The following is a 144,179-nucleotide window of genomic DNA, read 5'->3' as shown; positions in this document are numbered from 1 at the left end:
GACACCTGAGTTTCCAGGAAGGGATAGTGGTCTCTCTGTGACCAAGACCACAGAGAAAGATGTCTAACTGCATGCATGACTTGTGACCAGGCTGTCCACAGAAGGAATTCCCCATGACCAGCAGCTCCAGCCACCTGTCTTCCTCAAATTCCACCAGCCTTCCTTCCAGAAGCTCCTGCACCTGCGTCTCCATGCAGTTGCTGTCCTGCAGTCACAGCCAGCCCCTGAGAAGGGACAGATCACGGACCTGTGCCAGGAGGCTCCATCAGTGGGAGTGCAGACACTACTCATGCTCCTATTCTTGGAGCAGACCTCAACCCTGAATCGGTCCTCACTCCTGAATCGGTCACTCCCCCTCTGCAACACCAGCAGTCCCTGCTCCTGCTCCAGTTCCTGCTCCCAGGGCTGGTCTGCAGATAGGCTTGCCCAGGCATGCACAGCACCCTCCATACTACTGCTTCAGCAGCACCCACTACCCACACGAATGAAGGTTCATGGGAAGGGATCCCACCAGGTCACAGAGCTAAACCCCCTTTCACTGAATCAAAAAACATCGAATGGAGCTGTTAGAAATCGCAAAGGCCAGTGCAGTGAAAGCTTTAGGAATAACTAACCTTGACTTGACAGCTAGTCTCAGAATTCTGCCTGGAGCTAAAGAAACGAACATTGGAACAGCAGTACTGAATAACGACATGGAGTTGGAGCTGTCCGAAAAGTTAACCAAAGATGGAACGAAACGTCCCAGTGAAAATGTTCCTAGCCAAGAATCATAACTTTTAGTGTTAATATAAATTGTAGGGCTAAAGCTCCTGGTAAACAGACTTCTTCAGGATTGCCAAAATTGAATTTTAAAAAAATGCTCTTATGAACTGTAGTTTCCTAAGAGAAGAAAAATAAAGACTGAATTTGTCTGAGACAGCACTTAATTGAAAATTTCTAACATTATCCTATCTCCAAGAGCCATGTACTGGTAACTTGCCAATAAAACCCCCAAACCAAGAAGATTTAAGTACTTAAATATTTAACTATTAACATTTAAATCTGTCTTACAAATTAGGATTAGCTCAGGCTTTTCTACCAAAACCATTCAGGCAAGAAAGTAGTATATTCAAAACTGTGAGAGAGGAAAAAAACTGCCAACCAATAATATCCAGTAAAATTATCCCTCAAAGATGAGGGAGAAATAAAATAATTTACAGATAAACAAAAACTAAAGTAATTTGATAAAAGCAACAACTTTTACAAAATATATTAAAAGAAATTTTATGGACAAAGAATCTATCACAATAGACAGCCACCTAAAATTATCAGAAACAAATTATTATGGAAAAACCATTCTATTCAAGTAATACTCAAAGTCAAGCAGAACTACACAAATAAAAACAAGCAACCACAGATTACATTACACAATGTTTTTTAAAAAAAGGAAAATCAGACGGAAAAGAGTAGACAATAAACAGACAAATACAGAAGATATCAAGCCATTCACAAAATACAACAAACTGTTTTGAAATTGGCAAGAAAACCATAAAAAGAACAACCCTCAAAGAAAAAATTAAAACCTCAACAAAACAAAAAAGATCAAAATCATATGAGAAACAAACAATAAGATAAAAATGAAAAAGCAAGAGTTGTTTATAAGCAACCAACAAGTACAAGAAACAACACAAAAAATAACATGAAAATTGAAACCAGTAACACTACAAAAAAGCATAACAAGATATTGCCAACAAAACCATATTTACCATTAACAACACTGAATGTAAATGGATTGAATTCACCAGTTAAGAAACAAAGACTAACAGAATGGATAAGGAAACATAAACCTGTAACGTGCTGCTTACAGTCAAGTAATGGGAAATATACATATCAAGCTAACAGCAGTCAAAAGAAAGTTGGACTAGCAATGTTAATATCAGAAAAAATAAGCATCAAAGCTAATGACATAATGAAGCTTTAGTTGAACAAGAAACCATAACTAAAATGACCAATTTTGCAGCAAATGCAAGGTTATCAAAATAAATTAGCCAAACTCTTAGAGAAATGAAGAGACAAATAGAACATAATACAATAATACTAAGAGAATTCAGTACGCCACTTTCTAGCAAAGACTGCTCAACTAGAAAGAAAATAAACAGATTCAGAAAAATTAAACAACATAAACTTGATCTGTTAGACATATATATAGACACTTCACCCAACAAAAACTCATTTCACTTTTTTTTTTTCTAGAGCTCGTAGCACCTAATACAGGATAGATCATATTTTAGGCTGGCTATAAAGCAAGAATCAATCAATTCAAAAGCATCTAGATCTTACAAACCATCTTTTCAGATCACAATGCTGTAAAATTGGAAATGAACCACAGATTAATCAACTCAAAAAATCAGATACATGAGTGCTGGAACAATACTTGACTTAAAAAACACTGGGTTATTGAAGAAATTTTAAAAAACACCATCAAAACACTCCTTAAAACAAATGAGAACAAAAATATAAAGTATCAAAATCTTTGGGGTACTGTGAAAGTAATTCTCAGAAAACAATTTACATTTATAACTGCACGCATCAAAAATATAGGAAGAATTTTTTAAATACTTTAACATATACACTACAATAATTGGAAAAAGAAAAACTCTCAGATACTAGAAAAAGGAAATAGTAACAATTAGGACAGAAGTAAATGAATTAGAAAATTTTTCAAAACTATAGAAAAAAATCAACAAGATTCTTTGAAAAGATGAACAAATTGATAAACCACTGTCAACCCTAACAAAAGAAAAGAATGAGAAAAAGCAAATTACATGAATAAGAAATTAAATGGGCTACATTACAAAAGAACTAAATAGGAATAAAATAAATAATAAGACAGTATTTTTTAAAATTGTAATCCAACAAATTTGAAAATCTAGAAGAAATGGACTGATTTCTAGAAAGGCATTATTTACCTAAATTACTACAGATTGATGTGGCAAATTTCAACAAGCCTATAACACGAGAAGAAACAAATCTAGTCATAAAAAATTTCCCAACATGAAAAGGTCCAGAATCAAATGGGTTCACTGGGGATTCTGTCAAACATTTAGAGAATACCAATTCTATATAAACTATTTCACAACATACAAATGGACAATGTTCTACCTAACATATTTTACAAAGCAACCAGAACTTTTATATCTAAGCCAGCCAAGTGCATCGCCAGAATTGAAAATTACAGAGCAATAGCTCTAGTAAATATGCTATTTTGTTGTTGTTGTTGTTGTTAGGTGCCATCGAGTCAGTTCCAACCTACACAAGCCTCTGCACAACAGAACAAAACACTGCACGGTCGTGCACCTCTTCACGATGGTCCCTATGCCCGTACTCCTCCCCATCATTGCAGCCACTGTGTCTATCCATCTCGTCAGGGGCCTTCCTCGGTTTCACTGCCTTTCCACTTTGCCACGCATCCTGTCCTTCTCCAGTGACTGGTCTCTTAGGACAGACAATATGTCCAAAGTATATATGATGAAGTCTTGCCATGCTTGCCTCTAAGAAGAACTCTGGCAGTCTTTCTTCAAAGACTAAATGGCTTTGTCCTTTTAGCAGCCCATGGTATTTTCAATATTCTTCTCCAGCACCACAATTCAAATGCACCTAGTCTTCTACAGTCTTCCTTAGTTAATCCAACTTTCAGATGCAAATAAGGTGAGTGAAAATACCTTGAATTGGGTCAAGCACACCTTAGTCCTCAAAATGACATGCTTGCTTTTAAATACCCTACAAAGTTATTGTGCAGCAGATTTACCAAATACAACACAGCTTTTGATCTCTTGGCTGCTGTTTCCATGACCATTGATTGTGAATTCAAGCAAGAAAAAAATTGTTGACAACTCCAACCTTTTCTCCATTTAACATATTCCCTGATGGTCCGATTACGAGGAGTGTGGTCTTCTTAACATTGAGTCTTTGGAATCTATACCGCAGGTGACAATCCTTGCTCTTCATCGGCAAGTGTTTCAAGCACTCCTCCCTTTCAGCAAGTAAGGGTGTGTCATCTGCATAATGAAGGCTGTTAATTAGCCTTCCTCCAAACTTGATGCCACATATATTAGTATAATTCTTCAATTTCTTCATCCTTAGTTTTTGCAGTTGGTACATATATTTGAATAATAGTTGTATTGATTAGATTTCCCTGAAGGATGATAGGTATAATCCTATCACAGACAGCATTGTACTTCATGATGAATTTTGAAATGTCCTTTTGGACAATCAATGCCATGCCAATCCTCTTGATTGTGTTATTCCTGGCATAGTAAATCATATGATTTTCTGATTCAAAGTGGCCAATACGAGTCCATTTTAGTTCAATAATGCTTACAATGTTGATCTTTATGGGTTCCACTTCTCTTTTGTCAACTTCCACGTTTGCTAGCTTCATATTTCACAAATTCCAAGTTCTGCTCATTAGCAGAGTTTTGCAGCTATTTCTTCTTGCCTTGAGTCATGCACCATCAGCAAAGATAGATCCCAAAGTTTTAACTCCTACGGGCTTTCTCTAAGTCACACAGTCACGGTGACTCCACTCCAAGAAATTAGTTCCTCCTCAGTCAAAATTCCCATGCCCTCAGACCTGAGAGTCCCGTCCTCCAGCACCATCTCTCAAACTGATAAGCTTCCACTTTGTGGGTCTTCAGAATATGACAATATTTTTAAGTTTTGCATAAAATTTTCAATAGTTCCTTCCAAGTAGGGAACCAAGTCCTTCTTTGTTTCCTGTTCCTAGCCCGGAGATCCACTTAACACCTGTTTACTTTGGGTGACCCTGCTGGCATTTGAAATACCAGTGACATAACTTCCAGCATCACAGCAATATACAAGCCACCACAGTACAACAATGAATGTAGACACCAGTGTTTTCAATAAAACCCTAGCCAACAGAACCAATAGAGCACACACACACACACACACACAATACATCCTGCTCTAGCGAAATCCATACCAAATATACAAGGATGGTTTAATATTCAAAAACAATCATTGTAATTCACCACATAAATAAACTAAGGAAGACAAAGCACATTACAGTAATACTCCCGCTATTAAACAGCTCCAAGTTAGAACTTTCCATTACTCAAACAGTAAAGTTCAAAAGCATCTGATCAATGTTCATAGCTTTGCTCAATACTGGAACTGAAAATCTGACTTTAAAAACCTGTACTGGTCAAGAGTAAGTCAACCATCTCATCTCTCCTGGGACATAACGGAGCAATACTTCAGGCTGAGTGCTACTATTGATCAGACAACATATATTGCTTGTATTAGTGAATTAAAACATTCATCACTGGACCTTCTTTTTAGCTTTATTTTTGTAAAATATCTTAAGCATGGCTCCAAAGAAAGTGATACCAGCAGTAAAGCTAAGAGGAAGATTGTGAGAACAATACAGTTCAAGGTGATTTCTTAATCATGGCAGAATTTGGATTATATTGCTGCTTTGCTGATTTGGTGGTTGAAGTCAACATTATTGGTTTTTTTTAAAGGTGATTAAAGAAGCTAATGTAGGAAAAGGGGTGAAGTGGTTAACCTTGGGGGGGGGGTATGTGCAGACCATTGAGGAGGGTGAAGTTACTGTTAATAAAGCTAATAAATCGGAAAGTTACTATTAATGAAGGTAATAAATCAGGCACAACTTGATGGTCACAGCATGACCAAGACAGTGATATGAGAGGTTAAAAGTCTCCATAATGATTTGAAGTACTGGAAAAATGAATTTGTAAGTGTAATTTGGGGGTCTCAGAGCCAATTATTTTGTACTCCATTATTTCTGATTGGAAAATATATTCTGTTCTTGAACTTTTTGGTGTTTCAACCAAATGAATATGGGGAAACTTGTGTTTGATTACTGAAGCATCACTATTATATCAATCGATGCAGAAAAGGGCATTTGCTAAAATTCAACACCCATTTCTGATTAAAAAAATAATCAATAAAATACAAATGGAAAGGAAATTCCTCCACATAATAAAGGTTACATGAGACAGGGGAACAACAAGTGATCCAAAATCAGTGTCAAGGAGGCTGTAAGGGGCTTGGTAAGGATTCAGCAAGGGCAATGTAACCGAGAGAAATTACTAAAACCCAAATGAAGGTTGAGCATGATAGTGAGACAAAAGGGAAGTAAAAGGAAATAGAGGAAAGAACTAGGTGGCAAAAGGTATTTATAGAGGTCTAAATACTGGCATGTGCATATGTAAATATATTTATACAGAAGGGTGGGGAGAGACGTTCCAACCGGCTGCCCAGCCAACCCTCCATCAGCACCTCTCAGCCGCACTCTTGAGGCCCCCAGGCCTCCACCGCCGCCATGACTGCATCTCCCTCGCAGGTGCGCCAGGACTCAAGGCCGCCATCAACCGCCAAATCAACCTGGAGCTCTATGCCTCCTACGTCTACCTGTCCATGTCTTACTACTTTGACTGGGATGACGTGGCTCTGAAGAACTTTGCCAAATACTTTGTGCACCAGTCTCACGAGGAGAGAGAGCAAACACGCCAAGAAAAGGATGAAGTTGCAGAATCAACGAGGGAGCCGGTCATTCCTCCAGGATATCAAGAAACCAGACCGTGATGCCTGGGAGAGTGGGCTCAGCGCCATGGATGTGCGCTGCACCTGGAGAAAAGCATCAACCAGTCCTTGCTGGAGCAGCACAAACTGACCACGGACAAGAATGACCCCCATCTCTGTAACTTCATCGAGGCACATTACCTGGATGAGCAGGTGAAATCCATCAAAGTGCTGGGCGACTACGTCACCAACCTGGACAAGATGGGGCCCCAGATTTCTGGCCTGGTCGAGTATCTCTTCGACAAGCATACCCTGGGAGACAGTGATGGGATGGAAAGAGCTAAGCGGCAGCCTGGGCTTCCCCAAGCCACCAAGACAGTGCATGCATGTTGGGTAGACCTGCCCCTTTTTTGAAATTGTACCCAAGCATCCACTTCCGTTCTTCCATTTGTACCTTTCCTTCAGATAAAGTCTAAAGTCATTTAATAACCCCACCCAAAAAAATAACAGTAGGAAAATAGATCTACATGCATATGTTTATAGGTTTAGTATTAAGACAGCAGTTGGACATTGGGCCTCCAGTCAAGCACTTACTCAATGCAAGAACATATTGTTCTATTAAAGTGGCATTCCATGATGCACACCTTCCAGACATGATTGCTGAAGAAAAATATATCCATAAGCAAATGTGGTGACGAAAGCTGATGGTGGCCAGCTATCAAGAGATATAGCATCTGAGGTCTTAAAGACTTGAAGATAAACAAGCGGCCATCTAGCTGAAAAGCATCAAAGCCCACATGGAAGAAGCACACCAGCCTGTCTGACTACGAGGTGTAGAAGAGACCATTTATCAGACATCAAAGAACTGAAAATCCTATCAGTGAGTGCCCACTTTCCCGATATGATCACTGAAGACAAACACGTGCATAAGCAAATGTGGTGAAGAAAACTGATGGTGCCCGGCTATCAAAAGATATAGCATCTGGGGTCTTAAAGGCTTAAAGATAAACAAGCAGACATCTAGCTCAGAAGCAACAAAGCCAACATGGAAGAAGCACACCAGCCTGTGTGACAACAAGCTGTCAAAGGAATCAGGTATCAAGCATCGAAGAATGAAAAAATCATATTGTAAATGTGGATGCGTGCAGAGTGGAGACTCAAAGCCCATTGGTAGGCAACTGGACATCCCCTTACTGAAGGGTTGTGGGGAGGAGATGAGCTAGTCAGGATGCAGGGTAGCAAAGATGAACCATATAACTTTCCTCTCATTCTTAAATGCTTCCTCCCTCCCACCCCACTATCATGATCCCAATTCTACCTTACAAATCTGGCTAGACCAGAAGATGTACATTGGTACAGATAGGAACTGGAAACACAGGGAATCGAGGACAAATGGCCCCTTCAGGACCAGTGGTGAGCGTGGCGATGCCTGGAGGGTGGAGGGAATGTGGGGTGGAAAGGGGGAACCGATTATAAGAATCTGTGTATAGCCTCCTCCCTGGGGGATGGACAGCATAGAAGTGGGTGGGGGGAGACGTCAGACAGTGTAACATACGACTGATAATAATTTATGAATTAAGGAGGGTTCGTGAGGGAGGGGTAGTGGGGAGGGAGGGGAAAATGAGGAGCCTATATTAAGGGCTCAGGTGGAAGGCAAATGTTTGGGGAATAATGAGGGCAACGAATATACAGATGTGCTTGACACAATGGATGGATGAATGCATTGTGATAAGAATTGTATGAGCCCCCAATAAAATGATTTTTTTAAAAGAAACAAAAGTTACACATGCAAAACCAGCAGCCAGGATCTAACTTAGCTGAACGAACTTAGAAACAGAATATTCTCTTCAAATAGGAACTAGACAGGGTTGCTTTTTATCACAACTTTTATTTAATATAGCCCTGGAAGTTTTAGCTAGAACTATATGACAACAAAAATATATTAAACCAATTCATATAGTCATAGAAGAAACAAAATGCTCTTCATTCAGAGATTAGATAATCTTATATATAGGAAACTCAAAGATTCAATTAAAAACTGCTCAAAATAATTGAAAATTTTGGCAATGTAGTAGGCTGTAAAATCAACATACAGAAATCAGTTGAAATTTTGCATATTAAAGATGATGGTACTGTAAAGATATTAAAAGAACAATATCATCTACAATAACTACACAAGAGGTAAAATATTAAGAATAAATCTTACCGGAGAAACAAAAGTCTTATACAAGGCAAACCCTCCTACAAGAAACCAAAGGAAACTTACAAAAATGGATCATGCCATGTTCCAAGATAAAAGGCTAACTCCACAAGCAATAGAAAACTGAAGCATCTTAACAAGAAAAATAAAAATAACACAATCAAAAATGGGCACAAGTCATGAATAGACAGTTTACCAAAGATGACATCGAGAAAGCTAACAACCATATGAAGAAATGTTTGCGCTTGCTAGCAATCAGAGAAACACAAATTAAAACAACAATGAGATGCCACATCACAGAGACATTCGTAGCACAATTTAATTAATCAGAAAATAATAAATGCTAGAGAGGATGAGGAGAGATCAGAATGCTCTGACATTGCTGGGTAAACTGTAGAATTATACAACCATTATGGAAATCAGTATGGAACTTCCTTAAACAAATGCAAATACAAATACCTTATGATCCAGCAATCTCTCTGCTGGATATATACCAAACCAATCTTACTGTCAATGAGTCAGTGTGACTCATAGTGACCCTATATTTCAGGGTAGAATTGCGTCTGTGGGTTTCCAAGACTGTAACTCTTTACAAGAGTAGAAAGCCCTATCTTTCTCCTGTGGATCGGCTGGTGATACTGAGTTGCTGACTTCCCATTTAGGAGCCCAACATGCAACCACTACACCACTTGAACAGACATATGTACACCTGTGTTTATTGCAGCAAGTTCCATAGTAGCAAAAACAGAGAAACAACCAAAACCTCTGATTTTAGAGGAATGGATAAACAAACTCTGGTACATTCATATAAAGGAATATTATGCACCATAAAAAATAATATGACAACTCTCTTAAATACTACAAGGCATGGACAAAACTAGAGATTATGCTTAATCAATCTTATAAATATAATTATTTAATGATGCCATTATTATAAAGAAAAACAAAAAGGAAATGTAATTTTTACACCAAATAAAAAGATATTGAAGGCGACGAAGAGGCCAAGAATGGAGGTGAGAGCAGGAAGAGGAGTTGTCATTGTTGTTATTAGGTCCTATCAAGTTGGCTTCAACACATTGCAACCCTATGCACAACAAGACAAAATCATGCACCATCGTGAACTTCCTCACAATTATTCCTATGCCTGAGTCCATTGATGGCACCACTGTGTCAAGGGCCTTTCTCTTTTTCCCCTCCCTTCCACTTTACCAAACATGCTGTCCTTCTCCAGGGACTGGTCTCTCCTGACAACACATCCAAAGTATGTAGGACAAAGTATTGCCATCCTTGACTCTAAGGATGGCCTTACTTCTTCAAAGACAGAGCATTTTGTCCTTCTAGCAATCCATGGCACTTTCAATATTCTTCTCCACTACCACAATTCAAATGTGTTTACTCTTCTATAGTCTTCCTTATCCAAGGTTCAACTGTCACATGCATACGAGGTCAGTGAAAATACCTTGGCTTAGGTCCAATGCACCTTAGTCCTCAAAGTAATATCTTTGCTCTTAAGTACTCAAAGAAGTTTTGTATAGCAAATTTACCCAATACAATATCTCTTTTGATCTCTTGACTGATGTTTCCATGAACACTGATTGTGGATCCAAGCAAGACACAATCCTTTTCTCCAAATATCATAATATTACCTACCTATTGGTTCAGTTGTGAGGATTTTGGTCTTCCTTACATTGAGTTGTAATCCATTTTGTAGGCTGTGATCCTTGATCTTCATCAGCAAGTGTTTCAATTCCTCCTCACTTTCAGCAAGCAAGATTGTGTTATCTAAATGGGTGCATAAGCAAATGTGGTGAAGAAAGCTGATGGTGCCCAGCTATCAAAAGGTATAGCATCTGGAGTCTTAAAGACTTGAAGGTAAACAAGCAGCCATCTAGCTCAGAAGCAACAAAGCCCACATGGAAGAAGCACACCAGCCTGTGTGATCACGAGGTGTCGAAGGAATCAGGTATAAGGTATCATCAGAACAAAAATATCTTACCATAGTGAATGAAGGGGGGAATGCAGAGTGGAGACCCAAAGCCCATTTGTCAGCCACTGGAGATCCTCTTGCATAGGGGTCTAGGGGAGGAGACGAGCCAGTCAAGATGTGATGTAGCAACGATGAAAAATACAACTTTCCTCTACTTCCTAAATGCTTCTTCCTCCCTACCCCCCCTACCCCCCAACTATCTCATGATAGTTGATCTACATTGCAAGTCTGACTAGACCAGAAGATGTACACTGGTACAGATAGGAACTGGAAACACAGAGAATCCAGGGCGGATGAAATGTTCAGGACCAGGGGTGTGAGTGGCAACACTGGGAGAGTAGAGGGAGAGTGGGTTGGAAAGGGAACCAATTACAAGAATCTACATGTGACCTCCTCCCTGGGGTATGGACAACAGAAAAGCGGGTTAAGGGAGATGTCATACAGGGAAAGATATGATAAAATAATAATTTATAAATTACCAAGGGCTCATGAGGGAAGGGAGTGCGGGGAGGGGCAGAGAATGAGGACCTGATGCCAAGGACTTCAGTGGAGAGCAAATGAGAACGATGAGGGCAATGAATGTACAGATGTGCTTTACACAATTGATGTATGTATGGATTGTGATAAGAGTTGTATGAACCCTTAATAAAACGATTAAAACAGACAAAAAAGGTGTATCATATGCATACCACAGATTGTTAATAAGTCTTCCTCCAATCCTGATGCCCCACTTTTCCTCATATAATCCAGCTACTCTGATGATTTCCTCAGTATATACATTGAGCAAGTATCATGAAAGGATACAACTCTGATGCACACCTTTCCTGGTTTTAAACCATGCAGTATGCCCTTGTTCTATTCTCACAACTGCCTCTTCATCCATAGACAAGTTCTGAATGAGCACAAGGAAGTGTTCCAGAATTCCCACTCTTCTCAAGGTTATCCACACAGTTGAATGCCTTGGCACAGTCAATGAAACACAAGTAAACATCTTTCTGGTATTCTCTGCTTTCAGCCAAGATCCATCTGACATCAGGAATGATATCCCTCGTTCCATGTCCTCTTCTGAATCAGGCCTGAACTTCTGGAAATTCCCTGTCAATATACTGCTGCAACTGTTGTTGGAAAATCTTAAGCAAATTTTGCATATTTGCAGTATCACTGATATCATACTATAGTTTGAGCATTCTGTTAAATCATCTTATTTTGGAATGGGAACAAATATGGATTTCTTCCAGTTAGGTGGTCAAGTAGCTGCTTTCCAAATTTCTGGGCATAGAGTGGTCCCAGGGCACCTTCAGCTTGCTGAAACATTCAAATGAGTATTCATTCACCCATCCATTCCCGAAACCTTGTTTTTGGCTAATGTATTCAGTGCAATTTGAACTTCTTTCTTCAGAACCATTGCTTCTTGCTCATATGCTAAACCCTGAAATAGTGGAATTTCTACTAGTTCTTTTTGGTTCAGTTATTTTGTATTCTTTCCATCTTCCCTTGATACTTCCTGTATTATTCAATATGCTGCCTATAGAATCTTTCAAAATTGTAATTCAAGGCTTGAATTTTTTCTTGAGTTCTTTCCGTTTCAGATACACTGAGCCCATTCTTCTCTTGGTTTTCTAACTAGGTCTTTGCACATGTCGTAATATTAATATTGCTTTTTCTTCTGGAGCTGCCCTTTGTTATTTAGCTCCTTGACTTCATTTGTTCTTCAATTTGCCTTAGCTACTCTATGGTTAGTAGCAAGTTTCAGTGTCTCCTCTGACGTCCATTTGGATCTTCTCTTTCTTTCTTGTCATTTTAATGATTTTTGCTTTCTTCATTAATGTTGATCTTGATGTCCTATCACCATTCACCAGATCATCTGTCATTAGTGTTAGTGTTTAATGCATCAAATATGTTATTGAGATGTTCTATAAATTCAGATAGGATAGACTTATTGGGTAATATTTGGACTCTCATGAATTGTTTTACTTTCTTCAGCTTTATCTTACCTATGAGCAATTGATGGTCTGTTCCATAGTCCCTAGTCTGGTTTCAGCTGCTGATATTGAGCTTCTCCATCGTGTCTTCCCACAAATGTGGTCTATCTGATTTCTGTGTATTCCATCTGGGGAAAACCATGTGTTTTGTGTTGTTGAAAAAAAAGGCATTTTCTATGAATAAATCATTGGTTTTGCCAAATTCTATCATACCATCTCCAGTTTCATTTTTATCACCACGTCCAAATTTTCCAATGATTGTTGCTTCCTCTTTGTTTCCAACTTTTATATTCCAATCTCCAACAATTATTAATGCACTTTGATTGTATTATTTGATCAGTTTCCAACTAAAGTCTTTGGTAAAGTCTTTTGTGGCTGATGTATAAAGTTGAATAACCATTGTACTGATCAGATTTCCTTGAAGTTGGGTAGATATAATCCACTCACAGACAGCATTTTACTTCATGATGAATTTAGCAAGATCTTTTCTAACAACGAATGCCAACTCATTCCTCTTGATTGTGTTATTCCTGGCATAGTAAATCATATGATTTTCTGATTCAAAATGGTCCCTATCAGGCCACTGAAGCTCACTAATGCCCAGGATATCGATCTCCATATGTTCCATTTCATTTTTGACAACTTCCAAATTTTCTATATTCATACTTTGTACATTTGGAGTTCCAATCATTAGAAGATTTTTTCAGCTGTTTCTCTTCACCTTGAGTCATGCTCAGACAACAAATGAAGATCCTGAAGGCTCCACTCCCGCAGGTTTTACATGAAACACATTACCACGGTCGACCCCCACCAAGAAATCATCTCCTCTTCAGTCACATTTTGAGTGCCTTCATACCTGAGGGGCCCATCTGCTGGCAGTATTTCTGACAATGTTCTGCTTCCTTTATTTAGGCTTTCAATATTTGAAAATGCTTGGAAGTTATACATAAGACTCTCAGCGATTTCTTCCTCCAAAGTGAGGACTGAAGTCTTTCTGCCTATTCTTCGTCTGGATGGTCCGCTGAAACCGTTCATGTTGTGTAACCTTGCTGTCTGTCAGTTTGTCACAGTGTGGTGCCTGTGTGTGGCTATGATACTAGATGCTTTGTCACTGGTATTTCAAATGCCAAAAGACTAGGGAGGGATAGGATATTATAGCGGGAGGGAGGGAGGACAGGATGGAAAGAAAAAGAAAGAGAACCACATTTATGTGGATTTAATGGGATATTATTATGGATCTAATTTGTTGAGATGGGCTCTGTAGACTATATAGACTATGCTTCTTTAAATAGCAAAATAAAATTTTAAAAAGCAAAAACAAACATGAGTGAAAACCTCCAGATTACTTATCCTTCTGACCTAACTAGATATCTGAGAGGCTAAAAAGTGAAGAGGGAAAGTAAGACTGAAGTGAGCTCAGAATCTTTAGTGACAGGCTCATTTCAAACATCTAGAGGGGAAAAGAAACAAGACAGCATTTCTCTCTGTTGTACATAGGGTCACTATAAATAGAAAACAACAAGACAATCATTGAAAAAATAAAACAAAGCTATAACGGTAAAAAAACAATAGTAGAGTAAAATAAAATTACAGAAAGTAATTCATCAACAAGGAAGGAATGATCATAACACCCCACTTCAGAGGCAGAGATTCTGTCGCGCTCAGAACCTCCTTGAGTGGGAATGCACTTAACAGCAGCTATGTTACAGATATATAGGCATAGGCATGATATAGACAAATGTGTAAATTATAGCACCTATTTTAGAGGACATGGGCATAACAAATGCATTACATTATGTGTAAAACTACCAAAGATACAAATATTTGGGAAGCAAATGGGTAAATTCTTTTTTAAATTATTATTTAACTTTCATTTTTAATCATTTTATTGGGTCCTCCTACAATTCTTATCACAATCCATACATACATACATACATTGTGTCAAGCACATATGTACATTTGTTGCCATCATCATTCTCAAAACATTTGTCTTCTATTTGAGCCCTTAATATCGGCTGCTCATTTTCCCCTTTCTTCCCCCCTCCCCCTCCCTCATGAACCTTTCATTATTCATAACTTAGTATTTTGTCATATTTTATACCATCCAGCATCTCCCCCAGCCATCTTCTCTGCTGTCCATACCCCAGGGAGGAGGCTACACATAGATTCTTGTAATCAGTTCCCCCTTTCTACCCAACATTCCCTCTACACTCTAGGCATCGCCACTCTCACCACCGGTCCTGAAGGAGTCATCTGTCCTGGATTCCCTGTGTTTCCAGTTTCTATCTGTACCAATGTACATCCTCTGGTCTAGCCAGATTTGTAAGGTAGAATTGGGATCATGGTAGTGGGCGGGGGGGGGGAGCATTTAAGAACTAGAGGAAAATTGTATGCTTCATCGTTGCTTCCCTGCGCCTGGCTCATCTCCTCCCCACAGCCCTTCAGTAAGGGGTGTCCAGTTGCCTACCGATGGACTTTGAATCTCCATTCTGCACTCACCCACATTTACAACTATATGATTTTTTGTTGTTGTTCTTTGATGCTTGATACCTGATTCCTTCGACAGCTTGTGGTCACACAGGCTGGTGTGCTTCTTCCATATTGGCTTTGTTGCTTCTGAGCTAGATGGCCACTTGTTTATCTTCAAGCCTTTAAGACCCCAGATGCTATATCTTTTGATAGCCCGGGCACCATCAGCTTTCTTTACCACATTTGTTTATGCCCACGTTTGTCTTCAACTCTGGTTACAATCCATATATCGCTTGCATCAGGAAAATTTGTACATACGTTGCCTTCATTCTTTTCTAGACAGTTACTTTTTATTGAGCCTTTGGTATCAGCTCCTCTCCCCGCCCCCCACCCCCACCACCATAATCCCTCAATAGATTATACATTGTTATTATTTTAATATCTCACACCAACCACTGTCTCCCTTCCCCTATGTTTTCTGTTGTTCTTCTCCCAGAGAGGGGTGTATGGTTATGTCAATCATTGTCATCAGTTCCTCCTTTCTCCCTCCTCTCCCCCTCTTCCATCTACCCTTCAGATATTAATATACCCACTCCTGTTCCTGGATTCTGTGTGTCATGAGCTCCCATCTCTTATCTATGCATGTGTACATGTTCCGTGTAGTCTGAATTGAGAAGCAGCACTAAGGGCATGGTAGTGGCGGGTGAGGAAACCTCAAAGAACCAGAGGAATATAGTGTGTTTCATTGATGATTTACTATACCCTGTTTGACTCATCCCTTTCCTGTGGCCCCTCTGTGAGGAGAATGTTCCATTGGACTTTGGATCTCTGCTCCAACCCCCCTAGTTCTCAACAATATGCTTTTGTTTGTTTGTTTGTTTGTTTGTTTGTTATATATGTGCTGATGCCTATTACCCAGCCCCTATGACTCCTCATGATAACGCCGGTGGTATGCTTCTTCCAAGTGGACTTGTTGCTTCTCTGCTAAATAGTAGCTGGTGTAATTTCAAGCCTTTAAGGCCCCAGATGCTCTATCTTTTAATAGCTTGGCACCATCCACCTTCTTCACCACATTTGCTTATGAACCCGTTTTGTCTTCAGCGATTGTGTCAGGAAGCTGAGCATCACAGAATGCCAAGTTATTAGAACAAAGTGTTCTTGTATTGAGGGAGGGTATGAGAAGAAGCCTGAAGTCCATCCACTACCTCCATGTATTGCCATATAAATATGTGTACATAGGCCAATACCTCTATTTTTGTGGATTAATGTATTTACATACGTACACAGCTATGTTTATACCTCTATCCATTGCTTTGTTTCCTAGGTCCTTCCTCATTTTCTTTTACCTTCCTCCTGCCCCACCATCACTTTCCCCTTTTTTCCACTTCTTGGTACCTCCTCTTAGCTAACAAAAAATATATATATCGTGAAAATCTCTTACACAATAAACATTCATTGGTTTTAGACACAATACTTTGAGCCATTAAAAATAATCAATGTGCTCCACTCTATGAACTACATAACCTTCTCAGTATCTCTATACTCATTAATATATTCTTTCCTGGTTGGTCTCTCATAGAGAAGTTTTACTAAAAAAACTGTAAAATTAATATTTATCTACAGAGATAATCTCATGTTTAAAGTTGTCATTCTCTCAATATTTCAAAAATGTTTTTGGATGAAACAAAACAAATGAATTGTCAACCACTGGAATAATATAAATATGAAATATGGGATATCCCTTCAATTAAATAGCATACAGCAGGAAGCATAAATTAACAAACTGTACATAAAAACACAGTTGACTCCCATTGCTTTAATGTTCCCAGGAATAAAATCAAATTGCAAATGAAAGCAAGAAAATTAGAAATAAGGAAAGCTAAACATTTACTTGATCTAGTTATATTAATATCAGTCAAAAATAGATTTTAGAACAAAAACTATTACCAGGAATAAAAAAGGAACATTCCATAATGATAGATGAGCCAATTAATCAAGAAGACAATCATTGTAAATGTGCATACACTTCATAATACCTTCAAAGTGCATAAATTAAATTAAATCAAAATGAAATAGCATTAACTATATATCAGATTAGCAAACAAAATTTTCAAATTCTAACCAACCCAATGATTGGCAAAGGTATCAAGCAAAAGGAATTCTCATCTGTTGCTCGTGAGAGCATAAATTGGTACAAACATTGTATTTGTCTATTGCTACAAAACAAAATACCACATTAAAGCTACATTCACTTTCTCACAATTTCCTTGCATTTGGAATGCCGGAATGGCTTTACGGAATGCACTGGTTTGAAGTCTTTCATGGGGTTACAGTCAAGATGTTGACTTGGATGCCACTCTTTTTCTGTCAAGAGTTGTGAAAGAAAGTAGAAGCTCTCCATAGAAGGGGAATCCTGAAGGCTTCTGTGTTAGTCGGGCTACACAAGAGAAACAAATTCATAGACACTCATATGTGTGTAGGTAAGAGTTTTATGTACAAGAGCAATTGAATATTGAGAAAACATCCCAGCCCTGTCCAGATCAAGTCCAAAAGTCTGATATTAGCCTATATGTCTGATACCAATCTATAAAATCCTCTTCAGACTCACAAAACACATGACACTGAATGCAGGAAGATCACAGGCCAGTGGGTGAGAAGTCTTGTGGATCCAGTGGCATTGTAAGCATCTCAGTGCTGGCAGGGGTTTCCACGTGGCTCCCCAAGTTCAGGGAACTAGGGTAGTTCCATGTGTCTTGTCAGCTGCAATGTCTCCCAGGAAGTGAGCATTTGTCTCACCTCCAAGGAGCTATTTATCTCCTTAGTGCCACCAAATGAGGTCATCAAGCTCCGACCCAATTGACAGGCTAAACTCCACCCCTTCACTCTTAATCCTCTCAAATTGACAACAGAGTATGTAACTACCACAGCTTCTGATCAGAAACCATGTCAGGACAGATAAGCTACCTTTTGCCAACCAACAGCGTCACATCGTAAGTATTACGGAGTATCACCCCATCTGTGATTTCACCCCTCTGGACCACTCTAACTCTCAAATCTTCATCTGTAAAATGGAGATTATTTTAATCCCAGCCTCACATCCTGGTAACAAGGATTGGTGAATTGCTATGTGTAAGACACTTAGCCTAGAGTCATCAGCCACTGAGTGCTCAATAGATGCCAGGTAGTTTAGTAGAGGGAGAGAAACAACGAACTCCAGGTGCACTGGACAGTATGGCACCAGGAGAAGCTCTAGATCCCACTGCAGTTACATGTTTAGCCATTGTCCTGGCAGGGGAGACCCTAGTCTAATATCTATCAGCTAAAGCAAGGGACTATATTCCGATGGAAAAGCAAATTCAGGTTAATTGAAAAATAGCTATCCCTTCTTCCATGGACAGAGAACCCAACCAGTGATTTCAGCCTCTGGACTGATTTGAATACAAGAAGAAGCTGCCTATCTAAGCACCATCATGGTATTCTGCTTGGGTGACATTCAAGGGCCATACAGGGGTCTTTTGCCTAGAAAATCCTCATGCTTTCTGTGAGAAATTCTCTGAAGGGTGGTGGCTGACCCTGAACCTCATATATCCTGATGTGAGGAAAGCTGGGTTGTCAGGCTAAAGTCAGTCACAGCATCACAGAAAACAAAGAGCTTGGGCCCCAGCTTCCCTGGAGCAGTCAAGTATCAGACTAAGTTTTACAGTGGTCCCCACATGATCTCTTTCCACCTCCCTGTGTACAGTTTGTCTCCTGCTGCTCTGAGTCCTTGTTCACTTTGTTCTACTTCAGCCACACTGGGCTTCTGCTGGTCCACGGAGGCTCTTAGTGCTGCTTCTTCATCCCTCTCCTTCGGGATTTGGCTTCTATTGTACATTCTCAACCTGCTCTGACCATCTACTTTCTAGCACAGCCTGGCCAACTTCAGAACCCCGCCAATGAAAAGTCCCCTCCCCAACCTATCTCCCTCTTTGTGACTTTTCCCACAACATTTATCATCTTTTAACAAGCCATATTATTGAGAATTAAATCAGATCTATTTCTCTCCCCCACTAAATTAACAAGGGGAAGGATTTCTTTGTGTTTTCTGTTTTCTTCTTTATTGCTTCCAAACTACAGAGAACATAGCATATATTCAACATTAATTCAAAGCAGAAAAGAGAAAGCAATGAAAAGGAGGAGAAAGGAAAATTGGAGAGAAGTGGAAAGGAAAAAGCGAGAGGTGAAGGAGGGAGAGAAAAAAGGAAAGGGAGAAGGAGGAGAATAGGGAGGGAACAGAGGGAAGGCAATAAGAAATAGGGAGAGCAAGAGGAGAGAGAGAAGGAAGCGGGAGGGAAGGGGGAGAAATGGAAGAACAGAAGGCGGAGGCAAGGAGCAGAGAGGAAGGATACGATCGAAGTCCTGACCATGTGCACAGAGTAAGAAGGTTTTCTAGTTGTGAGGAGGTATCTGTCAAGGTCTGCCCCAACTCCTCAAACCGAGAGAGAGAGAGAACTGGGTGACAGAAAGCACTGAACTCCTAACGTGTGCTTAGAGAATGAAGGACCTGAATAAGGTTACCACCCAGTAGTAAAACTCCAGGTAGAAAGAACGATCAGAGAATCGACTAGTAGCAGTTCAGCAACCAGTGGGGCCTCCTACCTATCTGGATTTGGGCAATGTCACATTGAAGGCCTCCATCAGTCGGGGTTACGAATACCGTGGGCCTCACTGAGGGAGCTGTGGGGTAAAATCGCTGCTTATCCACTGGCAATCAGACTAGAAGATAGAGTTTAGGCACTTCAGGATTCTAGCATGAATCCACATCCCCCAAAGAACCAGGACCACTCTGGGTGGGAAATTGGAATCACAAGCATGGCTGGATCAAAGAGACCAAAAGGTCCGACCACACTCCAGTGATTAGTAGCAACACATTCTGACCAGTGAGATCTTCCCTGTTGTCAGAGATGGTGAAAGGCAGTTCTGGATCTTGGAAGGATGCCTTGATGCTCTGCAGGAAATAGACTATCCCTGCCACCAAGTGCCAGGAAAACAAGCTGAGACCAGCGATACATGGTCATGGTGCTTCTGAAGGAGGTACCAAATGCCCCAGGTCACAGGTCCCTTTTCAATGCATTGCCTTGTGTGAATGAATGAGGCAAACTACTTTCAAAAAATGCTGCAAAAACATTTTCCATTTCACATACTCTCCTGGAATCTTCTCATTCCCCCATTAAAAGGTGTAGTATAAGCGGATACCAAGGGTTTAAGTGGAGAGCAAATATTTTGAGAATAATGAGGGCAACATATATACAAATGTGCTTGACACAATGGATGGATGTATGGATTGTGATAAGAGTTGTATGAGGCCCCAATAAAATGATTTAAGAAAGAATAAAAAGAGTGTCGTATATGCTCCTTTCCCTGGACACTGAGCAGGCCTTTCTGATGGCCTCAACTAAGAGCACAGTAGCAGCGATTCTGTGACTTCCAAGCCTGAGCTGCAAAGTCACTGTAGAACTCTCACTCTCACTCTTCCTTTTGGAGCCCAGACCTGCACAATAGGAATTCTGATCCACCATGCAGTGAGGAAGCCAAAGCTATTCCAGATGAACAAACGATCTGAAGTCATTCTTCAGTTACCTCTATCCTCACATATGAATTACCGTTACAAGACAATTCCCAACTGCAAAACCATGATATGTAATAAGCCTTGTGCTAAGCCACAGATTTTGAGGTAGCTTGTCACTCAGCATTAGATTATCAGAATAACGGAAATTGTTCCACATGTTGTTGGAAATGTGAGAAAGATTGTGTATCAGTGCTTGTATTAAATGAAGAAAAGCATCCCATGGGGTCAGTATGGAGGAGGTGACAGTGGTTAGTCAGAGAGCAGCAAGGGAAACCAGGGGCAAGAGTAATGGCTATATAATCGGGCTAACCAACCCTCCCTACCTTAAAATACAGCTCACATTTTAGGGACCTGCTGAGCCCTTTGCCAGGCGAGCTCTGGTAGCCTAGTGGTTATGTGTTGGGCTGCTTACCGCAGGTCCACAATTTGAAAGCACCAGAAACTCTGTGGGAGAAAGACAGTGCTTTCTACTCCCGCAAATAGTTGCATCTCAGAAACTCCCAGGCACAGCTCTACCCTGTTCCATTGGGTCACCGTGAGCTGACTTCAACTCAATGGCAGAGTATTTGGTTTGGATTTGGAGCCCCTTGCCAAAAAATTGTCACCATCTCCATTGTACTAATGAAAATCTGAAGCTCAAACAGTTAAGTACATTTCAAGTGATTGTACTTGTAAGGTGTGCAGAAGTACTCTGGATCCCAAATTAATCCAATGGCAAAAAAAAAAAGTCCGAACTACTTCACCAAACACCGCATTTCCATAAAGAACTTTGTTGAGCTGTGCAGACAACACCAGTGTGAATTGTGGTGGACAGGTGAGGCCAATTCCGCAAGAGTTAGCAACACGAGCAGAGAGCTGGACACTGCTCCCCAGTAGCCTAAAATCACATCCATCTAGGAAGAATATTTACCCCAAGTAACTCCCACTGCCCACTGGCCTCATCCTTAGATCTCTCCTCATAGTCTCCACTAAGAATAGCAGGTGCATCCGGGAAAATGCATCATAGCCTGGGACATAGACCCTCAGACTTGAACTCTGGGCTTGGATCCTGTGGACTTTGGGCAATGCCTAAACACATTGCAGGTTCTAAGGTACAAATGCCAGGTTCATCCAGAACTGGGAAGCTTCTCAACTTCTTGCATCCTGGAACATGGGGTAGACCTGTAGCAGTAATACATTCGCCAATGAGGAATCATAGGTGTGTGATGGTACCAATAAAATGCCCAAAACTCCAGGTCTCTAAAGGGGCATCTTCCCATTTTCAAAAACTCTCCTAGTAATTTATAAGGAGATGCTGCTAGTGGAGGGAGGTGGCTCCAGGCTGTTATGATTCTAAATCTCCCTAAATGAGGAGGAGAGAGAAAAACTATTCACACCCTTCATGACAAAGGCTGCTGATGGCAATGGGGCTTTCAGGAGAGTCTGAAGGGCAAGTCTGAGGCCCAAGTTGAACAACCTCGGGTTTTGTGGGCACTGGTTCCCTCAGGACTTCTGGATGAAGGATGAGTGCCCAGATTCCTGCCCCCACAAATCACCTCACCTCCAAATTTACCCCACCATGTAAACAGAGATGAATCTTCTCCATAAAGGGAGACTCTGACTGATGTCATTACTAATTGCTGGCAATAAAACTGCTAAATAAAGAACCAAAAGTGAATGATAAATCTACAGGAAGGACGTCTGACAGGACTATTAGACTGAGAGATAAGCATTCATTCACAGACATCCCCACCAGACATGTATTATTAATTAAATATGCATAGAGCTCTGTTAATAATAAAGGTAAAGGGGGACCCAGGCCTCCCCCATTCCAAAAAAAAAGGTTCATAATTGGCATTGTGCTCTAAATGATATCAGCTCTGAGACCAAAAGGCTACCAAGGCTCTGCAGGGAGGTCCCTATCTCCTCTCTCTCCTCTATAGGGAGTTACAGGCGGAACTCCAATGACGTCTATTGCCAGTGTACACTCTGGTTCAGCTCCTTATGTCCACGTTTTTGTGGGGTTTTTTAAGTAAATCATTTTATTGGGGCCTATACAACTCTTATCACAATCCATACATACATCAATTGAGTAAAACACCCTTATACATGTGTTGCCCTCATCATTCTCCAAATTCACCTTCCACTTGGGTTCCTGGAATCAGCTCATTTGCCTTTAACCCCTCCCCCTCCCTCCCTGCTCCCCCTTCCCTCATGAATCCTTAATAATTTATAAATTATTATTTTATCTTATCTTACACTGCCTGGCATCTCCCTTCACCCACTTTCCTGTTGCCCATCCCCCAGAGAAGAGGTTATCTGTAGATCCCCGAGATCAGTTCCCCCTTTATACACCCCCTTCCCTCCCAGTATCACCACTCTCACCGCTGGTCCTGAGGGGTTCATCTGTCCTAGAGTCCGTGTTTCCAAATCCCAACTGTACCGCTATGTATCCTCTGGTCTAACCAGGTTTGCAAGGTAGAAGTGGGATCATGATAGTTGGAGGGGAGGAAGCGTTTAAGAACTAGAGGAAAGTTGTGAGTTTCATTATTGCTACACTGAACCCTGGGTGACTCATCTCCTCCCCACTACCCCTCTGCAAGGAATGTCCAGTTGTCTACAGATGGGCATTGGGTCCCCATCATGCCCTCCCCATATTCAAAATTATATGATTTTTCCCCGCCTTTGTTGCTTTAAACCTGGTCCCCTCTGCCCTTCATGATCACACATGTTGGTGTGCTGCTCCCATGTGCGTTTTGTTGCTTTTGGGATAGATGGCCACTTATTTACTTTCAAGCCTTTAAGACCCAAGGTGCTATATCTCTTGATAACCGGGCACCATCAGCCTTCTTCACCACACTTACTTATGCGCACATTCGTCTTCAGCGTTTATGTGGGGAAGGTAACCACACAATGACGGTTTTTGTTCTTTGGTGTCTGCTACCTGATCCCTTCAACACCTCGTGTTCACTTAGGCTTTTGTGCTTCTTCTCTGTGGGCTTTGTTGCTTCTGAGCTAGATGGCCAGTTGTTTGCCTTCAAACCTTTAAGACCTCAGATGCTATATCTTTTTGATAGCCGGGCACCATCAGCTTTCTTCACCACATTTGCTTATGCACATGTCTGTCTTCAGCAATCATGTCGGGAAGGTAGGTGTCATGGAATGACCGTTTAGCTGAGCAAGGTGCTATTGTATTGAGGGAGTGTGCATGAGGAGGCCCAATATCCAATTGCTACCCTACTACTGAACCTATAAATATATGCACCTAGGTCTATTTCCCCCATAATCATAAATATATTTATATATGTACATTTCTGGATTTAGGCTTCTATGTATGCCCTTTGCCTCCTACTCCTTTCCTCTATTTCCTTACGCTTTCCTCCTGTCCACTACCATGTTTGGCCTTCATTCTGGTTTCAATAATTCCTCTCAGTTACCTTGCCCTTGGTCACTCCCTACCAGTCCTCCCACCACTGGTTTTGAACCACTCCCCCTCCCTCCACTGGTTTTAAACCACTAGTTATTCTCTTGCCCCTGGGTTAGCCCATACCTCCGCCCTTCCCCTAACTCCTCTCATGTCCCTCTGGGACCCTTGGTCCTGTTATTTTCTTCTCACATTGTTTGTCCAGCCTATATTATCTAGGTGGACCTGCAGATATAGTAATATGTGCATAAAAATGCAGATGGCTTTGACAGCACCAAAGTGGCACATAAGAACATGGCATCGACAGCAGCAACACTGACACACTAACAAAAAAGCCACTGACATACAAAATTTAAAAGAAGAGATAAAAAAGAAAAAAGCAAACCAAAAAGACAGCAAAAAAAAAAACTGTTAGTAATTTGAGGTCTGTTTGTTTGTTGGCCTTTGGGAGTGTTTTCTGGTATGTCCATGTTTTAATGATAATCTCCCCACTATTGGTGTGTAACAAACTATCCCAGAAATCAGCAGATTGAAAAACAGCAAATATTTATTATCTCATAGTTCCTTGGAGGGCCAGGGCTTGAGTGTGGCTCAGTTGGTATATCTCACACAAGGGACGTCGTGACAATGCAACAAAGCTGCCAATTGAACTGTGGTCTCAAGGAAATCAATGAATATAACTATTATTCAAATTATGCACCAACCACTACAGAGAGTGATTAAGAAACTGAAGAATTCTACCAACTACTTCAGTCAGAAATTGATCAAATATGCAATCAAGATGCACTGATAATTATAGGCAACTGAAATGCAAAAGTTGGAAGAAAAGAAGAAACAGTAGTGGAGATCGCAATAGAATTTTGCAAGACCAGTGACTTGTTCATAGTAAATAGTTTTCTTCAACAGCACAAAAGGCTTTACACATGGACGTCTACAAATGGAAGACACAGAAATTAAATTGACTGCACCTGTGGGAAGACACAATGGAGAAGCTTAATATCAGTGAATAGAATGAAGCCAGGGACTGATTGTGGAACAGACCATCAATTGCTCATGTGCAAGAAAATGAAATTAAGCCCACAAGAGCTAAAATATGGCCTTAAATTTATCCCATCTGAATTCTGAGAACATCTCAAGAACAGATATGACACTAATGACAGAAGACCTGATGAGCTGTGGGAGAACATCAGACACAAAGTAAGCAAAAGGCCATTAAAAAAGAGAGCAACGAAAAGATATAAGTGGATTTCAGCAGACTCTGAAATTTGCTTTTAATCCTAGAGTAGATAAGGCAAATGGAAGAAATGATGAAGTCAAAGAGCTGAACAAAAATCTTCAAAGAGCAGCTCAAGAAGACAAAGTAAAACATTATAATGAAATGTGCAAAGACCTAGAGTTAGAAAACAAAAAAGGAAGATCACACTCAGCATGTCTGAAACGGAAAGAACTCAAGAAAAAATTAAAGTCACAAGTTGCAATATTGAAAGATTCTATGGTCAAAATATTGAATGATGCAGGAAACATCAAAAGAAGATAGAAATAATACAGTCATTGTGCCAAAAAGAACTAGTCCATATTCAACATCAAGAGGTAACATATGAGCAAGAGCCAATGGCATTGACAAAGAGCAGAATGCACTGAAAACACATCCAAAAAAGGACCCAGGAGTTGACAGAATACCAATAGAAACGTTTCAACAAGCTGATGAAGCACTGGAAACACTCATTCACATATGCTAGGAAATTTGTAAAATTACTAATCGGTTAACTGACTGGAAGAGATCCATATTTTTATCCATTCCAAAGAAAGATGACCTAACATCATACTCAAATTATAGAAAAATATCACTGATATCACATGCAAGTAAAATGTTGATTAATATTACCCAACAACAGTTGCAACAATACATTGACAGGGAGCTGCCAGGGGTTCAGGCTAGGTTCAGAATTGTGCTCATGTGGAAATTGTACATAGCTCAAGAGGCAGCTGTGCAAACAGAACAAGGCAATACTAGATGTTTTAAAATTAGAAAAGGTGTGCATTAATCAGGCCTGGATCCTCTCATCATAATTATTCAATCTGTATGCTGAGCAAATAATCAAAAAAGCTGGATTATTGGAGGAAGAATGTGGAATCAAGGAGAGAGAAAAGTTTATTCACAATGTTCTATATGCTGAAAGTTTGGAGGACTTGAAGAAGTACTTTCTGATGAAGATCAAGGATTTCAGCCTTGAGTATGGATAACAACTTAATCTAAAGAAAACAAAACTCCTCACCACTAGACCAATAGGTGACATCATGATAAATAGAGAAAAGACCTAAATTGTCAAAGATTTCTTCTTGCTTGGTTTGGTAGTCACATAATCTCGTGTCAACTTTAGGTTAGTAAGAGTAAAGGGATGGAGTTGAGCCTGTCAATCATGTTAAAGCTTGATATGCCTCCTGGTGGGCACAGCTTTCTAATGAGGATTCTGGGAACTTCCTCTCTCTCAGCCTTTGTCTTCCTGTTGACAAGCCACCAGAGACTTACTGAGACCTGCAATAGTTCTCTCTCTCTCTGCTTCACTTTCCTGTTGTTGAGACACACAGAGAGTTGAAGGAGCTACATGGAGACCCACACCAGCACAGAGACGCTTCCACTGCCATTGAATTCACAAGACTTTTCACCCACTGACCTGCCATCTTTCTCCATTTGACATCATTGCATGTACCTTGTGAGTCTGAAGAGGAATTAATGGTAGTATCAGACTTACGGGCCAATATTGCACTTATGGACTTGATCTGGACTGGGCTGGGCTGGGATGTTTTCTTAATATATAATTACTCTTCCATATAATGCTCTTTCCTATACATATATGAATGTCCCTGAATTTGTTTCTCTAGTCAACCCAGTTCAACAGACTTGGATCCACAATCAATGCTCATGGAGGCATCATTCAAGCAATCAAAAGAAACATTGCATTTGGTAAATCTGCTGCACACGGCCTTTTAATGTGTTGAAAAATAAGAAAATTACTTTGAGGACTAAGCTACACCTTACCTGAGGACTAAGCTGCACCATGATATTTTCATTTGTCACATAAGCATGTGAAAGTTGGGAATTGAATAATGAAGAGTGGAGAAAAATCCGTCCATTTAAACTACAGTCGTGATTATGAATATTGAAGGTAACAGGACTGCCAAAAGAACAAACAGGACTGTCTTAGAAGAACTACAGCCAGTATGATCCTTTAGAGACAAGAATGGTGAGACTCCATCTTAAATACTTCAGACAAGTTATCAGGAGAGACCAGTTCCTAGAGAAGGAAATCATGCTTGGTAAAGTAGAGGAGCAGTGAAAATGAAAAAGGCCCTGGACAGATGGATTGACACAGTGGCTGCATCAGAGACATAAGAACAATTTTAGGAGGCCCTACTTGATGCTTACCCTTGTGACGAGATCCCAGAAGATAGGGTTGCTATAGCAAAGTATGGTGAAGAAACCAAATGGTGTCTGCCTATCAGAAAGAATAGCATCTGGGATCTTTGCCTGCATGAAAGAAGCACACCAGCCTGTGTGATCCAAGAATCGTAAATAATAAAGGCCAAATCTGAAGAAGGGACTGGTATCAGAGTTTAAATTGTGAACATCTGGTTCGCAGAAGACGATGGATGACAGCTCACAATCCATTTGCAGGTCCCCGCATAGATTCAGCCTCCTGTGAATACTCTCTGATCACACAGGAGGGAGGTGACTAGCCTAGCTCTCAGACAGAATTGTAAGTGGCAGATGTAGTTTGATCTCCCCTTTGACACACTTTAAAGTTGATTTTGATGTTTTCTGCTTTCTTTTTGATTGAGAAAATTTCTGTTATGTCTAAACATTGTTATTGGGTTTTATTTGTTTGTTTCCTGTTTCTGTTTTGTATGTTTTTTTCAATCCAAGAAAATTAAACCTATAGAGACAGTAACTGGACTGATACTTGCCTGGGGGCATGGCAGTGGAGCATGGGATACAAGAAGAAAATGTTCTCGAAATTTATTATAGTGATAATTGTATAAAGTTTCTTAGTATGATCAAGCAATTAAGTTGTATGATATGTGCAGTATATGCCAATAAGATATTTTTAAATATATAATAAATAAGAACTATATTAAATACCTGTGAAATGGTGACATCAACAATGATCACATAAATATTCATGAATTTTTCAATATATGTGGCAATATTCCACTCCTATTCATAAGGGTTTCAGTGGTTAATTACTCAGAAGTGAACAGGCTACTTCTTTATATTCTGCTCTAAATCTGGAAGCTCTTCTGAAATCTATTTAGCATCAGTAACCCCACTAATATTTGAAATAACTGTGTGAAGTATTAGTGTCATTGCTTCCAGGATCACGACAACCTGTAAGTCACTACAAGGTGACATACTGACAGACAAGAGGTAGGTAAACTATTAAGTATCAGTGTATTTATAAATCTAATAGTGTTTGTGTTGTATTGAATTATATAAGTACGTAGAGATGATAGATGATAGAGAGATCGATAGATAGATCGATGATAGATGAATAGATAAGAGAGATGTACTGCCAGGCTATCTCCATGTCCTGTGACATCAACAGCATGTTCAAGTCCATCGTTGCAATTATTATGTTGATATATGCCACAAAAGGTCTCCCTCAACCTTGATATCCCTACACTTCACCAAATATGATACCTCCAGAAGTTAGTCCTGATGACATAGTCAAAACAAGTGAGTATTACATAAGAAGGTTTCATTGACTAATTTTTGGAAGTGAGTTGCCAGGCCTTTCTTAGTGTGCCTTAGTCTGCATGCTCAGTGGATATATCCTGCCCACAATAGATGATCATGCTGGTATTTGAAATAATGGCATAGCTTTCAGCATCCCAGCAACACACAAACCATCATAGTACAATAAACTAACCGACAGTTCTTATAATGTGTGGCAGTTACATAATTTCATGTCAACTCGAAGATATACAGAAGTATAGGGATGGTATTCAACCTGCCAATCAGGTCACAGCCTTAACCTCCCCTTCTCTCTCTGCCTTCACTTACTGGCTGGCTGACCCTGGTTGCTGCCAGAGTCCTGAAAACGCATCAACTGCCATTGAATCCCCAAGGCTTTCCACCCACCAGTTTGTGACATTCCTACAATGTGCATCAATGAGTCTTAAGAAGGGTTTATAGACTAATATCAGACTTATGGACTTGAGGTGGACCGGGCTGTGATATTTTCTCAATATATAATTACTTATTGATATAAAGCTCTTTCTTACATATAAGTGTCTCTGGACTTGATATAAAGCTCTTTCTTACATACATATAAGTGTTTTTCTAGTCAATCCAGCCTAACACATTATCTTAAAAAATAAAATATAAGAGGACTTGGGGGAAATGGTGACTAGTTAAGATTCACCTGTCGGGAGCTCCTGTTGCCAGACCAGAAAATTGGGAGGTAAGGTCAAGGAAACTTGTAGAGGGAGTACTAAAATTAGAATTAGGGTATTAGGATCTCTCCTGAAACCCCCTTTTTGTGTGATTTCCACTCACAAAGCAAACCAAGAATGCTCTAAATTGCTGTAGGCTTGGTGAGCTGGGCTCTCAGGGTCCAGCAGAAAAGCTCCTCCCACCCTTTCACCAGATTATCGATTTCTCCAGGCTGAAGCCCTAAAGGGGACATAATCCCAGACATGAGGAAAAACCCATACCAGAGCTCTCCCACTGTTGGCTACCTTGAGGTCATAGCCTGGGGAGCAAGGGTTGTGGGTAGCCATAATTTGGAGTAGAAAGAAAAAGCAGAATTTTACCTGAGGCAGATTGTAGTGTGGGAGAAAAGGGGTGGAGAGTCAGAGTCCAGGGGACAAATTCAGTTCCAATTGGCCAAGAAGGAAACAACCCCCCCTGATAAACTAAATCTTCCCTTCTGGAGGTCAGCATGACAGCCCCCAAATCAGAGCACCTCACAAGCAAAATATTAAAAAGAGTGAAATATATATTATTGGTAAAAACTCAAACCTCAGCCTTGTTGCTTAGCTCCAAGGAGCACATAGAAGGGGTCCCTTAACATAAATCAGCATAAGAAGAAATCCATGCCAAGGAATGCCAGGACTCAGCTACAGGGCCTGGAGGCTTTTTGCATAACAAATACCCACTGAAGCAAGTCTAAACTTCTAAGAGAGCACAGAGCTAGAGCCCAGAGCCACGGAGACAATTTAATTTGATTCTATTCTACCTGTCCAGGGAGCAAATTTTTTTTAAATCCTCTGATCTAGTAGGGCACCAGTGGTCTAGATAGGTCAATAAACCCAGCTTCCCTCTCAGTGAGTCTATGCACAGCTAGGGAGGTCCTGTCTGTCCTGGGGCCCTACACAGGCTGTGGGAACACTCCCCTGCCACTGCCCCCCCCACGCCCCCACCCTCCACAATAATGCTACATAGAGCACAAGGCAGGTATGCCAATGAACTCCAGAACTCAATACTGCAGTGGGAACTGATGCCTGACTGTTGGTGTGATCTTGCCTTGGAGATTAATCCCACCCTGCATCTGTGCACCCCTGCATCAAGCTAGAATTCCTCCAGCCCCACAGACAGGTGATCAAGTCTGTTATCTTCTTACCGACCACTCTATTTCTTCTCATTTTATTCACTCCCCTTCTATCTTGCCCACAAGAGTCGGTCTCAACAGGCTCAGGTTTGTTTTATTTTTTCTCTCTTTCTTTCTCCTTTTTCCCTCTGTTTTTGTTAGGTAGCTTAGCCTAGGGAATTGGGAAGTCCATTTACGCATGCCCAGGAGAGCCAGCAAAGGACAAAAGCTGGATTTTCCCGCCAGTGGGCCCAGATGGGCGTTACACCTGGAGCAGCCCACCTGGGCCAGGTGATTGCAATCCAGCCAATGGGATCGACCTGGGGTCGTTCACTATGCCTTCCCCGGGAACCCTTGAAAAGGCAGGGACCGGAAGGGAGAGGGCCTTGTCTTGGCTTGCTTGTGCGGTCTGGTCATCTTCGTGGGAGGAGAGAGATCCTTGCGTGACCTGGGGCAGTCTCTGCCAGGCCGCATGGTCAAAGGAATCCTAATGGGTGCCGCGTAAAACCTGATGCTTCTTTGAACTTCCATTAAATTCACTTGGATCACGAGCCCGGCTTCAGCGTGAAATCTTTCTTGCACGGAGCCAAGGACTGAGGTTGGAATCTAGTCCCGGAGAGACCTAACATTTTTATTCTTTTTCCCTCTTTTTCCTCTTCTTTCCCTCTCTTTCCTATCATATGCCACAACTAGCCTCCAGGACACTACTCTCCACCTAGGGCAAATCAACCGAAATAGCAGGGGGAACTCTAACCTTCCCTCTGTGGGATGCTGCACACCACACGAGGCAGCTGTGACAGCCATCTACAGTGTGTCGGACTGCTGAGAAAACCTCCACCAGACATCTAAGGTGACCTCATCAACTAGGGGAATTCCACCCAGCACCACTGGGTGCCTGAATTAAAAGAGCACACCAACTTGCCATCGTGGGGCAAGGTTTAAACCCCTCTGGTCCCACATTCAGGCAATCAGGAACCAGCTATCTCTTTATTCTTAATTTCCTCCTTCTCTCTCTCCTCCCTCTTTACCATCACAGCCAATCTCAGTGAGCCCAGTTCAGTTTATTCCCCTTCTTTCTCCTTCTTCTCTCTTTCTTTGTAATCTTCTCTCTCTCTCTCTCTCTCTCTCTCTCTCTCTCTCTCTCTCTCTCTCTCTCTCTCTCTCTCTCTCTCTCTGCTTTTATATTTTCTCCTCTCCCTCTCTATCCTTGCACATGACAATGCTGGTTTCCCTCTGCCTAGAGCAACTCTGCCCACCCAGTGGGGAGAGCTACATCCTGCCCCCTAAGACAGTGCGTCACGCAGCATGAGATAGTGCTACACATGGCACGGGGTTCAACTATCTCTTTATCTATTTTTTTTAATTTTATCTCCATAGTTTTCTTATTTCTTCTTTTTCTTTCTTTCTGTTTGTTCTTTCACTTCTTCTTCTTTTCTACTCTTCCTCTATCTCTTCTCTTTCTTGCCACAGTCTCAGCAGATTCAGTTCTCCTTTTTGTTTTCTATTTTTTACTGTCTTCACTTTTGTTTAGTCTGTGCATTTAATTTTGTGTGTGAGAGTGATTGCTAGCTTGCTTGACATTGTTGCTCCAGTCTTTTCTTATTTCTCTTTTTCTTCTCCTCTCCTTTCCATTCAGAAGCCACTAGCAACCTCCAGGCCACTCCCCTCTGCCTAGGGCAACTCTGAGGGCAAGACTGGGAGAGCTCCTGCCCACATTTATTGAATTTACATGCAGCTGGGAAATCACGTCAGTCCGCTTCCACATGCCAAGCAACATGGGGTTCTCCCATTCAAACAGTGGGTGAACTCCAGCCTAAACCCTGAGGCCCTCCAAGTAACTGGGGGAAACTCCTGACCATCACTGGTGGGGCTTCACATTACTGCAGGAACATCCACCCAACCTCTAAGGCGATATCTCTGACTATGGTAATTCCCCCTGACAGCTACAGTGCTCTGTACCAAGGAGGGTACACCCTCCTCAGAACTCCAGTTTCACGTTATTTCATGGGAAGAGCTGGAAGGAATTATGCTAAGCGAGGTAAGTCAGTCCCAAAGGGACAGGTACAACATGAGTCCTCTGAGGTAAGTACAATCAGCATGACAGAAATGGGGCATTAATCCACCCAAGGGGAGGGTATGGCTTATATCTCCACAGGGAAAGTGGGACCAAACTTCAACCCAGTGTCGCAAGGTGTGAATGCAATATCCCGGCGTGGAGGACGGAACCGGTGGAGAGGTCTGGGAGGCAGGCCCCAGCACCATAAATTAAGTGGATTCCTGCCCCTCCCCCGAAAAGAACTTGTTCCAAAGGACGACATTGACCCTGCAGCTATGGGAGATGGACATATTTGATCAGAGCACACGGGAGCAGATGAAGGGGCAGGAGGAGAGAGTGGAGCACAGCCTGGCCCACCAGGCCGTGATGATGATGTTCCTGAGTAGAGCAGCCAGTCCACAGAGAGAACAACATGGCTGGCCCTACTATGAGACATGATGCCCCTCAGTGACTAAGGGCGATACAGGGGACAGCACCGGAGACACAGTGTGGGAATTGCACCTGACCTGATCCCACCACACCGAGGCAAATCACTGGGGGAGTGCAGCGGAACAGCAAGGGAATGGAGTGGCAAGGTCCCCAGGGAATGCTGAAAGTGGACTTTGGGGCCAGGGCGTGGTGCCCCAACAGACTGGACTGGAAAACGCTCCTAAGGGCCAGCAAAGATCCCTGAACTAACTACAAGCTTTTCTCTTGTGAACTGTTTTGTTCTGTTCTTTTTCAGTGGTTTGTTTTGGTTGTTTTGTTGTCTGGTTGTATACTGTTGCTTTGTGTTCCTCTGTCTAGTTTTCGTGCATGTTAGTGACTCCACAGGTCTGTCTGAATAGGACAGGCTGGATGAACTATCTGGATGAAAAACAACGGGACCGACAGTTCCGGGGGGACTTGGGGTGGGGGGTAGGGGGGGGTAAGGAAGTGGTGTTAACAAACCCAGGGACAAGGGAAAAACATGGGACCCCAAAGGGTAGAGAAGGGGGAGTGGCAGGCCTGGTGGGAAATGATCAAGGGTAAGGTTGCTTAGAGAAGAGGTATACTCTAGCCCAGGTGGCAATGATGCATGGTAGTAGGGCAGGAGGAAGGTCAAGGGAGATGGAGGAAAGAGCTAGGAGTCAAAGGGCATTCATGGAGGTCTAGACAAAGACATGTACATGCAAATATATATAGGAGGTTGGGGAAATAGATCTTTGTGTCTATATTTATAGGTCAAGTATTAAGGTGGCGGAAGGACCTTGGGCCTCTACTCAAACACTCCCTCTATGCATGAATACCTTCTTTTATTAAATTGGAACTCTATGATGCTCACTCTCCCGACACAACAGGTGGAGCCAAAATGGGTGAACAAGTAAATGTGGTGAAGAAAGCTGATGGTGCCCGGCTATCAAAAGAGATAGTGACTGGGGTCTTAAAGGCTTGAAGATAAACAAGCGGCCATCTAGCTCAGAAGCAACAAAGTCCACATGGAAGAACACACCAGCCTGTGTGATCGAGTGGTCCCAAAGGGATCAGTTACCAGGCATCAAAGAACAAAAAATCATATCATTGACTGCACACCTCCATGATAGGATCGCTGAAGACAAATGGGTGCACAAGCAAATGTGGTGAAGAAAGCTGATGGTGCCCGGCCATCAAAAGAGATAGTGTCTGGGGTCTTAAAGGCTTGAAGGTGAACAAGCGGCCATCTCGCTCAGAAACAAATAAGCCCACATGGAAGAAGCACACCGGCCAGTGCGATCACGAGGTGCCCAAGGGACCAGATATAAGGCATCATGCAAAAAAAAAAAAGATATAAGTGTGTGTATGTATGTGTATTTATGTGTATATGTATATATGTATGTGTATATATATATTATATTAAATGAAGGGGGAAGTGCAGAGTGGAGACCCAAGGCCCAAGTGTCGGCCAATGGAGATCCCCTCATAGAGGGGCTTAGGAGAGGAGATGGGTTAATTAGGGTGTGAGGTAGTATCAATGAAGAACACAGCTTTCCCCCAGATCCTGGATGCTTCCTCCCCCCAACTACCATGATCCGAATTCTACCTTGCAGGGCTGGATAGGACAGAGGCTGTGCACTGGTACATATGAGGGTTGGAGATACAGGGAATCCAGGGTGGATGATACCTCCAGGACCAAGGGCGAGAGGGACGATGCTGGGAGAGTGGAGGGTGAGTGGGTTGGAAAGGGGGAACTGATTACAAGGAGCCACATGTGACCTCTTCCCTGGGAGAGGGACAGCAGAGAAGGGGGGAAGGGAGACCCTGAATAGGGCAAGATATGACAAAATAACGAGGTATAAACTACCAAGGGCATATGAGAGGGGGGAAAAGGGAGGGAGGGGGGGGAAAAAAAAAGAGGACCTGATGCAAGGGGCTTAAGTGAAGCGCAAATGCCTTGAGAATGATTGGGACAGGGAATGTATGGGTGTGCTTTATACAATTGATGTACGTATATGTATGGATTGTGGTAAGAGTTGTTGGAGTCCCTAATAAAATGTAAAAGAAGAAAAGAGGAGAAAAAAATGATTAGGGCAAAGACTGTACAGATGTGCTTTATACAATTGATGTATGTATATGTATGAACTGTGAAAAGAATTGTATCAGCCCCAATAAATTGTTAAAAAAAAATATTCAATACAAAAAAAAAAAAAAGAACTCCAGTTTCAGAGGGAAACAACACAGGCCACCCAAGGTGATCCAAGTACCATGAGGCTTACTTAGAGATCAGCCAGCGAAACGACACCCTCATGGACTCACTACAACCCGACCAGCGTCACATGAGAGAACTATCCAACTCATTCCAAATAATAGAATACTGGTTCACTAGGGTAATAGTGAAACCACAGGAAGATATAGCAATAGCCTGACCCATCAGTACAGCTACCAGCAGGTAGTTCGTAGCAGCACTCATATGAGTCCCCAAAGAGAGAGCCCAGTGCTCTTTGAATCTGGCAGATGGCGCCAAGTTCCTCTAAAAAAACACATAACCAGCAACCAGTCCTAACAGCCTCAATTAAAAAGAGGAGAAACAGAAGACAATGCCGGAAAAAGAAGATATTCACCTGCCACAGAAAGAAATTTTCAGAATGCTTCTTCGAGTCATACAGGATATGAGAGAAGCATACAGAAAAAGAAGGAACTGATAGAGGAGGTAAAGGCAATGTATCAAAGAGAAATAAAAGACTTAAGGGATGAAATAACAAAATCCAGTGGCAAATTGACAGACTTTGCTAAAGACTTGAGGAGGCCGAGAATCACACCAGTGACTTCGAGGATAACCAAGCAGACCTCATAAATTGGGAAAAGCAGTCAAATAAGACAATCAGAGAATCGGAAGAACACTTGAGAGCCACGTCTGATGCTATGAAAAGCAACAATATTAGAATAACTGGGCTACCCAAACAAAGCAAAACAAAAAATTCAACAGCAAAAATAGAGGAGGAATTCCTAGAGGAAAAGTTTCTCCGCAGCTTAATAAATGAAAATAAGGCAACCATTCAAGAGGCTGCAATAACACCAGCCAGACTGAATCCGAAGAAGAGGTGACCAAGACACATAATTGAGGAAAGGGAGAAGATCATAAAAGCAGCTAGGGAAAAGCAAACAGTCACGTATAAAGGTACCCCAATAATAGTATGTCCAGAACTATCAACGGAAATGATGAAGAAGAGAAGGGAATGGAGTAACATATTCCAAAAATTGAAGGAAAACAGCTCAAACCCAAGAATATTTTCCCCGGTCAAATTGAAGAAGTAAGCCAAACAAGGACAATCTCAACAAACACACAAAAAGAAACCCAACCCTACAAAAGATCCTTGCCAATCCAGTATGAACAGAAGATCAACACTCTCTGAGGGCAAATAAGAGACTATCACATAGAAGAACTCCATCCATAGGGCAACAAAGAGAAAACAGCCTAGTGGATATAAGGGAAACATAAACCACACACACAACGCAAGCGGATAAGATAGGTAGGTAGGAAAATACCCAACACAAAAGGTACAAGATGACATCACAGAGTCCACAGATGGATGTAATAACACTGAATATCAATAGACTGAACTCTGGCATTAAAAGGCAGAGGCTAAGACTGCCTCAGAAAACAACACATCAATATGCTGCCTACAAAAGACACATCTCAAGCTTGCAGACAAAAATGGGTTGAGAATTAAAGGATGGAGTAAAATATGCCAAGCAAATCACAATGCAAAAAAGCAGGGGTAGTGATCTTAATATCTTACAAAATTGACCTCAAGATACAAGCCACAACAAGAGACAAGAAAGGGCACTATATAATGCTCAAGGGAAGAGTAGACCAAGAACCAGTGAGCATAATAAATATATATGCGCCCAAAGAGAGCCGCAAAATTTGTAAATCAAACACTCCAAAAGATGAAAATAGAAACCACAGGCTCAAAAATTATAATTGGTGACTTTAATACACCACTCTGTGAAAAAGACAGATCACTGGGAGAGAAACTTAACAAGGAAACTACAGATCTAAACAGCACAATTGGACGACATGATTTGACAGATATTTTCAGACCTTTCCACCCACCTGAAAAAAAATTCATATTCTTTTCAATCCCACGTGACACATATTCAAAAATACACCACATGCTGGAACACAAGTCAAACCTGAGTAAATTCAAGCACATAGAGATTATAAAGGCATCTCTCTGGTTACTGTGCCACAAGGCTGGAAATTAACATAAGGACGGTGAATAAAACAAGGGCAAACAATTGGAGGATGAACAATTCTCTATTGGAAAAAGGGTGGTATTGACCCAGATCAGACATGAAACCAATGAGAACCAAAAGACAAAGTACCAAAACCTTTGGGATACAGCAAAGGTGTGATACAGAGGAAGTTTGATAACAATGAATGCACACATGAAAAAAGAAGAGAGACTCATGATATGCTGGCACAAAACGTGCACCAATTAGAGCAGAGTCAACAGAACCACCCTACTAATCGCAAGCGGATAGATATAATAAAAATCAGAGCTGAGATACATGAGAGGGAAAAAAACAAAACTATGGGGAAAATTCATGCAGCTAAAAGTTGGTTCTTTGAAAGAATTAACAGAATTGATAGACCACTGGCAAACCTAACCAAAGGAAGGAAGGAACAAATGACAGTTGCAAGGATGAGGGATGAAGCAGGGAACATTACAATGGACCTTAATGACATCAAAAGAATAATTACACCGTAATATGAAGGCTATACTCTAACGAATTCAACAGCTTGGAAGACATGGACAAATATTTGGAAATACATCCCTCTGTATACTATACCAGATGGATGTCAAGCACCTCAACAGAACCATAGCAATGGAAGAAATAGACAATGTTATTAAGGGATTACCAACAAAAAATCCCCTGGACCATATGGCTTCACAGGAGAATTCTACCAAGCATTCAGGCAAGAACTGAAACCAATCCTACAAAAACTCTTCCAGAACATAGAAAAAGACGGAAAACTCCCAAACTCTTTCAATGAAACTAGTATAACTCTGATACCTAAAGCAGGAAAAGATCCCACAAGAATTGAGAACTACAGACCAATATCCCTAATGAACAGCCATGTAAAAATCCTTAATAAAATACTGGCCAATAAATACAAAAGCAGATTTAAAAAAATTCACCGTGACCAAGTAGGATTCATATCAAGGATGTAGGGATGGTTCAACATAAGAAAGACCAATATTTGCCACATTGGCAGGAAAAAATTATAAGAACCACATGATAATATCGATAGATGCGGGAAAAGCATTCGACAACATGCAACACGCATTCCTGTTTAAGACACTCAAAACGATAGGAATAGAAGGAGAATTCCTCAATATTATACAAGTTATATGTGAAAAACCAACAGCCAACGTGGTAGTCATTGGAGAAAAGATGAAAACAATTCCACTAAAAAAGGGGGACCAGACAAGGATACCCATTGTCCCCCCTCATGTTTAACATCGTACTGGAGGTGCTAGCTAACCACATAAGACAAAGAAAAGATATCAAAGGTATCCATGTGGGAAGGAAGAGGTGAAATGATCATATTCGCAGACGCTATGATTCTATACATCGAAAATCCCCAAACTAGAGGAATATGGCAGAGTGGCAGGATACAAGATCAACAAACAGAAGTCTATCAGACTGCTATACACATCAGACAAGATCACAGAAGAAGCAATTGAAAAGGTAGTACCTTTTTCAATAGCCAAGTACTAAAAAAAAACCCCAAAAGATTTGTACAAGGAAAACTACCAAACACTATTACAAGAAACCAAGAGTGACCTCAACAAATGGATGAATATCCCATGCTCATGGATTGGAAGACTCAATATAGTAAAGTTGTCAGTTCTGTCCAAAGCACTATATAAGTTTAATGTTATCCTGATACGAATACCATCATTCTTCTTCAAAGAATTGGAAAAAATGATTACCATCTTCATATGGAGAGGGAAGAAGCTCAGAATTAGCAGTGAACTCCTCAAGAAGAAGGACAACGTGGGAGGGTTTGCTCTACCTGACTTTAGCACGTATTGTATGACCACAGTAGTCAAAATAGTGTGGTACCGGTATAACAACAGATATTCAGACCAATTGAAAAGAGCTGAAACCCCAGAAATAAAAACATCAGCAAACAGCTAATTGAATTTTTATAAGGGCCAAAAATATATCAAATGGAAAGCGGATGCCCTCTTCAATAAGTGGTGCTGGGGAAAAATGGATATCTACCTGCAGAAAAATGAAGCAAGATCTTTACCTCACTCCATGCACAAGAATAGACTCAAGGTGGATCACAGACCTTAAGGTAAAACCCCAAATGAATAGGAATATCTATGAGGGAATTGGCACAAACCTGAGAACCTTGGCACAGGGAATACATAGGCTATCGAAAACAGGGAAGGATACAAATATATAGGAGTCACAAATTGACAAGTGGGATATACTGAAGATAAATCTCCTGTATACATGGAAAGAATTCACCAAGAGAGTAATAAGAGAGTCCACAGACTTGGAAAACATCTTTAGCAATGACACATCAGACAGGCCTTGTTACTAAAATCTACAATACTGTGCAAGCTTAGAATAAGAGAAAAACTAACTGCTCACTGAAGAGGTGGGCAAAGGACCTCAACAGAAGTTTCACAGGGGCAGAAATCCAAATGGCCAATATACATAGGAGGAAATGTTCCTGATCATCAGCCATAAGAGAAATCAAATTAAAACAACTATGAGATACCACCTAACACCCTCAAAGGTAGCCCAATTTAAAAACTCAGAAAGTAACAAGTGTTGGAGGGGCTGTGAGGAGATAGGAACTCTCATCCACTGCTGGTGGATATGTAGGTATGTACCGCCACTATGGAAATTGATTTGGTGATATCTAAAACAGATGGAGATTGAGCTACCATAGGACCCAGCCTTGCCCTACTGGGAAAATACCCAGGAGAGGCAAGAAACAAACCACGGCCAGACAACTGTGCTCCAATGTTCATCATGGCACAGTTCACAACTGCAAGTAGTTGGAAACAACCCAAATTTTCATCTACAGACGAATGGATCAAAAAACCGTGGTACATACATACAATGAAGTACTACACATCCCTAAAAAGCAGCGATGAACTCACGAAGCACATTGCCGCATTCAGAGAACTGGAGGAAATCATGCTAAGTGGCGTAAGTCAAGCACGAAAGGACAAATACAACATGAGTCCACTGAGGTAAGCTTTTATTTAAAAGGGGGGGGGGGGACATAAGGGAAAAGCCACTATACACATACATCCCTGGGGTGAGGTCCAGCAATTATGACAGGGGCCAAACCAACCCAGGGATACATATGGCAGCCAACTAAGTAAGAGGGGGAAAGAAAGTGAAAAATAAAACAACACGTGCGTAGTGGGGGAGCAGGGCACTAGCCCACCCAAGGAGAGGGTATTGTTTATATCTCCACAGGGGAGGGAGAGGGAGACAAGTTTTCTACCCAATGCTCCAAGACATGAATACATCATACTAGCATGTACCATGGAACCAAGAGAGAGGTCTGCAGGGCCGGCCCCAATCCCAACTATGTGGACAATCTACCCCCCACCCCCTGGCCCAGAAGAATGCACTTCACAGTCCAAGACTAGGGCTACAGCTTAGGGAGAGGGGCAGGTTGGATTCGAGCACATGGGAGAAACGAACAGGATTGGAGAGGGAGAAGAAGACATCCTGGCCCACCAAGCCTCCAGGTCGATGTTCCAGCTGGGAACAGACAACACATGCACCGGTAGGACGGAAGGGCTGGCCTGACCATGGGACCGAGTGTCCCTCACTAAACCATGGTGCTGCAGGAGACAGCTCTGGAGACACAGAGTAGGAATGGTGCACAGTCTGGCCCCATCACACTGGGGCAAGGCACTGAGGGCATGCAGCAGAGTGGCAGTGGGAGCAGAGTAATGAAACCCTCAGGGACTACCAAAAATAGACTTAGGAGACAGAATGTGGCACCCCATTAGACTCGACTGGAAAACTCTTGTAAATACCAACAAACAAATCTTGAACTATTTATAGGTTTTTCCATTTTTGTCAGTGGCTTTCTTTTTGTTATTGTCATTTTGTTTTTTGTTGTTGTTATTGTTTTGTTGGTTTTGACTTCTTTTGTTGTTTTACTTGACTTTGCCTGGTTTTTGCACTGATTAGTGTATTTGTATGTTTGCCTAGATAAGATAGGTGAAAAGAATATGACCAATGGTTCCAGGGAGATATGGGAGAAGGGAGGTGGGAGAAAGGAAGGGGATTGGGGTGGGAACCAATCCAGGTACAAGGGAACAACAAGTGAACTAAAATCAATGGAAGGAAGGTCGTAGGATGCCTCGTGGAGCTTAATCAAGGGCAATGTAGCAGCGAGGAATTACTAAAACCGAATGAAGGCCGAACATGATGATGGGACAAGAGGAAAGTAAAAGAAAATAGAGGAACGAACCAGGAGGCAAAGGACATTTATAGAGGTTTAAATACAGGCAGAGAGAGAGAGAGATATAACTAATGTACTCATATCTGTATGTTAAGAATTAAGGTTGCAGATGGACATTGGGCCTCCACTCAAGTACTCCCTTAACACAAGAACACTTTTTTCTAACAACCCTGCATTCTGTGATGCTCACCTTCCGACACAATCACTGAAGACAAAATGGGTATATAACCAAATGTGGTGAAGAATGTTGATGCTATCAAAAGATATAGCATCTGGGATCTTAAAGGCTTGAAGATAAACAAGTAGCCATCTAGCTCAGAAGCAACAAAGCCCACATGGAAGAAGCACACCAGCCTGTGTGATCATGAGTTGTCAATGGGATCAGGTATCAGACATTCAAGACCCAGAACACAACCATACCCAAAGTCAATGGGGGAGGGGGAGCATGGAGTAGAAACCCAATGCCCACCTGTAGATAATTCAACAGCCCATCACAGAGGGATCAGAGGGAAGAGATGAGCTAGTCGAGGTGCAGTATAGCACCGATGAAACACACAACTTTCCTCTAGCTCTTTGGTATTTCCTTCACTCCACTCTCATGACCGCAATTCTACGTTACAAATCGGATTAGACCAGAGCATGCACACTGCTACAGATAAGAGCCTGCAACACAGGGAATCCAGGATAGATAAACCCCTCAGTGCCAACAAGTAGAGTAGAGATACCAGGAGGATTAGGGGAGGGTGGGGGGATAAAGGGGTAATGGATCACAAGGATCAACCTAGGCCCCCCTCCAAGGGAGATGAATAATGGAAAAATTGGTGAGGGGTGACAGAGGATGATGTAAAATATGGAAATAATAATCTATAAATTATCAAGTGTTCGTGAGGGAGGATGGACTTGGGAGTGAGGGGGAATAAATGGAGAGCTGATATCAGGGGCTCAATTGGGAGGAGAATGCTTAGAAAATTATGATGGCAGCATATGTGCAAATGTGCTTGACACACAGGATGAATGTATGGATTGTGATAAGAGCCCTGAATAAAAATATTTAAAAATAAATAAATACTTTATGCACATGAAAAGACTTCATCAAAAGAGTAAAACGAGAGCCCATGGATTTGGGAATAACTCTAGCAATGACATAATGGACAAAAGACTAATTACTAGAATCTATAGAATTCTGCAACACCTCAATAATGAAAAAAATACTAACAACCCAATTAAAAGGTCATGAATAATAGACCATTAACAAAAGATGGTACTTGAATGGCTAACAAACACATGAATAAATGCTCATGTTCACTAGCCAACAGGGAGATGCAAATCAAAAAAACAACGAAATAGCATCTTACATCCATAGCCCAAATCAAAAAAACAGAACAACAAATGCAGAAGAATGTGTAGAGAGACTGGTACACTGCTGGTGGGCTTTTAAATGTGTACAACCTTTGTGGAAAGCAACATAGCAATGCTTAAAACAACTGGAAATAGAAATATAATAAAATATCATACCTTAGCTGGGCATGTACCCCAAAGAAATAAAAGACAGACATAAACAGACATACACTTTTCTGTCTTCATTGCAGCACAATTTAAAATAGCAGGAAGCTAGAAAAATCCAAATCCCCATATTCAGATTGGTTAAAAAAATTTGTGTATGAATAGTGTCTGAGATCGTAAAGGATTGCCTTAAAACAAGCAACCAAGTGATGTGTCAACTAAGTCCACATGGAAGATGCACACCACCCTGTGTAATCCAACTATTATAAACATTAAAATCCAAATCTGAAATAGAGAATGTTATCAGAGCTTAAATTTGTGACGGTTAAGTTTGCCGACGGTTATGAAAAACAGTGGAAGCCCAAAATCCATTTCTAGGGCCCTTCTCATTCATTTCAAGGCTCACTTTTTTTTTACAGCCCTGGAAATTGAGGCTTAGAGAGGCAAGGGACTTTACTAAAGTGCCATAGCCAGTGAGTGTGGCGGGGCCCCAGATTCAAAGCCAGATCTGGAACACATCAGCAGCCGGTCTCCATCACCTACCAACATTGAAGAGCTGTCATCTGAAGGGCTAACCTCCTACAGCAAGTGTGAGGCAGCCAGTCAAGACCAAAGTCTTGAGTCAAGGCTGCAGACACAGCAGCTGTTCTGAGTCCCTCGTGGCCTTAGCCACGCTGCTCTTACATTCGTGGACAGAGTACTCCACTTAGGACATGCTCGCTCCTGACTCCGGGGCCATTAGCTCCTGGAACAAAACATTTGGCTCTCTCAGACAGATGTGGCTATTATGCAATCACTTAGTCCCTCTCAATACCAGGTCCAGACCTTGATGGGTGGAAGGCTGGGGAGGGGGGCGGGGGTTAAAAAACCTGGAGGAGAAGCCATCCATTTCAGTCCCTGTCATCAGCCTTGTGCTGGTCTTTGTTGATGTAGCAAGAAGTAGTTTTAAACAGGACAGCTCCAACACACTGCCACAAGTCTGATTTTATTTTCTTTTTTCACTTTTAATTGTGAATCATGTGAGACTTACACTTAAGATCATTTCTGTATTCAACAATTTAGTTAATTTATCAAAACTCTTCCCTTTTTATTGTATCTTCTCCTTCTTCTAGAATTTTTCCTCCCTTTCACTCAAGTTATACTCCAGTCTAGTCTCCAGCCTATTGCTTCTCTTTTGCTTTTCATCCCTGGTAACCATCAAATTTTCTGTTTCTTTTGATGTAAAAATTAAATTATATGCCTTTTAAAAACATGCAACAATAGTCCATACAATATTTGCTTGTTTGTGATTGCCTAACTACATTCAACATAGCATCCTCCAAATCCATCCATGTAATGAAGTGTTTCAAAATTTCATCATTACTGATTAGTAATGGGTAGCATTCATTAATAATACACAGTATTCTATTGTGTGTACGTAGTCGACCTTTGTTTAGCCCTTCTTCCACTGAAGGGTTGTTTCCATCTTCTTGCTATTGTGACTATTACTGGGATTAACATGGGTGTGCTATTCATACTACAGCTGTTTTTCTTCAGCATACAAGGGACTGCTGGGTCATATAGCATTTCTGTTTCTAGTTGTGGGAGAAAGCACCATACTGATTGCCACACTGGTTGTACAGTTTTATAGTTCCACTAGCAGTTTATGAGGATTTCAATCTTTACACATTCTCTCCAGCATCTGTTATTTTCTATTTGTTTGTTTGGTTTTTTAACTTTTCTATCAATGCTGGTGTGAGATGGTGTGTTAGTCTGGGTACTTTAAAGAAACAAATCCACAGAAGCTCATGTATAAGAGAGGGTTTTATATAAAGGTTAAGTATGCATCAAGAAAACATCCCAACCCAGTGCTGCCCAAGCTCACAAGTCCAACATTAACCCATTAACCCATATATTCAACACCGATCCACAAAGCCCTCCTCCATCTCACAAAACAGAAGCAATGATGCTGACTGCAGGAGGAAAGCCGAGTCAGTGAATGTATACGAATCTCAGCACTGGCAGGGGTCTCTCCACAGGTGCTCCAGCACCCGGGCTGCATGGGGGTAAATCCATGTGGTTTCTCCTCAGGAATGTCTTGCAGGAAGTGAGCCTTGCCAGCTAAAGCAGGGAACTGGCTAAGGTAGCTGCACCTTGGTCCGACCATCAGAAAGCAAAAGAACCAAGAACTAAAAAGGTGAGGCTAACCGAGGCATTTATCCCTCTGCCCTTCAATTAACCTCATGTGTGTTTATTGGCCAGGTTGCCACAATTAACTAACTCAGATATTATGTCATTTTTTAGTTTATTGGATGCTTAGTGATCACTAGCATTACTTCATGTGCTTGTTGGCTGCCTACTTTGATGCAGTCCATGTTCTCTGCCCGTTTTTTAATTGGATTCTTCATCTTTTTCTTGGTGAAGTGTTGTAGTTTTCCATAGATTTTAGAGATTACTCCTTTGTCCAAAATATTATTGCCAGATATTCCTAATAGATCTTTATGAATTATTTTAATACACATAACTATTACTTTAGGAGGTCTCAGTCATCTATTTTGTCTTCTGCTTTATATGTGTTTTTTCATTATGCTTCAGTGTGTTTATGCCATGTATTAAGGCCCTTCAGTTTGTCCCTATTATTTCATTGATGATCTTTACAGTTTTAAGAATTATATTTAGATCTATTGTCCATCTTGAGTTCATTTTTATATGGGGTGAGATATGGGTTCTGTTTCATTCCTCTGCATATTCAAATCCATTTGTTGAAAAAACTATCACTTCCCCCATTTAATCAACCGTTTTCCAAAAAAATTAGTTGTCTCTAGGTGAATGAATTTATTTCTGGTTTCTTTATTCTTTATTGCCTGTGTATCTCTCATTATACCAATACCTGGCTATTTTGATTACCATGGCTGTGCAGTAGGTTTTGAGGTCTGAGGAGAGTCCTAATCTGTCCTATATGGTCACTATGTGTTGGCATCCACTCAATGAAAATACTTTTGTTTAGCTGGGTTTTGGTGTTGAGTAATATTGACATTTTCATATGTTGAGTCTCCCTATCCATATTCTCCCATTTATGTAGGTTTGTTTTGTTGTTGTTGTTATTTGTAGTAGTGTTTGGTAGTTTACTTTGTAGAAGCATTTCAATATTTTTAGTCATTTTATTGGCATGTAATTCACGTATCACACAATTCAATAGTTCAATCATATTAAAAAGAGTTGTACATCATTACCACAATCAATTTTAGAATGCTTTCTTCTTCTACTCATTATTAGCTCCCCATTTCCCCCCAATCTTCCCTGCCATAGCCACACCCACACCCCAAAAAACAAGTGAATGTTAATGCAGTTGCTTTCTCTATAGATTCATCTACCTTGGATCTCATATACTGAAAAATATTTTAATAACAAAATAAAATAGAAAAAAATCTCAATCAAAAAGAAAGCAGAAAATATTAGAAACTGTAAGTCCAAGTGGAAGAAGCACACCAGCCTGTGCTATCCAATAATTGTAAATAATAATATTCAAAACTGAAGGAGGGAATCATATCAGAGCTTAAATGTGAATACCTGGTTTGCAAAAGGCTTTGGAGGACCGTGGAAGCCCAAAATCCATGTGCAGGGTCCACATTTGGAGCAAGCCTCCAATGAAGTCCCTCAGACCATAAACAAGGGATGTGACTAGCCGTGTAAGCAGACAGAGAACATTGTAAAGTTGTTTGTGGCAGGTGTAGTTAAGTTAAAAATGTAATATCTTATCATTTTATTTCCCTTTTGATCCATTTGTAAGTGTTTCCATTTTTTTTAAGTGGAGGACTAAGTGTGGATAAAGCCTCAGGTGAACCCCTCTTCATTCTACACCAGGAATATGAAGTCTTGCTATCAGGCAGAGACATTAGAAAGTGGATTATTGCAGATGCAGGTAGGTCAAAATTTAACACTTTAAATTTCATCTCCCTTTTAAAATTTGTTGGCTCATTTTAAATTTGTTCTAGCTTTTAATATTTCATTTTTTAGATGGAAATTGTAAATGGTATTGTTTCCTTGATTTCTTTTTGAAAGTTTCCTCATTTGTATACAGATTTTCCATGGGTTTTTGATTCTTGAACTTGTACCTTTCTATGTTGCCAAAGCTTTTGAATTATTTCCCACAATATTCTTACCAAGTTGTTAAGAATTTCTGTGTGTAGAATCATATACTCTAAAAAAAGTTTTACTTCTTTGACATTTTGGATACTTTTAAATTCATTTTCTTGTCTAATAACTCTGACTAAGATTTCCAGCACAACACTGGGTGGTGGTAAAAAGCATTCTTGTCTGGTTCCCGGTTTGGGGTGGGGTGTGCTTTCAGTGTTTCCCTATTAAATGAGATGTTGGCCATTCGTTTTATGTATGTGGTCTTTATTATGTTGAGGAATTTCCCTTCTATTCCTATTCTTCTGAGAGTTTTAAGAGGAATGGTTGTTGAATTTTGTTAAATGCTTTTTCTGCATCATTGATACAATCATATAATTCTTTGCCTTTGTTTTATTTATATAATTAACTACATCAATTATTTTTCTAATAATAAACTGTCCTTGCATACCTAGAATAAACACCACTTGGCCATGGTGATTGTATATGTGTGTGTGTATACATATATATTTATCTATAAATGGATTCTATTTTCTAAGATTTTGTTGAAAATGTTTGCATCTGTGCTCATAAGAGATATTGGTCTATAATTTTCTATTTTGTTCATTCCTTTTCCTGGTTTTGGTATCAGGGTTATGCTCAGTTCATAAAAGGAGTTCAGGAGTTTGCCATCATGTTCTATATTCTGGAATAGTTTGAGCAGAATTGGTGTCATTTCTCTGAATGCCTGGTAGAGTTCCGTGGTGAAGTGGTCTGGTGCAGAACTTTTTGTTGTCATTACTGGGGGTGTTTTGATGACATGATCTACTTCTTTTTTATGGGTGTGTTGAGGTTTTCTACACCAGACTGGTTAAGTTAGGTAGGTAGTGTGTTCTAGAAATTTATCAGTATGTTCTAGGCTTTCAAATTTATTGACATATAGTCCTTCATAGTATGTTTTTTTATTTCAGTAGATTATATTGTGATTTTGTCCTTTTTGTTTCTTCCTGGTGATATTTCTTGCTTCTTCTTTTATAAGTCTGCCAATGGCTTGTAAATTTTTTCATCCCTGTAGAGAAAATTTCTTGTCTTAACTATTTTTTCTATTCCTTTTCTGTTTTTGCTTCATTTATCTCTATTCTAACTCATTATTTTTTCTGGAACTGAAAGTTTATTTTAGTGATATTGTTCTAGTTGTTGAAGATGTTGTTGAAGATGGGGCCTTTCTTGTTTTTTGATGAGTGCATTTATTTCTATTAATTTCCTTCTGAATACTGCTTTTGATGTTCTCAAAGGCTTGCTTTGGAGCCTAATGTATGGTCTATTCTGGAGAATAGTTCATGTGATCTAGAGAAGAATTTCTATTGATCTGTTGTTGGGTCAAGCGTTCTATATATGTCTAAAACAGCAAAATTGAGTGATGGTGTTACTGTTCTTCTGAATCTTTATTGGCTTTCTCTTCAGTTCTTCAGCTCTTCCCTGAGATTGGCGTGCTGAAGTCTCCTCTTATTATAGCCATGTCTATTTCTTTTTCTTTATGTCGATTTCTCTATTCAAATCTATGAGTTGGATTAATATATTTTGAAAGTCTTTCATTGGGTGCATATAGTTTACTATAGTTGTGTCTTATTATTCCTTTAATCATTCTTTGTCTCTCATGATGGAATTTTCCTGGATGTCTATTTTATCTGAGACTAATATTGCCACTCCTGGATTGTCACTAACTTGATACATTTTTTCCAGCCCTTGATATTTATCCTAGCTTTGTCTTTATGTCTAAAGTATGGTTCTTGTAAGCAGTGGATTGATGAATTCTGTTTGCTTATCTATTCTATTACACTCTTCTTCTTGACTGGTGCATTTAATCCAGTGTCAATTTACATACAATGTCATTATTGATAGGAATAAATTTATTGTTTTCCTTTTGATGTTTTGCTTTTGTGGCAGTGTTTGTTTCTCATAAATTTCTGTTCTGAGTTCATTATGTTTGTGGATTTTCTTGTCATTTTTATTTTCTGATACCTTACTAATGACTAGTTTTTTGTACTTTTCTTTTTAATTTATACTTTAATGAGGCTTATCTATTTTCTTTGAGGCTACCTTGTTAATTATTTTCTTTCCAAGTTTAAGATAGTCTGTTCTCTCTTGAAGACTCCTTCACTCTTTGTCCATTACAATGCTTTATTTCTGCAGGATGCCCTCTATTACTTTATAATTGTCTTCATGTGGGAATGAATATCTTACTATTTTCAGTCTTGCAATTTTGTTTTATTTTCAGCAATGTTTTCTGTGGTTTTGGTTTCTTGGTAGTGGCTTCTTGTGACTGCTCTTCTTGTTGATTCTTTGTCCAAAGAACCTCCATTTTATAAGTTTGATTTTGTTTTTACAAATTCGTTTACATTCTCCGGATCTGGATATACATTTCTCTTTACATTTGAGAGATAAATTTCTGGATATAAAATTCTTGGTTGGTAGTATTTTTCTTTCAAAGTTTTATATGCAATTCCATTGCCTTCATGCCTATATGGTTTCTTCTGAACATTTTTTTTGTTATTCTTGTTGGTTACCCTTTGTAGGTAACTATTCCTTTTCCCTGGGCTTTTTTCAGGATCCATTCTTTGTCTTGAGGCTCCTGTTGAGGTTAATCTCCATGGCCAACAAAGGTGTGGACACCAGAAATGGTTCTACCTCTCTGTGTGTTAGCTGGCAAAGGTCAGAAGAAGGGATGTGAAAAAAAATGAAAGAGAAAGAAGAAAAATCAAGAAGAAAAGAAAATGAGCATGAAAAACCTTTCCTCACATGACAGAACTGCTTTAAAACCAGACTACTGCCACAAATTGGAGCCTTTGCTAAAACTGTATGTAGTAGCTGGGTCCAAGTGGTAGGTTTCAGCCTCTGCTTTCACATGTCTAAGGGAAAACCTATGGATATGTATCCCTTTCAGGCAACAGACTGTTGTGGGAAACAGTATGATTTAGCCTCCCTTCTGTCAGCACCCTATGCTGTGCATGGGTCCTGTCTGATCCAACTCACTTTCATAGTGCACATGCTGCCCCACAGGTATGGAAGAAAGGATGATAAATTGAATCAAGGTATTGCTCCATTCACCTTGTAGTTATGGAGAGCAAAGGGTCGGTACACCTCTCTCATGGTCAGGTGTCCCAGAAACTGTTCCTCATTGTGGGAGGTAATCCACCTTCTTTTTTACCAGTTAAGATTTCATTTCTACTCTTGATCTCTTATAGAGGTTCTTCCCTCACTTTTTCTGCATTAGTGTTCAGCTCACTTATTTTTTCTTCCTCATAAATCCAGATCTCCAGGTGTGTCTACCACATCTGTTTTCTCTACAGTTTTTTTTGAAGTGGGCCATATATCACATGTCTCTATGGCACCGTTTTTTAAAAAACACCAGAAGTCAGGCTTGGTTTTTTTTCTTGAGAAGTGCTCAAAAAACCATCTTTATATGCATGGGGATTCTGAATATCATAACAATGCTATGAAGTTAAACTTATCATGACAAATAATCTATCTCCTAGATACAGCCAAGTTCTAAAAAGATTAGGCCAGCAGGAACCCAAAATGCTCCAAACTCTTGGTGGCAGATAGAAGCAGCAGCGAGAGAATTCTCGGTTCAGGGCTCCTGCTCCTGAATCCATGTGACTGAGCACAAAGAGGAAGAGACCCAGGGCACATCTTGGTGCCAAGTTAATGTTATTTTCTACTAAGATATCCGCTTTACATTTATGTAGCTCATGAAGAGGAAGCTTGGAAGTCCATATAAAGGCATGGTCAAACACCACCCTCACCACCCTTCTTTTGAGGAGTTCTCCATAGATGAATTAATGAGGTGAAGCTTGATTTAATCAAATCCACCACACTGCCTCCTGTCATGGGATTTGGCAAGCAGATGGACCTGACTTCCAAGAGAACACTTAATGCTGGGAGAGAGAAGGAGACCAATGTTCTTGAATGTGAAGATCATAAACCCTTCACATCTGGCAGCACAGCATTCACTGAACCTCAAGAACAACTGATTGCTGGGGTCCTGCTGGTTCAAATGGGTGATGACAGTACTGATGCCATTGACAGAAGTCTGGACATGGAGAGATCAAGGGGACACCTGGGGTAATTCACAGCCCCAGATCCATGTGCTTCCAGAGTGAAAAGTGTGGGCATAACCCCAATCTTCCATACTTGTACAAGAGTTCATAGGAGTGACTATATAAGGTCATTGACCAAGTTCTGGAGTGAAAATCAACAAAATGTTGACTTTCTTGGAAGTATGACTAACTATACCCAGGAACAAAGACTGGAATTCCAATTGGCATGTCAACCTCTAAAAATGAACAGCTCAAAGCATTGTTGTGGCTGGTGGTGTTGTGAGGGTTTTGGTGTTCCTTACCTTGAGTAGTAATCTATACTATAATAAATCATATGCACCCAATGGTCTTCAAATTCACATATGTGCAGGCTAATGACATGGAAAGGTGAAGGAGGGCACAGACAGCTCATAGGTTGGTGACCCAAATGAGGCCACCCCTGGAAGCATACACAGATTTCCAGAAAGCAAGAAAGTGAAGGGGCAGAGAGCGAGAGAGAGAGAGAAAGTACCCAGTTTCTGTTTTATCAAAGGACTACATAATCAGGAGGCATAATCAAGCTGTGCCCTGTTTGACAGGTTGGATTCCACCCCTATACTTTCATACAAATTCAAGCAGATATAAAATCTAACTGCCACAGACCCCCTATTGCTAACTTGACACCTGTACACAACTCTTTAACCAAACAACGACAATAATAAAATCATGTTTGGGTCTAACAGGATAAAATTAAAACACATCCAATTGAAAATTTACCAGTCAAATTTAAACTTTATATTCTATAAGTGAGCAGAATAAAATATATTTTATGCCTACAAATTGCAGTTTTGTGAACATTTACACTTTAATCCTATCAACATCTTTACCACTCGGGAAATTTTATAAGCCAGCAATTTTATGACTTTATCTAATATTTCCATTTTGGGTATCCAATTTCTGAACTTTGGGCATCCAGTTCTATCAACCTAGTGCTTTGAAGGAGCAAGCCTGTCCTTTGATGTGAAGAATCTTCATTCTAGTTAGAACCTAGTGTTTATGCATCCATAGGCAAGCAAATCTAGGCCAGGCCATCCATTCACCAAATCAGCAAGCAATGTGCACCAGCTTACATGGTCAAACATCTTCCTCTTTATTTGGCCTGGTCTGGTCAACTGAGTCCTAGTCATTTCAAGCTGGGCTGATGTTGCTGAATTGTCTTGATTAGTGTTCTATCTTTCATTACTTCATATATCTCTACTTGATCTCTCTGGGTTCTAATATCCATTGTGATGGCTACACAGAAACTCACAGAAAAAATTGTGATTGATAGGTTTATTACGGATGTTAACAAGCTGTAATAATGCCAGCGTGTAAGAAATGCTAAGGGTAGTTGTTTATCAGTACATATTACAAGGTTTCAGGACTGCTAATAAATGCCCAAGAGGCATATACTCTGCTGTAATCCTCAGCCCAAAAATATTAAGCTCAAGAGCCATGACTCAGCAAATCAATCTCTCTGAATTTAGTGCCTACAGGCATGCCACTTCAGTAAGCCTCAGCCTGAAGTTACTCAGTTCCATTGCTATGGGCCAGCTAGCCTAACTTCCATGATTTTGTGCCCATAGGCAACACACTTCAGTAAGCCTCAGCCCAAAGGTAGTCAGCTCCACTTCTGTGAGTCAGCAAGTCCAGCTAAGTGTTCAATTAAGTGCCCAGAGACACCTGCAATCCTCAAGGCAGCCTCTGGCACAAAAGCACTCATCTTAACTCGATCTGGCTCCTGGTTTTCTGGTGTTCCTCTGATGGTCTAGCTGTCCTCTGGATCCAGGAGGTTCACTGCACAGGGATCTCAGATCTGGGGTCCAGAGGATCCACTTCTGGATCTTGCTGATAATGAGAGCCCTCCTTGTGCTTCTCAGAGGACTTGTTTTATACACAGCATGGTGCCATTCCAGGGAATTCTGTTCACAGTCACTCACAGGTGAATCCTATCAGTATCTTCCCCGACTTTCTTACCATACCATGCAGGGAAAGCTCATTTAATGGGAATTTAGAGACTTTAGCTAGAAAGACCATATTAAAAAATCCATTTCCCTGCAGATACAATGGCAAACTAGGGAGTTCCCTTACAACACCCCACACACCCCCATTTGATATATCTATAGGTTCAGGTTCCATGCAACTCTTAAATTGAAGACCAACCAGCCCACTCTTATCTCTTCCTCTACTTCCTGTGAACCAGGTTCATGGGCTTCCGTGGTCAGACTCAGCCCATCTTTGCATTGCTGTGTTTCTCCCACATCCACTCAACAAGTGGATCCAGGTGGTCACCTAGAAAGATTTCAGGTTACCCGTAGGCTCCCTTTTACTTTCAGTCCCAGGTAAGATAGTTCATTAATTGGCCCAGGCTTTTCTAGATGCAGACTACTTGCTCAAAAATTTAAAAAGCCAAAACCACTTTTTCCCCTTCAGTCTCTCAAAAGTTCTAGTTGCATATCTTTTCAAATGAGAATCTCCTGAGCACCCCAGGCACTAGGTGTGGCTAACCTTTTCAAACAAAAAGACTTTCTTTCAGGTACTTCCAAATACCCATTTTAGCATATCTAATTATAAAGGCTGAAGGCAGCTTACAAGCTCTCTCTAAAAAATAATTTCCAATATTCATTTCTATCACATACTATCAATAAGAGTAAGTAGGGAAAAAATCATTGTTATCTAAGTACAGCCAGATCCTAAATATGTTTCTTTTTTTTTTGTTTTGACAAGTTTAAAACATGTATTTAAAATACAATTTATAAAATGCTTAATCTGCCGACTCAGGAGCCCAAGGTGTGGGGTAGGCAGCTGCCCACTACACCAGCAGAGCAGGACTGCAGCCCTTCCTTCCATGCCCTTGGCTTCAGACACCCAAGGGGCTCACACACACTCCTGGGACCACAGGACAGGAAACAGGACCCCCGAGGTTTCTCAGATCTCTGCTTACCAGGGAGGCTGGAAGTAGGCCCGCCAGCCCATCCCTGAGCAGAGCACCCCCAGATGGGGCAGAGCAGGGTATGGCTGGGCTGGACGGGGCAGGGCAGGTGGGCTCTGGAAGGGTTTTATGGTAACAGATAGGGTGTTGCCTCCTGCCTGCAGGTGGGGAGCACCCTGATTGAATGGGCTGAGAAGGGCTGGTCACCAGGCCCGGACCCCCAGCTCCTTTGGTTATAGGCTGACATCAGAGTAGTGGCTCATGGGAAGCGGTTAGCTGGAAGGTCTGAGGCCTGGATCATTGGGTCAGGGAGGAGCTAGGGAAAGGGAACAAGGGGACAGTACCATGAAGGCAGAGAAAGGGGCAGCAGCCTCAGATTTCTGCCCCCCAACCCCTGGGATTTTCCAAGCCAAAGCCTGCAGCTCAAAAAAAAAAAAAAAAAAAGCACTTAAGGAAAGTTACAGACAACTACAAAAATAAAACAAAATCCAAACCGTTCTCCCGTCTCCCCTCCCGCCTCCCCCCAACACAACAGTATCCTGTTTTAGGTTTCCTGCCTTCCGCCCCTCCATCTAGGAAGCCAGGGCACGGCTGCTGGTGAGTGCGCCGGGCACACAGTGGGCAGAGCCCCATCTTTGGCTGGAGGGAGGTGGGTGCACCAGGCCTTGCTATGGCCTAATTGCAAACACCCCTCAGCGAGCCCTCCCCGTGAGGTCAAGGACCAGGTGGTCCCAGTGGCTGAGCAATCAGCACCTCTGGTCCTTCCCACCTGAGCCACCTCTGCCACTGAAGGGGCAGCCTCGCCTCCGGCCAGAGACCACTAGCACATGATGTCGGCCAACACCATACATCTGAGAGTGCAGAAACCTGGTCAGGGCAGTGGAACTTTAAGGATAGCAGCCAACATTCTCCCTTGCCTACTGGGGAGCTCAGTGCCCCTCAGAACATGATGCAGCTACCTGCACCTCTCCCAGACCAAAGCTCGGTTCCAGCTCTGCTCACCATCTCCTGGTTCACACAGCTTTAAGGCTGTGCTATGGGCTAACCATCGACTCAAGTGGCTAGCCCCGCCCTCTACAGGGAAGTATGGTGGCACCTGGCCAGCTGGGCCTGCCTACCATGCCTGCTGGCAAGGCTAAGCCAGGTGGAGTGGGCCAACTACAGCTAGCCACCACCATGAGCTGCCCTAATTGCAAAAATGTCACACCAACCAATCCCAAACCTATCTGCTGGTTGCGAGTGAGGCTGGCTGGCTGGCTGAGGGATAAGGTGCAGTGCAAGGAAGAGGCCAGCCAGCCAGCCATACACCCAGCTGCTCTGGGTGGCTGTCCTCAGAGCTCTGCCACCTCAAGGGCAAAGCCAATCTCCGGGATCCAGAGATGGAGGGAAGCTACCTTTCTCCCAGACTCTTGCTCTGGAAAGAGCCAGTCCGTCATCACCAATCTTTGCAATGCATAGTGTCACCTTCCCCGACTTCATCCAGAAGGGCCTAGCTCCCAGTGTCCTGATGTTAAAAGGAAATGCACCAAGTATATATAGTTGAGCCGGTGCCATCAACAGAGATGGAGCACTCGCTACAGACCCTGGAGAGCGCACGCCTCGCTAGAGGAGGAAGAGCCACCCATCTGTCTTTCGGCCACACTAGGCAGAAGACTCGAATACCTGGAGTCAGATCAGACTCTGACTCTCTACTGGCTTCCCTTGAGTGGACAGCAAATACTGAACATGTCTCGCATCCCTTACTTCTAAGCCCAAGAATGCAAAAGCCACTCTCAAATCCTGGGCTCTCCTCCGGAAGTAGCAAGCCTGGCTGGTAGGGAACCACCCTGAGGGGCATGAGGAGGGGAAGCCTGTTCACTTTCCCTATCTCCTGAAATACTAGAGGTGGGGTTGGCACCCTCCCCAGGCTCCCTGAGCCTAGAGCTGGCCCAGGTTCTAGGCAGAGCCAAGGTATGGCCTGGGCCTTAGCTGGGGGGTAGGGAGATATAGGCATGGGGTACTCATCTGTCTTGGGGGCTGCGGAGCCCTGCCCCTTTTCTGGGCGGCAGTAGGAACACAGAAGCTAAACTCACCAAAATCCTATTGGTTAATGTTTCTAGAGGATTTCCCAGAAACTTTTTTAAGTAGACTATCAAACTACCCTTTCTCAATTAAAAATTCATTAAACTGCTAACCCCCCCCCCCATGCGCTTTTTCTTGCAAATCAGATTATTTGTAAAAATAAGGGGGGGAGGAATCTTTTCAAATGGAACTTGCTTTTTAAGTGAAGACATGCACTTGGGAGGGGAGGTTCTCATTTGCGTTTTGAAATTCCAAATTCATGAGCATGATAAACTTATTGCTGGCACCGGCTTACCCCAAGTGGCACTGTCTGACTCTGTTCTGAGTCCTTGGTGAGTCCCCGCAGCCCTCCCCTAACCCTCATCCTTTCCCTTTCCGTGGACTTGGGACAGCCCTTGTAGACGTGCCAATCACAGTGGGAAGGGGGCTAAGGGAGAGGTCACAGTGCATGGGGTTCAAGGTCACAGTGGGTGGAGCAAGGGGGATCACAGTGCAAGTAAGTCAGGTCGTTCCCACTGCTCAAGTCCAGCTGTCTGCCACGGCAGTGCGACCCGTGGCAGACGACCCAGGAGGCGACCGCAGCAGTGGCGGCAGCGGCGGTGGCATCCTTTCTTGCCCACATTTATCTGCGCTGTTTGAAGCCTTGTGACCCATCGGGACCCAGGGGCTGTCTGATCACATTATTGGGCTGTCTGCTGTCTTCTGGCTGGGAGATCCTGGTTGGCCTGTCAAGGATGGGTATCTCCTGCTCCTCTTCTGGGCTGGCACTCCCCAGGATTTGCTTCCGGGCCTCAGCGTACTCTGCTTCCCGCTGGGCTAGGGACTTGACAGGGAGGGCTGGCCTGCTGGTAGAGTTGTGGCTGCTGACCACACCGTTGCTGGTGGGCCTCTTGAGGATGCGGATCTGTGGAGGGGGCCCCCGTGGGAAGGCTATCGTCCTGAATCACAATGGGCACTCTGGGAGGAGATTTGGATTTCCCCGCTGTCTGCCGCCTCCTCCCAGCTCTCAGCGACCTCCTCATCTTCCATCTTACTCGCCGCTCTCTCCCTAAATATGTTTCTTAAAACATTCAAATCCATTCCTTTCTAGACTATCCCAATCACATGCCACATGGCCTTCATCCCCAAACTGGATCAAAGTAGGGTCTAGCCTACTCTTAGCACTTTTGAGTAAGCAGCAAGTTTTTTGCCTCTGGAAAGTTCCAAAGATGATTTCGGTCCTTGAGCTTCAACCCAACACTCATTATATTCCTTTGCTCCATTTCAGATAGAAATAACCAAAGACAGCTCTTTGAATCAAATGTCCTTTCCAGAAATAACAGAGTAAACCATGAGGCCATAGCTGACCTCCTCTGGCTATTTAAAGAAGGGCAATCCAACATCATCTAAATGCTATAAGGCAGACTTCAGACAAGCCTCCTCTTTCCATCTTCATGATTTGTTTGTTCAGGATTCTACTCTCCTGATAGCGAATTTATAAGGCTACGGTGTGTAGAGAAACAAAACCAGTGATACTCATATATGTGTTAAAAAGAGTTCTCTATTAATAACTAATCTTATTTCAAGAAGCCATCCCAACCCAGTTCAATTCGAGTCCAATGCAAGCCTCTTCAGACTCATGTAGCTACAGGGTGATGACACAGAATGGTGGAGGGGAAAGCAGGACGATCAGAGGCCTGTGATGCAGTCACAGGTATCCAAGGTAAATGGGAGCATGCCAGGGTGCAGTCAGCTTGGACGCGGGATCCCAGGATTGGGGGCCTGTATGAGGCTGCCCCTAGAGTCAGACACAGAGTCTCAGCAAGCATGAAAGTGAAGGGGCAGAGAGAGAGATGGATGTTCCCAGTTTCTCCCTTATCAAAAGGCCACAACCCAAGGAAGCATCATCAGGTTGAAACCTGATTGCCAAGTTGAATTCTACCCCTACATTTTCATAAAAATTCAAGTTGACTTAAAACTTAACTGCCACACTCTGCTTTCACCTAAAATCTATCTGATATCAGCAATGATATCCCTTGTTCCAATCCTCTTCTAAATCCAGTCTGAATTTCTGGCAGCTCCCTGATAATGTACTACTGCAATCATTTTTTAATCATTTTCAACAAAATTTTACTTGCACATAATATTTTTCCATAATTATAACATTGTTCTGGGTCACCTTTCATTGGAATAGGTACAAATATGAATCTATTCCTGTCAGTTAGCCAGGTGGTTATCTTCCAAAAGATATTCAGTTGATATTCTATAAATTCTTAGAGCCCTGTGTTTGGTTAATACTTTCAACGAAACTTGGACTTATTCCATTAGTATCATTGTTTCCTGGTCATATTCTATCTCTTGGAATGACTGAATGTGGACTATTTCTTCTTGGCATAGCGATTTTGTGTGTCCCTCCCATCTTCTTTGGCTGCTTCTTTCATCATTCAATGTTTTGCCCACAGACCATTTCAATACTGCAACTTGAGTGATGATTTTTGCTTCAGTTCTTTCAGTTTGAGATATGCTAACTATAATATTTTACTTTGTTTTCCTGAAACGCCCTTTCAAAAATTTTTTGTTCAATTCTCTGACTTCATCGCTTTTACCATTTGCCTTGTCTAATCTATGATTCAGAGCAAGTTTCAGAGTTTCTTTTGACATCTATTGTGATCTTTTCTTTCTTTCTTATATTTATAATAACCTTTTGTTTTTCTGCATATTTGATGTCATCCCATATCTCACCAGAGGCTCTCACAATGGAACTGTGTTGGTTTAGAGCCTATTCCATCTACAATCCCACTCATTCTGCGCTGTGACTATGAGGGAACCACTTAGCATTTCTGTAGTTAAGTTCTCTTATGTGAAATGGGGAAGATAATAGCACCAACCTCATAGGGCTCTTCAAAGATTAAATAAATTAACATCTATATGGTGATTAGTACAGAGGAAGTTAAAGACATGTATAGCCTGTTCCCCTCCACCCCACCCCACCCCACCCTACTCACAGCTGAGACAAGTTAACCCCAAGTGTCAGGGACTGAATTGCATCCCCACAAAATATTTGTCAGTGAGGCTGGATCATGATTTTCAATGGTTTGGTTATAATATAATGATATAACTGCCCCCCATGATGCGATTTGGCATCATCAGCCCAGATCTGATGTAATAAAACTAGGGTGAGATCCAACACCCTTAGTCAGGTTATAGCCCTGATCCAATGTAAGGAAAATTCCCATAGGATGTGACCTGCACCACCTTTTATTTTACAAGAGATAAAAGGAGACTGAATGGAGCAAGGGGGGTGAGGGGGGGAAGTTCCTTAATACTACCAAGAAAGAAGAGCTGGAAGCAGAGTGAATACTTTGGACCCAGGGTCCCAATAAACCTCTATATCCAAGAGAAGATTAAAGCCAAAACACATGAGATCTCCAAGGAAGAACGTAACCACAGATGTTGGAGACCAGGACCTTCCTCCAGACCCAAAATAGAGAGAGAGCCTTCCCCTTGAGTTGATGCCTCAAATTTGGATTTTCTGGCTCCTAACCTGTGAGAGAATTTCTCTTTGTTAAAGCCATCCACTATCGTATTTCTGTTACAACAGTGCTGCATAAATTGGACACCTAGGATAGGATTTATGTTCCTTAGAGACAGGAATTCCAAGAGATGTATACTACTCCCGGATCCCAGTGAGCATCCTGCCTCAGAACGCTGTGTGTCTCGCTGCCGGTCGGCCTAGTGCTGCTATGCTTGGCCACAGCTAATTGGATACCTGAGTGCCTACCTGACCAAGGTGGGTCAGTCAGATTCACTCTCACTGGGAGCCGGCATGGAGATCTGAAAAACAAAGTAAATATCTCCCTGAGGCAAAAATTTGAGTGGTTTTGTAAAGTCTAAGTAGCCCTGGACACTATGTTGGGTAAGCATTAGACTGCTATTCACAAGGTCGGCAATTCAGACCATTTCTTGAAAGAAAAATGAGGCTCTCTGCTCCCATGATCTATAGCTCAGAAAATCTATATAGGGTTGTTAGGACTCAGAATCAACTAGAAGGCTGTGGATTTAAGTTTGAAAAATGCAGAGGCAGCCATGTGAACAATAAACCAGAAGGAACAGAGTTACAGGGCTAAGAAACAAAGGAGATGGGCTCCCTACAGCATTCTGGCTTCCTCGTGTCTCTACTACTGGGGTGCCAGGGCATGGGTTGTATCCTTCTCTTAAGGTCTCTCTTTAAGAAAAAACAAAACAACAACAACAAAACCTTTTTATTTTGAATTGGGTGAAAATTTACAAAGCAGAATATTATCAGTGTTACATTCAACAATTCATATACCTTTTATTTCATTTTATTCATTGTAATCACTTCAATTTCCTATATCCATCCTTCTTTTTTCCTAATCCTTCTGAACTGAGTGCTTGGGTAAATTACACCCTTTTCTCAAATGGCTTTTTCAAATGGTTGATTATTCTAAGATTTGCATACTTCTTTAGTGTTATTACTGAAAATTGAGCAATGGAGACAAGAATTCAGTTCCAGATGTAAAGGATGGTTAAGGGGAAGAGTCAAGGGAATTCCAACTTGTAAGGCTGGTCTTTTGTTTTGTTTTGCCATGATTTTGAGTTTTATTCCACATTTTTCCCTAGGCTATTAAGGACTTTCTAACATAACCCCATTCATAGCATTTGCTAGTGGTAGCCCAGCAACATCTCGTTGTTCTGATATGAGGGTAGTGGAGATTTGTTTGTATGGTCTAGTTCTCTCCATATATCTTTCAATGTTCATCATCCTTACTTCTTCCAACTCAGTAGAGATCAATAATTTCACCTTATATGAACAATCACAAGCTTTTAAGACCCCAGTCCCTACTAACCAAAGTAGAATATAGAACCTTATCTTTGTCAATTATGCTGTCAACTGACCTTGATGTCACCCAAGATTAGAGTCTTAAACCCCTGAGCCCAGTAACCTGTTCTCTCGTGGAGTTAGTTTATGTCTAAGATGTTTTCTTGACTTTGCCCCCTGAATGTTTCAACCATATGCTGATGAGGGGATTGAAAGTACCATGGCTTGGATCTGGCACATCTTAATCTTCTAGGTGATATCCTCAATATCCAAAACATTAAAGAGGTCTTCTGCAGCAGATTTGCCCGATGCAATACATTATTTGATTTCTTGACTGATGTTTCCGTGAGAGTTGATTGTGGATTCAAGCAAAATGGAATCCTTGACAATTTCAATCTTTTCTCAACTTATTATAATATTGTCTATTGGTCCAGATGTGAGGAGTTTGTTTTCTTTACATTGAGTTCTAATTCATTCTAAAGACTGAACTCTTTGAAATTCACCAGCCAGTGGAGTCAAGTCCTCCTTCCTTTCAGTCATCTGCAAAAGACTTCCTCCAGTGCTGATGCCTCATTCTTCTTTAGAGTCCAGCCGCTCTGAATATTTGCTCAGCGTACAGATTAAATAGCATGGTGAAAGAATAGGACCCTGATTCACATCTTTCATGGTTTTAAATCGTGTTTTGCTTTGTTCTATTTGAATGAGTACTTCTTGGTCTGTGTCCAGCATACTTGGTAAAGTGGAGGGTCATCAAAAAAGATGATTCTCAATGAAATTGATTGACACAGTACCTGTAAAAATTGACTCAAAAACAATTGTGAGGATAGCCCAGGACCAGGCAGTGTTTCATTCTGTTGTACATATGATGAGTGTGGGTTGGAAACAATTGACAGCACCTAACAACATGTTCCAACCACATTCATGGGTATATTAGCAACAAAGCTAAACACACATACACAAATATTCTGTGCAAACCTATATATACAAGGTGATACCCCCAAAACAGAATTTTTTCAAAGCTATGTATTTAACTTTTTATACAGCCACCTTATCACCTTCAAAATACTCTCCATTTTACTTAATACATTTGTCAAATCTATGGTTCCAATTTTAGAGACATCTTTCAAACTCATCTGGATGGCTGACAGCACCTCCCTCATTTTTTTTCTTCACCTCTTCTAAGTTGTCAAACCACTGTCCGTTCATGTTCCTCTTCATTTACAGAAACAAAAGCAAGTTGCATGGAGCAAGCTCAGGTGAGTAAGGTGCATGGGACAAGAAAGCATGCTGTTGTTTGCCAAAAGCTGGTGTCCCGAGATGGCTGCTTGAACAGGTGCATGGTTGTGGCGGCAAAACCAGTCCCCATCTGCCACAAATCAAATGTTTTGTTTGTTTGTTTCACAAACGGTTACACAATCTTTTCCAAACTTCTAAAGAGAAAATTTGATTAACAGTCAGATCTGATGGAATGAACTCCAAATGCACCACGAGTCAACATTTTCGTCCATTTGGGAAGTTGAAAGATGCTTTTCTGAAACAAGAAAATCACTTGTACAGTTGTGGGGGTTTTTCCCCATAGCCATGTCCTTGTAAGCTGTGTCCAACATCACAACTGTTTCTGCAGCATTTTTCCCAAGCAAGAAACAAACTTTCAGAGCCACATACTGTTCTGTTAAATCGGCCATCACACACACACACACACACACACACACACACACACACACACACACACACACAAACCAGCTTTGAGTGAAACTGCTTTCACAAAAAAATTCACTGTGACCAAAGAGAAGCTTCCCTTGGGCGCACTAACTCAGAACAAGGTGCTCAATGCATGTCTAGTGGGAAAACTGCGTATGGCAAATGCTCCACCCAACGGAGCTTGTTTCCTGATTTTTTTTTTAGTTGCACTTTGTATTCTTTGGGGATATTCCTGCTCTACCTTCCACAATTATTCAGTTGCCTGTCTATCCATCCATCTACTTGTAGATGACAGCTATTACAGGATTGCGTATATAAAATTATTTACCTTTAACTCTTGCAAATGCCGCAGTGTTATGCCACCATCCATCACCTCGTTTATGACCTTTCTCTTCACCTGCTTCAACACATCTACCCTCTAGTCCAAGACTCCCCTCTCCCCCTCCCTTCACGGTAATAATCAAAGAATGTTGCTTTTAGTGTTAAAATGCTTTTTAGTTCTTTTGTTTGTTTGTTTGGCATTTTACAGTGGTGGTCTCATACAATATTTGTCCTTTTTGTTTTTGTGGTATTGGACTTTGGGTTTTTGTGCTTTTTATTGTAAATGCACATACTTTGCAAGTTTTATTGATAGGTAATTCACATGTCATATAATTAAATGCTTTGAATATATTTAAAAGAGTTGTGCCATCAAGACCACAGTCGATTTTAAAACATTTTCTTCATTTTTGTACTCACTGTTATTAGCTCCCCATCCCCCGCAACCTCCCTGCCATAAACCTAAGAAATTATTATTCTCATTACCATGTCTATAGATTTACCTATCCCAAATTTCATATAAAGAAAATCATGCCAAAACTCCAACAATAATAAAAAATAAAACACAAAAACTTCAATCCAAAAGAAAGCAGAAAATAAAACCTAGAAAAAATTAAAAATTAATCAAAAAGGAAAGCAAATGATAAGATGTTAAATTTTAACCTAACTCTATATGCATTAATTCACTCTGACTCAGGTGAGGGCTCTTCCTATCAGTGGTCCAAGGGAATTCAAAAGAGGCTTAGTCCTCATGAGGATGCTGCAAATGAAGTTTGGGATTTCACTGATAACCTTCTGCAAATCAGGTGCTCAGAATTTAAACTCAAATACAATTCCCTCATCCAATCTTGGATTTTATGTGTTGAACTGTTAACTACAAGGTCAGCAGCTCGAAATCATCAGCTGTTCCATGGGGGAAAATGGGAATTTCTACTCCTGTGACAGTTACAGTCTCAGAAATCCACAGGGGCAATTTTACCCTATCCTACAGGGTTGCTATGAGTCGACATCAAATTGATGGCGGTGAGTTTGGTTTACTTTTGTGGTTTGGATCACACAGACTGATGTGCTTCTTCTGTCTGGGCTTGACTGGCACCTCACATAGATGGCAGCTTGTTTCAAGACAAGTTTTTAAAAGCCCCCGCACACTATTCTTTCGAATAGCCAGGCACTTTCTTCACCAAGCTTTGCTATAGCACCCATATCTTCAGTGATCCCTTCATGAGGGTGTCAAGCAGGCTGCATAATAAGAGCTGGTTGTTCTTAGGTTAGGGCTTAAGGTTAAGTGTGGGTTCAAAATCCATTCCTATGTCTGCAGTGTGTATATAGAGATCCCTGTTCTACGCTATTGGCAGCATAACAGCTTTTTCAGCAATATGTAAGTAATTGCTATGGGACCTTTGGTAATTCTAATAATAGTATTATTAAACTAGCCAAAGTTGGATTTTAGATGCTATCAAGATAAGGGCATTACTCATATATGGGAAAGTTTTTTAGACCAAAATAAATGGGATGTTCATGTATACATATTAAAAAACTTAAGTGACTGAATCCTCTTTAAGAAAACAATAAAGATTAGACATGGGGCACAAAATTCAATAATACCAATTCACTGTGGTAGATATACATCTGCAAAGCTAAGGCATGTCTTCAAAGGCTAAGAAAACGTGAAAGTTATGTATCCTCTATTGACTAACTTGACTCCATTTAATATCCTCAGTATAATGTTCATCCAATGTTTAGTGCTCTTTGCTTGTGGGTTCTTATTTTCTTCATTGCTGTTGTTTTAGTGCTCACTAAATCTTTATGGTTTCCATCTGGACCAAATTCAGAAGTCGTTTGTGCAACCTTAGATGGTGGCTGAAGTCAGGGCGCTTGTTCCCAAAAGAAACTCTTTCGGGATCAGTGGGGTGCTAGGGGCAAGGCAGGTGATTATAGAAATAATTCATACCCATCCAGGGTGGCCAGGAACACATTAGCCAGCACTGTACTATCTGCTGCTCTGACGAGGTGGTATACCAGGAGCCCATTTTAGAGGGTCGAATCTAATCTCACGCAGAGCAGGGATTGTACCGGGCATCATACCAGGCCACTGGGTGAAATGGAGGCAGAGCACTCCTTTGGTGTGAAACAATGGCGGGTCCTACCTTTCTCGCCTCCAGCCATTGGTACACATTTGGGTTGTCAGACCACTGTCTCCATCACAAAGCTACCTGCAGAAGTTCAGGATGATTGTTGCATATCAGGCCAATCAACAGTTTACCCATCTGTCTCATCTCTGGCTGATTTTGTTCTGTTTCTTCTCACAGTTGAGAGTTGATCCACTTCTCTATTTCAAGATTACTCTTTGACTTTAAATTTCCTCAGGGGTTCCCATTACTGGCAACTAAAAAGGTTTTATTAAAACATTCTCTTTCCCTTCCATCCCACATGTAGAATTGCCCTCACTAGTGTCTCTGGTGTTAGTATTGCCCTTAACTGTAACTAAAGGCAGATTACCTAGTCATACCTGGAAATAAAATCTTTGATGGGGTGAAACTTATGTGAGAATGTTCACTGTGGATTAGTAAATAAACAAAAAGGAAGCTCAGGTTTACATTGTTTATTGGATAATCTAAGCCTGCTGGCGGTGAGTGAGCCCACGAAGGTATTTAGGATTGCATCGCCTCCTCTTCTACTTCTAGGTCTGGGTGGCATCTATTTTTCTCCCAGTCATACCTTCTTACAGAATCAATGTCCTTTTTCATATTTAAAATTTCCTGCTAAGGGCAACGTACACAAGAAGCAATGAGAGATTATTTCTCCAGATTGGTAAATGAGCAGAGGCTTGCTTACTTGGTCTTATTTCCTAATCTGTAGTGAATAAGCTCAGGAGTCTCACTGTTCCATGGTAGAAGATCAAAGCCCAAGTGGCCCGCCCTGAGTCACATGGAAGGAGGAACTGCAATTAATTCCTTATGAAAGGCTCAGAGATGACGTACAACCTCCTCCCTGGGGGACAGAGGGCGGAGAAGTGGGTGAAGGGTGATGTTGGATGGTGTAAAATATGACAAAATAATAATGATTTATAAATGATCGAGGGTTCATGAGGGAGGGAGGAGCAGGAAGGGAGGGGGAAAATGAGGAGCTGATACCAAGGGCTGAAGTAGAAAGCAAATGTTTTGACAATGATGAGGGAAACAAATGTACTAAAGTGCTTGTCACAATGGATGGATGTATGAATTGTGATGAGTTATACAAGCCCTCAATAAAATGACTTTTAAAAATAAAATAAACATATAAAAGAAGAAAAAAGGTTCTCTCAGCTATATAATTCATAAAATTTGAATTCATAAAATTTTACTGTGATACTTAGGTTTATTGTGCCAACCTGGCCAAAAGGAATGTGTGGGATTAGTCAGGTCGGAGTTTGATTGGAGGGCGAAGAGATAGATGGTTCTTCAAGTCCCGCCCCCCCCACCCACACACACACACACACATCTTGCTCTCTGATGATCAGAGTGTACTGGAGCTTGTGTGCTGCTGCTGGAGCCAGTTCTCTGACTCAACCTGTGAGCTACACTACCTGTGGACCAGATTAGCCTGTGGATCCTGTCCCCTTGCATTACTTGCATTCCATAACCCATTCAGTGCTTCATTAAGCTCCCAAGCTACGGACTGCTGGTATCCCACCCTGCCTGTGGGAAGACTGTTTGCCTTGCCCTGGGGAGGGCTCTGCTGTCTGCTTCCTTGTCCTTGGACCCAGCAGCTCACATAAGTTGAAGGACTTCCAGTATAATAACTGTTCCAGTATAACTGTTCCATGGAAATGGGTTGGACTGAACCCTCTGTACTGCTATGTGGACTGAGCTGTTATCATCCTTTTCACTGGTTGTATATATATATATACATATATTTATTTATTTATATACAAATTGGTCCCCTGGTATGCCCCCACTGCCCTCTTGGACCTTAGAGATTGAGTGTAATTTTTGAATTGGGTAAATCTGCTGCAAAATGAGCTCATTAAAAGTATTAAAAAGCAGAGCTGTTTCCTTGAAGACTAAGGTGTGCCTTAGTCTTTGTATTTTCAATTTCTTCAAAAGCATGGACAAGGACTAAGGAGGATGAAAAAGGAACTGATGCCTTTGAATCATGGTGTTGATAAATAATATTACATATACCATCAACTTTCAGGAGGACATTGTGACACTTACATAATCTGTCAACTGGGGAAGGGGTGGGGTCTAGCCTATCAATCAAGTCACAGTCAATTGGGCTTCTGTGTGGGCATGGCCTTCTGCTGCAGATTCTGGGAACTCCTGTTTTACTTCCTGGAGGTGGGACACTCACTCTCCTTGGAGACATTCCTGTTGACAAGTCACATGGAGCTAGACTGATGGAATCAGCATCCTGGAGCTGGAGGAGCCACGTGGAGACCCACACCAGCACTGAGATGCTTCCACACCACTGGAGTCACAAGACTTTTCACCCACTGGCCTATGACCTTCCATCATTAAGCATCATTGCATGTGTTGTGTGAGTTTGAAGAGGAATGTATAGACTGCTATTGGACATATGGGCTAATATCAGATTTATGGACTTGATCTGGACTGGGCTGGCATGTTTTCTCAATACACAGTTGCTCTGTTATATAAAGCTCTTTCTCACACACAAATGAGTGTCTCCCTGGATTTGTTTCCCTGGTCTACCCGGACTCCCAGAGACCTCATTCTTGGTAGAGTAGAGGGTGGATGAAAAAGAGGCAGACCCTCACTGGGATGGATTGACACAGTGGCTGCAACAATGGGCTCCAACAAAACAATTGTGAGGATGGTGCAGCATCAAGCAGAGTTTCGTTCTGTTGTGCATAGGTCTGCTAAAAGTAGGGACTGACTTAATGGCACCTGATGACAACATTAATATCCTTTATTGTTTTATTAATCAATGTGTGACAATAGGACCCAGCTCCCGTTCTCGCCATCCAGAGATTACTGATAACGAAATGGTAACGAAATGGTAGAGAACTTGTCCGAGCTTACTGCACCATATCTACAAAATGGGAATAGCAATTCGTACCTTGTGAGATGATCATTGAGACTAAATGAACAGTGATAGAGTAGTCCTCCTATAGAGCTGTAACAGTACCAGTTGACATCAAATTAATTCTGACTTCTGGCAACTTCATGCTTGTAAACTGCTCGATAGGGTTATCAATAGGCAGTTTTCCAGAATTAGATCCACAGGCCTTTTTTCTGAGGTGATCTTCAGTGTACCTAAACTGCCAACTGTTCAGTTAGCAGTCAAATGCAAACTATTTGCTCTCCCCATGAACTGTCTCTATGAGGACTCTTTATTAAGAGACCTCTTTCTACGCAAATGAGAGGCTAAGTACTGGGAATTCCCAAGGTGCCCTAATGGGTGATGAAAAAGAGGTCCTTCGAGCCCGAGTACCAGAACAAGCCCCAACCCCTATATCCTGTAGTTCCTTCGCCACCCAAAAGGCCCTGGTCCACAGACTTCAAAGGTTCCTAAGTTAGGGCATCAGTGGTTTCTCCTCTTCATTCCCATAACTTGGAGTACATTAAAGAAGCTCTTCAGAGTGCTTCAACTAATAAATTATTAATAATAATTAATCAACCTTTGAAGAGTTTGAGCCTCCTTCAAGCTCTAAGGTTTATATGGCTACATTATGAGCTTCCACAGCTGTGTAACCTACAGGTTCCAAGGAAGTCAGTGTTCACTGAGGACCAGGCTCTGCCAAAGAGGGGGATCCCCAAGCCCTGTGCTGCAGGAGATACAGCAAGGAATGCCTATCTGTGCCGGGACAAGAGGTCTGACTCCTGCATATGCCAGCAGCAGAGAGTAAGGACCCCTGACTTGTCCCAACATTTGCTCAAACACTTCCGCCTGGAAGCTTTCAAAGGTTTATATTTGCATCCTGGCCAGCACGGAGGATTCGAGATCATAGAGCTTCAGGGCCAGGAGGAACAAAGACAGAACCTGAGTTCCATGAATGTTTTTCAATGCTTCTAAATTTATTTTGGTATTTAAACAAACAGATACTACATCATGCATCGGTTACTTTTTGCTTTTGTACAACAAAACTAAGAGCTCCATATCTCGGCAGAGGCTTGGAGCTGTGTTCTGTCTTTCTCTTTCAGTAACATCAGGCAGACTTTTCAATGTGATTCGGTTTTGCACAGTCACTCGAGTGTCGCATCATGAATTATTAAATCAGTGCTTCGTGGTAATACATAATTTCTTATCAATTATTCATGCTAATGTGTGTATAGTTTACTTAATTGTGTTATTGACGATCAAAAGTAATTTCCTGAAAGTCCTCAAGGACACAAAATTTAATCAGCATAACTACTTTACAGATGCAATGCTGTTAAGTATTCTTAATTTGCTCAACAGTTCACTTATTTATGTACCTTTCTGGAGGAAATACGAGTTTAATCAAACAATTAGATTGAAGAGTTAGTGTACATAAGGGCTTGAGCTTACAATGTTCAACCAAACATTTGTAATTACAGGGAAACGGAAGAGACTTTGCTGCTTTTTGGCAAATCATTTCATCTTTGTTCTCCACAAGCAAAACACAGCAGGAAGGAATGTTTGTTTTTTAGAAGGAGATTACGTATTTTATCAATGTTTTGCAGTACTCAGAGAGGAGGCATGATACACTTAGGAGTATTACTGGCGAGAGACTTTAGGAGGGAAGGTTATCAAGGGGGCCATGAAACAAAATGAGAATAATTGCAATAACAATTGCCGTTTACATGGAAACACCATCAGTAACCCAAGGACTGCCATTGTCCAGCTACCAGACCCCTAGTTAGGAGTGGTAGAGTTAACCCTATTGCACATTTCCCTTCAATCTCTTCAAGTTTACGATCCACAAGAGTGAAGGCGAGGCTTGGAGAAGTCACTATCCACTAGAAGTCACTATGCACTAGATCCAAACAGCAATCTATGGGAGTTCGTCCTTTGGAATTAATTCTCTTTGCACATAAGGAAGCCCTCCTCCCATGCTCCATTTCTGCAGATTCATCATGCCCATCTCATTTTTCCTCATTGTTTTTCTCAGTAAAAACACCAGCAAAGAGTTCCTTTCCCTTGCCATGACCCTGAGGGAAGGCAGTTCATTCAGATACATAATGATTCTAGAAGCTTCCTGGAGTGCTTCTTCCCCACAATGACTCTCCGTTTTCTCTAAACAGAGATGGGCTGTTGTCAAGTTGATTGACTTTCCAGTGGCCTAGAAGCCCGTCCAAAGTCACAGTCTAGAGGTGAGAGCTTCTGTGTGGAACCCAATTCGCTCATTGGCTAGAGTGTTAAGCACATGCTCCCCATCCATGGAAGAATTACCTGCCTGGTTGATCTCATTGCCTTAGCCAGACATATCGGTGGGAACTCATAGGAGCGGGGCCACCAGGTACCCCAGAGACATGCTGAGTCCTGTCACTTCTCCCACTCCATACCTGCTCAGACTATCTTTAAACCAAGTCAAAATCAACATCTCCCAACAAGAAAAGGAATGTTGTTAATCATTTGGGTGGAGGGCAAATAGATGACACCTGTGTCCTGGTCCTACAAAATGTCACAAGATAGTCCCATTTCATATGGTGATGACTTCAGTGGCCTCCTTCCCGGAGTTGGCCTATGTCTTGTTTCTTTGGGTTGATAAGACCTTCAGAGGGTGGTCCACCAGGAGGGGGTAAGCGATTTCACCTCCCTTCAAGGCTTCTGGGTCGGAATGGAAATGCCAGTGGTCACATCAGAGTGGGTGCTGATACCAAGCAGTGCCACTCAGGTTGCCCAGCAAGAAAGAGGTTATCACCCAAGAAGCCATAGGCATCAGTCCCACTGGCAGAACTCCAGAGGGACTGGGCTAGGCATCAGGAGAGCTGTGGGTCTCTTTTTCCCTTTCCAAGTGCACAAGGAGGGCCCAGGGGGCTGCAGGCTCCTCCTTGCTGTTCTGAGAGTTTTCTGCGGGGGCTGAGGCTAGGAGAAGCAGGAGGAGGGGAGGGCAAACCAGGTTCAAACACCCTGGGCCTCACACTGTCTTCTCACCCTCGCTCTGTTCCTTAGCAGGAGGGTTCTTGTCCTGGCTGCCATCCGGGGGCGCCCGCTTGGCAGAGGGACTGGGACTGCTGCTGGTGGATGGCAAGAGGTTGGCTGACTGCAGTACAGCTTCTGAGTGCTCTCGGGCTTTCATGCGCAGGGCGGCCACGCTGGCTGTGCGGTTACTCTGGCAGCCATAGGTAGGGAGGAAAGACAATCCCATGGGGTCTGGAACACAGCAAGAACACAGTGGACCCCCTGAAAAAAGAAAACAACAGTATGTTCCAGCACCATGTTAAGACAAGCTCTTGAGCTGAGGGGTGAGAGGGAGGGAGGTCAAGTCTAGGAACCTATAAGAATGATTCTTCTAATAGAGTCCACACATTGCTGGAGCGCTAATAAGTGCTTGAGACCCGGAAAACACAAAACCCAAGAGTTTAAAATGATAATCCCAAGGATTTTCAGAGTGTTTAGGACTTTATCTACTTCCCTGATTAACCCACTGTGTGGCCTTGGACCAATTCCTTGACTTCTCCAAACCTCATCTTCTGCTTCTACAAAATCAAAACCCAAACTCACGGCCATTGAGTCAATTCCACCTCACAGTGAGCCCTTCGGAGCGAGTTTCTGAGACTGTAAACCTCTGTGGAAGCAGAAGGCTTCATCTTTCTGCCTTGTAGCAACTGCTGGTTTCAAGTTTCTGACTTTGCGATTAGTATCCCAAAGCATAGCCCACTACTCCATGGGCTCTTTCTACACCCTGGGATCATACCTGCCTCAAGGGATTGTCATGAAGATTCAAAGAAGCAATCCCATATTCCCCACACCATATGCCAAAACACTGCCATTAATTCAATTCTCATAGTGGCCCTATTTAGGATAGTTTTCCCTTTAAAAATTAATATATTTCCATAGCATTCCATAGTTCAATCGCATCAAGAAGAATTGTATAATTGCTACCACAATCACTTTTCAAACATTCTTTTTCTACATGAACACCTTGACATTGTCTCCTCTTCACACACACACACACACACACACACACACACACCACCACCACCACCACCACCACCACCACCACCACCACCACCACCACCACTGCACCCCTCTTCCCCCAAAACCCTTATTCTACTTGCTGTGTCTATCGGCTCATCCATCCTGGGTTTCATATATAGAACAATAGAAAAACATATACAACAACTTCAAGAGGGTGCCCTCCAATGATATGGCACCTCTGAGACACACCCTAATATGTACAAGCAAAACCCAAACAGTACAATACAAAGCAAAGACACAGTGTAGGAAATCAGATAAAGTCTCGCATGCAGCGTAAGGGGGTCTACTGACAAAGTTTTAACTATTCAAGAGGGATCGTAAATCTTTCTGGAGGGAGACCTCCTCATGTTTGTTCCTCAGAGCAGTTGGTGGGCTTCAACCGCCAACCATCCAGTTACCTAACGCTTTAACCCTATGCCGCGGCATCCCTGAAAACTCACATGAATAAAGAGGGCGTCCTTTATACTTTCAAGTCGCAATGTCATACAAACTGCTAGCTCGAGGCAGCTCAAGCTTTCGTTCTTTCAACGACATCACAGCATTGTGAAGCTAGATTCCAGCCTGCAAAAACCTTCATTTGGCACTAAAATGAGCGCAATGGTGTCCAGGCGGGTCCCAAGGCTGCAAAGCCCACAGAGCCCATCCGTCACATCCCATCAGAAAGTAAAGTTACTTAAGAAAGAAAGAAAAGTATTATTTTACTATCAATTTATAAATACTAGTTTTCAAATGCTTGCTAAGCTGTTTGATGAACAGCATGAAAAGGTATTTCTTTCGTCCTTTGTTCCCTCGGGATCCTCCTCCCTTGAACACAGGTTTCATTACATTTCCCTTTGATTCTTAGAATTTTGTTATCTATTTTGATATTTTTATTCTTAGTTCTCTCCTCCTTCCTCTTCCAGTTCAACCCCTCCCATACCTGCAAATACACATGCAAAAAGAGGCGCCCACAGGTCCCAGGACACCCACCAAACTAAGGGTAATTTTACTTTTATATTTTACTACACTTGAGCTTAGCTGAGAAGCGATTCTACTTTTATTTTTTGATGGTAAAATTAAAATCTTTATATTTCTTATGCTTAACACAATGTTGATCTTTCACTACTCTCATTTTTAAATAGGTTTATTGACATATAATTCACAATTTGTAAAACTCAATAGTTCAATCATATTAAAAAGAGTTGTGCAACTATAACCAAAATAAATGTTTGAACATCTTCTTCTTTCTTGTATTCATTGTTATTAATTCCCATCCCGCCCCAATTTCCCTTGCTCACCTCTAGGAAACTCTTAATGCAGTTGTTCAGGTAAATCTTAGATAGGTAGATTTACCTCTCCTGGATTTCATATACAGAAAAACATATTAAAACAATAACAAAATAAAACCAAGAAAAATGTCAATTGAAAAGAAAGTAGAAAATATTAAAACCTAGAACAAATTGAAAATGGGTCAAAAGGGAGATCAAACGGTAAGATGTTAAATTTTTACCTACCTACATCTACACTAATGCACTTTCCAAAGCACTCTGTCTGATAGCAAGGGTACTCACAGTCCTGGTCCATGATGATATGGATTTCACCAGAGGCGTAATCCAGCACATGGGGACCCTGCTAATGGAGGCTAACCTTTCACTGCTATCCATGGCCTTCTGCAAATCCGGTGCTCAGAATTTAAGCTCTTTTAATACTGTCCCCTCCACCAGCCTTAGATTTTATTATGTACAAGATGTATAATGCACTAGTCAACGAGGTTGGAAGTTTGAGTTCACTTAGAGGGGCATTGGAAAAAAGGTCTGGAGATCTACTTCCAAAAATCCAGTCATTGAAAACATGTATGGCTGCCATGAGGTGGAGCCAAATTGGGTGTCATGAAAAATGACAGCACCTGAAGGTACCAGAATTAAAGAAGGGAGGAGAATCTCCAAAGGAACCGCTTTGGCAAGCACTTTGCGCAAGGTCTATTGTGTCCAATGGGGCTTAAGAGAGATGCCCTGGCTCTGAATCAGCCAGCAGTCCTGAGCAGGCCTCTCAGGAGCAGAGTAGCAGGTCTTTGCCACACTACAGCAAGAGGTCATCCACTGGCAATGCAGTACAGGTTCATCCACTCATGCAACTACCCAACAAAAAGTCCACGAGCACAAGGCACTGTGGTGTGCCCTAGTGAGTCAGTAAAACTCTGTGTCCTTGTGGGAGCGTGTGACAGGGAGATGCCCAGGAACCAAGTTCAATGCGACATCAATGATATAAGATCATGGGTGATGGGAGCTGGTTGAAGAAAAGTACAACATGAGTGTTAGGGCAGGCTTGACATCTAGGATCAGGGCATCCAGGGTGGGAAGAAGAGCGAATGACAAGCAACAAAAATGGAACGGTACTCACTTGTTCAAGAAACAATTGGACCTTCATAGTGACTAGAGTCACTGAACTGCAGGCAGAGGATGCGATATGGGCCAAGGGACCACCATGGTCAGTATGCCCTGAAGTCATGGCCAACAAGGGAAGGAGAGCCCTCCCTCATCGGGTTTTAAATAGTTTAGTCTAATCCCACATCAAGGAAAGTTGACAGTAGATGGGGTAGCAGGAATAGAGGTACAGCCAAAACAGTGATTGGACAAAGGTAGCAAGAGTGAGGCAGTCGGTCTGAAATTATGCTGAAGGTTGATCTGTGTGTACTGTTGAGGGACTATGAGTGAAACATGACAGAAAGGATTTAATGATGGCCCTTAGGCTCTAGCCTGACCACTGGAGTGAATGGAGATACCATTTCCAAAATGTGGTCAGAAAGAAATAGGTTTTTACGGAGAGGAATATCATGGGTACAATGAGGGGCTCTGGTGGCAGAGTGGGTTATGCATCAGGCTGCTAACCACAAGGTCAGCAGTTAGAAACAACCAGCCGCTCCAAGGGAAAGAGATGAGGCTTTCTACTCTGGTAAAGAGTTACAGTCTCAGAAACCCATGGGGGGAATTCTACTCTGTCCTAAGGATCACTATGAGTTAGAATCGACTCAATGGCAGTGAGTTTGATTTGGTAAGTGTGGGTCTAGTAAGTCTGAGATCCTGTTGGCCTGTCCAAACACGCTCAACAGTGCTAATGCCGGTCCCTATCCTTAGATGGGTACTTATGGACCACGGCAGTTTTCCTACCAGATAGAGCAATGGCAGGAGCTAGAGAGATATTCTCCCAGACAAGGTGGGTGGACTCACCTGCTGGCCTGGCATGACCGTAAAGATTATCTAACCCTCTTTCTGGTCCAATAGCAGACTCCACATGCAATCCCTACATAAGTGGTCATTTGCACCTCAGACAGCCTTCTGAGGCAGTTCTGACCAGGGCAAGAAGCAGATGGTCATGCCAATGACACTTGGAAATTAATGTCTGTTCCTGAAGCCCAAGGTCCTGGTCACAGCTGGCCACTGGCCTCCTCTACCATTTGGTGAGGGATGGGAAGCCAAACCATCACTTCATCCTCTATCCAGCTCTTAACTCTTTCTGAAAGTGCTCATCGACTTGGAAAGCAGCATTATTGCAAATAGGAAAAACCTTTTGGACCAAAATCCATGTTTGTTGAATAAAAAAAACAAATGAATCTTTTTGACCTACACATATGGGCCACCTTTCCAGATGTGATAGATATTGTGCTAACCTGGCCAATAAGAACATGTGGGATTAATAAGGTCACAGTTTAATTGGAAGGCAAAGAGATAAATGGCTCAGCAAGCCCCGCCTCTATCTCTCTCATGCTCTCTGGTGATCGGACTAGTGTGCGGCTGCCTTAGCCACTTCTCTGCCTCAACTTGTGAGCTACACTACCTGTGGGACACCCAACCTATGTATCATGTCACTGGAGCTTAAGGTTCCTTTGAGACCTTCTTCACCACACTGCTGGTGCATGCATCATTTGAGCTTGGGAATATTGGATCCTGTTGTCTGGCTGACTGTTCGTGACCCACCCTACTGTGGCCAGGGCCTGTATTGCTCTACAGAAGACTCAGCTGTCTGCTTCCTTGACCTTGAACCCAGTAGCCCTCATGAGTTGAAGAACTTCCAGTATACTAACTATTCCACAGAAGTGAGTTGAACTGAGCCCTCTGTACTGCTGTGTGGACTGTTATATTCCTTTGTACTGTATGTATCTATCCATACATAAAATCACAAGTGTTCTGGTTTTGTTTCTCTAGAGAACCCTGTCTAACACACCAGACTTCAAACATCCCCATCATCACCAGCCTCGTCATCATGATCATCATACCAGAGCAAATCCTCACAGAGGAATTTTATTAGCTATCTCATATACTTTGGACATGATATCAGGAGAGACCAGTCCCTGGAAAAGGATTTTATGCTTAGTAAAGTAGAGGGACAGTTTAAAAAAAAAAAGAGGAAAACCCTGAATAAGATAGACGACACAGTGACTACAACAACAGACTTGAACATAACAATTGCAACAATGGCTCAGGATGAGTATCACTATGAGTATGAACCAGTAGGAGGGCACCTAACAACAACACAGTATACCTCAGAAGCTTTAAAAAATCATGCAAAATTGAATTAAAAGATAATGGGATTTTCCCCAATTTTTCTGAAGCCCCCTTAATATGTGTGCCAAGTGTTATCTTCTGAGCAGTACTATGAAGTTAAGTTCTACCATTATCCTCTTTTGCAGTTCTTAATTCTGAAGCCGAATAGTTGTATCCTTACCAAAAGTAGCAGAGTTCAACTTCACATCATCAAAGTTACAAGCCTCTCGCCTGAACCACTGGGTTCATCTGCCTTTAAAAAAGGCAACACCCTTCCCACCAGAGCCCTCTGCTGAGCTCTGCCTATGAAAACAACCCAGGCTTAATGACTCTTCCCATAATCAGTTCCTTCCATCCGCTTTGGGTCTCATTGAAGAATTCCTCTCAGAGAGCCATGAAATAGCCCCATGCGAGGTCAGAGCCCTGGTGATGCTCCTCAGATCACTCTTCTTACATCTACCCTAGGATTTGCTACAACCAGTACTTGAATGTTTGTTTGTTTATTGTCTTCCTCTTCACTCCCACTCCAAAGCTGTAGGTTTTCCTGAAGGAGGTGCTTTCTCACTCTTGTTCACTCTCTAGCTCCCAAAGAAGCAAACACAAGGCCCTGGGAAATGTTTGTGAGAGACAAGAAGGGAGAAAATGGATGAAAACATAAAAGGAGGGAGGGGAGGGAAGGAAAAAGGATGTGAAAAGGGAGAGAGGAGAGCAGGAGAGAGCCGTGGGATGAGTCCAAGAACTCTAGAGGGAGTCCTGGTGGCACAGTGGTAGGTGTTGAACTGCTGACCACAGCAATTCAAAACAACCAGCCTCTCTGCAGGAGCACGGTGAAGCTTTCTACTCCTGTAAACAGTGACAGTCTGGGAAAGCCACACATCCAGTTCTAGACTGTCCAACTCACAGAGCACACAGCAGAGCCCTTTCAACAAAGCAGCAACGTGCCTGGAGACACAGAGTCAACAGACAAAGTCAGAGCTCCTGATTTCCAGGTGGAGGCCTGTCCTTTCTCTACAACTCTTGGCTGGTGACTATGGCAGACATTATAGAATGCTACACAGGTTACAACATTCTGCGGGGGCTACACACCTAGTTGTGGCCAGAATCACCTGGAACTTAGCTCCACACTGTTTCAATAAATAAGTTTTGAGATTTCCTTCCATTCTGACTATTGGCTAGAACCTTCCAGTAACTTCCGCTCTCCTGCAGGGTAGCAGGGGTTTTATATGCTGTTGTCAATTCCTTTTATGAATGAGTTGACAACGCAATAGGTAGCAGAAACCAAGATGACTATGAGACAGAGCACAGATACCAATCAACAGGGAATTCTGAATGACAGTTCAACACCCCCACAGAGTCCCCTGTTTCTTGCTAGGAACAAAGGAAGATGACTGCCACCATGTGCTATTGACAGGGATAAACTAGAAGGTAGGTTTGGTTAAATCCTGAATCCTGATTGCTCCTGGGCACTGTTCCACAGAGTCAGTGCACAGTGACACCAGTAACTGTGACAGCCACATAGAGGCAGCAGTCCTATCCCAGAGATGTACAAACAGCCACCAGTCACAGATTCATAGCCACACACTGACACCAGTGATAAGTGTGACCACGCACTGGCACCTGGCACAGAGACACAGACACCCATTGATTCTCATCACAGGCAAACATCACGCACAGAAATGGAGAAAGGAATGCTGAGGAGAAAGCTGCTAGCACAATGAGCCCAAGAGTCGCCCTGAGGCCTGTAGGGAAGATGATCCCATACCATACTCCCAAGTTTCCCTCCCAAAGGATATTTGTTTGCACATGGAGACATCTTAAGATAAATCAAACCAAACTCACTGCCATTGGGTCAATTCTGCCTCACGGCCACCCTACAGGACGGGATAGAACAGCTGGCCCTGTGGGTTTCTGAGACTGTAATTCTTTACGGGAGTAGAAAGCCTCATCTCTCTGCCGCCCCCTCCCTCCCACCCAAGGAATAGTTGGTGATTTTGAACTGCTAACCTCTCAGCATCCCAACTCATAATCATTGCACCACCAGGGTTCCCTTCTTAAGAATAGATATAAGAATGGAAATCTCTCTTGGGAATGGAATTACCTAAGTTTTCTATTTCTCTCTGTTTAACCAACATGCTCCTCATTTTCCTACAATGAACATGATTTTTAAATGCAAAGCCATAATTCATTTCAAATTAATATTTAAAAGGGAAGACGGAAGACAAATCCCTTGGCACATTTGATGGCTGGAGTGAGAGGCTGGGAGCTCCGCATCGACATATGGTGAAGGTCAGGAGGGCTGTGAGCTGTTGAAGGACCTGAAAGGGGCGGCAGCTCAGACTTGGCTCCAGGCACTCGGCCAGCCCGGGCCAGCCTGAGGAAGAAGGCCCAACACAGCTCAGGATGACACTTGCCCCAGCTAAGGACTTACTCCAGTGTGAACATCAAATGAGTCAGCTCATCTGTGAGGAAGGAAACACAGAGCCAGGGTACTCCTCCCTGCCCTCCCGTGTCCTTCTTGAGTACATGACCAGATCATACATAAGGACCCACGCAAGACTGAGAGGTGAAGTGTGCACTATGCAGAATCAGAAGCTAATGAGGAAATAAATCAAAGGTGATGATATTGAACCCAGAAAATGGAAAGTCCTGGGATTCAAAGGGATATGCAGTTCAGCATGCATGCATATGGAAAAGGGGCAGGCTTAAGGTGTGCGCTGCCTTAATAGAGACAGGTGCTTAAGAAAATGAGGCTTTCTTTGGGTGGTACAAGCAGCTACTGAAAGATTTAGTCTACCCAGTACCTCGGAAAAAACACCTGAAATCTGCTTCTGAAAAATCAGCCACTGCGAACTCTGTGGAGCACGAAGGGCTTCCTTAAGTTCAGAATCAAGTTCACAAGGGGGTTATGCCTTCTCTTCCCGTAATGGTCAGTCCACTCCTAAAGTCTACCAGAACCAACTCCTCTGCACTACCTCAGGGAAAGAGTAAAGGAGTGTTGGTGCCCTCACACGATGGAACACTACACTACACACTACACTACACACTACACTACACGCTACACTACACACTATACTACACTACACACTACACACTACACTACACACTACACTACACACTACACTACACACTACACTACACACTACACTCTATACTACACTACACACTACACTACACACTACACTACACACACTACACTACACACTACACTACACACTACACTCTATACTACACTACACACTACACTATACACTACACACTACACTCTATACTACACTACACGCTACACTACACACTACACTACACGCTACACTACACGCTACACTACACACTACACTACACACTATACTACACTACACGCTACACTACACTACACACTACACTACACTCTATACTATACTACATACTACACAACACTACACACTACACTACACTCTATACTACACTACACATTACACTACACTACACTACACACTACACTACACTACACACTACACTACACACTACACTCTACACTACACACTCCGTACTACACTACACACTACACTACACTACACACTACACTACACACTACACTACACTACACACTACACTACACACTACACTACACACTACACTACACACTACACTCTACACTACACACTCCGTACTACACTACACACTACACTACACACTACACTACACACTACACTACACACTACACTCTACACTACACACTCCGCACTACACTACACACTACACTATACTCTATACTACACTACATACTACACAACACTACACACTACACGACACATTACACTACACTACACTACACTACACACTACACTATACTACACAAAGGATAATGATGAAACTGCAAAGAACCTTAAGGCGTGGATGAGCCTGGAGAACATCATGCTGAGTGAAATCAGTTAATCACAAGAGGACAAATATTGTGGGAGATCATTAATATAAGTTTTTTACAAATCAAGACAACTACTTTCATACAATGGAAACAAATGTTGATGGTTTCCGAGGGGGATGGAGGGTGGGCAGTGCACCTGAGAGCGAAGCTAAAGCAATGAGCTACTGGGTAGACAGGTGTTAACTTGAGTGAAGGAAGACAGTATTCCACAAGAGGGAGAAGAGGAATCAGAGGAAGGTAGGGTCAAGATAAGTTATTTGAGGGGGTTGGTAAATAGTTTTGTGAGAATTGGCTTGGCAAACACCTTAACCTTGAGGCCAGGCCCCAGGTAAGATCCTGACACAGGACATGCTGACCAGAGCAGCAGCCCAGACAGAACAGAAAAAAACGATGCATGAGAATCAAGGACAAAGGGAACAACTGATCACACAGCTCACCTCTGAAAGTACCACTTACAAACTAGAAGTACCTGCTGTGCTCAGGGTCCGTTTCAGCTTGTGAGAGGGACCTGCTGAACTTCCTTTTAAGTGGCTCTATGCTTTAATAAAACTGTACCTTAACCCACTGTGCTGTGTACAACTTATCTCTCGCCCCTACAAACCACATGAATTTGGAGCTTGCTGGTTCCCCCATAGACTACAGTACACGTGCTGAATAGCACAGTTTAAGTTGTTGAATACAAAGTTGATTGTCCGAAACATAAATCCCCACATAATTCACCATAAAAGATATTTTTATAAAATATTCTTCTGCCCACTGGCTGCTCTGAAAAGCCATCTCTTTTTTAAAATCATTTTATTGGGGGCTCATACAACTCTTATCACAATCCATACATGCATCAATTGTATAAAGCACATTTGTACATTCATTACCCTCATCATTCTCAAAACATTTGCTCTCCACTTAAGCCCCTGGCATCAGTTCCTCATTTTTCCCTCTTCATCCCTGCTCCCCCCTCCCTCATGAACTCTTGGTATTTATAAATTATTATTTTGTCATATCTTACACTGTCCAACGTCTCCCTTCACCTACTTTTCTGTTGTCCATCCTCAGGGAGGAGATTATATGTAGATCCCTGTCATCGGTTCCTCCTCTCTACCCTACACTCCCTCCTGGAATCGCCACTCTCAACACTGGTCCTGAAGGGATCATCCATCCTGGATTCCCTGTTTCCAGTTCCTATCTGTGCCAGTGTACATCCTCTGGTTCAGCCAGATTTGTAAGGTAGAATTGGAATCATGATAGTGGGTGGGGAAGAAGCATTTAGAAACTAGAGGAAAGTTGTATGTTTCATCGTTGCTACCCTGCACCCTGACTGGCTCATTCTCCCTTCTGTAATGGGATGCCCAGTTGCCTACAGATGGGCTATGGGTCCTCACTCTGCACACCCCCTCATTCACAATGATATGATTTTTTGTTCTTTGATTTCTGATACCTGATCCCTTTGGCACCTCGTGATCACACAGGCTGATGTGCTTCTTCCATGTGGGCTTTGTAGCTTCTGAGCTCGATGGTCGCTTGTTTACCTTCAAGTCTTTAAGACCCTAGATGCTATATCTCTTGATAGCTGGACTCCATCAGCTTTCTTCACCACATATGAAAAAGCCATCTTTGCATTGTTACTGGGTGCCTAGGTCGCCCGGACTCCGGTGGCTCTCTTGTCAGTCCCTGGACTCTCGCTTTCTGTGCCATCCGCTGTAAGGCCGAGCACGCCCGCCACGCAGACACAGCGTGGGCACCGGCTGAGAGCACTCGGAGCTTACAGGAGAAGAAGGAGGTGGTGGAAGAGGCGGAAAATGGGAGAGAGGCCCCCGCTAACAGGAACGCTAACCAGGAACATGGGTAAGGAGGCTGACAATGAGGGAGATGAAGGAGAGGAAGAAGGTGGGGAAGAGGAGGAGGAAGAGGAGGAAGGTGGTGGTGGAAAAGATGAGGAGGAGGAGGAGGCTGAGGCAGCTCCAGGCAAATGGGCAGCTGAAGACAATGAGGATGACGATGTAGATACCAAGAAGCAGAAGACTGACGAGGATGACTAGATAGCAAAAGGAAAAAGTTCAACTTAAAACAACAAAACAAAACCACAGGGGCCACCGTGACCTATTCGCCCTTTACTTCCCATCTCAGAATGTAAACAGGGTCACCTTCGAGTAAGTGTCCCACCCGCCCACCTCAGGCTGCGCCCCCGCAGACACACAGCAGAACCACACCGTGAATTTGCAACAAGTGAGGCGAAAAGAGCCCAAACTTCCCAGGCCCTGCTTTTTTTCCTAAAAGTATTTTTAAAAGAAAATTTTTTTTTGCGTTTTTAATTTGCGTTTTATATTTTTGTACACATTGTTAGGAGTCAGCCATTGTGAATGCTCTCAGATGACCACACCAGCCGTAGGAGCGTTCTCCGTCCTACTTCTGACTTTCCTTGTGGCGTGACCACGTTCATTATAATCTCAAAGGAGAAAACAAAAAAACCCTTGTAAAAAAAGCAAAAACAACCAAAAATGCAATCTTATTTGGGATGGTCTAAAAGTGTGGAAGTCAAAGAAAATAGGGCTTTCTTGTCTTTACCACCAATATGATATGTTTTCACCCTAGGCTTTCTGAAGACTCTATTATGTGTTCACCATATGCTTTCTGAACTCCTTTTAGAACTGATTGTGATTATGAACATACAACTCTTTTACAATTGGTTTAACTACAGCACTGTATGATATGTGAATATTGTATCAAGAACACTACTAAAAGAAAAGACACCAAACTTGACCTATGTAACCATAGGTGAAGGGGGAAACGTTTTTGCTTAGGGGACATTGAGTGCATTTTAATGGTGGTAAAACAATTTGGAGAAGGAGATCAATAATGGTTGTACAACATGAAAAGTATAATCAATGGCTCTGAATTATACATGTAGAAGTTATTGAATTGGAGAATGTTTTATTGTGTATTTATTTTACCCAAATTGGAAAAAAAGTATACATATAATGAGTACAAATAAGAAGTTCTAAAATTCATTATGGAAAGAATGTCAGCCCATCTTGATATGATTGAACTAATGAATGGTATGATCTGTGGCTGAAGTGTCGATAGAACTGTTAAAAAAAACCCTAAAACATGAGGAGGTCCTGCCCTTAGCAAGAATGTAATAGAAAATCGTCAAGCATGGAGATCTCTGTGCATGCTGTTGGACGGCTTTTTATATTTTTTTCAATAAAAACAACAAAATTTATAATTTTACAATAGAAGATGAATAAGAAAATTCAGTTCTGTTTACAATTCTGGCATATTTTTTCAGAATTTCCATAACTGCAGCCTAATTAAAAATGCCCAACGACCAGCATGTTCCTGAGATCCTATAGCCATTCTTAAAAAAAAAAATTGTAAAATGATTTCTACAAACAGAACCCTTGGAAACTCTTGAATTCTGTTCTCTCACTATCAAATAATGTATTTTCTGCTCTAAACAACTATGGAAATCTTCAAAAATGAACTTAGTGTTTGTGGCATTCAGTGATGGTGTGGTGAAATGGCTCCTTTATGTGGCTCTTTGTCCTGTTTCTTTGGGAAACAAGCTGTGAAGGTTTTACTCCAACTCCTGAGGTGGTACTTAGCCCAAGTTTTCTAGCACAGAGTTACTTTGGTCCTGATTGATTGATATTTCCAGGGTAAGTGTAAGCAACTTGTCTGGGATACTTTTTCTGTGATACTGTCCTGCGATTGGTATGCAAGCACCTTGAAGGAGGAGTCAAGTTATGTGGCGAGTTGTAGCCTATTATGCAAATGAATATGCCCTACTGAGAAGGGATTGATCAGTTTGTGGTGCGGTGGGAATGCCTTGTCATGAAGTTGACTGGAGTTTGCGTATTTAGGCGGCAAGCCCCACAATGCTTTCTCAGACAGGAGCAGGCAGAAGCAACAGAAAGGGGAGAGAAGCAGTAGAAAGAAAGTGGAGGTAAGAATCCTTATAAACGAGGTGGAACCCGGGTCAAGGACTGTGACATTGAAGCAAGGCAGACTGTCTGCAGGCTTTTTGACCCTGACCCTAAGTTGTAGCCTGATGTTTCTGAACCCCGGTTGTTCCCTATCATTTCCCTAATAAACCATTAACCTTATAGCTATGGCCTGTGAGTTCCACCTGGCCGTTGCAAAGAATGATGGAACCTGCTGTGAGCGGAACAGTTGGTGCCAGAATTGGTAAGGAAGTTAGAGAACAGAGATACGTCTGACTTCCACCTCAAAGGGATCATCGTTGGATTGATCCTGGGTATTGTTCGCTCTGAAGTCAGGCGGGTCTGACGCTACTACTTTCGCCATTATTTGAGTGAAAATCCAGAACCCAGAGCCCACGTGCTCTGCCCATGAAAATATGCCCAAGGCCCTCACAAGTGCCTCAGTTGTCTGCCTTACAAAACTACCATAAACTAGAAAGAAATACAGCTGCTCGTGGCAAAGACCACACTGGCTACGTTGAGAAAAGAGACATAATTTAATCAAACTTAGCAAAAACCCTCAAAATGCACAATAACAAGTCTAATCTAAGAAACTGGGAATAAAACTACCTGGCCCCTGACTAGAAAAGAACCATATTTGTGCGTGTTCCTACAAAAGGTGGCCCAAGACAATGAAGGAATTAACAAGCTATGTTATCAATATAACCCACAAGCAAAGTCTTGCTAAAAATAATCGCGATATTATTGCAGCAGTCCGCTGGTGGGGCATGGAATGAGGAATACCATGGTGATAGCGGGTAGCTTGTGGCTAAACGCAGAGCACAGCAGAAGGACGTTTACTTAGGCTTGGCTGACTACGCAAAGGCATTGGACTGAGTGGGTTATAACCAACTCTGGCTAACACTGTGGGATGTGGAACCAGTACAGGGATGGAGAGTCGGCTGTGCAAATAAAGCAAAGGAACACTGAGAAGCTTAAATCAGGAAAGGTGTGCATCAGAGTTGTATTCATTTTCCACACTCAATCTGTACGCTGAGGAAATGATCTGATAAACTGGACTATTGGACAAATAACATGGCAGTAGGATTACAGAAAATTGTGACATGCAATAACACAGCCTTGCTTGCTGCAAGGTAGAACTTGTACTTCTAATGAAGACCAAAGACTACAGCTGCAGTATATACTGCAATGCAATGTAAAGAAAACAAAATGCTCCAGGCAGCAGTAGTCAAGAAATCAAATGGGCAAATCTATTGCACAAGACCTATTTACAGTGTTAAAAATTAAAGATATAATTTTGAAGACTAAAGTACATATGATTCCCCGTCATGGTTTCTCCAATAGCCTTGTGTGAATAAGGAAGACTGGAGAGAACTGATGCATTTGAGCCGGTGGAGCATATTGAAATACTGTGACCTGCCATAAGAACAACCAAATCTGTCTCAAGTTCAACCCAAGGGCTCCCTAGAAGGTAGGCAGTGAAGCGTGTTCTTTGGACATGTTATCAGGAGGGTCTAGTCCCTAGAGAAGGACATCATGCTTGGTAAGGTGGAGGGTCAGCAACCAAAAAGATCCCCCTCAATGAGATGGATTGACGCAGTGTCCGTCACATAGCAATTGCAAAGACTGGCACAAAACTGGGCAGTGTTTTGCTTTGTTGTACACAAAGTCAGTATGAGTCAGAACTGGCTTGATGGTACCTAACAGCAACAACACTTGGGTAACACAGCACAGAAAGTCTGTTATTCACTGCTATTGAGTCAAGTCTGACTGCTGGCAACCCTGCATTGCAGAGTAGAGCTCTGTCCCAGAGAACTTTCAAGGTCCTTTCAAAGCAGATTGTGAGACTTCAGAAGAGACTCTGAGTGGGTTTGAATTAGCAGCCTTTGACTAGAAGGCAATGTTTCACTGCTTGCATCACTGAGAGAGCCATTATTTCCATAACCTCATGCAAATGAATCCATCTGTCAGATTCTCACACTGTTGTGCTTTAAGTGTTAATAGTAATGTGTGTGTATGTGTGTGTGTGTGTATATATATATATATATATATATATATATATATATATATATATATATATATATATGAAAATGTTTTGCACACAAGGGAAGAGGGAGGACTTTCAATAGTTTGTGGGTAAAAATACAGTATCTTTTCATTCCATTTTTCTCAGAAACTTTTTTAAAGTTAAAGCTCTGTCACAAGTATTTCAAGTACTAGCAAGGTCATCTATGGTGGACAGGTTTCAGCAGAACTTCCAGACTAAGGCAGATTAGGAAGAAAAGATTGATAATCTACTTCTGAAAATCTAAACCATATGCACAATAGAAAATTGTCAGATATATTGAATATAAACTAGTTTCAAAAGTTTATGGGAAAGTGCCATTATCATTTAATTCTGTTTTTCAAAGAACTTTTTGAAACCCTCTCTTAGATGAGCTCCCAGGTTGGATGAAACCCAAAATATCCAGCAATGCAGAGCATCCTCCAGGATGGTACACGACTGGGCATCATTTTGTTCTGTTGAACATGGAGTCACTACGAGTCAAAGTCATCTATTGGCAACTCTAACAACATGCCAATTAAAGAGCAATTTTAAGCCACAATTTGTTTCTTCAACAACTAGCTGAAGAACTAGATTGTCCCCAAGGAGTAAACCCAGAATGAGCTGGTGAAATTTGTAATAAAGCCAAGTTCTTATGCAATATGCATTCTACCAGCTTTCCAAGTACTTAAAGAGTTTTATGTTAAACACATTTCTAGCATAAGTTCTCGGCACAAACTAGAAGGAACGATGTCGTCTCAGGGGAGACACACTGATAGATATATTTTGAAAAGAGGAAACAATTTTACACAATTTGGTCTGCATTATACATAATACCCACAACTCTTTTCACAGCTATTCCTGTGAAATCTTTCCAATCGGACCAAAAAGAATGATAATTTATTTTGCCAGTAGAATGTTGAAGAGTAAGTCCAACATTAAAAGCCCTATCTTTTAATTATTATTAGATGTTCAGAGAAGGCGCTCTCGAACAGAGTAGCAATTTTCTGTATTTTCGAAATGCCAAAATGTGGCAATTGTGAATGTGGTAAAAATAAAATTAGCTACAAAGCAAATGTGGCATATAGCAAGAAAAAGCTGTAAATAACCTGAAGCCCAATAATGGGAAATTTTGTTGACGATTCACTCACATAGACTGCATGATAGCTTTTATAAAATGATGTTATAGGGAAATATTTAATGACATAAGAAAATACATAATATAGAAAGCTTAAAACAGTATTACTAGCATTTAATTTTAATAATTATGTGAATATGAATACATACGCATATATACATACATGCATATAAATGTCTATATGGATAGCCCTTGATTTATAATGCATTCAAATTATAATGAACTGTACTTTATTTTTTTACTCTTCGGGATTTTAATTTCTTATTGTTTTATGGTTTATTTTTATCTCCTAAAAATCCATAATTCAATTGTATCAAGCACGTTTGTACTTCTGGTTTTACGTGTGATATATACATCTTACAGGAACTCAGGTGACATATTGGATTAAGCATCAGGCTGCTAGCCACAAGATCATCAGTTCAAACCCACCAGTTGCTCTCTTGAAGAAAGCTGAGACTGTCTGCTCCCATAAAAATTTAGTCTTTTGGAAACCCTAAAGATCAATTCTACTTTGCCCTAAAGGGTTGTTATAAGTTTGAGTCCACTCCATGAATTTGGGGACATTTTGTCATTAGTAATATGTACTACATATAATGTTGCAGCACATATTATTCTGATGTATTCTCACAAGTTCACTTGTCCAAAAATCAGATTTATACATATTAGTAATAAAAGGCAATAATAATGAAAACCTTTTTAAGGTAATATCAAACTTACATCAGAATTGACATGAAAGTCAAAGGAATGGAATCCCATTGTAAATTGGGGTCTGTGTGTGTGTGTGTGTGTGTGTGTGTGTGTGTGTATAAAATGTATCATATTTTTTCATGAAAATGCTTTGCACACAAGGGGAGAGGGGGGACTTTCAATAGTTTGTGGAAAAATTCATTATCTTTTGATTCCATTTTTCTCAGAAAAATTTTAAAACTCATTTTTGTGTGTACATATGTATGTGTGTCTATATGCATCTCCATGCACAGAATGAGATACAGTAATATGTGCTTGTACTTGATCCCTGGTGGAATCATGGTTATGCTTTGGGCTTCAATCCTCAAGTTGAGCAGTTCAAAACCACCAGCAGCTGTGCAGAAGAAAGACAGAGCTGTCAACTCCTGTATACAGTTCCAGTCTCGGAAACTAAAGGGGCCATTCTACCTTGTCCTATAGGGCTGCTATGAGCAGTCATGGACTTGATGGCAGAGAGTTTGGCTTTTCTTTCTTTCTTTCTTTCTTTTGTTCTTTCTTTCTTTCTTTCTTTTCCCTGGTGCTTACGTATATATATATGGTGTGTGTGTGTGTGGTATGTGCTTATGTGTATAGGCCTATTAACTTACTTAGAACTAGAAATATGTTTTTAAGTTTTATATTTATAATATTTTATTACAACATAGGGCTATTAGCAATAAAAAGATAGATATCCTAACATCAAAACAGTCAGTAATTTCTGGGGCCTAAGACTATACATAACTATTTTTTCTTACTGCTTTATTTTATTTTCCAATTTTTATTAACTAACTAGTACCACTTTTATAAAAATATCTTTATTTATTTGTGATTTCACTTCTCCTTTCAAATGATAAGATGTTTCCCTTTATAACAGAGTTGCCCTGATGTCACTAGGGAATAAAAAATGTGTCTTTATTGCTCAATCAAAGCTTCAAGATAGCTAATAACTTCCAAGCCTCCGCTTTGGGTAGTAAAGGCAAGCAAAAGGCTGAGGACACACCAGGAACACTTCTAACACTTTCCTTGTCTGGGGAGGTCAAAGCCATTGAGTACCTTTACATGGGAGCTAACCTGTAGCATTCTCCATCAAGTCTTATAATAAACATCACTCCGGTCCTTAAATGCAGCCTTAGAATTATTTTATTTGGAAAACATACTACCTCCTGAAAAATAAATTAAAACACACTTAGATTTCCATTAAGTTACAGCAAAATCTGGTGAAATGATCTAATTGGCCTATATTCCTACCTGACATCATGCTTTAAAGGCTTGGCCTGGACATAAATACTTAATGTAATAAATACAATCTGAAATAGTTTATCTTCTTGACAGTTTAATTGATCTACTACACAGACTGACAGAAAAAATTAAGTTAGTTCTGTCTCATCTCTGCCAATAGCACATTTGCCTCTGAAAGGGATATGAATGATGATTTTCATTTCAGGTAGAACGGTAAGCACTACTTTCTCTTTTACAAGTTGAGGGCCACACAGTTGAACAAGGAAACGAAGCCCTGGAATTCTGTGATGTTTAACAGGAATACGATAGCTCATTCCTTTCAGCTTTATAGTTACAATACCAAGCATCACAAGGAGTAATCAAATGTTCAAAGAGAATAAAGCCAAAAGTACTAGCTCTGATCTGTGAAGCGTTTATGTACTTTTTTCCATTCCCTCTGTGTATCAAAGATGAGTGTTTGTGTCACATTCTCACCATGAATTGCATTTGTTTTATTTACATTTCACCTCCCAAATGTGTAAGGCCAACACTGACACCCTCACCCCACAACACTGATCCCAAAACTGAACTGCCATGTTTTGGCCAGGTAGACATTCAGTCAGTGTTTGGAGGAGAAAGGGAGTCTGGTTTGGTTTTGTATTTTTAAAGGTGGCATATTTCAGTTCCTTGGAGTTATGCATCCGTGAGCTATAAGTTTCCTCTCTGGCCTGTGGAAAGAAAAGTGATGGCCACAATGTTATCCAATCTGATTAAAGCCAAAGCCCCAAGTTAATGGAGCGGCTGCTCTGGTAGACTCGGTGCTGCACTCACTTGCTCTGTTGTCATTGAAACAGCAAATGTGTAAGGAGAAGAAAGTCTCCGTCAATCTTCCAGACTAAGGCTTGGAGTATAATTCAGTCTTCGCCAGAGCAAGTGGCCCCATTTTGCTTGGATATATTTGGAACAAAAAATGACAGAACCTGACTCTCAGATGCCTAACAATATAAGCACCGAGATAGGTCATGTAGTCCAGGAAGTCTGTCATGAGACTCCAGTATTATGACAGTGATCATGGCCCTCAGCCAGGATGCTGGACATGGGCAGCTGCTTCTCTTGCCCCCTCTGGGCTAAAGCCAGAGCTTCTACCCTGCTCCCTGTACTCTAGAGCCACATTGATAAACAGAGAGGGAAAATGTATCATATGTAAAAGGAAATGACTTCTGAAAAATTAATTGAAAATTTAAAAACCAGAATATGATAGAAGGTGCCTGGAAAAGGAAGAGACTCAATAGCAGGTGTAGTTGACTGAGAGGTGAAACAACTGGATCTTCTAATAGAAGACACACTGTGTGGCCTCGGGTAGGCTTTGGCCCCCTCAGTTCCCTCCACTGTACCCTAGAAAGCAATGGTAACATGGGCATCAAGAGATTTCTTACAATGGCCTTCTGGCAAGATGGTGAACCAGGCAGACGCATTATCCAGACCTCCTAAACCAAAGACACCAAGATCTCCTGAAAATAGAGACACGTGATTAACCCTGGAACAATGAGCTTCAGAGGTAAGGGTGGAGACGTGCATGAAAGCAAACCCATTTGAATTTTGAGAACATCTCAAGAACAGATTTGATGCATTTTACACTACCAACAGAGGACCTGGTGAGCTATGGGATGGCCTTAAAAACATCATACATACAGTAAGCAAAAAAAATAAAACATTAAAAAGATAAGAAAGAAAAGAAAAAGTGTATGTCATAAGAGACTCTTAAATTTGCTCTGAATCGTAGAGTAGCTAAAATGACTGTAAGAAATGAGGAAGGAGCTAAACAGAAAATTTCAAAGAGCAGTTCAAGAAAGCAAAATAAAATATGACACTGAAATGTAATAGACCCGGAGTTAGAAAGCCAAAAGAGAAGAACAACACTCAGCACATCTCGAACTGAAAGAACCGGGGGTTGGGGGGAGAGGGGGATTTAAGCCTACAGTGGAAATATTGAATGACTCCAGGGGCAAAATATTGAAGATGCGCACACACATACAACCAAAAGCACTGCCATCGAGTCAGTTCTGACTCACAACAACCTGTGGGTCATGGTGGAACTACCACTATGGGTTTCCAAGGCTGTAACTCTTTACAGGAGTAGAAAGCCTCATCTTTCTCCCATGGCGCAGGTGGTGGTTTTGAACCGCTGCAGTTAGTCACCCAACTTGCCACCAGGGCTCCTCATTGAATGATGTAGGAAGCATCAAAAGAAGGTGGAAAGAATATACAGAGTCACTGTACTCAAAAGAACTGGTTGACATACAACCATTTCAAGAGGTAGCATATGACCAAGAACCAAGGAATAAGTCCTGAAGGAATAAAGCCAATCTGTTCTGAAGGCATTGGCAATAAACTACCAACTGAAGTATTTTTACAAGCTAATGAAGCACCCGAAGCACTTGCTCATATATACCATGAAATTATGAATATCTGGCTGAGTATATTCATATCTGTACCCATTCCACAGAAAGATGACCCATGAGAATATAGAAATTATCAAAAGATATCATTACTATTATGCAAAGTAATATTTTATTGAGGATAATTGAAAAATGGGTACAGCAATACAGCAACTGGGAGCTCCCAGAAATACCTGCTGGTTTCAGAAGAGGACAAGGCACTAGGGATATTAGTGCTAATATCAGATGGATCTTGACTGAAAGCACAGAATACCAGATAGGTGTTTGTATTTTATTGGTCAGACAAAGGAATTTGGTTGTGTTAATCATGTGTACTATGTATAACACTCAGAATGGGAATTCCAGAACATTTCATTTTGCAGAGATGCTACATGGACCACGAGGCAGATGTACAAATAGAACAAAGGAATTCTGCGTGGTTTAAAATCAGGAAAGGTGTGGTGTGGGGTTATATCCTTCCTCCCTACTTATTCCTTCTGCGTACGAAGCAAATAATCCTAGAAGCTGGACTACATGCAGAAGAATGCAAAATCAGGACTGGAGGAGTCTTACTAACCGCCTTTGAAGGGATGCTGATACATTCTTGCTTTGTGAAAAACTAGGAGGACTTGACGCACTTACAGTTTATTCTGTACATTACAACTAGAGGTAAAGAAAGCCAAAAACTGTATAATTGGACCAGTAGATAGAGCCTCATAAAAGGTGAAAAGATTGAACTTGAGGATTTCATCTTGCTTTGTGCCACAATCAGTGTTCATGGAAGAAGCGGTCAAGAGATCAAGTGCTGTGTCGCACTGAGCACATCTGTGACACAAAAGTCTCTGTAAAGTTTGGAAGACCAAGAGTGTCACTTTCAGAACTCAGGTGCACCTTCCCCAAGCCATCATATTTGCAATCACCTCATCTACATGTGCAAATTGGACAATAATTAAGGAAGATAGGATAAAATTGATGCACTTGAATTACGGTCTTAGCAAAGAATACTGGAAAACCTCATGGACTGTCAAAGAACAAACAAATCTGTCTTGAAAAAAGTACAGCCAGAATGTTTATTAGAAGCAAGGATGATGACACATCATCTTACATTCTTTAGATGTATTATCATGAGATACACTGGAAATGACATCATGCTTGGTAAAGTGGAAGGACAGTGGAAAGAAGGTAGAATCTCATTAACATGGATGCCAACAATGACTTCAAACATAACAACCATTTTGAGGATGGTGAAGGACTACGAAGTGTTTCATTCTGTTGTACATGGATCAATATGTGTTAGAACCCACTGAAAACACGGAATCACCACAAGAAGAAGCTGAACAGACTCGGACGGAGAGAAGACAGGTGAACTGTCAGCTAACCAGATGCAGTGCTGTCCTCTTGAAGTTTGGCCAGCAGCGTTCCATCCAGACAGCCGCCTGGCATACAAGTGAGTAATAAAGAGGACGGTAGGAACCTTCCCTGTCCTCTGCACCCTGAGTAGCCCCTACCCTTCCTGAAACCCAAGTCTTGGCCTCATGGATCAGATGTTGGGTGCCCGATCCCCATGTCCAGAGGCACGTGAACATCTCTTCATCGGACAAGCAAGACATGCAGTCCTAGGTCTCTGGCCACACCAGGAACACCTTCCATAACCAGCCACCCTGTCCCTAGCTGTCCTGTTAGCCTGAACTAATTCCTTAGGAGAACAAGCACCTGGACCCCAGCCACCATCTGAGCAGGCATGAACTACTTCTACACTGGGTACCCTGAGGCCAGGTAGCACAGAGATCAGCAGAAACTCCAACGAGGGCCAATGCACTAGCCCCCCTTCATAAGCTCTGGCAGGAAGTGCCAACCAATACAGGGACTGGTTCTTCTTCATTTGTTTGGTTGTTTGTTTGTTGTACTCGCTTCCCTTTCTTTGCCTTCCCTTCTCTCTTTGTTAAACCCATTCTTTCTCTGCTTTCTTTCATTCTCCTTTCCTTTATTTATTTATTTATTTCCTTCATTTCTTTATTTTCCTTACTATATCTTTTCCTAGTCTTTCCCCCCTCCCTCGCTTTGCTTAATATGTTTTTATTTCTTTTTTTCCTCTTTCCTTACTCTTTACTCTTGTTTTTAATTTCCTTCCTTTTGCCTCACCCTTCTATTTATTAAATTCTTTTATCTTGCTGTTGTCCACCTGTTTTCCCTTACAATTTTTTTAATTCTTTCTTTTTTGGATGTTACTTGTTGTTTCCTTTCCTTTTTTTGTTTGTCCCATCCAATATAAAACACTAAACGTATCCACAAAGCCCAGACCATGATAATCTCCTTGAGCCACACTGTGTTATATGTACAACAAGCAAAGAACTGTGCACATATTCACATTCTCTATTACACTCCCCTAGGTACAGGTGGTGGGAGGCAAACATCTCACCAAAAGACCCTCATCAATGAAGCACAAATACATCACCAGTACAATGTTTCATAGACAGCAGATGATTTTTTCTGCACAAATAAACAAAGCAGACAAGTATACAGGGCCAGAAGAACTTTCTGAAGAAACATTAAAATTGCATGATAAGGAATTTCATAGAAAGATATTTAGATTCTTTCAGTGGATTGAGAGAAAGATCAAGGAAGCTAAAAATGAAGTCCAGTAAAACACAGGTTTTAAAAAATTTAGAAGAATTCAGGAAAACACAATAACAAACCAATAATATTAGTTAAAAATTAGAAACTGTATAAAACACCAAATAGAAATAAATAGAATTTCCTAGTGCAATTGAAGACAAATTTCTCAAAATCAATCAGCTAGAGAACAAAAACATTTAAAAGCTGAAGAAATCCTATAAAGTACATGGAATCATCAAGAGGAATTCTTATGTATGATTGGAACTCCAGAACAGAAGTACAAAAAATATTTTTAAAGAGATGTTAGAAGAGAATTTCCCTAATGTAAGGAAAGACTTTAAGGTATCCATTCAAGAAGCAGGACAGACCACCACGACCCACCCCTCATCCCCTGCTCCTAAAAAAAAAAATTTACTATGATATATCATGCTCTACCTTTCCAAAACCAAAGACAAGGGGAAAAAAATTCTGAGAGCAGTTTGGGAAAAGCAAAAAGTTACCTAAAAAGGATAGCCAATAAAACTAAGTTCAGATTTCTCAGAAGTCATGTAAGCAAGAAGGTAATGGAATGGCATATATAAAACTCTGAAAGAAAAAAAGTGCCAACCAAGAAAGATCTACCCAGCAATGTTGCCCCTCAAATATAAAGGTGAAATTAGGATATTTACAGATAAACAGAAATTAAAGGAATTACTAAAAACCAGACAAATCTTACGAGAAATAGTGGAGTGAGTACTTTAGACAGAAAACTAGCAACAATAAACAACAACCTCAGATTAATTTACAGTCCAGATATAGAAAGATCCAAAGTAAAACAAGCCTACAAGTCTGAAACTAGAGAACCAAAGTTATTCATGTATAATGAAAATAATTACAAAATAATTATGTGGGGAATAATGTCTCTACATAAGTTTCAAATTGAGAGAAAGTCAAGTAGATTCCAAGATAAACTAAACTTTCAAATCCAGAATGAAATTAATAAGATTCAGGGTAACTTCAAATAAAATTAACAAGCCTCATCAAAATAAGAAAGCAGAAAGTCATAGTGAATTGGTAAACATACAACAGCAATGGAGAAAATTACAAGAAATCTGCAAACTATAAATCCCACGGAGAAAAGTATGTGTGTGTGTGGGGGGGGGGAGGGAATGATGCACAGTAAAATGACAACAATAAATTCATATCTAATAATAATTACATTGAATACTACTGGATTATATGAACATGTCAAGACAAAAAGAGTAGTAGAATGGATAAGAATACGGGATCCTTAAATATGCTATGTACAAGAGACACCGCTTAGACACAAAGACAAAAATAGACTAAAATTCAAAGGATGGAAAAATAATCACACTAGCAACTTTTAAAAAAGAATAGGAGTGGCAATATTAATTTCTAATAAATTAGTCTTTAAAATAAAATGATTCTAAGACACAAATAGACACATTATATAATAATTGAAAGGTCAATTACATTATATAATAATTTAAAGGTCAATTGAACAAGAGATATAACCATTGTATATATAATGTATATATACAATATTGTAATATATACACAATGAAAGAGCCTTAAGATATATTAAACCCTTACAAAACTGAGGAAACAGGAAAAAAACCTACAAAAATAGTAGGAGATTTTAATTCACCACTTTCAACGAAGAATAGGGAAAAAAAACTACCTTTAAACAATGCAACAAACCAACTTAACCTCATAGACACCTACAGAGCATCCTACTGCAAACTTCACAATATTTACCTTTTTCCAGAGTACATGGACATTCTCCAGAACAGACCATATGTTAGAGCACAAAGCAAGCCCCAATTTTAAAATATTAAATATTACAAAATATCATATCAGGTTACAATGCTATAAAATTAGAAACCAACAATAGAAAGATCATTGGCGGAGGGGGTGGGGAATTGAATACATAGAAATTGAATAAACCCTACTTAAAGACTACTGGGTAAGAGAAGAAATAAAAACAAAATTCAGACTGTCCTTGATCCAAAGAGAATGAAAGCGCACATACCAAAAGCTTTGGAAAAGAGAAAAGCAGTGCTCAGAAGGCAGATACCAAAAGAGAAAAAATAACCCAAATCAACTCCTTAACATATTATTTCCAACAATTTGAAAAGGAGAAATAAAAGGTATTGGCAGCCATCATAAGAAAAGAAATAACGAATATTAAAGCAATAATACATGAAACAGGGAAAACAGGAAGACTTGATACGACAAGAGTATGGTTCTGAAAGAAATAACAAACTTAACAAACCACTGACAAATCGAGAAAAGGAAAGGGAGAAGATGCAAATGACACAAATAAGAGATTAAATGGGCAAAATCACAACAGAACCAATAAAAACAAAAAGAATGGAAAAAAATACTAAGAACTGTACTCCCACAAATTTGAAAACCCAGACGAGAAAAAACTGTCTAGAAATACACTACCTACCTAACCTAACGTAAACTGCAGTAGAAAACCTGAACAGACCCACACAAAAGAAGAATTGATCATCATTTTTAAGACTCCAAAGAACAACGAAGTCTTGTCACAGACAATTTCACTGATGAATTCTCCCAAACATTCAGAGAGGAGCTGACATTCGTTCCACTCCAACTCATCTTCATGCCAGATATAGAAAAGGATGCATCACTCTCAACTCACTTTAGCAAACAAGCATAACCCTCCTACCAGACCAGGCAGAATCATCCCCACGGAAGAAGGTCGCAGGCAAATATCCCTCAGGATCACAGATGCAAGAATTCTTAATAAAATCTTAACCAATAGACACCAACAATATATCAAAATAATATACCATGACCAAATGGGATTTATACTAAGTATACATGGGTGTATGGACATTATGAAAGCAATCAATGTCATCCATCACATAAGGAAAACAAGAGAAAATACCTACACGATCCTATCAACTGACACAGAAAATCTATTTGTCAAAACCCAGCACCCATTCCGGATAAAACTTCCAACAAAATAGTAATATAAGGGCAATCTTAAAAAAGAAGAAGGAGGAGGAGAAAATCTCTCAACACAATTCACTCTCAAAGGAGAAAACCTGAAACCATTCCCCTTGCAAATGGGAGTCAAACAAGGATGCCTTGTATCACTACTCCACATCAGTATTGTGCTGGAAGTCTTCGCCAGAGCTATGGGACAGGAGGGGAGGCAGGGAATTCAAAGCAGGCAAACTGACAAAAAGGAAGTAATATTCTATTTGCAGGTGTTATGATCCTATACATAAAAAAATTACAAATTTGGGCAAGAAAATTGTTGGAATTCGTTGAAAGATTCAGCAAAGTGACAGGATGCATGATTAACATATAAAATCAGTTAGGTTCCTTTATGCTAACAAAGAGGGTCTGAAAAGGAAATAGGAAACAGGACCATTTATAACAGCCATTCAAAAGATTGGATACGGAGCGGAAAATACAACCAGAGAGCAAAAGACTTGTATAAATAAAGCTACAAAACATTACTAAAAGAAAAAGAGATCTACATAAATGAGAAAATATGTCAAGTTCATGGATAAGAATACTCATCATTGAGAAAATGTCTATCCTACCCAAAGTAACCTCCCAATGTAGTGCAGTTCCAATCCACAGGCCAGCATCATTCTAAAGACTAATCAACAAGTTTACATGGAAAGGAAAGAGACCTAGGTAAGTAAAGCACTCCTAAAGAATAAGATTGAAATGGGAAGCCTTGCACATCCCAATCTCAAAACTTACTACCCAGCTATGATAGTCAAAACAGCCTGGTACTGGTGCAATGATTGATATACATAGATCAGTGGAACAGAATATCAAACTTATAAGTCGATCCCTCCACTTATAAATAGCTGATCGTTGACAAAAGGCCAAAATTCATAAAATGGGGAGGAGATAACTTCATTAAAAAATATGCTGGTAAAACCAGATCTCCATTTGTAGTAAAGGAGGTCCTATACTCCATACTCCACACAAAAACAAACTTAAGTTAGACCTAAATGTCAAACCTAGAACTATGAAGAATATTCATGAAAAAATAGAGACAAACTTCGAGGCTCTAATACATAACATAAATACATGACCAAGCATAATGAAAAATACACAAACAGAAGAAGAAAAAGTAAATGAATGGGATCTCTTGAAAATTAGACACTTAGGTGCATCTTTCACCAAAAGAATAAAAGAAAGCAAACAGATGGGGGGTGGGGAGGAATGGCAATGATATATCAGGCAAGGACTAATCTCTAAAATGTATAGAAAACTTCAACACCTCAACAAGAAATAGAACCCAATGAAAAAACTGGGCAGGGAACATGAAAAGATACTTCACCAAAGACATTGAGGTGCCCAACGAACATATGAAGAAATGCTTATTAGCCATTTGAGAGATGTGAATCAAAACAACGATAAGGTATCACCTCACTCAAGTATCAACAGCAAATTTCAACACAGTAAATAGCAAAAGTGCTGGCAAGGGTACAGAGACTGGAACTCTCGGACACACTGGTGGGACTGTGAGGTGGTGCAACCGCTATGGAAAGCAATGTAGAGCTCCCTCAAAAGTCTGAAATAGAAATATATCACCCAGTATTCCTCTGCTCAACATATTTTAAAGAAATGAGACAAAAAACAAATAGATATATGCTCCTCTATGTTCACCACCAAATTATTCATAGTAGTAAAAAGATGGAAACAACCTAAATGCCCATCAGTGGAAGAATGGATTAAACAAACAAACATTGATGCATACCCAAAATGGAATAATGACAATCTGTAAAACACTTCACAATATGGACTACTTTGGAGGATATTATGTTGACTTTAACCAGTCAATCATAAAAGGACAAAATTGCATGTGACTACTGTAACAAAAAGTCAAGAAAGCATTTCAGATGAAAGAAAAACGATTTGATGGCGACTAAGGATGGGAGGGGAAGAGAAGGAGTAGGAATCACGGACTGGAGCGGACGTGCACAATGCTGGCCCCATGGGCCATAAAGGCCTACAAGTCCACCAAGACCAGCCAACATCACATGTCTCACCAAAGAGAGGCCGCGCCAGCCATCACATCAGGGTGAGTTAAATGTTTGACCAGAATGGTCTGCAAACGATGTTATAAGTATCCAAAGAGCCCTTGTCAAAAGAAAAGTTCCCCATCTTGAGCTAGAGAATAAACAGGTGCTAACTTGGATGAAGGGGAAGGCAACATACTGCAAGAGAGAGGTTGGTAAGAAAATGATAGAGACAGGAAAAGACCCTGGGAGGTTTTCAAGAGTTAAAGTACCAGAGGAGAGTACTGCTGTATCACCAATCCTGAAAGGGCTGGGCTCTATGAGTTGATACTTGGATAGACACACAGGATGAACAGATGGGAAAAGGAGAGCACATCTCTGAATATATGTAGGTTTTACAGGAGATACTTGTGTGGGTGTATTTACTTTTGCCACAAATATGTGGTACAGCAAACAGGGAACAAAGCTATTAAAACTTTTAGACGTAATCAAACATCTTGACGGAATGAGTGGCTGGGCCTGGGAGATCAGAACCATAGTCCTGGAGGATGCCAACTTCAATTAGGAGAACATAGCTTAGCAAGAAACAGTGTTCTTCATCCTCATTTGGCGAGTAGCCACCAGGGTCTTAAAAGCTCACAAGCAGCTACATAAGGTGAAAATACTGGTTTCTCTGCCTCCAGAGGAAAGAAGGGTGACAAAAATAAAATAAAATAAAAAGACACATGGATATAATTCATCCAGTGCACTAATAGACCATGCAAACATGAGGCTTCCCAACCCTGAGACCAGAAGAACTAGATGGTGCCCAGCTACCATCACCAACTAACTACTCTGGAAAGGACTACATTAGGAGGTCCTGAATAAAGTGAAAGAGGGCTCAAAGACACACAATACACCAGGGTTACTGGCTGGATAGGACGGTGCTATCCCCAAGACAATGGCCCCTGTCTTTCAGATCCAGAACTGAACTCATCCCACTAGTAAAGTAACCAACCATATAAGATTAAAAGGGAAACATTTACCCAAAGTTCAGAGGTTTCACAAAGAAGGAGGAATGGAGATAGGGAGCACAGGGAGGAATTGGAAAAAGGAATGGTTTGAGGCAGTTGCCGTGGATGAGTTGAATCAGAGTGTGTATGAATTGTTTCATGTAAAACTATGATCTTTCTGTAGACCATCAACTAAGTCACAGTAAAAAGCTTTGTTTTGAGAGACAAATTTCTAATAAATCTTAATTTCTAGGATTCTACACCCCTGTCTTCTCAATATGTGTGTGAGAGTATTCTCAACAAGATTCAGAGGACCTACTGCTGCCCTAACCACTATCGCCACAAAGACTGACCTGCTTCCCAAACAACTTCACCTTCGGAAATGAGTTGGTACTTTGGGGTAGGTGCTGTGCTGCTCCCATGGAACATCTGAGCTGCTCCCACATCATGAGCTACATTAAACTGTGTCCCAAATGTGGGGAGACTCTACCTTGGGAAGGAAAGACCAGCAGGAGCCAAGACAATATGCTCCCAAGGAGCCATTACAAAAAACCCAAACCCTAACGAGGTCCCAAGGAACCTTTTCAAAATGACAAACACGGAGTCATGAAAGATCTGCCACAAGCATTGACTTGTCACAGATATGACTGATGGGTGCCTCCTTTCCCAGGCAAGGAGAATGGGTGTGCCCTCAGCTGATTGAGCCTTAGAGGGAGGCAGAGCTGGGCCAAGGCTAGTGTGACAACAGTGCCTGGGCTTCCCCCTGGCTATGCTTTCTGCCTGCCCCCAAAACTGAGCTCCATCCAGACCTTTGGCTCTACCTTTGTTCCTGCCGCTGTCTGGTGGCCATTCTTACACATCCTTCAAGTCCCAACCTAAACACCCCCTTATATCTAAAGAGAGAGCATCCATGTGCTCCCTAAACTTTGCCTGTCTTTTATGACCTCAATAAGACCACCTAACTGTGTCTCATTAGATAAGCCAGGCCTTAGCCTGTGAGTCCTACAGTAGGAAAATATCCACCATTGGTGGATGCGCAACCCCTGGTTCAGAGTTCTACAAACTGCAGTCTCAGCACAGGCTGAGTGAAGAAGAGGAGGGGGCCCTGTACTTCTTAGAGTTCTGCAGGCAGCCAGCAGCACATTGACAGTGCAGTCCCCACTGAGTTTCCTATGGGAAGTATGTCTTCTGGGCCAAAAGCTTTCTTTTTTTTTTTTTTTTTTTGCTTCTTTATTTCTTAACCCAACATCAATGCATTTCATTCTTTACTAGACCTTGTGCTGTGGGCAGAGGGAGTGGCGTGGAAGGCATGTCAGAAATGAGCAAAACCCGTACAGTGCTTGTCGTGCTGGATTGGGAGGTAAGGTAAATTCAAAACATACACACTCAAGTCATGCGGCCAGCATGACCTTAATACTGACACCGTTACACTTTAAATGGCTTTTAGTGAGTCCTCTTTTCCTGTCTTCATGCCCTGGTGTAGTCCCCACCAACCCTGAAATTTAGACTCTGACTTGCTTTGATCAATAGAATGCCGTCGAAGTGGCTTTGTGCCAGGTGTCTGGATGGAAGCTTGAAGAAGCTCTGGAATTGTCTGCCTTTGCGCTCTCTGCTATCCAACCCCAGGCCAGACTAACCATGGGAAGAGACCATGTAGACAGAAAGGAGGGTCCTGTTTCCTAGCCAGCCCTGGCTCACCTATAAGTAAAGCCTTCTTGTAGCGACACTAGTTTCCGTCCGACTGCAACATCACAAGAAACACTAAAGCAAGAGTAGCAGAACACCTGCTCAGCAGAGCCCAGTGAATCCTCTTACACATGAGAGAGAATGAAGCAGTCGCGGCATTCATAGGCCACGTTTTGGAGTGACCACCATCTCCAAAACCATACTCGCTGCCATTGAGGCCTGCTGTGGGTTTCCCAGACTGTAAGTATTTAGGGAAACAGAAAGCCCAGCCTTTCTCTGTGGAGCTGCTGGTGGTTTCAAACTGCCCACCATACAGATCGCAGGCCAATGTGTAACCAGCACACCGCAAGGGCTCCTACCATTTAATAAAGCGATGCCAAAACCTGGTATGGAGAGTAGAAAAAAAGGAAAATCATAAGCCAATCTTATGATCCTAGATGCAAGATCCTAAACATTAGCAAACTGAATAAATCAAACGTACTGCCATGGAGTGATGTCTGATTTATAGGAGAGAGTAGAACTATTCCTTTAGGTCTCTGAACAGATGGTCGTATCTTCCGTGGAAGAACTGGTGGGTCTGAACCACTGATCTTGTGGTTAACAGCTCGATGGATATCCCACTATGCCACCAGAGATTTAGGAATGTATAAAAAGGATAACATAGCACATCTAATTTGGTCTTTTCCAGGAATGCACAATTGGTTTAACATTTAAAAAATCAAGTAAAGTAATTCACCATATTAATATCTTTTAATTATGTGATGTGATCTCCTCAATAGAATCGGAAAGATATTCAATAGAATTCAGCATCCATTCAGATTCATCATTTAACGCGTAATAACTCAAGTAAGACTCTTGGAAAACAAGTGCAAGAAGAAAATAGCTTCATCTGAAAGGAAGGTGCCTATAAATAATGTTAGAAAACATAATGAAACATTAAGAACTTTCCTTTGAGATCAAGAATCACAATGTTTCTCAAAAAAAATTAAGCATATACTTCCATATGATCCAGCAGTTCTATTCCTAGGTAATGCCCCAAACACTTGAAAACAGGGACTCAAATAGATATTTGTACACCGATGCTAATTTCAGTACCGTTAAAGAAACCAAAATGAAAACACAACTTGAATGTCCATGAAGGGATGAATGGAGAAGCAGACTGATACTCGTAGAATGGGATCTGAGTATTCTTCAGCCATAAAAAAGCAATGAAGTTCCAATTCATTTTACTACATGACTGAACCTGTAAAATATGCTGTCTAAATAAAAAAGATAAGTATTGTGAAATCCCACTTTTATGAAATACCAGCATAGGTAAATGCATAGAATCAAAATTTTACTAGTGGTTACCAGGGGCTGGGAACAAGGGAAAATGGTCAGTTAATGGTTAAGGGTGCTAAGTTTCTGTTTAGGATAATAAAAAAATCCTGGAGATACATATAGATAAAGGTAATAACATGGGAATGTAATTAATGCCACCAAATTATACACTTAAAAATATTAAACACTTAAAATGATACAAGTGCTTTGTTCTATAGATATAACAGTACACCTTTCAATTCCCAAATTTTAAAAAGTTTAGCTGCAAAGACCACATATATTATTATTCCATTTATGCAAGATGTCTACAGCAAACACAATCTACACAGAGAGCTAACAGATCAGTGATTGCCAGGGGTTGTGGGCCGGGGAGAAATGGGACGTTAGTGTTAATGGGAAAAAAGGCAATGAAAACGCTCTAAAACGGACTGGGGTGATGGTTGTGCTCTGTGAAGTGTACACTTTTATAGGCAAGTTGTGTGGTGTGTGAATTATATCTTAATATATAAGAAGCTGTCATTAAAAAGGCAACAATGCCTGTTCTGTCCGACCACTTGTATTCAACACTGTACTGAGTCCCTGAACAGTCAGACATTTAAAAGAAACAAAAATTATAAAGATTAAAAGGAAGAGACAAACTGTAGAAAGACTATCATAAAGAATCAATCACTAATCCTAGGTGAAACATAATGTGTGAATCAGTATAACTATATAGATGATATATCCCTGGATGATACAAACAATTAAAAGCTCAGCTATTAGTTAAGAGGTTCAAACCTACCCAAGGCTCCTCTGAAGAAAGACCTGGCTATCTGCTTCCGAAAGGTCACAGCCTGGAAAACCCCACGGAGGAGTTCCCATCTTCACCCAGTCAGGGGAGGGGGCTGCGAGCCCAGGGAGGGGAGCCATTGTGTTATGAAGTTCTCCCCTGGCAGCTGTAATTATTTCCACCTGACACCTAGCACGGTGAATCACAGGTTGGAGGCAACCAGCTGAGTGCACCAAAGAGAGTCAGTCTCCTGCCTGTAGCTTTAGAGCCGTGGTTCTCAGCCTTCCTAATGCCGTGACCCTCTAAGACAGTTTCTCTTGTTCCGGTGACCCCCCAGCCATAAAATTATTTTCATTGCTACTTAATAGCTGTAATTTTGCTCCTGTAACGAATCAGGTGACCCCTGTAAAAAGTTGGTTCGACCCCCAAAGGGATCACGACCCACAGGTTGAGAAGCGCTGCTCTAGAGTCTCTCAGCCATGCCTGATCTGCACTTCCATGAGGCAAATGCTGGCACACGCCCTCCTGCCATTAATAACATGCTCTGCATTAATGAATTGTGAGCATGAGACAAGAATGGCTGAGAAGCGTGGCAGGAAAATTACTTGTGTCCCAAAGGCTTTTTCTCTGAATATGCATTATTGTTATGCATGCGGTAGGGTCCTGCCGCCTTTTAATTTGTGTTTCCATGAAACTCCCAATCACAAAGCATGAGCCAATCCTGTTTACTCACGTGGGTAGACCCCACCTGCTCTGAGCATGAAATCCTAGAGGCACAGAAAAAAATCCCCAACTTTTCCCAAAACTGGAACAATGGGGGCAACAAGGAAAGGAGACACTTCAGCAGTAATGAAGTTCAAAGAAACTGAAAGCTGCGTTAGAACTTTGAAGTTGAGTGTAACTCAGTTGGCAAGGGGAAGGAAAGAATACTGTCACTGATGATGGTTTTGGTCAAGCACCTCAGCTGGTGGTCCTTTTTACGTAACACACCTTAGGCATTAATGGGAAACAACTGAAAAGCAATTAGTCTAGCACTGGGCACCTGCCTTCCCTTCCAGTCTTACTTGGGAAGCTGCATAGGGGTCCTTGGCTCCACATCCCAGGAGCTTGGCCTGGAGACCCAGGCAGCACTACCTGGCTTCGTGTTAGGACTAGGCCAGAGCACGCAGACCCCGGGGTCCTACTCTTGTTATCTCCAAGCTCATGTCCCCCTCAGGACTACCACACCTAAGACCTCTGATTTGAATCTGGGAACTGATATCAGTTTTGCCCGATTAATTTCTTTGTGTTATTTACGAATTCTCACAGGCCCGGGATGCCTGGATTAGAAGCTCAGCTCATATTGGTCCAGGACTCGGTAGTTCTGGTGAGGCCAGGGCTCCCACCCAAGAAGAGTCATGACTGTCTTTGTTTGCTAGGGAGAAGGGTATGGGTCGATATACCCTCCTTGTTTTCTCCACTAGCAGGTGTTGTTCCTGGGAAATGAGTGAATAAATAATAGCCAGCCGGGTGCATCAGGATCACATGGATAAAAGCCTAGGCCTGAAAGGGGAGACCTGGTTGAGCCAGGTTTGAATACGTGGCCTTTGTTTCTATTTGAGAAAGGATGAGTAGATTCACATAGTCAGGTGCCTTCTAGTATTGGCAAGCTTCTAGCATAAGCAAACAGAGGCTGCCCCTTATTGGTCAGTATCCCTATGAAAGTAGAGTCCAAACCCGAGAAAGAGAGAGAGAGAGAGAGAGAGAGAGAGAGAGAGAGAGAGAGAGAGGGAGAGAGAGAGAGAGAGAGAGAGAAGAGCATCTGCCTACTCGGTGCACAGAAGAGAAGAGGTTCCTGTCCTTATAGTTGTGATCACTAATTTATGGGGCCTAGATCAAGCTATACCCTCATATTTGGGAAAACTGGGAGGAGGAGGAGAAGGGTCTAATATCCTAAGTCCAAACCATGGTTTCACACCTCAAATGTCCATAACCCTGGTTATGGACAGACATATACTTCACCCCCTGGGACCTGAGGCAAGGCCTGGTTCATGAGGCAGAGCCTGGTCTCCCAGCACTTTCCAGTAAACACCTTTGATCTGGTCTAGCCCCAGAGTCTTCCAACTCAGGGCCCCTCCCCTGCAGAAATGTCCACATGAGTCACCTCACTTGTAGAACCAAATGAGAGTATCAAATCATTATTAGTACCGAGATCCCAGATGTCCTCACTAGCAGTGCAACTTTGAAACTCCTCATCTACCTGACGCTCAATGGGTTATAATTGGGACTCAATGAGATCATATCTTGAGCTCATCTTTGCAGAGAACAAAGGAACTTCCCACCAATTGTTTATGTCCTTCCCTTCCAACATAACCTAGTTTGCCAAAGCCCACAAAGTCAGGGTGTCAGGGTGAGCTGAGGGAGCGAATAGCCAGACCAATGATTGAGTGGAAGACCTGAGGAAAGGCGAAGTAAAGAGGGAAAGAGAAAGTGGAGATGAGAGGGACCAGAGATGACTAAGGCGCTCTCACTGGTTCAGTGGCACTCACAACAGAGCAGGACAGGTTACAGCTGACCCGAGATGTGCCATTTCGTCCCAAAGAGTTGGAGGTAACATTTTTAAATGGTACTCTTTCCTATTTAAAATTTTTTTTAAGATTTCCAGTTTCTCTTGAAAGTCAAGAATTTTAGCCAGCTGCAGTTTGTTGGGCTGAACAGCCGGGGGGAGGCAACCAGTCGCTCTGCCCCACTCAAATCCTACGTGGCACCCTAGTACGGGGCTTTGAATGGCTGATTATCCGCGTCATGAACTGTATCTTCGATCTGTGCTGTATCCGAAACTGGAAAACCACAAATAAGCCAAGAGACCCACATGGATTAAGAAAGATGAGCAAGGGTGTGTTTTAATTAAGAAAGGAAAACAATTCCCACTTGCTCTAGAATCATTTGAGTGTCACCAGCTGTAGAACAAGTCTTGTCCCTCCAATTACCAATATGACCCAACACAATATACAAAGATATGGTAGACACACGTGGGGTTTCAGTCACTTCCATGATTGATCAGATCCCACCTCCCCACCCCCACCCCAGCCATAAGCCACCAAGGCAGCATCAAAGGAAAGTCTGATCCCCAGGGAGGCAGGCACAGGGGTCACAGCCAACCACAAAGGCTTGGGGAAATGGCGTCCTTCCTCTGGAGAGGAAGAGAGTTGAGCTTTTTGTGCTAGCCCTTCCACCAACACGGGGCTCCCTGCACTCTGTGCTGCTGCTGAGCTGGGAGCATTGAGTTCACAGGGAGTCAGGGGATGTGGCTCTGACCCTAGCCCGGCCTCCCACTTACACACTGCAGTGCCCAGCCTGTGCAGCAGACAAGCCAGCCCTCCTGTAGCACTCACAGACCTCCACCCACAGGCTTCCACAGGAAAAGAGCTGAGAGCACTCACTGGCCTCGAGCAGGGCGAGCAAAAGACATTGACAGAAAAGGAGGTTCCTCTCAGGATCTGCGGCAGCAGACTTTGATAGGATGCTTGGATTGCTTCTTTACCAAAACTGCCCCCTTCCGTGATGCCCCCAATTTTTTTTATCACTTTATTGGGGCTCATACAACTAATCACAATCCATACATACATCAATTGTGTAAAGCACATTTGCACATTTGTTACCCATCATTCTCAAAACATTTGCTCTCCACTTAAACCCCTGGCATCAGCTCCTCATTTTTGCCCCTCCCTCCCCACTTCCCCCTCCCTCATGAACCCTTGATAATTTATAAATTATTATTTTGTCATAGCTTACACTGTCCAATGTCTCCCTTCACCCACTTTTCTGTTGTCTGTCCCCCAGGGAGGAAGTTATATGTGGATCCCTGTAATCGGTTTCCCTTTCTTCCTCACCTTCCCTCCACGCTCCAGTATCGCCACTCTCACCATGGGTCCTGAAGGGATCATCCGCCCTGGATTCCCTGTGTTTCCAGTTCCTATCTGTACTAGTGTGCATCCTCTGGTCTAGACAGATTTGTAAGGTAGACTTGGGATCATGATAGTGTGGCGCAAGTAAAGAAGCATTTAGGAATTAGAGGAAAGTTGTATGTTTCATTGTTGCTACACTGCACCCTGACTGGTTCATCTCCTCCCCGCGAACCTTCCATAAGGGTATGTCCAATTGCCTACAGATGGGCTTTGGGTCCCCACTCTGCATTCAGTCCCCCTCATTCACAATATGATTTTTTTTGTTGTTCTTCGATGCCTGATACCTCATCCCTTCAACACCTTGTGATCACACAGGATGGTGTGCTTCTTCCATGTGGGCTTTGTTGCTGTTGAGCTAGATGGCTGCTTATTCACCTTCAAGCATTTAAGACCCTGGACACTATAACTTTTGATAGCTGGACACCATCAGCTTTCTTCACCACATTTGCTTATGCATCCATTAGTCTTCAGCAATCATATCAGGGAGGTGAGCATACAAAGTTATGACTTTTTTGTTCTCTGATATCTGATAACTGATCCCTTCAGCACCTTGTGATCACACAGGCTGGTGATCTTCCTTGTTGGCTTTGTTGCTTCTGAGCTTGTGGTGCCCAAAATTACTGGTTGTCCCTTTCTGGAATGGCCTACCATCACAGTGCCCACTATGTCCTGAAATTGTTTCCTGGGGCTGCACTAGAGGGCTCTATTTGTCACCTGTACCCTGGAGCTGAAAGAAGAGTCATGGGATCTAGACTGGGGCAGAGATAAACTTGGTTGCTCAATGGAGCAAGAAGATTCATCCAACTCCCCCAGACAATTCACAGGTTCTGCCTGGTACTGTGGAAAACTTAAAGGCAGGAGTCTGTCAGGGCTACAGTTCTGGACCTGGTCCTGTAACCTGTGATCCTTGCTGGCACTTGGCACATGCTATCTTCCTGCTTCTTTTGAGATGCCTGGCCCATGGGTGATTTGGTTAGACTCTCATTCTAACTGAAGAACCCACATTGGTGTACAAATTGCCACACTCTAAGTATATGTCTGCTGCTCATATGCTGGAGGCACAGGGAGACCACGGGCCCTTAAGCAGGACAGACAAGAGATGTCCCAAGGTGCCAAACCCATTGCCTTTGTCACAGGATATGTCTGGTTAGTTTACTCAGAGAAAACACTTACAGCGTGAACCTGCAACCCCACCTCCCAGATCCTGGAGACAGATGAACCCCATGTGGGAGCATCAGCATCCATTGCTCCAAGCCTATCTGGACCCGGCCTGCCCCTACCGCTGCCCTGCCCACAAGAAGAATGGGCTTGGGAGACTAGAAGGGCCTACTTATCCAGTGGGACTGCCCAGAATCCCCAGGGGAAGGCCCCACAAGAGATTCTTCACTCCAAGCCTGACCCCACCCCCCCAAAAATCCCTGAACATTTTCATCCCTCAGAGAGCAGCAAACACTGAGAAAACAGTAAAAACATTGAAACAGCAGAAACCCTAAAGGCATTTCTGGATCAAGAGTGCACAGGGAAGGTAAGTGAGCAACGGCAAATATGGGGACAAGTTGTCAGCAGAGACAAGCAGCCATCACAGCTTCACCAAGAGCTGCGGCTTATCACCGAAAGCGTCACCAGGTAGAGGGTGGACTGTGTCGACACGAACACTGGCAGTTTTTCAGATGACTGCCTCGTGGACAAGCCACTTTGTTAAATGGAGCCATGATTTCTGCTTTCACTTATATCCCGATCTCATTCTTTAAAAGATGATGCAACCCTGACTGTGGCTGTGACTTTCAGCAGGAGGCTGGGACTGCCCTGTCCAGAGGTGCAAGGCTGACCCAAGGAGCAGGATCGTTAGACAGGCATTTCTCTACCCTGCCAGCTTGTTCAAAACTTACCTTTCAAGGAGGCAACGTGTGACAAGGCCTGGGCATATGTGGCCGTGTTCAGGATGGTCCCTGGCAAACAAGAGGGGAAGAAAGGTCCCGTGGGACCCACTGTTCGCCCCAGGCTGCCAAAGAGAGAAAATCACACTGAGTTTCTGAGCCACGGTGCTGTCACTGCGTCTGACCTCCCCAGGCCAATCTCACCTCTGCGGGGCCTCCAGAGTGTCTTTCTTGTTCCGGGCCTGGTCCCCGGGGGGCGGTGAGTTGATGTTTCTCACTGGTGGAGGGGTCACCTCGGCCATGGGCTCCTTGGCACCAGGTTCTTGGTCTGAGGCCCCTCGCTCTGTTTTCCTCCACTTGGCCCTTCGGTTTTGAAACCAAACCTGAGAGCAAAACACACATTCAATAAAGGAAGTAAAGCAGACAGGGGGTATTTCAGACAAGAGTCTGAAACCAACGCCATGGACCCCTTGCCTAAGGCTTGCAGGGTCCAACTGACCAGGTGTGTGATGAGCAGAACGAAAGACCTCCCAAAGTAGCGCTCTTGGAACTACAGTGTTTGACCCAGTCGTGGGTCAGTGTAGTAGGCCACAAAAGATTTTGTTAAGAGATGTTAAATAGCAAAAAGTATCTGAATGGTAATATTGTTGTTGTTATTCGATGTGGTTGAGCTGAATCCAATTCATAGCAACCCCATAATCATACTCAGCTCACTGCCAAAGAGTCTATCCCGACTCAGGGCAGAGTAGAACTTCCCCCGGTTTCTGAGACTCTTATCTCCACAGGAGCAGTCTCGGATTTCTCCCAAGGAGCAACTTGTGAACTGCTAACCTTGTGGCAGTTTGACCGAGCCCATCTTGTAACCCGCCTATTGGAAAGGTAAAACTGTTCCATATTGTCGAAACGTTCTACCTCAACTTTCATGTAACACACTTTCGTGAAACAAACTAACAAACGCATCCCCATCAGCCATGTGGATTCTGAGTCATCACAACACCATTAAACAGCTCACCGAGTTCCCACAGCTGTGATCTCCAAGATGATGACGGTCACATAGCAAAACAACTGCTGCTGGGCTTGAACTGCTAACCTTTCAGTTAGCAGCCAAGCACTTGGACTCCTTGCAAGTACACTAAGTGTGTGCAATAAATTTACTACTAAGCGTAATGAATGGTCAGGGAATTTCAAAAAGACTGCCCTAGCTCTACCTCATTGAAAAATACTCCTTAACTTTTCCAGTAAGTTTTATTTACGCATCCTCCTTTTGTGTCCCAAATCTCACACCTACATTTACTCCCAAAGTCATCCATTTTTCCATCATGACAAGTTCATTACCATCAGCCCAGTATACCTACTAGAAACTCAGTCTCTAAAATCCAAGACCAAGTCTATAAAGTAGGTCATTCTATTATCCCTGTTCTACAGCTGAAAACATTAAGCAGCTCATTAACCCCCCAGAGGTTGTCAGGTGGTAAGTGGCGACTCCAGGATTTGAAGCCCAGTGTCCTGCCTAGAAACCAAGATACAAACCAGCTAGGGATAATAGTGGCCAGCCCCTGAGCATTGTTCGGAAGACCATGCCGAGCACTGAGCACAGCACTCAGCAAGCAATCCCTCAAGAAACATCTGCTGCTTGATAAGGTAAGAAAGCAGCTCATGATCCACTACATCGTCTTAGAGGCTGGTATCAAATTCTTTACGCCTTAGAACCCAAACTGTCTTTTCAGAAAAGCAACCTTGTGGAAGACAAGTATCCCAGCCCCCAAATGCTCCCAGAGGTCAGTGGAATCCTTCTGTTCTTGCCTCCATCCAGCAAGCCTCTCCCTTCTCCTCTTAGGAGACAATTCCTGGCTTTAAAAAATTAAAATGCTTGGCTTGATTTCCTTCCTCTTCCCCAAGACAGTATTCTCTTCCTCCCCTGGCTGCCGACAAGTCGGTCCTTGGGAAAAACTGGGTCCCCTGGCTGAACTCACCCCACCTTTTCATTCTCCTTTAATTTCTTTCTTTTTTAATTTAGTTGGCTTTTAATTGCACATATCAGCAACCACTGAATAATGATTTTATCTATATTCTAAATTTAGGGCAGTTAAATGCAAAGCAAAATGCAGACACTTTCTTGCGTCTTAATTGAATGAAGGTCACAGCTATAACAACATTTAATTGAGCCATTTTTCATTATCATATTCTAATGACTTTGCACTGACAGTTCGCCTGCTTCTGAGGAAGGAGCATGATGGAGTCGTTTATTTCCCTATTTAGTTATTGTTTGACAACATCAGCTTCGATTAAGACACTGCTTTATAGAACATTAATCATATTTGAATGAGCAAGGGGTAGAAACGTAAACACATCTCCCTTCCTGCCACCCAAGCCAGGGCCCCACACGAAAGCTCACTGAATAAATGTACCACGGCCATTGTCTGCTTGCAGACTTGCCAACAACGGCCGAAACAACAATTCCTTGCTCTAATTGTCACCACCTCTATCTCACCCTTGCACCTTTCAGGGAGAAGTTATGATCTTCCACTTCTAAATGCCCAATAATTGTGTCATTTATCTCAATTTGCAGTTCAGTCTTTAGGCAGCTATTGGCAAGCTGGCATTAAAAAAAGAAAGGATAGACATCGTCCTGGCCAAAGGAGATTTTCATTTTCAAATAATAATCAGTTTAATTTGCCTGTCTATGACCAATGATTCATGTTCAGATTTAATAATCAGGATCATATAATCTGATTACAGGGAAAATAATTTGTTTACAGCTCCCAATTTACTGCTCAGAATTCCATTCTCTCTCTTCAGCCATTGGTTTTTAAGAGATAATAACATGACCCAAGGGAACCAAAAGCAAACTATTATATTTGCTGCAATTAGATCTTTGCATAGTCTTAACCCCAAGCCCCTACATAAAACTAAATAAATAACAGAAACATCACGGAAGAAAAAAATCCATCAATATAAGAATGTATAATTGTGCTCAAATAATAACTCGACTGGAGAGGCAGCATTGTGAATCAGTTCCTCCAGAGCTTAGGCACATCTGCTGGGTTCAACAGGCTTGTGCACTTAAATATAATCACGGGGTAGCTTCTAAAAAGAACTCTTGCTTCCAGATTGTCACCATAAACCAGGCCCATCCAAAGGGCCTGCCCTTACACTGAGGCCACTTAAAGATTTTTAAATTGCACATGTTCTTTGGATCCACTTCACTGAAACCGTTCACATACTGAGGAAAAGTTGGCCATGATGCAATTTCTGGAAAAAGCTCCTACGCTGCTTCCCATCTGAAAACTCTGTTCTCTGCATTGACTGGCCTTACCCCAGAGCGGTCAGGGAAGCTTTGAGAATAGCATCTCAGCTTTTTTTTTTTTTCCAAAGCAAGGAAATGGATGTGCATTGATGTAATTTAGTACCTTAGAGACGCGGACAAATTAGTGTAGAACATTATCACTAGTTAATTATGAATGACCGATTAATCAACCTAATCTAATATTCCACATTATGTTGATGTTATTAAAGTGCATCATGAAAATGACAGATAGTCTTCATTTGCTTTCTTTGGCCAAATGCGCACTCTGCAGTCATGATGTCAAAAAAAAAGTTTGCCAGTTTTAATATTCGAGAGTTAAATAATTAAAAAGAACGCTTACCTGCACTCTAGCTTCTGTGAGGTTTATTTTCATGGCTAGCTCTTCTCTGGTAAAGACATCTGGATAGTGCGTTTGAGCAAAAACTGCCTCAAGAGCTTCCAGCTGGTAAAAGGAAAAAATATTTACTAGTGAGAATCTGTGGTTCGGTGGGGAGCAGAAGGTGCATATTGCAAATGTGCCGCGAGTGGTGAGGAAGCAGTTTCACAATCAAGTAGAGGAAGGGGTGAGGAAAGAGCTATCTGAAAAAATCCCACAGAATTAAAATTTCAACCACAGATGACTTCGAAGCAAAGACTTACTGACATCCTCAGTGCTCTCCAAAGGAGAAGATAGGAGTGGAGTCAGTAGTCATAGGCATTTATATTAAAAAACACTGATAGCAATCACAAATCCCAGGCTAGCATTATAAGTTATAGTAATTCACCAAACTTTCACAATGGGGTGAAAGAGAATGGAAATAATGCCCTCGGTGTGTTAGTTCAACCAAAATCACTTGGCTATTTGGGTCATCCTCACAGTTGACCCATTCTGATCCAGGATTCTGACAGCAGCTGATCTAAGAAAGGTCAGCCATATCGGGATTCTTCATGTCACTCCTCCACGCATTAGATAAAAAACCTTGGGCAACTCCGTCTATTTCATAAACCCTAGCTTTTAATTAGGGATAGGATTGTCTGCCCCACTTTACTCTTAGGGTTATTGTGAGATGCCAATCCTATTTGCTGATATAGAAATATTTTCCAAACTAGTAAATTAAGGCCGGTGAGGTAGTCATCTGCCCTCCCCTCAAGACAGATTCCTTGATATATAAATTACTCCAGAAAACACAAAGGTCCAGATAAAATAATCACTGGCCTTATTATAAGCGGTAGGAGTTACTCGATCTCTGCTATGTTTTCTGGAGCCGGAAGTTCTCAGGAGGAGGATCCGTTTTGTTACCTGCTGGAGAGTGAATGTTGTCCGGTTCCTCCGCTGTTTTCTGCGCAAAAAGCCATCATCAAAGTCCCCCGTTGAGTGGTTGCCAAAGGGTGCAGTGCCTACTGGGAACAAACTGGATCAGCCTGAGCACGGACCTCCAGTCTTCACACTGCCTCCTCCGCAGTCAACTCATGGAGCAGGACCCTGCCACAGCTTTCTCCAGCTGCGCTCACCTGAAGTTTCTTTCTCTGCTCCTCTTACAGGCAAGCAGTTGCTGTGAAGTGAATTCCAACTCATGACAGACAACCCCAAGTGTGTCCGATTCGAACTAACTCCTCACAACGGCTGGTTGTAGTCACAAGTCGATTTCCAGATCTTTCTTGCAAAGTGTCTGGGTGGGCTGAACCTCCAACCTTTGGATTAGCCACCAGGAGGGTTATCCATTTACAGCCCCCAGGAACTCCTCCTCCTAGTGAAGCCCCCTCCCCCACCCCAACCCCTGTGTTGTTTCCCTCTTGCCATTCACGCTCTCTCCAAAGCTCCAAACTTGGACCCCACTTGCGTACTTACTGGGGGCCCTGGAGGTGCTGATATGTAAATGTTGAACTGCTAATCTTAAGGTTCCAACCCAGGAGCCACTTCACAGGAGAAAGATGGGCTTGTCTGCTCCCATAAGAATGTGGAGCCTCAGAGACCCTGGCCAGCAGTTCTCCTCTGCGCTACACGGTCACGATGACCCCAAATCGCCTCCATGGGTTTGGTTATTTTGGTCTGATGCACACTCCGTTGGGAGTATGAAGACCTTGGCCCCCACACCGGTTATTTTTGTGGGCAATTTTTAACTCTAAGGCAAGAAGGGTCACTGGTTAGAGATGGAGCCTTAATTTACCCTAGGACTCCCATTTATACCCCTGCCAATGCTCCATTAGCTCTTATGAGTTTAATATGAATGTCCATGTCTTTGATTAAGCTGTGAGGCTATTGCCCCTCATTCCAATAAACAGCAAGGGTTAAAGACTGGGGGTGGGGAGAGTGGGGGGGGGGGCAAGGAAACACCAAGCAGCACTTCCCTCCTAGAAATGCAGGCCCCCAGGAGGTAAGAAGTTTATGAATGAATATTAATTACCATTCGTCACAGCTCATTAGCGCCATAGTGGATGTGTTCTATAGATGTCAATTAACAAAAGACCTGCACCAATAGCAGCTACCCTGAATTCCTAGCAGGCTGAGATGTGGCCTCTCTCAGAGGACACCTTACCCTCTGGCCAGGTCTTATAAAGGACAGACAGCTCCCTGGAAAAGAAAGACATTGTCTCCCTGATGGTCTCCAAAGCTTTCTATAAAGTCAGAACAGAATTTCAGATCAATTTCCAAATGTGCATTATTTACTGTCCAAAATGACTTCTTAGGAAAATTAATGAGCAAGTGTCCATTAACCAGGAAATGCTTTACCTGCCATGGATACTGTTTGTGGAATCACTGTCCTTTCAGCCAAACTGCCCAAGCAATCTCTCCCAGAAAGGCCTCAGTCCCAGGGAAGCAGTCGTTTGGCTTTCTAAATTTTATCTATGAAGCAGAGTCTGTCCGAGTTATTATTTTATTCTCCAGGGCTATATATTTTGCTAGGACGCCCCTGCTCTCTGCCAAAGCTTCCCCTTTCCGTCTTCCTAATCAAATCACATTATTATTCAAAATCCTATTTACAAACATTACTCTCCAGCTCATTCTAAACTTCAAAGGGAGCACCTCAGAGCAATCTTACTCCCATGATTTTTCAAGAAAGTGAATTGCTTCCTTTTGCAATCTCTGAGGCTCTTCAGGCACAAATTTTCCCAGTCCAATAATCTATACCTTGTTAACCCAAATGTTTTACAACATGTATTTAAGGGAAACACTGCATGTCAAATTTACCCAAAAGACAGTGGATGCCTCATCAAAATAATTTTTTTAAGTGGAGACCAACCTCATACAAAATTGAGGGGAAATGGCAATTGACTGTTTATCTAAAAATAAATATAATTAATGGTTATGATATTATGAAAATGCTAACCCTCACTGATAATTAGATACACCAAAAGAAGAACAATAATGAAATACTATTTTCACCATGTTGGAGAAAATAAAGAGCATTGTGACATCCAGTTCAGATAAGAGGGTGAAAAAATGTTCACTCCCATTGACCAATGAGTTATAGGAACATCGATTAGTGCTGCATTTGGGAGACGATTTGGAAAATATTTTTCAAAAACAGTATTTCCTGTATGAATACACGTATTTTAAAATGTGCCAAAAGAAAGCAACAAGAATGTTCACGGCAGAAATGGGAAGCAACTCAAATGCTCACCGGTGGCCACTTTTTGTACAGCATATATTGGAATCCTACACAGCTGTTTAGAAGACAGCAGTGTGTGAGCGTGCACGGAAAATCATCGAGACATATTACCAAGTGAATAAAAAGTACAGTCGGTGCAAATAATACAAAGCACGCTAATAGAGAAAAATACATATGTGACAGTAAAATTGTTTTATTTTTAAGGGATAACAGGGCCCAGCAATAGTGAGCACCTTTCGAACAAGAGGTGAAGGAAGGTTTCACATTTCCTAAGCAGCTACATGTACTAGCTCCAAAGTTCATATCAGTAATATTATTTAAGAGTGGAGATTATGAGCTGTTTGCTTTCTGCTTTAGGCCTCCCTATACCAATAAAGGAAAGAATAGTGAATAGCTGACAGATTGGAGCTATCACAGTCTGAATTCGCATCTCTGCCTGTGTGCAGCACATCACCTCTTCCCCAGCACCACGAAACTAAAATGCATACAGCGTTATGCAAAACCGGCATGGAGCCACCTCTGTAAAGGGTTAAACAGGCTCTGGAAGACCCAACTCCTTTCTTTCTGGTCATATCCATCAGAATCCATGCCGTGCAAGGGTGCAAGGGGATAAGGACAGAAGATGTCAGATGGGATGAATTGAAAGAAGCAAGCTGCTCACTGCCCTGAGGCTCTGACAGACCATACCAGGACCTGCCCTAAGTGATTCTGAAACCTGAAGGGCACTTACTTTAAGACACCCAGGAAGCCCGCCACCTGCTAAGTGCCCAAGCCTCTGCCTTCTCCACTTTGGGGTAGCTGGGGAAGTCATTCCAAACCAGAGGTTCAGAAGCTCAGAGAAAGTGCACCCTGCGTAGCTATAGCTGGCTCCTCCAGGCCTGGAATGTATTTCCTGAGGTATGCCTCTTCACCTAGTTCATACAACTGGCCTGTTCTTGCTAAAGGGGTAAATAGGGTAATTGCCCTACCTTCCCTTTTGCCAGAGCCAGCAGGCTTCTACACCAGTCCTCATTAGCGTCCTTCAGAAACCCCTGCTGAATTCTTCAGATCTTTGCATGGGGAAAATAGCCACAAAACTTTCTGAAATCCCTGTGCATGTTTACTAGCTGAGGTAAGATTGCTTGCAGGGAGCCATTTGATAAGGCCCTCATTTCTTCAGCCCCTTTTCTCCTGTCTCTTGTTCCCCTCAATTTCTTTGCCTCCTAATCTGGGCCCACTGCCCTCTCCCCCCAGCCCCCTTACAAATAAATCAAAGGAGTAGATTGTCAAAGCCCAGTTCTGGTACTGCATCCACTACATGTCCAAACTGAGGATGACGTGGCAAAGGAGCATAACCTGCACGGCCATTACCACCTGTCCATACTACCCAGCCCCTCCCCTATGTGGCGGGCACACGCCTGGATCCCGAGGCAACCAGGGGCAGAGACCCCAATGGGGCTCTTGAGAAATTTCTTCCAAGGCCTTGAGACCCTCTGAGGTATAAATGATGGTCGTGGGGCTGTCCCTTGAAAGTTAGAAATTGTGGGGAGTGGTCGCTACTTGAGGTGACAAGCATCCCCAGGCACAGTGGTCAGCAAGCAGTTGGAGCATCAGTGCAAGTGTTGCAAGGACACCGCTGGGTCCTGAAGCTGGGCCAAGAAGTCTCTCCCTCCGCCCCAAGTGAGAATACCCCAAGACTTGGGCAGTTCCTGGCTCGGTCCAGTCAACTCCACAGTAGGCCTTGGCTTTCTGAGGATGTTGACAAAACCCGTGAAAGATTGACGTGGTCCCCTAGGCGAGGGAGGCCAGATTAAAGGCGAGACACCAGCATCTGAGCCCTGAGTACCCCACCAGTCCCTGGAGCAAAGCACATAGCCTGGGGCCCCTTGGCCCAGGCTGAGGAGAGCTGTGGGAAGCAGGTGGTGGCGGGGGTGGGGGTAGCGGGATTGGGGGGGAGGGCGGGGGGGAGGGCTTCCACCCTCACAGCCTGGAGGCTGCATCCTTCTAGGTCTGTGGGCCTCCCCACCCACCAGCCCCGCTGCCGTTCGGGTCCTTGGCGGCCATCGCAGCCTCCGTGAGCAGTGGGGACACTGGTCTGGCTCGGGCGCGGCGTTTACTCACCCTCCAGTTGTGGCGGGCAGTGGAAATAAAACATCGCCGACGGTCGGTGGGCTGGAGGGCTGAGTCTCTGGAGGGTGGTGGCGGAATTGACCAAAGCACGGGGCTCCCGCGCCTGCCTGCAAAGCAAACAGTGAGCAAGCCTCAGCCTCCCGCTGCTAGCGCCTTGGCGCGGCCCCGGGCCCCTGAGCGCACCTGGCGCACCCCCCTGAACGCACCTCCTGAAAAAGCCTCTGCGACGTCCTCGGCCCACCGCGGGGACGCGACAGGACTTGGCAGTTTCGTCGCCCTTCAGTCGGGGCCACCTCCCCCCCAGCGGTGACCCACCCCCGCCCAACTCCAAACTCCTGCAGTCCAGGGATCCCGGCCACCACCCCGAAGCCCGGGCACCAGAGCCGGGTCCGGCGAACGCGCCGGCAGACAGCCGAGCGCCCAGGCCCAGGCGCGCGGAGCCGGGGCCCGATCGCCGCGCGTACCTCGGCGGCCGGCGGGCGACAGCAGGGAGGGTCCGCGTGTGACAGCCTCCTCGGGCCGGCTGTCCCCGGAGCGAGGCGGGCGGGGCTGCGCGGCCGGCGCCCGCGGACCCACAAAAGTGACTCGCGAAGTAGCCAGATGTCTTGCTGTCTGTCTACAGCTCGCGCCGCCGCTCAGCACTCGCCTTTATAATCTCACGCATAATTGGCCTTAATCTGATTATTTCCAGCGCTGTCTACAGCGAGTAACTTGGATAGGTCTATTGGGCCTTACAAATGGCCCACGTGGTGTTAAAAAAAAAGCCGTCGTTGCTCAGCAAACATCAGGAATGGTTTTCTTCGTTTAAAGAGGATACAAACCGCCACTCCTCACCGCAACCCCCCCGCCCCCCGCCCCCCAAAGAAAGGCGTGCTCGTCTAAACACCCAGGCTCCTCCGTGTCCCCTCTAACTCAGATCTCCTTTCTCTGAGGCGCCTCAGATTTGGCCTGGCCCTTCTCAGAGGCCTGAGCACTACTGGGCTGGCAATTGACAAAGCGCGCCTAATTGTCGCCGCCCGATGGGTTTTGGGGGGGACTCTTTGCGCATGGCTTCTCTTTCCAAGCGATCGTACAAAAGCAAAGTTTGATTTTGTTCTCAGCAAGGGGTTCCTGAATTTATGTTGCTTCGAGATGCAAATGATATGCGGTGGGACCCTTCGCAATTACTTTTAAAATGCATCGGAGGCAGACACTCAGCGGAGAGAGACAGCCCTTCCCTCTGCCTGGGTGAAAATTAAACTCTAAAGTGCCGGGCTGAAATTTTCAAGTCAGGGGCGCGGGATTGGATCAAATCACATAAACTGCAAAAAAAGCAAGCCTAATGGCGCATAATTGGTTCTGTAATAGCATTACACCAGGATAATAGCCCGTTACGGCCCCCTGCACTATTAAGTGCTTCCCTGGCGGAAAGCCTTTATGATATTAAAGGGGGAATATGATGATATTTTGGTTATTAAATGCATGTAATTAATTTATGCACCACCGAAAATAAAGTTGGTATTATGACCCACTCAAGATGCATCAGAAGATGCAAGTCAGACAACTGTTGATAAATTCTGGTGTCTGTGTTCCGTCTAGACAGCTGATTTTATTTTGGGAAGATGGTTTCTTGGACAGACTGAATAAATTGAATATTTTATAAACATTCTAAAGTTGTGATGGGGAGCCTGGGTCGAGACGGTGGGTCCGTCCCCTGCAAGGCCCAGGAGCCAGCCAGCCTTAAATTTGCAGAAACAGAGCATTTAAAACGAAAGGCCTGGCGCGCCACGCAAGAACACCTGGACCGCCCGGGAGAGGAGCATTTTGCTTGAGGATTAAGGGCGGGTCGTGGCCGCCTGTGGACACCCTCCGAAAAGTTCCCGGAGAAAGGCACTATTCCTGCCCAGGCAAGTCGGGGCTCCTGGGACGCAAAGCTTCCCCTCCTGGGGTCAGTGCTCCCCGGAGCTGAGAGTCGCTCTGCGAAAGGAGCCGCGGGGAAACTGAGGCGGTTCACAGCGGAGAAAGTCCGAGTCACCACTTCTGCCAGGATCACGGACTCCAAGAGTCCAGGCGGCCCTATTGGGGGAGGCAAGGCGACAGATGCCCCAGGCTGGGCTGTGAGCCAGCTGGGCTGACGGGCCAGGAGCGGTCAGAGACGCGCTCCCGCTTTATCCAGAGGGCTGGCGCTGGGAAGGATCAGCAACGGGCGTTCTCTGTCCGGGCCAAGAGTCTGGCTAGCTCTGATGCCCCTTTCCTTGTCTCCCTCGGAGAACCCCTGATCTCGGGGACCCTGCTCAAGAGCCTGAGGTCCCCACAGCCACAGCTCGCCACAGCCTCCAAACGGCCGCTCCCGCTGCCACCCACGCGAGGGTCCGGCGCTCTCCCGAGCGGGGCTCGGACGCCAGGCGAGGAAAGCGTCTGGCTGCCCGGCGGGATCCGTGGCTTGCTGGCGAGGCTGGCTCGGGCGCCGTTGGGGGGCTACGCAGACGGCCCGTGCCCTCCTAGTCCGGCGCCGGATTCCGCTGAACCCCAGAAACCAAGGCGCAAACCCGATTCTCAGTCCCTTCACCCCCACAGCCTCCGAGTCAAGTTCCCAGCAAGTTCCTAGCAAGGCCCAAGGTGCCGCAGGGGGTGGGTGGACTCATACAGGGGTGCAGGCAGGGCGCTCCCTGGCAGTTCCTGCGGGTCAGAACCCCGAGCCGCAGGCAGCACCGGCGCTGCTCCGGCTGCAGCTTGGCGACGAGCGGCTCCAACTATTCTGCTGCGGTCCTCGGTGCGCGGCACTGAAATCTGCTGAACTCTATCTTGTTCCTTTGGGGACCAACCCCAAAACTATCTGGGTCCAAATTGGTTAAAGTTTGGGGGAGGCGAAAGTTCATCACACGCAGCAGAGACCGAACCTTTGCACCCCCAAGTGAGGTTCTTGCGGACCCTCCCGCCAAGCCCCGCCGCATCTCCGGACTTCAGCCGGGCTGTGTCCCCAGGGAGACGACCCGCTAAAGGAACGGAAAGCACCCACCTCGGGAATGACTCGAGGTCAACTTGAGACCCTCAGCCTCACCTTGCCCACAGTCTCTCCCCAGGAGCAACGAAGCTGGGCTCCTCCAGGATGCAAAACAACAAATAAACAACAAACCAAATAACCCTGGAAAGAAACTTGGATGCCTCTGGGGGCCTCGGGTTTATCCCCGATTGTTTACTGCATTCAGCGCCCAGCAAGTGACTAATAATGTATCCATTATTGAACCTCTTCCCCAAAACGGGTATTAACGGGAGGTTTTATTTTGTTTTCTTCTCACCTTAATTCTTGTGCAACAAAGTGTATTTTCCAGTTAACCAAATTCTCCAATCTATCCCGCCTGGACACGCTGATAATTTACAACCTAAAGGTGTACTTTCTTTATCTAAAGACCAAGGTGACTGCTTTTAATTTTCTCTAACCTCTTTACACTTGATGTTCACCAGACTTATAATGTTAATTGGCTTCATATACGGATCATCAGTTTAATGAAGAAATAAATCCTGTGTTGCTTTATGTTTTAACAGTGATTGCTTTAATGAGGAATGTGACATGTTCCAAAATCAAAACTGCAGGAGACATTAGAGGGGGGTTCTGTTAGGATGGAGATGCTTGTTTAAAGCTAACCATGGCCACCTTATATTTCAACAGTCTCACGTCTTCCTTGTCCTCCCACCTCACCCCAGGTGCTTCCAACCTCAAAAGGCGGCAATCCCTGGGGCTTCCGCAATCCTGCCTTCAGTATTTAAGACACAACAGCTGAGGGATCAGAACTTCTGATAAGAATTATTTTCTGGATACTAAATAAGGTTCACCAATTTATCCCCAATCTAACAGGGCAGAGAGAAGCCAGAACAGAGAGGGAAGTTCAACTTTTGAGAATTGTGCTAAAAAATAAAATAAAGCAAATAGAGAGCAATACACCTCCCCTAAAACATGAGTAGAATGTGCTGGGAGCTGTCTCACTGTCTCCTCTAGTGCTGTGCATCTTTAGAGAGGAAAACTCAAAGTTCTAGCTCATCACAGCAGACAGTTCTGGCTTATGCCAAGTTGGTTGCTGACCACCAGGCTCTGGTCCCTGAAAACGTCTGGCAAGGATGCTATGGGCTTCCAGGTGACAGGAGCTTTACAGCTCTCTATCAATTAATAGGAAAGTAAATCTGCGTTTTCTCTGATTGGTGTGTGATTTTTTTTTCTAATTTAAGCTTGTTCTGTGGAGGGAAACCTGTCATCTCAAAAGCACTGGAGCAGCAATAAAATGCTGGAAATTGGAGCATCTACATATAGAAGCCCTATATTGTCTTTTGATTGAATTGTGAGTAGTTTAAAATTGATTCCTGAAAAGAATATTAAACCCAAGCAAATATCAATTTCTTAGAAAATGTGAGGGTTGTAGGCTAAGATTGATGTTTCAAATATCACACACAATTGTCATCTCTAATGTTAGTTCTGTTTTAGAAGAAATGTGGAGTCATTTGGGGACTCCATTGTTAACATTCCTGGAGCCCACAGATATGAATCTGCTGGTATGTGAGGCTTGACCTCTCACTTGAGCTCACGAGGGATTTTCCCAACATCCCTCTGAACATTTTTAATTAGCAGAAACAATTTTTTAAAATATATTCTGAATCTAACGTAATGGAGAAAGGGAGATAAAATACTTCAGTTCTCAAGGAGGAAAAAAAGCCACACCGAATTTCATAATATAGGTTTCAGAGGAGTGGAGTACAGGTGATTTGCAATGTTGTTGTTTTTTTAGTAAGTAGCACTCTCCAGTGCAGTGCCCGAGGGACACATAACCTTTCTGAGATAGAAGGGATGGCATGTGCATGCTCATGTGAACATCACACACTCTCAAATTGTTGAAAATCTATTGCCATTTTGGAAATTGCCAAGCAAAGCTTTTGGTAGCTAAACACAATAGAGTATGTGGGGGGAAAAATAGCAGTTAACTGAAATTCCTGATGAACAAGGGATAGATATACATTTCATTATCTTGAAATTCACTCATTGTACTGTTGTGCAAAAATAATAGCAGTCCAAGCTAACTTCCAGTGTTTCCTTCGATTGTGCATAGGGTTGTTATGAGTCAGAACCAACTTGATGGCATCTGACAATAATTTCCAATAACTTCACCTACAGTGACCATAGAACAGCATGAATGCCCAAGAGGTTCCTACGGATCCCCCAGGCTCCATTTCAGTGCTTCCTCCTGTCCTCCTTTAAGCTCTCCTCATCCTGAGGTAGCAGGATGGAATTAGGCCTCTACATGCAGAGTTGATCCAGACCTTGCTTTAGCCAAGGTAAGCTCCAGTCTTCATAGGTGTGTGAGTTTGAGTAGGTCACTCGTTCTCTCTGACCTCTCTGACTCTCACTATGAAGTGGAAATAGCAATCACAGTGTTGGTGAAAGGATTAAAGGACAGTGTTTGCGCTTCTGTTAAGGGTGATGGAAATTTTTAGAAATGATTGTACATGATAAATGTAAATTGCATATGTAAAAATATTGAAATAGAAATTTTAAAATGTTACTTTATTGGCGTATACTTCGCAAATCATAGAATTTAGGGGTTCAATCATATTAAAAAAGAGTTGTGCAGTCATCACCACAATCAATTTCAGATTTTCTTCTCATGCTCATTGCTGTTAGTATGAACATCCTCATCCCCCCCCCATTCTCCCTTGCTGTACCCCTAGGTAATTATTAATATAGTTACTGTCTCTAGATATTTACCTATAGTGGATTTCACCTACAGAAAACCATACAAAACACAAACGGGAAGTGAAAAGTACCCAAAAATGACTAGACAAACCAGAAAAACCTCAATCTAAAAGAAATCATAAAATATTAAAAATTGAAAGAACTTTAAAATGGACCAAAAGGAAGAGCAAGTGATTGGGCATTATATTTTCACCTAACCACATCTGCCAGAACTGACATCACAGTGCTGTCTGATAGACTATCCATCTCCCTGGACTGTGTGTGCAGAGGGGATTCACAACGCACTTAATCCACGTAGGGACCCTGCAAATGGGTGCTGGGCTTCTACTGTTCTCCATCGTCTTCTGCAAACAGGTTGTTCACAATTTAAGTTCTGATACCAGTCCCTCCTGCAGATTTGGATGTTGCTATTTACAATCCTTGGGTTATACAGGCTAGTGTGCTTCTTCCATGTGGCCTTAGTCAAGGCCTCAGGTAGATGGCTGCTTGTTTGAAGACAAGCCTTAAAGACCACAGATGCTAGTCCTTCTGATAGCCAGGCACCATCTGCTTTCTCTCTTCCTTTTACAAAAAATTAGATTGTTATTTTAACAATTTCACTGACGTACAATTCACACATCACACATAATTCAATCGTCCAATGGCATTCATGAGTGTTGTGTAACCATCACCACAATCAATTTCAGAACACTTCTTCTTCCTTGTATTCATCGTTAGCTCCCCATTTCCTGCCAGCCTCCCTATCACGTACTTGAATCTATTGATCCAGTTGTTTTTTCTATAGGTTTGCCTAATCTGAATTTCATATACACAAACACCCCAACAACAATGACCCAACGAAGCAAAGAAAAACATCATTCAGTAGCAAAGCAGAAAATATTTTAAAGTGGAGCCATTACACAAAAGGTCAACGACGAGTCACATTTTGACTTAACTGCACTTGCAGTGATCCACCCTGTGATGTGCTCCATCTGTAGCCAAGCCCTTCCCCTCTCTGGTCCATAGTCAGAGGGGGTTCACTAGAGGTTAACCATAGGGGGGCCCTGCTCATGGGTTTGCAGCTTTCCAGCCACAGTCTTCTACAAACTGTTCAAAAGTTTAGCTCTAGCACCATTGCTATTCTCTGGCTTTAGATTTTATTATTTATAATTCTTGGATCGCACCTGCTGGTGTGCTTCTTCCATGTGGATTTAGTTGATGCCTCACTTAAATGGCTGCTAGTTGTAAGACAAGGCTTTTAAGATCCCAGACTGCTATTGTTTCTGATAGCTAGCACCATCTGGTTTCTCATCCCACTTTGCCCTATAGCACCACATCTTCAGTGAGCTCTGCATGAGGGTATCAAGGTAGGGCCATGTCATAAGAGCTCATTGTTCTAACATTGGGGCTGAAATGGAGAATGTTTTTGTTATATATACAATAAAAATTAAAATGCTAAACGCCATGCCCAACACTAGTGAATACACAGTAAAAAAGCTCCAACAGCTCTTGTATCATTATTATTATTGTTTTATTATTGAGGCATCAGTGGTGTGGTTGCCGATTTCTTCCACGCAGGAGAGTCGGGCTCATTTCTTGGGCAATAGAGGTTATGCATGTGTCCCTGGGATGGTGGGGAGGATAGGGTTATATGTTTGCCCATTAAACTACTAGTCCACAGATTGGTGATTCAAATCCACCACAAAGCATGTTAGAAAACAGGCCTGCTTATGAAAGTATGAAGTGGTACTACTCTGCACACCTGTGGTCTCTCTGAGTAGGAATTGACTCTGGCAGCGGTTCTCAACCTGTGGGTCGTGACCCCTTAGGGGGGCTGTCAAATGACTCTTTCACAGGGGTCACCTGATTCATAACAGTAGCAAAATTATGGTTATGAAGTAGCAACGAAAATAATGTTATGGTTGGGGGGTCACCACACCATGAGGAACTATATTTAAGGGTCACGGCATTAAGAAGGTTGAGAACCACTGCTCTATGGCAATTAACAACAAGCACCTTACAGAGCTAGCGCTTGTCTGTCAGTGAAGGCTTATGTGTTGCTATAATGCTGAGCGCCTTTCAGCAGCGTGTCCAGCGTAAGACTGACTAGGAAGAAAGGGCGAGTGCGTGAATTCAGGAAATCAGCCAGTGGTCTAATGCACCGCTAATGATGAGAATGGCAGGTGGTTGAGCAATATTTCATTTGGTTGTGCATGACATTACCACGAATTCGAATCCAACTCAATGGCTAACAACATTTGTTTTATTTTATTGTTGTTGTTATGTCAGTCTCTAAACATGGTATCTACCTCTCAGGTTCCTGGTCCCTTGTTTCCAGAAAGGGCACCATGAGTGCTTCCAGGATCTGTCATTACCTCTCTGAGTCCTGCTTCTCCCTGGAAGGAGCCCACCTTGACAGGAGCAGGGCCATCCTCAGGAGAGCTCTTATACGTTCCCTCAGTTTAGCCCTGCTCCCCAGCTGCCCATGCTTGCTTGCTCACATTTTTCCATTCTTCACATTTAATTTCCTTTACTTAGCCTATCTGTTTGTCTAGGAAACATAAACCAAGGGTCAGTGAGCTGAATCAGGTCTTTTGTTTGGCCAGCAGATGTAGCTATTTAAATTTATGGCCTTTAGACAGGGTGTGCCAGCTCCACTCTGCCACAGGTTCTTTTCGTCCATAGCTCCCTATGGCAATTCGCCTAGCTGGCTCCTGTGACCAGTCATCTGTCTTCCCCACTGCTAATACAAATTCTATAAGTCTATAATTATTTATCAGCCAGTAATGACTTCTTTGCAAGTGTAAGGATAAAAATGCTTGTTTGAGAGAGAACAACTGCATGGTCTCAGGAGTCTCGGTGTCTAGTTCTCTCCTAATAAACAAACACTGATATGGCACCTACTCTGTGCGGAGGCAGGAAATACAAACTGGGTCAACCCTTCGAGATTTGGCTAAGAAAGGAGATGGAGGAGGTATCTTCTGGAAACCACACTAGAAAGTGCTGAAGTCATTGGAAGAACTGCCTCTCAAAATACATGATGGGGTGGGCCTCTCTCTCTTTTTCTCCAGAATCTATAAAAAACAGCTGCTTGGTTCCAAGTATTTAGGCCATCACCTAGAGCTGAGGGGCCTTGATGGGGCTCAGCTATCAGTCTATTGCTTTCTAATTCTAGCTGCGGAGAAAATCGCAGAGGGCTGGGCCACACATGAGTCTGGGATCGATGTTATAGAACTTACAGAGGTCAATCTTTAAAATCCAACATGCAAGACTATTTGAATGTATCTACTGAAATTGTTCGTTGAAGCAAATGTTGTTGAGTTTTCTGTTTTAGGTTTTTCTATCAAGACTTGATTGTTATTTTACCTGAGAGAAGAAACTCAAAAAGTAATGTCTTTACTTTAGTAATGTAAATGAAGTTTTCTGAACACATCACATGGTAGTTTCATGGAAATCAATTTCTGCCTGCAGAATATGCTACACCACTTAGAGTCTCGGATTCCAACGTTTCTTTACATTATTCAAGATCAAGCTATAGCAGCAATGAAAGTGTTGCCTCTTCTCTATAGCAATAATTCTTCCGGGGGGGGGGGATTAGTGAGGGGTTTTTCAAGATTCCTAGCATAAAAGCTTGCTTTATGAGCAGGTAGATCTAGAGTGAAGTGCTCCAGACACAAGGAGTTCTTCGAAAATGTTCAAGGTCATCCTTTAGAGCAGAAATTTGGCAAGGCACAGCTCACATGCCCCTCTTTTGGTCCTGGGCTGATTTGCATCTGTAGGACGGTGATCATGAGCATTTCTCCATTTGTTGGTCATATAGATGTCATCTTTGATGAACTGTCTGCTCTTGTATTTTGCCCATTTTTATTGGTTTTTTCATAATTTTCTTACTGAAGTATTGCCGTTTTCTATAGATTTTTGAGATACATCTCTTGTCAATGGTATCATTGCCAAAAAACTTTTCCCACTCTGTGGATTCTCTTTTTATTCTTGATGAAGACTTTCGATGCACATAATTTTCCTATTTCTAGCAGGGCCCAGGCATTAATTTTGCCGTCTATGATGTATATTTCCTTCCTTATATTTGAAAGTGTGAGGGTGCTATTTCAGTCTTCTGCAGATAGAAATCCCAGCACCATTTATTGAAGGTACTATATCTTTCTAATTTAATGGATTTTTATTTATTTGGGGCCCTTTGTCAAAGATCCGTTGTCTACAGGTGAATGGATCTATTTATGGGTTCTATACTGTGTCCCCTTGGTCTATGCACCTATCATTATACCAATACGGACTACTGAGCCCATGTAATATGTTTGAGTCAGGAAGTGACCGGCTTCCTACTTTATTCTTCTTCTTAAGAAGCTCTTTACTCAGCCTATGTCTCTTTCCTCTCCATGTAAAGTGCCTAATATGGTTTTTTCCCATTTCCTAAAAGAGTAAAGTTGGACTCTGGATTCGAATTGCATTGTGTTTATAGATTACTTTGGGTAGTATCAACATTTTCACCATGTGAAACCTTCCACTCCATGAACATGGAATCTAGGCCTCTTTGGGTTTCTTATAATAGTGGTCTGTAGTTTTCCTTGTGCAAGTCTATAGTTTCTATGGCTAAGTTTTTTTCTAAGTGTTTCATCTTTTGTAATTATTGCAAATAGTATTGTTTTCTTTTCTTGTTCATTGCTCTCTTCTTTAGTATACAAGAATTATTTTGACTTTTATAGATTAGTCTTGATTCCTTCCACACTACCAAATCTTTTGATATTTTCCAACATTTTTTCTCTGTATACAATCATATTTTCTCCAAATAATGAGAATCCCACATCTTCTTTACCCTTTTGGATTCCTTTTTTTGTTGTTGTTGTCTAATAGTTCTAAGACTTCCAACAGAAAATTGGATAAAAGTAGTGAGAGGGCCACTGGTTCCAGTTCATGCTGGGAATGCTTTTGTTTGGGTCCCATACAAGTTGGAATATTTTGTTTTTTCCCTGTTGATAGAGTTGATACTCATTGGCTTTTCATATATTACCTTATTGTCTTGAAATTTTTCTCTTCTTTTCCTCTTTGTTAAGTGCTTTTATCAGGAATGGGTGTTAAATATTTTCAAATGCCTTTTTCTGCATTGATCGATATGATTCTGTTTCTTATGTTTTTTTATTTAGATGATGGATTAAATGATTATTTTTCTAATGTTGAACCATAGTTAGGTATCTGGTGTGAATCCTACTCAATCATGATGTATATATACTTTTATTGTTGGAATTTATTGGCCTGTATTTTGTTGAGAATGTTTACATCTGTGTTTATAAAGGATATTGGTCTATAGTTATCTGTGTTGGCAAAGTCTTTGCTTGGTTTTGATATCATGATAATCCTCGTTCCATAAAATGAGTTGAGAGTTGCCTATTCCTTTCTATATTCAGAAATAGTCTGTGGAGAATTGCTTTCAGCTCTTCTCTGAATGCTTGGAAGAATCCACCAGTGAAGTCATTTGGCCCTGGACTTTTGTTGTTGTTGGAAGTTTTATTTGGAATCAAGACTTTCTATAAACATTTAATCAGTAATTCTAGTTACCTATTAATAAAATAATATGCTTCATTTATAGTGCTGAGAAATTTGGCAATAATTATGGATGATAGTTTTACAACATGATTAATCTAATTTATGTCACTAGGCTCTACATATGAAAATGTTGAATTGACAAATGTGTCATACTTTTTACAGTAAAATAAAATTTAAAAGACATAATAATGATTCAAAATAAGATGTAATAATTAATTCACAAACTCAATCCAAGAAAATCTCAAATATGATCAAGCTAAAACAAGAAAGATATCAGTCACCAAACTTAAAGGATCTCACCAATGAACATCTAGGAACAATAACCTCAAAGATCAGTTATTTGGTACGAAAGAACTCTAATCCAAATAGAGAAATTAAGTGGTAGACTGCAGTAGAGGGCAGGAAGAGGAAGCTCTTCCAAGCTCATGAAAACAAAATCAAGATTAGAACTCAGACCTCATGATTCCAAGTCCAATATTCTTATCTATACCCTCTTTCAACAATGCATATTTTCCATTAAATAAACTGCCTGTGCTAAGTACTTGATGAATGGGAGGGTTCTAATTGCAATGACTATTGAATGAATGAAATAAGTGATACATGTATAATTTGTAAACACAATGAGGCTTCCAGGTTTTAACAGACTTGAATTATACAAGCAGCTACAGTGGGAAGGCTTCAAATCCAAGGACTTGGAAGTTAAATTCGTCTCCTTCAAAATCCTGTGTATTTGCACACTAGTGAGTTGACAATGCCTGGTTTTCTGTACCAGACCTGTAATCATCAATATCTTAAGTGCTGATACTTTCTGTCTCTCTCTTACACACACAAACGCATAAACATATACAATAGGTGCTTAATGCCTCTGACTTTTCTGGAAGGACCTCTTGAATTTGCCATTGGAAGATCTCTACCAGTCTAACTTGCCCATGGTGAGTTGACCACATGCCTCCAACTCTGTGCTCTATGTTCTAGGTGACTGGTTCCCTATCTGTGACTTGCCTAGCATGAAGAGACCATGTGTGTGACTTCTCAGCACACTCCTGGCCTTTTCAGTAGCTTCAACCTCTCCCAACATAAATATTTATTGAATGAAACTTACTGGTCTCTAAGAAGATGTCCTGGTGATATAGTGGTTACTACTTGGGCTATGATCCACATACTCGGCAGTTCAAAACCACCAGTTGCTCCCAGAGAGAAAGATTGGGCTTTCTACTCCTATAAACAGTTGAAGGCTCGGAAACCCATAGAGGGTCACTGTGAGTTAGAACTGACTTGATGGCAGTGAGTTAGGAAGGTTGGTATGGACAATCCCCACACTTCAGCCCAGCCAGTTGAAATTGACCTGAAGCCCCTATAGGCCATCCTGGTGAGATTATTTACTTAATCATCACTCATTTCAAAATTCAGTCAAGAGATAGTTATGAAATACTGTTCAGGGCATGGAACATACTGGGGGCGTACCTGCAATCTAAGAAGTAGGAAGAACAGAGTGTTAGAAAAACCTCTCTACAAACATTTAGAAAAACTTAGTTCCAATTTTATGTAAGCAATTCCACAAAATACAAATGGATAGCATACTGCCAGCCTCATCTTATGAAGCAATTATAACTCTGATACCTAAACCAGGCAAACACATCACCAGAATGGACAACTACAGAAAAAAATCTCTAATGAATATAGATGCTGAGATTTTCAATAAAATACAAACCAACAAAATTCAACTAAGCTTCACAAAACTACATCATAATCAAGTAGCAGTCATGCCAAATGTGCAAAGATTATTTAGCATTACAAAAAAAATCAGGGGAGGGGAAAAAAAGAAAAAATCAATATAATTCATCTCATAAATAAAGGAGAAGACCATATGATTATATCAGTCAATGCAAAATAGGCATTTGATAAAATTCAACATCATTCCTGATAACAACATTCAACAAAATAAGTATAGAAGGAAATTCTTCAGCATAATAAAAGTCATATATGAGGAACCAATAGCCTGCATCCCACTGAGTGAAGAAATTAAAGTCATCTCCTCTTTGAACAGTACCTAGACAAGGTTTCCGTTTATCACTACTTGTATATTATAGTTCTGAAAGTTTTAGGTAGAACTATAAGACATCAAAAAGAAATGAAATATATCCACGTAGGGGCAGAAGAAATAACAATCTCTATATTTGAAGATGGCAAAATCCTATATACAGAAAAGATTAAACAATTACTCTCACTAATTGAAAAATTTGGCAGCATAGCAGGCTATAAGATCAATATACAGAAATCAGTTCTTGTATATTAATAATTATAATACTGAAAACGATATAAAAAGAGCATTTACTGCATAAAAGATAAAATATTCAGGAATAGATCTTACCAGAGAAGCAAAAGGCTTATACAAAGAAAACAACAAAATACTCCTTAAAGAAACCAAAAAGAATTTACATAAATGGAACAAATTACCATGTTCCTAGATAGGCAGAGTAAATATTGTGAAAATGTTGATATGACCAAAATTACTCTACAAATTCAATGCAATGCTGATTCAAATCCCACCACAATTTTTCAAAGAAATGGAAAACGTATTTACCAATTTGATATGCTCAAGAAAGAAACTAGGATAAATAAAACAGTATTAAAAAACAAAAACAAAGTAGGAGGCCTTTAGCTACCAGTCCTTAAAACATACTATATAACCACAATAATCAAAACCGCCTGGTACTGGCACAACCATAGATATGAAGACTAATAGATTAGAACTGGGACCCAGAAATACAACCAATTATCTATAGTCATCTAATTTGTGAGAAAGAGCTAAAACAGTCATATGGACATGAGACAGTCTTTTCAGTAAATGGTGCTGGAAAAATTGGAGCTTTACCTACAAACCAATGAAATAAGGCCCGTACATCACACTAGGTACAAAAACAAACCCAAGATATATCAAAGACCTAAATATAAATCACACAATTATTAAAATTATCAATGAAAAAATAGGGACAAAGTTAAGGACCCTAATACAAGGGATAAATAAACACACTACTAAACATAATGAAAAATATCTACACTATAGAAGACAAATAAAGAACTACTACCTATTAAAAATATGACATTCATGTACTACAAAAGATATCATCAAAACAGTCAACAGGGAACCCACAGATTGGGGGAAAATGCTCAGCAATAATATATCAGATAAAGGGTTAATCTCCAAATCTAGAAAAAAAATTACAAACTCTTAAAAATACAAATAATCCAATCAAAACTGGGCACGAGACATAAATAGGCAATTTACCAAAGATGACATACAGGGAGCCAACAACCACATGAAGAAAAGTTCAAAGTCTGGGTACTTTAGAGAAACAAATCCACAGAAACTCATGTATAATAGAGAGTTTTATATAAAGGTTAAGTGCACATCAAGAAAACATCCCAACCCAGTGCTGCCCAAGCCCACAAGTCCAACATTAACCCATTACCCATATGTCCAACACCAATCCAAAAAGTCCTCTTCCATCTCATAAAACATACACAGTGGTGCCAACTGCAGGAGGAAAGCAGAGTCAGTGAATGTGTAAACATCTCAGCGCTGGCAGGGGTCTTCACACGAGTGCTCCAGCACCCTTGGCTGCATCGGGGTAGGTCCATGTGGCTTCTCCTCAGGGATGTCTTGCAGGAAGTGAGCCTTGCCAGCTAAAGCAGGGAACTGGCTAAGGCAGCTGCACTCTGGTCCAACCATCACAAAGCAAGAGACCTGAGAACTAGAAAGGCAAGGCTAACTGAGCCATTTATCCCTCCGCCCTTCAATTAACCCCACATGTGTTTATCGGCCAGGTTGGCACAACCAACTAACTACCTCATTCATGATCATTAGCAATAAAAGAAATACAAAGTAAAACAAGAACAAGATATCACCTCATGCTGACATTTTTGGTAAAATTCAATAAAGCAGAAAATAACAAATGCTGGAGAGGATGTGGAGAGATAGGAGTGCCTTTACGTTTCTGGTTGGATTGTAGAATTGTACAACTATTATGGAAATCAGTAGGCACTTCCTTAAACAAATGCAAATCCAAGTGCCTTATGATCCAGCAGACTCACTACTGGATATTTACCCTAAAGAAATTAGAAAAAAACATGAACAGACACATGTACACCTATGTTTATTGCAGTAATTTCCACAATAGCAAAATCATGGAAACAACCAAAAACCCCAATAATAGAGGAATGGATAAACTATCTCTTGTACATTCATACTATGGAATTTTATACATAAATAAAAAACAGGGATAACTCTCTTAACCACCACATGACACAAAAATAACATTATGATTAGAAAACTCAATCTTTTTTATGTCATTTTATTGGGGGCTCATACAACACATCACAATCCATACATCCATCCATTGTACATATTTGTACATTTGTTGTGATCATCATTCTCAAAACATTTTTTCTACTTCAGCTCCTCGCTTTTTCCCCTCCCTCCCTCCCCCACCCTCCCTTCCTCCCTCCCCCTTGATAATTTATAAATTATTACTATTATTACATGTCTTACACCATCCAATATCTCCCCTCACCCACTTTTCTGTTGTCCATCCCCAGGGAGGGGTTTATATGTAGATCATTGTGATCAGTTCCCCCTTTCTCTCCCACCTTCCTCTTACCTTTCTGGTATCACTACTCTCATTGATCCAGGTCGCAGGGGGGGGGGGGAGGGCGTTATCTGTCCTGGATTCCCTGTGTTTCCAACTCTGATCTGTACCAGTGAACATCCTCAGGTCTAGTCAGGTTTATAAGGTAGAATTGGGATCATGACAGTGGAGGGAGGGGCCGGAGGAGGGGGCAAGCATTAAAGAACTAGAGGAAAGTTGTATGTTTCCTCGGTGCTATACTACACCCTGTCTGGCTCTTTCCTCCCTGCGACCCTTCTGTAAGGGGATACCCAGTTGCCTACAGATAGTCTTTGGGTCTCCACTCTGCACTCCCCCTCATTCACAATGATATGATTTTTTTGTTCTTTGATGCCTGATACCTGATCCTATTGACACCTTGTGATCACACAGGCTGGTGTGCATATTCCATGTGGACTTTGTTGTTTCTTAGCTAGATGGCCGCTTGTTTATCTTCAAGCTTTTAAGACCCCAGATGTTATATCTTTTGATAGACGGGCACCATCAGCTTTCTTCACCACATTTGTTTATGCATCTTCTTTGTCTTCAGCAATCATGTTGGAAGGATGAACATCATAGAATGTCAGTTTAATAGAACAAAGTGTTTTTGCATTGAGGGAGTACTTGAGTAGAGGCCCAATGCCCATCTGCTACCTTAATACTAAGCCTATAAATATATGCACATAGATCTATTTCCCCATCATCATATATAAATATATTTACATATGTACATGCCTATATTTAGACCTCTAAAAATGCCCTTTGCCTCCTAGTTCCTTCCTCTATTTCCTTTTACTTTCCTCTTGTCCCACTATCATGTTCAGCTTTCATTTTGGTTTCAGTAATTCCTCTCAGTTACATTGACTTTGATCAAGCCCTACCAGGCATCCTACACCCTCCTCGCCATCGATTTTAGATCACTTGTTGGTCCCTTGCCCCTGGGTTTTTTAACACCCACTTCCTTTCCCCCTTCCCCCCTCCCATGTCTCCCTGAACCATCAGTCCTGTTGTTTTCTCCTCCAGATCGTTTATCCTGCCTATATTATCTAGATAGATCTGTAGAGACAATAATTTTCTTAAAAAACAAGACAGAGCAAACAAAACAACAACAAAAAAGAAAAAGAAATCCTGTAACTAGTTCAAGTTCTGTTTTTTGACCTTTAGGCATGTTTCTGGCCAAGTCTGATGGAGTGCCACACCCTGGTCCCTCACAGTCTATTTTTGGTATTCCCTGGGGACTTCGTTGCTCTGTTCTACTTGTGTTTCACATCAGTGTGGTGGGATCAGAGCAGGCACAATTCCCACACTGTGTCTCCAGTGTTGTCCCCTGTAGCACTATTGTTCAGTGAGGGAGGTCAAGTCTCATAGTGGGGCCAGCTCGATGGTCCTCTCGGTGCTTTGGCTGCTCTGAACAGGAATATTGTCCTCAGTGCTTGGTGGGCCACAAAACTCCATCTTACAAAGATAAATATTTGATACCAACATTGTTATAAGTAAAAAACAAAGAAGAATAAATGTAGTTTATAGTCCAATATACAAGACTTTGATGACTACAAGGAGGCCAGGGACAGGGTGGGACAAGGGAGGGGAGGGATTGCACAGTGACAAAATAATGGACAGTTTAACAAGAAAAAGAAAGAAAGAAAGAAAACAAAAATTGCTTCACGAACAAAACCCCTCAGATCTAAATATTGGTTTCAGTGACTAAAAAAAAAAAAAAAGGAAAGGAAAACAAGCTAAAAGGGACTTCGGGTTTTCAGTGACATACAAGTTAATTTCAAACATGCAAAAAGAGGAGGGCCTCTCATAGCCAATGTCCAGCAGAACACCAAATCCAGGTCTCCAGCAACAAGCGAGAGGTCCCTAGGCTGCACCCCTGAAATGCTTAATTTGTCCAGAAATTTCCCACAAGATCTCAGGCCAAAGAATCAGAGCAGGGGAAGCATCCTCCTTTCATAGCATCCCAGAACCCAACTGAACAGGGGACAGTTCAAGCAGTCAAGATATTGCCTGCACCTTTGCTAAGTCAGGACATCTCTAGCACAGCCCCCCAGGTAGACTTCTTGTGGCCCCACACATTCTTCTCTTCCTTCAACCTCCAATTCTTTTAATAGATGTTTATAGGGAACCATATCCATACCAGTCTTATACTGAGGGTGAGAGAAAACTGTTATCTGTCCTTTCATGGTGCTTACAACCTTTTAGTATAATCTCCAATTGTTTTTATTTTTCATCAGTGAATGCTAGCTACCCTATTAGACTGTCAATACTTCTTTGTCAGCTGTTGTCCTGAAGTGGTTTGCATGTTGCTATGATGGTGGAAGCTTTGCTACAGAAATTTCAGATACCAGCAGGGTCACTCAGGGAGAGAGGTTCCAGTGAATCTTCCATATTTAGATAGACCAAGAAAAAACATTTGGAGATCTATTTCTGAAAACTAGTCAGTGAATTACAGGGGGATAGTGCCTACTATCGTGCTGGATTTGAGCCTGGCTACCACTCTCAACTGCTCTGAAATGGATCACAGCAGAAGGTCCTACAGAGAGTAGGAGAAAAACTATTTTTTTAAAAAAGAAACAAACAAAAACAAGCTTTCTAGGCAGAGACTGGTGGAAGACCTGCAACTGCCTATGTCACCTTTCTGAAAATGGCCTGGAAATTAACTCCCTCCATGACTCCATTTTTAACCAAACAATAGACAGTTGCATAAGGCATCTAATAATAGTAAGGCGAGTACACACACCTCAAAATAACCAACCATTTGAGGTTAAAAAGGTAGCATTTGCCCAAAAACAAAGTTCAGAAGGATTAGGGAAGAAGGCGGAACAGAAATAGGAAATACAAGGAGAAAGTGGGATAAGTGATGTTACATTGTGGAAATTGAAATCAATGACATGAAGCAAAATATTTATGAATTGTTGTATAGAAAACTGATCCGCTCTGCAAGCCTTCAGCCAGCACACATTTTTTTTTTCAATTTGGATTCCATTCCACAGAATACTAATGGCAATAATCCTCTTTAGGTAACACCTTGCCTCTTCCTATAATTGTGGTTTCTTTTTAACATCTAAAGGCATCTGAATTCTCAATTTCTAAAGAATTTTGTTTTAAGCCCAGAGGAACAAAAATAGATCTATAATCGATGTCAATGAAGGCATAGAATTCTTGGTGGGGTTTGATCAAATGCAATGTAGCCAACAGGAATTACTGAGAGCCAAATGAAGGTTGAACATGATAGTAGGACAGGAGGAAAATAAAAGGAAATGGAGGAAAGAACTAGGAGGCAAAGGACATTTACAGAGGTCTACATACGGGCATGTACATATGTAAATATATTTACATATAATGATAAGGAAATAAATCTATATACATATATTTATATGTTAAGTATTAAGATAACAGATGGACATTTGGCTTCTACTCAAGCACTTCCTCAAGGCAAGAACACTTTGTTCTAATAACCTGGCATTCCATGGTGCTCACCTTCCCCACATGATCGCTGAAGACAAAATGGGTGCTTAAACTAATGCGGTGAAGAAAGATGATGGTGTCCAGCTATCAAAAGATATAGCATCTGGGGTCTTAAAGGCTTGAAGATAAACAAGCAGCCATCTAGCTGAGAAACAACAAAGTCCACATGAAATAAGCACACCAGCTTGTGTGATCACGAGGTGTCAATGGGATCAGGTATCAGGCATCAAACACCTAAAACAAAAAACCATATCAATGTGAATGAGGGGCAGTGCAGAGTGGAGACTCAAAGCCCATCTGTAGGTAATTGGACACACCTTACAGAAGGGTCACAAGGAAGAAACAAGCCAGTCAGGGTGCAGTATAGCACCGATGAAACATACAATTTTCTTCTAGTTCTTTAATGCTTCATTCCCCCTACTGTAATGACCCCAATTATACCTTACAGATCTGGCTAGACCAGAGCATGTTCACTGTTACAGATAAGAGCTAGAAACCCAGGGAATCCAAGACAGATAAACCCCTCAGGATCAATAATGAGAGTAGCGATTCCAGGAGGGGAAAAGGAAGCTGGGGGGAGAAAGGTGGAACTGTTCACAATGATCTACATATATCACCCTCCCATGGGGATGGACAACAGAAAAGTGGATAAAGGGAGACATGGGTCAGTGTTAGACATTATAAATTATCAAGGGTTCATGAGGGAGGGAGGATTGGTGAGGGAGGGAAAAATGAGAAACTGATACCAAGGGCTCAAGTAGAAAGAAAATGTTTCTAAAATGATGGCAACATATGTACAAATGTGCTTGACACAATGGATGGAGGTATCGGTTGTAATAAGAGCTGTAAGAGCCCCCAATAAAATTATTTTTTTAATAGAGGAAAGAACTAGGAGGCAAAAGATATTTATAGAGGTATAAATATAGGCATGTACATATGTAAATATATTAATATATAATGAAAGGGATAGAGGTCTATGTACATATGTTTATATGTTAAAGAATTAAGGTAGCAGACAGACATTGGGCCCCTACTCAAGTACTTCCTCAATCCAAGAACACTTTATTCTAATAAGCTGGCATTCGGTGATGCTCACCTTTCCGACACAATAGCTGAAGACAAAATGGGCACATAAGCTAATGTGGTGAAGAAAGCTAATGGTGTCTGGCTATTATATGATATAAAATCTGAGTTCTTAAAGACTTGCAGTTAAACAAGTGGCTATGTAGCACAGAAGCAACAAAGCCCACAAAGAAGAAGCACACCAACCAGTATCATCACGAGGTGTCAACAGCATGAGGTATCAGGCATCAGAAAACCCTAAACAACCATATCGATGTGAATGTAGGGAGTCAGAGTGGAGATCCTGAGCCCATCTGTAGACAATTGGACATCCCCTCACAGAAGGGTTACAGGGAAGGAATGAGTCAGCAAAGATGCAATATAGCACTGAGGAACCACACAACATTCCTCTAGTTCTTTAGTGCTTCCCCCACCCCACCTCACTATCATAACCTCAGTTCTACCTTACAAATCTGGCTAGACCAGAGCATGTACACTGGTACAGATAAGAGATCTTGACACACAGAATCCAGAACAGATAAATTCCTCAGGAACAGTAATGGTAGTAGCAATACTGTGAGAGTAGAGGGAAATGTGGGGGGAGAAAGGGGGAACCAACCACCATGATCAACACAATGGATACATGTATAACACCCCCCAGGGGGATGAACAACAGAAACATGGATGAAGGGAGACAGCAGATGGTGTAAGATATGAAAATAATAATCATTTATAATTTATCAAGGGTTCCCGTGGGTGGGAGGGGGAGGGAAAAAGAGGACCTGATACCAAGGGCTCAATAGAGAGAAAATGTTTTGAAAATGATGATGGCAACATATGTACAAGCATGTACATTTAATACATTTAATGTGTGGATTGCTATGAGCTGTAAGAGTCCCCAATAAAATGATTTATATAAAAAATATTTTGTTTTAAATAGTGGGCTTATGACTGTCTTTTATTTTATTGTGCCCTTCAGAAAAGTTGTCTAAAAGAAAAAAATTAATTAATTGTCTAAATGTTTTTATAAAACAATTTTTTAATGATCCATAACCCCACACCCTATAGGTAACCATTATGTATGTGTATATTTTTAAGAACTAAGTGATCATTACCTGGTTTTATAGGTTTGTTTTTTTGTTTTTCACTTGCTATAGTGTAACTTTTCATGTCATTACATAGTTTTCCACAATATTCATCTACATAATTAAGATATAGCTTCTGTTGCTATAGCAAAGACCCATAACTGTAGTTCAAATAAAATGAACATTTATTTCCTTTTCAAATAAGTATTCAGCCTGGAAAGGCTGTGCCTTATAAGGATAGCATGACCATTTGGTCAGGTTTCTCAAGCATCCCTAGGGTGCAGCCTTTGTCGATCTGGTCCAGGATGCCTCTCATCATGTGTACATTGCACTCAACAGGACTTTAAAAATGAGAGTGGAAAGACCCACCCCTTCCTTTGAAGAACAAGGCCTAGACTTTTCACACAGTCTCTGATTGACCAGAACTTAATTACACGGACATACTAATTTTAGGGAGAAACATGATTTCCATCCGAACATCTATATACATACCTGTCAGGGGTCCTCAAACCACAGCCCTCGGGCCACATGTGGCCCACTGAGGACATTTATCTGGCCCACAGGATGTTTTTGCCTCGTTTATTTTTTTACTTCAAAGTAAGATATGTGCAGTATGCATAGGAATTTGTTCATATTTTTTAAAACTATAGTCCATCCCTCCAACGGGTCTGAGGGACAGTGAACTGGCCCCCTGTTTAAAAAGTTTGAGGACCATACTCATGTAAAAGCCAAGTTTTTACCCCCTTTTTATGCTGAAAAAGCCCTCCTCGGCTTATACTCGAGTGAGGGTCCCACTCAACTGTTCTCCGGTGCAATACAGGTGTTCTCCGGTCTCTCCCGCTCATCTGCGGGCACCGGCACTGTGTCACTGCATGTGTCCCCTTAGCACTTCCCACACTTACAGGTAATGCTGCATATGCAGGAACGCAGTGCGTACACAGTGCAGCGTGTATATTCTGAGCCCTGACACAGGCTGCTCTGTGCATAAAGTCATGTCATCACTTTCTGGAATATCATCAGCCTGTGTTAAGCCTCAAACTATACAAGCGGTGTGGTGTACATGCATTAAGGCAACGTATGTAGTAATGCAGTGCATGCAGTAACACAGCGTGTGTAGTATGAACCCTAACACAGGCTTCTCTATGAAAACACAGTCATGTCATCTGTCTTGCTGCATTCTTTTGCCAATTGATTTTATTTGTTTATATGTATAGTTGCCTGGACACCAGTGTTTTACTGTAAATTGACCTCTTTTAAGAACTATAACTAGGGCTTATTTTTGAAGTAGGGCTTACTGCATATTTTGAGAATTCAATCCCTATGTTGCAACATTCTTTTTTTGAACTTTTTTAGAGTTATGTAATTGAGTTTAATTTATTTTTTCCCTTTTTTTGTTTTGTTTTCACTTTTATTATTTTATTTTTAAACATTTTATTAGGGACTCATATAACTCTTATCACAATCCATATATACATCAATTGTATAAAGCACATCTGTACATTCTTTGCCCTCATCATTTTCAAAGCATTTGCTCTCCACTTAAGCCCTTTGCATCAAGTCCTCTTTTTCCCCTCCATCCCCACTCCCCCCTCCCTCATGAGCCCTTGATAATTTATAAATTATTATTTTGTCATATCTTGCCCTGTCCGGAGTCTCCCTTCACCCCCTTTTCTGTTGTCCGTCCCTCAGGGAGGAGGTCACATATACATTTTGTAATTGGTTTCCTCTTTCCAACCCACTCACCCTCTACCCTCCCAGTATCACCCCTCACACCCCTGGTCCTGAAGGTATCATCCACCCGGGATTCCCTGTGCCTCCAGCTCCTATCTGCACCAGTGTACATCCTCTGCTCTATCCAGACTTGCAAGGTAGAATTAGGATCATGGTAGTTGGTGGAGAGGAAGCATATAGGAACTGGAGGAAAGCTGTATTCTTCATTGGTGCTACGTCGCACCCTGACTGACTCATCTCCTCCCCTAGACCCCTCTGCAAGGGGATCTCCAGTGGCTGACAAATGGGCTTTGAGTCTCCACTCTGCACTTCCCCCTTCATTCACTATGGTAAGATTGTTTTTTTCTGATGATGCCTTATACCTGATCCCTTCGACACTTCGTGATCGCACAGGTTGGTGTGCTTCTTCCATGTGGGCTTTGTTGCTTCTGAGCTAGATGGCCGCTTGTTCACCTTCGAGCCTTTAAGACCCCAGACACAATCTCTTTTGATAGCCGGGCACCATTAGCTTTCTTCGCCACATTTGCTGTTCACCCGCTTTGGCTTCAGCAGTTGTGTCGGGAGGGTGAGCATCTTAGAATGCCAATTTAATAGAAGAAAGTATTTATGCATTGAAGGAGTGCTTGAGTAGAGGCCCAAGGTCCTTCCGCCACCTTCCTACTAAACCTATAAATATAGGCACATAGATCTATTTCCCCATCCTCGTATATATATTTGCATACGTACATGTCTTTGTCTAGACCTCTATAAATGCCCTTTGCCTCTTAGCTCTTTCCTCAATTTCCCTTCACTTTCCCCCTGTCTCACAATCATGCTCCGTCCCCACCTGGGTTTCAGCTATACCTCTTGGTTACCTTACCCTTTATCATTCCCTACCAGGCCTGCCACTCCCACCTCACCACCAATTTGGATCCCTTGTTGTTCCCTTGTCCCTGGGTTTGTTAATACCACTTCCTTGCCCCCCACTTCCCCCTATCCCATGCCCCCAGGAACTGTCGTTCCTGTTGTTTTCCTCCAGATAGTTCACCCAGCCTATCTTATTTAGACAGACCTGTGGAGATAATAACATGCACAAAAACAAGACAGAGGAAAACAAAACAACAGTACACAACAAAACAACAACAACAAACCACTGACAAAGAACAAAACAAAACACATCAAGAAAGAAAAGCTTGTAGTTAGTTCAAGGATCATTTGTTGGCCTTTAGGGATGTTTTCCAGTCCAGTCTGTTGGGACACCACGCCCTGGCCCCAAAGTCCACTTTCAGCATTCCCTAGGGATCTTGCTGCTCCATTC

General features: G+C 42.0%; 1 protein-coding gene and 2 pseudogenes across 1 annotated transcript; 1 reads left to right on the top strand and 2 right to left on the bottom strand.

The window, feature by feature from the left end:
• The first annotated feature begins 557 nt into the window (after window positions 1-557).
• On the top strand, window positions 558-6,960 carry LOC142422721 (ferritin heavy chain pseudogene; annotated as a pseudogene).
• A 49,723-nt stretch (window positions 6,961-56,683) lies between these two features.
• Window positions 56,684-57,544, bottom strand: LOC142422548 (SUZ RNA-binding domain-containing pseudogene; annotated as a pseudogene).
• A 13,841-nt stretch (window positions 57,545-71,385) lies between these two features.
• Window positions 71,386-119,634, bottom strand: DRGX (dorsal root ganglia homeobox). Its single transcript, XM_075528725.1, has 6 exons — window positions 119,601-119,634; window positions 115,190-115,287; window positions 114,251-114,352; window positions 110,808-110,986; window positions 110,616-110,728; window positions 71,386-71,651 (listed from the first exon to the last, which is right to left on the bottom strand). The coding sequence occupies exons 1-6, from the start codon at window positions 119,632-119,634 to the stop codon at window positions 71,386-71,388; spliced, it is 792 nt and encodes a 263-aa protein (XP_075384840.1).
• Between the last annotated feature and the right edge of the window lie 24,545 nt (window positions 119,635-144,179).

This window comes from Tenrec ecaudatus, chromosome 12 (genome assembly GCF_050624435.1).
Source record: "Tenrec ecaudatus isolate mTenEca1 chromosome 12, mTenEca1.hap1, whole genome shotgun sequence".
Taxonomy (NCBI): domain Eukaryota; kingdom Metazoa; phylum Chordata; class Mammalia; order Afrosoricida; family Tenrecidae; genus Tenrec; species Tenrec ecaudatus.
This window is presented reverse-complemented; position numbering and strand designations above follow the sequence as displayed.

Bases quoted from the DNA above. Each gene is read 5' to 3' on its own strand.
- DRGX (XM_075528725.1), bottom strand. From the start codon at position 119,634: ATGTTTTATTTCCACTGCCCGCCACAACTGGAGG. The intron at 114,353-115,189 runs GTAACAAAACGG...TCCTTTTACCAG, and splicing joins CAACATTCACTCTCCAGCAG to CTGGAAGCTCTTGAGGCAGT. The intron at 71,652-110,615 runs GTAAGTTTTGAA...TTCTTTTTTCAG, and splicing joins ACACGTTGCCTCCTTGAAAG to GGGGTCCACTGTGTTCTTGC.